The sequence below is a fragment of the Desmodus rotundus genome, chromosome 4, assembly GCF_022682495.2.
Source record: "Desmodus rotundus isolate HL8 chromosome 4, HLdesRot8A.1, whole genome shotgun sequence".
NCBI lineage: Eukaryota > Metazoa > Chordata > Mammalia > Chiroptera > Phyllostomidae > Desmodus > Desmodus rotundus.
The window spans coordinates 98,111,128-98,255,306 of NC_071390.1; the positions used below are offsets into that span (position 1 = coordinate 98,111,128).

The following is a 144,179-nucleotide window of genomic DNA, read 5'->3' on the forward strand; positions in this document are numbered from 1 at the left end:
CTATCCAGGCCATCTGAGGCCATTTCAGGAAGTCTGCATCAGCGTGGCCGGACCCAGGCAGGACAAATATACATTCCTGGTGTTAACCTAAGCTCGGTAGAAGACTGAACTTCTCCCCCAGATTCTCCAGCCTACAACCAGAAGTTGCCGTAGCCAGTCTGCCGACATCTACAAAGTGCATGCTGCTCCTCATACTTGTATGTCATGATTTTCTATGAGACATCTCCTGCGCTGGGCCCCTGCAATGACAGCCTCGCCAGTATCTTTGCCTCTAAAATAAATATCGACCTGAGACGAGAGTAGAACTCAGCCCTGAAGGGTAAAGTCTGGAAAGCTGCCAGTACAAAAAGAAGAAAACGTATTAGGTAATGTCTCTCACGAGTATGAAATCATTAAAAAATCTTTCAGACAGAAGTTAACTTTGTGCCTTTATTTATATATATATTTTTGTTTTAAAATCTGACAGTTCAGCAAGTAAAGGTATTTCATTAATTTGGTACAATAATAAATTCAAATCATTGCAAAGAGAAACTACATGGTGTGTTTGGGGTTTTGAATTTTTCAGAAACTTACCTAGTGTACATTATTAATTATGGAACTCAAGTTTGGATATTTTTTCTTCCTTTCTAGAAAACAGCACCTCTAGACCCCACAACTGCTACAGGTGCAGAAGGAAAAGTGCACTCATACCCATTTCATAATGCTTCTTTCATTAAAGGGGATGTTTGAATCCTGCAAATAGACAACCTGATTTAAGCAGGAATGAAACATCACATTGGGAAATAGCTTGTGTTTCAGCTGAGCTTGGCTACTTGGGGGAATGACTGCTTCTTTCTGCTTGCAGGGTACTCTCTAGCCAGAGGAGAGGTACCTGGGAAAAGTACTTACTACTTCAATGTTCAGACAAGGAGCATTCACTAGGTCCCGGTGTCTGGACTCTTGTACCTCTATCATCTCATCAAAATCAATGCAGGAGGAGAAAACAATTTATTATTATTTTAAAAATATTTTATTTACTTTCAGAGAGTGGAGACAAGAGGGAGAAAGAGAGGGAGAGAAACATCAATGTGTGGTTGCCTTCCTGGATGCCCCTACTGGGCACCTGGCCTGTAACCCAGGCATGTGCCCTGACTGGGAATTGAACCAGTGATCCTTTAGTTTGCAGGCCCCCACTCAATCCACTGAGCCACGCCAGCCAGGGCTTTTTTTTTTTCTTTTTTTAACAATTTAGCAAAAAGGTTGGTTAATAGTCACATATCTTTTACATAAACTCAAGGAAAATAGCTGAATAATTCAGTCTTTCTGCTACGTAGCTTCTCAATAGTCATGTACGCATATACCCATAGTCAGTAAATGCATATGGGAAGCTCAAATGAGATTGACCACAAAGACTGGAGCTGGGGTGTGAACATTCACCAGATTGGAGGAACACGCCCCCAATTAACATCAGTTGCTGAGGCAGCTCTTTCTCAGAGTGACCACTTTGGTTAAGAAAGAAATTTGTTGTAGATATCACATGACTAGTATTTTCTTGAGCTTCCTCCCTTGATCACAGGTGCAGCAAAATATGATTTCAAAGATTAAGCAAGTGAGATGTCTATGGCCCTTGCCTATTGGCTGTGTTGTTTCCCGGATTCCATTTATTGAGTACACGTCAGGCACTATTCTAGATACTCCACATCCATTGTCTAATTTGATCCTCCTATTGTCCCTAGGAAGTCAAATTGCAGTTAAAGAGATGGCTATCACTTGCTCCTTACTCCCACATCCTCATTACATTTCAGGAAGAGGTGACATTCCTATGACAAGTGCCTGACCCACCAGGTCACTGTTGACTAAACCAGAGATGGACACCTGACACCAGGTAAACTGTTCCAATCAATTTTAAATTTGTAGGAATTTGCAGTTGGATATAGAGAAACCAAGCTGATCTCTGATGAAGATTAGAATAAATGTTCTAATGGAAAAGCCATGTTGGATCCACTTGCAGACTTCAGAAAGGATAGAGAATGGAACATAGACCATTCGGCCTTAAGAAAGATGGACTGAACCAGAAGTCACATTGGTCCCCAACTATATTTCAGTTCCTAGATTCACTTGCTTATGAGGCATTCCACACTTTTTGTCCTCAGAGACTTCAAAAGACATCCTGTCTTCTGATAAATATTTCCCTTTTCTTCTTAAATTACTTTGAGTACATTTTATTCAGTACCACACACTGGCCTCTAAGACAGTGTTCTTATCCCCATTTTCTTGATGAGGAAACAGACTCACAGAGGTTAAGTACTTTGCTCAAGATCACGCAGACAGTAAAAAGTGGAATTCAAGCCCAAGTCCATGTGACTCCAAAGTCTGTGTTTTCATCACTAGATTAGTTTAGATTAAAAAATTTCAACACACAATGAAAACTACTAAAGACATCTAAATCTACTAAGCTAGAGCCTTTGTGATTTTTAGAAGTTATTGCTGTGTCTTCTTCAAGTTTAACATGCAAAACAAATGCTCATTGGAAACAGACAGGCAGAGTGTCCATATTTTCATCCACATCATTAAGTCAAGGGAAGTGAAACTTCCTGCTTTCTAGCTGAGTTGGCCTTCTTTCGAGGAGCCAAATCTAATTGCTTTTGCAGAACACATATATCTCCAGGAAGTTAGACCCATCTCCTCCCAAGGAAAAATTACATTCTCTTCTGGTCAGTTTTCTATGTACAATTCATCATCACTAGACCATCCTTATTGTTTATCTTCATGGACGATTTCCCAGAAGAAATTGACATACATTTTCTCTCTTTCTAACTAGCCATGAACCCAGAGTTACTCATACAACTTCTGAACAGTCCAGCTTTAGAGTTTAGCTATTATCCCTCCTCTGTGAGAGAGAAACTCACTTAAGTGATCCTGTTACCCTTCCTGTACTCTCTTGGCACTGGTCCTGGGATGCGAGGCCTCGCCACTCTGTCACCCCATATAACCGCTTGGATTTCAAGACCCTGGACTTGGGCCACTCTTTGATTCAGTGATTATGTGCATGGTTTAGGTTAAGATGTTTTTATTGAAGTTCAACCAAAAAACCATCACTTGCTATAAATACATCAATTTTGGTTAATTTAAATTTGTTACACTCATAATATTATAACAGCAACAAGAATTTTAAAAAATCACCCAGATGCCTATGGCTCTAATGAATCACCTTCTTTAGCTTTTCTGTAGTCTTTTACATTTTATTTATATACATGCATACTTTTTACCTAGTTTTAATTATAACAGATGCTACTTTGTATTTAGCTTCCCTTTACCTAACTTTTCAGGAAGCACTTTTTCTGTGCTGCTAATATTTTAAATTATCATTTGTGGGTCACATCCACCCACATCAGTTGTTAAACTTTTAACTGTTTCAGTTACTTCTTTAAATGGTTCTAAAGCTGGTCACTACCTAGCCTTTTAGGGGAAAAGTTCGCCCTCATCCCCCTTACCCAGAGTGCTGGCAAGTACTGGCCACATGTGAACAAAAACCGAACTGGTTTTATCCATTTTTCATTGGTCTGGTGGGCAGTAATATGTGACCATTATTTCCTACCCAGTAATCTAGGCAGGAGATTTTGGAATATTTCTTCACACCTACCGTAGGGTCCAAAAGCAACAGAAAAAGAAGCTGGGGATCATGGAGATGATACCTTTTGTCCCGAGGGCAGTATGGGTCAGTAGTGACAGGCAGCACCAATCAGAACTTGTGTGTTCTGTAAGCACTGAAAGCTGTGTGCTTCTGTCTCCCACCCAAACAGGTCCCGGATGTGTCTCGGAGAAATCCAGAATGGTGTTTTCTTCCTTCTCACCACAGCAGACCCTCAGCGGGACTTGAGATGCCTTGGCAGTTAGTTAGTGGACGTCTTTGATTTTTTTTCATCTAGTTCCTCCATCAGTAATTCTAGGAGACCTGTGTGCTTCTTTTGGCTAGTGACAGAGTCACAGTGACTTAGCCAAAAGAAGTGTAAATCTGGTCTAGCTAAAACCGCCCGTTTACCCCAACACACACACATTTCAAAAGCGATCGGGGCATTCCTTATCAAACACAGATACATGGAACCACATGGTAACAAGGAAAGTCAAAGGGGGACCAATAAGAGGTATCTTAAGTCAATTCTCAGTGTTTAAAGAGCTAACCATTTCCTAGTTTTTTACTCCATTGCCACAAGATACGGTGCGCTCAATTCACCTGTTCTGAATCATTCCCGATTATCAGAGACCCGTTTCTGATCCGCTCTGTTCTCCTGTGTTGCACTTTACCCTGATCTGCGGCTTCTCCCCTCAGCGCCGCCCTTGTTCTCATCTTCCTGAAGCAACCTGAGATGCCCCTCTTCTCCTGCCTTTTATCCCGGCCACAGGGCCCCTCTCTGCTGTTTCTGGGCTGGTGCCTAAGCTCAAGACTAGCAAACTCAGCCCGACGTGACATTAATCAGTGTAGATTTCATGCAGCCTATGTAACTAACAGTTCTAAATGAAAACAGACATACTCAACATGAGAGTTAAGAAGACATATAAAGGAGGGAATACTATTTGCCAGGCTTAAAAAAATTTAATTAAGAAATTTTATTATAGGTAGTCTGTTGAGAGTGGTAAAGTTACAAATGGTAACTCCAAAAAATGAAATTTTAATGAAATACTTTAATTAAAATGAAAAACTAAGTTCAGGGGACTGTCCTCCAACCTCATTCTCCTTGACCATGGTGTGGCATTTGACACAGCTGTCCGTCTGTCCCTCTGTGTCACTCACAATACTGGGTTAGTTTTGCTCTCATTCCTTCTACTGTACATTCACCGTTCCTTTGATGGTTTCATTGCCTTAGAGGGTTCATTAACGCCTAATACCTGCAATTATCACCTACAGTGGCTTTTGGGTATCAGTTGGGAGTTTCAAGTAATAAAAACATTGCTTGAATCAGCATAAGAGTTGAAAAGATATTTACTTTAAAGATTCAAGGCAACAATGAAGCTGATATTTAGGGACACCTGGCATCAGGAATGTAAAAATATGGCCTTTTAATCTATTTTGTTTTCTTTTTAAAATCTTAATTGTATTTTTTCCATTACTATTTAGTCCCCTTCTATCCCCACCCCCAGCAATCACCACACTGTTGTCCATGTCCATGAGTCCTTTTTCCTTTTTGCTCAATCCCTCCACCCCTTCATCCCCCACCACTAGCTGTCATCCTGCTCTCCATCTATGAGTCTGTCCCCATCTTCCTCGTCAGTTCAGTTTGTTCATTAGATTCCACATGTGAGTGAGATCATATGGTGTTTGTCTTTCTCCGCCTGGCTTATTTCACTCAGCATGATGTTCTCCAGGCCCATCCGTGCTGTTGCAAAGGGTAAGACGAGTGGGTCTTTTGTTTTCTTTTTATGTGTGTGCTTCTAATTTCTCTTTTGTTGCCGAGAGCAGGAAGACTGGGCTGTAAAGACTTGGTGTCAATTCCAGGTCTCCAAGGATTTTGGTTGCCTGGGTTGAGGCCTAGGTCAAGAATAAATCAATTTTGACTAGGAGGTCCGGTCGCAGAAAATGGGGACGGAACAACTGTGGTTAAGTGGTCACAAGAACATGGTGTCTCTAATCATCAACCCCGGACTTAAACTTCCACCCGAGCATATAAAGAATTGCTGGGTGTGATCACATGCTGCCACCTCAAATTTAACAAGCCTGAAACTGGCCTCATCATGTCCCACCTAAACAATACGCCCCCTTGCCCACATTGACTCTTTGTGAATGAACGGCACCAGCATTCTCCCAGAATCCTTGGCCAAAATCTTGAATCAGCCTGTCTCATCTCTTTCTGCTGTTTGCAGTCATCAAATTGTATAACGGTAATAGTTAACATTTAGTGGACGTTTACTGTATGCCTCTAAATGGCATATACACTATTGTACTTGATTCTCAAAACAGAACATCGAAGTAGATACTACTGACAAGTCATTTTACAGATAAAGGGGAGGGAAGCTCAAAAATGTCAGCTGACTTGCCCAACACATGCAGCTACTAAGTAGTGGCAAGCCTGTTTGATTTTAGAATATGAGTGTGTCTTCAAAACTTACAAAAATAAAAGGTACTAATTTGGTTTTTAATCTAAAAAAATAAATAAATAAAAATAAAATGGTGCCCAATGATCCTTGCTTCCCAGCACCCACTCCTGTGTTTAATCCCTTCCCTTGAGTACAGGCTGAACCTGGTGACTTGCTCTAAGCAGTAGGAGATGCCACGGTGATATGACGTCATTCTATGTGACTGCTGTCTTTCTGCGAGACTCTATTTCCTTCTTGGCTCGTGCACTTTGGTGAAGTAAGTGGCCATGTTGGAGAGGCCCCCCATGGTGGGAAGGGGTGAAGGGTGGCCTCTAGCCAACAGCCAACAAGAAACTTAACCCTTCTAATAATCACGTGTGCTTGGAGGCAAATCCTTCCCTGGTCAAGCCTTGAATGATCCTAAGTAGAGAACCCTGTTAAGCCCAGTCTGTATTCCTGACCCACGGAAACTAAGAAATAATGTGTTGGTCAGCTAAATTTCTGATAGTTTGTTATGCAGAAATAGATTAATAAAATAACTAATATTTAAAAGTCAGATTTTCCCTTATCATATAATGTCACCATGTATTTGATATTTTGGAAGAAATGATCTTAATAACTGCTTAACTTTTATGTGAGGTACACAATAGGCTATTTTTGTTCCCATTTAGAGTGTTTCTTGTCAATAACTTCCAGTATACTATGTTAGGACCAGAGAAAGAAGCAAATGCAAGTCTGAGGCTGTTTGTCCTTTAACACACTAACATTTGGCAAGTGAGAGCAAGTGCATCCCCAACGTAATTACGGGACACTTCAGTTTAACGGTGGCTTCATGGTCATTATCTCATGTGAGTCTTTCAACGTAACTTATTGCCAAGGTCATTCAGTTAACATTCTTTCTACCACCAATTTCTTTACATAATATCCTTTACTAAAATACTTCACAATAATAACTTAAATTTCAAAATGTAAAAATAAAGCACGTTAGAAGATAATGAGAGTAGTAGGGAAAATCTCTTTATGATCTAAAACGACTCCAACGTTAATCCCAAAGTGAATACAAATCAGGCCAGTAGATAATTATCGGTCACAGTGAAGAAATTAAAATTACCAAGCCCTTCTTCCGACGCTGTCCCAGCCTTGGCATCACTGACCACGCTCTCTGCGGCAGTGAAGAGCAGCAGGGGCGCCCACTGCCTGACACTGCGTTTCCTCCTACGCGAACTTCCACTGCTATTTTCCCAGATTATAGGAAGACGATTATTTTTTGAGTTATTTCCCTGGGAACATTTTTACACGGATCCTGTCATCAGTGGTTTGCATACTACCGAAGCAAGTGCCAAACTTCTGTTTGTGGAGAACATAAAGACTCATTCTTTCTCTCGTTTTTCTCCGAGAGGCACCCATCACCTCAAACCAATACATATGGGTGCACGCGTTAAAACAGTCAAGTATAATTGCCACTGAGACGATCCTTCTGAGGGGACAGAATCGGGGTAAGAAGCCAAGTGCCATCTGCTTGTTAAAATAGTACCTCCTCTCTCCAAGAAATAAGTACCAACCTGCATTTAAATTGCATTTAAAAAGTATATTTTTTTAGTGCATGTAGGTACCAGCAAATAGTTCTTTGTCCCAATCCCTCCAAGTGTCCAACCCTGAGGCCAACTCTTAATATTTCTCACATATGTTCCTTATAATAAATTGCAGAAAGCTTTCATGGAACAGACAATTGGTTAGAGAGGATGAAACTGTGCCACCGAGTATTTGGCCAAGGTCAATTCCAGCTCCCACGTCAAGTGTTTTCTCTGGAATTCTGTCTCTCTTAAATCTTCCATTCAATGCATATTGGAAAAGAGCACTAAGGAGAAGCAAACCTGATTTGCTGCAGTTTTTGTTTTATACCATGGGAAAACATCCCCAAACAGATGCTAGATGAAGACAGTATTGTTCATAGCACAGTTGGTTTATGTTCCTCTCACGTGCTCAAAGTACTACTGCATCATGGAAAACTTAAGATTGATCCACAGCAGCCCCAGATCTCATCCGTTCCCTTCCTGGTCCCAGCATGGGGCACTGGGGGCTGCAGACTGGAAACATGCCAGAGGTAAGCAAAAGCTTACTGTTGGAATCATACAGAAAAACTGAATGTAATGTGGAAAAAACGTTGCTGTAAGTCAATCACAAATACTATTTTACAATTAATATTTTAAGCCATACATTGTATTCCTGCACTTACATGTGATCTTTAATTCATAGTCACATTTACAAGAAATATTATGAGGTTGGGCGGTGGTAAAAGTCAAATGTCTTTAGAGCATAACAAGTTCTAATTAAAAAAAAAGAAATCTCTATATAAAGAATACTGTCTTGTTTTAAAACCACAGTCATTTTAAATACCTGTTAGTTGGGGAAATTTTGCAGCAAAGAATGGCAAAGTGATGTATATCTTCATTCCCACAGTCACGACAGCACAGATATTTTTAAACGCACACCCCACAAAGAAGCAAATGAATACCTTTCTATGTTAAGGTGGCAAATGACACAGAAAGGCATGATTTTTTTTTTTCCAAATCATGATTTTTTTAAAAAGGAAAAACAAAACAGTAGACTTGGATTCAAAAGACCTAGCTTGAGGTCAGTCTTCCCTAGTTGTTAGCTGGCGGCTTCAGGCAGTTCACCCCTCTAGACTACACTTGCTCATCGTACATGCAAAATCTTTACAGTTCAGAACGTTCCATGTTCTAAATCCTTCTTCAGATTCAGAAAAGCAACCTATCGTCTGTGCTACTGTGCCTTCAGCAGTTCCCAAATTACATAAAGTCTATTTGTAAGTAGGTGAGTATAGTCTGGAGGTAATACTAATACTACTGTAAATTACATTCATAGTGCTTGTTTTGAGGGGCAGAAGGATAGAGGCTGAGATGGATATTGGTGAAAATCAAATTATAGTTTGAGAAAGAGCCTTCTAAGAACATCTAACATTTTCATGAATAATTTAGTTTTAATTTATTCTTAAAAACTAAGGAAAAGGAGAGAAGAGACATTTGATATTGTGGGAAGAAAAGGAAAAACTAATATTTTTGTAAAAAAAAAGATTCCCACAAGTACAGTAGTTTAGAGTTTTAAGTACAACAGATGACCTTTGAAACTATTTTTCCTGAGAGTTTATTAACTGAACTATTTATATTAGATTGACATGGATTAAATTTTTCTCAGTATAAACATGCTATTCTTATCTGTTCTACCACTCTCTCAAGATTATTCAGGTCCTTCACAGTGCTTCTCGTGATATTTCTAATATGGAAATCAAAACGTTATTTTACTTTCACATGTGGGAGGTCAAGTTTCAAACATGAAAATTATTATCCATAATTACATCAAAACCCATGTAAAAAGCCACTCTGACACACGCACACCCTTGGAATGAGGGAGGTCTTAAGAGCTATCTAATCTAGGTTCTCACTGATGTTTCATATTCACTGTGTTAGCAGTACGTATAGTATTAAGTCAAATAAATTAGTCCAATAATAGAAGACAAACTAATAGCTTTCATAAGTTTTAATTGTTCTAAACAAAAAGGTAGTAAAATTTTACAGTTAATCTAGGAGATAATCTAAAGCTGCATTAAATTTTTTTCAAAATCCATAAAAACAACCCCAAAGAAAAAGAATTTTGGCCTTTGATCCATGAGCCTAGTTTTATTTTTAAGTATTCTTTTTAAAATTAAAAAATGGGCAGAGGACCTGAACAGACACTTCTCCAAATAGGACATACAGATGGCCAAAAGACCTAAGAAAAGATCCTCAAGACTGTCAAGGAAATGCAAATTAAAACTTGGAGATATCACCTCACACCTGCCAGAATGCCTATCATTGATAATTCTCAGCAAACAGCAAGGGTTGGTGAGGGTGGGAGAAGAGAAAACCCTTGTGCACTATTGGTGGGTATGTATATTGGTGCAGCCCCTTGGAAAAACAGTGTGGATATCTCTCAAAAAAAAAAAAATAGAGCTGCTATATGATCCAGCAATTCCACTTCTGGGTATTTACCTGAAAAAACAAAAACACCTACTCAAGATATATGCACCCCTATGTTCACTACAGTATTATTTACAATAGCCAAAATATGAAAGAAACCTATGTGTCCACCAATAGATGGATAAGAAGATGTGGTATATGTATTATCTGGCAATAAAAAAATAACATCTTGCCATTTGTGACAACATGGATGGATATAGAGGGTATTCAGTCAGACAAAGACAACTATCATATGATTTCTCTAACATGTGGAATCTGAAAAAATAAAGTAAATAATTAAGCAAAATGAAACAAAAACAGATCCACAGATACACAGAGAGAGAGCTGGTGGTTGCAAAGGAGAGTGGGGTGGGTGGGGGTGGGAATACAACTTAAAAAAATTAAAAAGACATAAAAAAATCAATACTAAGCGAGCATTACGTAATGCTGATGGGTTACCACATGTGAAGCTTTGTACTCTAAACTAGTTCCTTCAGAGCTCAACAATGTAAGATTTCATTTCATCCTCTTCATTCTCTGAGTATGTAGGAAAGACTCATTGCAATATGAAATGTTTAAAAACTACAAAAACAGCTCAATGTGACATGCATTTTTTCACACAGAAATCCATTATCTAAATACCGCAGCTGTCACTGTTTTCAAGGAATACATTTCCTAAATATAGGACAGTATTAATCACATGATGGGCACTCATACTGTGCAAATGTGTGGAAAAGGGAAATGAGACCATGGTACATTTAAAACAAGAATAATTTTGACCTTTGAGCCCTGTGCCTATTTTTAAGTATTTCATGTTCATTTTTGCCGTATATTTCACCAAAGAGCAGCAGTAAACATGTGTTGATCAGTCTTAGTATTTTCACAATTAGGTATTGTTTTTCTGCAAGTAAAACTTTTCTCTTGGGGCATCAGAAGATTCCTGTGTAAGAACTCTCAAAATGTCTCAAATACTAGTAATAAATAAGATCCTTTTCAGAGAATCTTACTTTCTGGATAGCATTTATTCACTTGTTGGGGGTAGGGATTGGGTAATACTGTTTCAGAAGGCAAAAAAAAAAATTCTAGGTGTATGGAATGCATAAAAAATGAAGTATTTTTTCACTAGGAAAACAGTTATTCATTTGGGGACTCCCTAGCAAAGAAGACAATTTAGAAAGGATTAGGAAAAATCTCAATGATGAGTAAAACTTTAGGAGGCAAGAATTATTCAACTTAGAAAAAGTTCTTATATTTTTACCTTGAGATTTACGAGTTGAGTATACATTAAAAGCAAAATAAATAAAAAAGTGTCCAGGTTAGACACTAAATCTCCTCTCTTTTGGAGATCCCTAAAAGGAATGGATTCTTACATTTCAAAGACCTTACCTGGCCTTTTGGAACAGACTAGAGTGATATCCCTCAAAATGTATTCATTTGACCGCAGTAATAGAACTTCATATGCAGGTGGTCTGTGATTTCTGGAAATCTACTCAACGTCTCTAAACTTAATAGAATAAGTAAAATAGAATATCTGTCTTCCTCACAGGATGCTGTATGAATTTCATACAACAAATTGTTAATGTGTAAAACAATACCAAACTTCCATGACGCGGTCACTGAGCTCAGTGAGTTTCTAACCCAGCAGTAGAGACACCGAGTAAGTCTAAAGCAATATAAGCCAGGACGGCCCAAATACTGTAATAGTGCTAAAAACTAATAGTGCTATTCTCTCACACGGGAAAATGGTTGATTTCAACATGAAGGATTGGGGAAGGTTTCACAGAAAAGGCAGCACTTGAGATGAACTTTGAGGATAAGAAAGAGCTCAAGAAGCAATATGTGAAAAGGGCAACAGGTGATCTTGGAGTCAACAGCCCGAGTTCTGTTCCACTTCTGTCTGCACCACTCACAGGCAGCTTGCAGAGAGCCTGGGCTTGTCCTTGCCCGTGCTGCTGCTCGTTCAGACGGGGAGAAACAGCCAGGCCTACGTGCCCGTCTCACTGCGCTCAGTTCTTTTTGTCTGGATTCTGGTCTGAATCCTAGTATCCGTGTTCTACTCCCCAAGTGGGGAGAAACTTTGGTTCAGGATGCCAACCCCTGGCCCTGCCCACTGCCAAATTCTCCTGCTTGAGGACCACGGATGCACATCTGCCCCATTTCAGCTGCTTTAATTGGATAAAAGTTGTTGTTTGACAATTTTTCATGATTTCTTTTAAAACTGTACTGGTTTTAGCATTTTATCCTTTTTAAATTTAGAGTATTAGCATTAAAAATTTATCTTTCTTTTCTAATTTTTTAACAGAGAACAGGAAGCAGAAACATAATAAGTGTATCACTGTAGCTAATCCTGTGTGAAGGAAAGTTAGTAGATTTCACCCCTAATTCCCACTTATCTTACTATAAATATTTCCAAGGCCCATGTCTAAATTTCTTATTTGAATATGGGCAAAAGAATCCAAATTTTGCACCTACAACTAAGGACATCATGTAAATTAATAAAAATGTTAAAATGCAGTAGAAAAATAGGCAAATAAATAGAACACTCATAAAAGACAGTAAGTAAATATGTAGGAAAAATTTAAACCTATTAATAACAATAACAGTGACAACAATAAAATATCCTATCCTGGGAAGGGTAGGAAAGAAGAAACTAGAAATCTCACCTATTGCTGGTGACAATGTAACTTGGAGTAACCCTTATAAAAATGTATTTGGCCATAGGATGTTCTTATTCTTTGACTCCACCTTAGGGAATTTATACTTAGAAAATAACCTCAAAGAAAAACAGCAAATTTATTGGATTACTGTAGAAAACTCATAAGTGATCTTCTTGTTTCCACACTTCACCTACACAGCCTCCATCCCCCACCCCAGCACAATCATTTTTATAAAAATCCTCACTTGAGGATTTGTTAACTGATTTTGGAGAGAGGAGGAGGGTAAGGGGGCGGTGGGAGGGGTGGGGGAAGAGAGAGAAAATGAATGAGAATGTCAGAAACTTCGATCCTTTGCCTCCTATATGTGTCCTGACCTGGGGTTGAAATCACAACCTTTTGGTGTATGGGAGGATGCTCCAACCAACTGAGCGGCTGGCCTAGGCAAGCCGGCCTAGGCAGCACAAACTATTTTCAACACAGCAGATGGAGTGACCCACACTTTTCTGCTCAGGACCCTCTGATGGCTCATTTTATCAGGGTTAAAGGCCTTCAAGTCCTTATGCTGGCCTACGAGACCCTATGTGCTCTCCCTGCCACCTCTGGGATCCCATCTGTCACTCCTCACCTCACTCCTTTCCCTTTAGCCAGGGGCCTCCTCTAACAAGTGGGTCACACTTCACCTTAGGCCCTTTGTTCCTGGAGTTGCACCTGCCTCAGTTCTTTCCCAGACCCACCCGGGCCCACTCCTGCTTCTCTTCAACCTTTACTCGCTGTCATCTTCCCAACGAGGCCTGCCCTGACCTACTCAATTTTACTTAAACTCACAGTCCTACCCCCAAACACAAGCTGGATGGCTGATCCCCTTATCCTGTTCTTTCTCTTCTATATACTACACATAAATTATTTACTAGGTTTATGATTTGTCTTCACCACACAAAATGCAAGGTCCATACAGGCAGGGATTTTTGTTTTGCAGTGATGTATTCTAAAAACTTGGAATGATACCTGGTACATACAGCAGGTCCTCATTAACATTTTGTTCAGCGTTGTTTTGTTACAGCATTGAAGAGATGCTGCAGAAACCCTTGTTTGTATCAATCAGCCCATGGTGAAGCTGGTTTTATTATACTGGTTTGGCCAAAAAGATCATTTGGTTTTTTCCATAAGATGGCTCCAGTAGCACTTAGTTGTCTTTAACTTCATTCAAGACAATTTTGTTAGACTGTGTTGTGACAGCTGTCATATCAGCATGCATTAAAAAAAAACCCATCAAAATTGGTGATTTTTTGTGTAGTCATTTTCACATTGAATATGGACTAAGCAATATTTTTGGCATATTATGCTTTATTATTTCAAGAAATGTAAAAACACAACTAAAATGCAAAAAACTATTTGTGCTGTTTTTGGAGAAGGTGCTGTGACTGATCGAATGTGTCAAAAGTGGTTTGCAAAGTTTTGTGCTGAGATTTCTTGCTGGACGATGCTCCACAGTCAGGTGGACCAGTAGAAGTTGACAGCGATTAAAGTGAGACATTAGCTAAGAACAATCAATGTTCTCCCAAGCAAGAGGTAGCCGACATATTCAAATGTCCAAATCAATACTTATTGGTGAAAATGAAAACTGTGTTTTATTTTATGAAAAAAACTAAACAGACTTTTTGGCCAACCCAATACATCATTGCACTTGAAATTGCAGAACCTACTGGTGACGTTAAGGGAGGGCTAGTGTATGTATAGTCAATAAGTAATTGTTGAATGAACAGATTTAAAAATAGCATTAATGAGAAGGCATGTCTAAACAAAGAGTTGGCTAATTAAAATATTACAATGAGATGTATTGTAGACTAATGTAATCAAATGCCCCTAATATTTCTGTTACTCAACCCTTTGCAATGAGGCACTTAAAAAGGGGCAAAGAGCCTACATAGGCTATAGAGAGCCCGATGTAGGCTACAGCCCTATTGTGCATTCTGAATAGAGAAGAGGAATAGACAGCTTTCCTCTCAAGGAGCCCCAGCACACCTTTAAGCCGTGGCGTTTGGGATGTGACTGACAGAGGCAGTGTTGCACCAGATACGAAGATGCACCACACATGGCTTCTCTCTTCCAACTCTCACTTACATCCTTTGGTAATTCAGCTTGCTTGTAACTATTAAAATGACAGCTGGTCTCCATTTTCTATATTTCTATAGGTTTTACTTTCATAACTAAAAAGTCAATATATCAATAAAATTAAACCCAATAAATTCTCCCCTTACATTCTTTCATGTCCCTCAGAGAGGTTCACACATTCCCAAAGACATTTTGAGTGGACCTTGCTATGTCACTTGGGCTGGTCACACCCTGTGTGTCTGCCTGTCTCCTGTTCTGTGAGACAGGAGTGCTCTGAGCTGTGTCTACATCAGAAGGAGCTACATGCGGGAAGCAGCACGCACGAAGAAGTGGGAAGACCAATGGATTTTGAGCCATATAGTCATGAGTTCTAATTTTGGCACTTAAACTCATGAGCTATGTGACCTTGGGCAAGTTACAGAATTTCTCAGAGTCTCAATATGAAGCGGGCAGCATCTATTGTCCCTTACACGGTATGCGCACGTAAGACATCTGAAACAGTGCCTGACATAGAGTACTCAATAAACGGCAACTATTTTCATACTGGCGCTTTATAAACTACAAAGCATCTTCTGTAAATACCACGTGTTGATGATGACAACAGGAAAAACAGAAAGAAAAAGATTTGGCAAGAGAAGAGCAACACAATACTAGGAGCATGAAAGTACAAAGCGTGTGAGGAGAGGAGTGAGCAGCATGGCGTGGCCGGAGGATTTCCTGAGGAAATCAGAGTTTTTTGTTCTTTTTTTCCCCCTCAAGAATATGAAAAGCCATTGAAGGCATTTTGAGAAAAATACAATAAGGCAAGACTTTTGCTTTAGGAAAACAACTATTTAGAAATGTGGAAGATGGGATGGCAGGAGAAAACCCGGAGGCAGAGCTGGGTCAGAAAGGCACATAGAGAGGCCATTGTAACAGTGCCAGGGAAATAAGGGCGGAAAGCAGCCAAGAATGGGTGTGAAGGGATGGAGATGACAAGCATTCAGATGGTCTGCATGAGTAAAGACCATAGAAGACATGTTCAGATGATTTCAAGGGTTTGAGTGGGGGACTAGGGGAATGTTAATGTCATCGTCCATGAATAAAAGAATTAACAAGAACAAAGGAATTAACACAAGGTCAGTTTTGGATGAGAGGGGTCGAAAGCATTCAAAGAGATGCCCAGTAGGCAGACCCCAGGAGAAAGACATGGGCTTCTTAGGTAGATTTTGGGAGTCATCACCACAGAGAATTGAAATTAAGGCAACTGGATGAGACTCAGAGTTTAGGACCTCTAAAACGATAAATTACAGGGAAGAGCCTTAAAATGTAAACATATTTACACAGGACTAATAAGTGGACGGAGGTTGGCTTAATGCAGTCTCCACTGGCGATAGACTTGCAAAGAGATAGTAAGTTAGGAAAATAAAAACAGTAGTATCTACAGAAATATTATTATTGTACTAACTTTGTTAATTTACATTAACATATAAAAATAAATGCCAATAAAATCTTTGGGCTCCTTCAGGCATAGACATCTGCACCAGTCAAAACTCAATGCTTTTAAGTTACTGCTATAAAATTAGATCTTTTTCATAACAATAAATACCTGGAAGAGACTAATTCAAAAATTCCAGTGTTTATTTACATAGTGCATATCTTAGACAGTTTGAAAAAAAAAAGAAGTTCCAACATAAAGTCATCCAATTCCCGTAGACCAGCCTATCTCCAGCACTTGAGGGAGACGGGGTCTGGCAGTCCCCAGAAACCGAACTCTTGACGGCAGAACTGCACATGCTCCCGTCACTTGCCAAGGAAGTGCCACACTTGCTCTGCATTTAAAATGAGGGAAGAAAGGTGTTAGGGAAGGGGTGACGAGGGACAGAGCAAGGAATAATAAGACACATTTAATTTAGACATTCAGGAAGTGTTTACACAGGTAAAAACAATCAAGAAGCTTAGTATGACATATTTCTCTATTTAAAGCTACTGCCATTTAAACTCAATTCTCTCATTTGGTACACGCCTCATATAAAACTACATTAAAAATTCTAGAGCCTTCTCACTTTCTTTCTTACTTCTTTCTGGGTCATTTTAGCCTCTATTGAATACTGCAGAAGTTAGGGGCCTATCTATAGCACGAAGAGTCTAGGAAATCCTTAAACTGTAAGATTTGACACCCGTCAAATATCCCACACAGAATAGTATTACAAAGAAACAATGTGCTAGTTTCCATGTAAGGAATGGGAATGATTTCATGCTTCCCCATGAAATCATGTCTATGAATTTGCTCCTTCCTATACATCCTAGAACTGGACCCACAGTAAATAGTTCTCATTTTTCCTCCAAATCAGCAAGTTCAATATTCTTCTAATGTTTTTTATTAAAGCAAAAGAGCAAAGGTCTTGCCAAATATTGAAAGATGAATGATATGTGCATGTGCTTGTATTCTGAAATTTTTACCACAGAACATTTTTACTTGTTTTTCAAAACACCTTCAAATAATGGTAGTAAATAATATGGTGTTTTTAATCCTACTACAACTTCGATGTTTAAGATCTTCAGTTAAAATGAATGATTAAAATAATAAAAGATAATAAAGACAATCTCCCAAGTCAGACATTCAGAGCCTTTTTAAGGTTATCAGAACTAGGTGGAATCTCCCTAGTTCACCAAAATGTCACTATAATCAAACCAGTTTCCAGCCTGAAAGTAATAAATATACTTTCTCATTTTCTGAGATTAGGAAATAAGGTATTCCACGTAAAAATTTTCATGACTTTTTAAAAGTATTTCACTTAGTTTACATAACTTTTAAAAAATGTTTATGTATTGATTTGAGAAAGAGAGAGAAACATCAATCTGCTGTTCTGCCCACCCACGCGCGCTCTGGCTGATTCCCATGTGCGCCCGGACCCGGAATCAAACCCACGACCTTGGCGTAGCAGGATGACGCTCCAACCAACTGAGCCATCTGGTCAGGGTGTTAGTCTACATAACTTTTAAATTAATCTCTATTTCTTTCTTTTCTTTTCTTTTTTTGGTTTCCACTAACTATAAATGTATTTATTTATACATCTAGCTCCTCAAAGACCAAAACATACCATACCTTCTTCATTACTTTCTTTATTTATTGAAGATGGTACCTGAAAGATAAGAATAGAGTCTCTGTTACAATGAATCTTTTGATGTATAGAAACTGTATCCAAACGTTTTCTTCATAAGTCTATAAATCAAGTTCACACATAATGATTCTCTAACCTGAAAAAAGTAAATATTCCTTTTGCTTATTATCATTGTTCATTCTTTCATATAAACAAACCACAGACTTAAGAGTCAAATAAAAAAAAAAAGCATACTTGAAAATATCTTCTCTCATTAACCCATGGGAACTACTGAGGATGAAGAGAGAGGTTTTCTTTCACCTGCTGCTCTGGCTGAGGTCCTGAGAACAAAAATCGAACACTCACTTTTGGAAGCATGTGCATGCATGTGCGTGTACACTCAGAGACACACATACACATGGCATAATGTATTTAGCTGCTTTCTAGAAATTTTAAGATAACTTTTGTTTATTTCAATGACTAGGCCAAGATTCTTAGAGCACATGTAATATAATCTGTGGTAGACAAGTTTGAAAGAAAGGTTTTATTGAAATACAAAATTTTTTCTAAGAATACATGTTTAAAAGATTAAAAAAAACATTTTATTGGAAGATCCATTTTCCAGAGGTAGAAATGCATAAAGCCCAAGAGCACGTAGAAAAAACTTCTATGTAATCACTACCGAACTCGAGAAATGGAACATGCCAGGTTCTCCCCCAATCATAACCTCATCTTCCAAAGGGATAACCACTACCTGGTTTTACAACACACTGTTCAGGTTTCAAAGTTAATAATCAACTTCTAATTCTCTGAATTTGCTCACTCTCAATAGGGAAGATCTGCCTTCAACATTTGAGGTCTGGGGCAAAGGTAGGAATAAAAGACCATCTATTATACATCTGAATATTTAAAAGTTATAAATCAAGCTAATAAAGTGATGACTAAAATATAAAGCATATTTCATCCTACTATCTTGTAAACATACCTTTGTAATCACTTGAAGCTCTTATTTAGCATTCTGGATGCCTCAGAGACTATCTGAGAATGACAGACCGAGAAGAGGCATATATGGCCCTCACCCTGCCCCTTGTCACCTCCTACTCCAGGATCCATTCTGCGTTGGGAGGACCCACATGCACAAAGGTGGAAATTCCAGCCCACACATCTATGCAACCTCTGACTGCAAATGGCCACCCCCAAGCCCCTGCAGAAGTAAGAGCAAGCACATAGCCACATAGTGAGTGAATGTGAATCTGGGCAGATGCCCATGCAAGCCCTGAAAATGGGCCTACAGCTGTTGAGGCAAAGAATTCCAGGTTGCTGAGTAGCCAGAAGGTGGTCTAGAATAAAAGGCTTGGCCTCCTGGTGAAGACACAGCTTTCGCCCCTTGGTCTTGCCCTGTGGGAAGGGCCATCACTGGATGAAGGCCAAAGCAGATCCTCTAAAAAGTAGACTCAAACTAGGACCCTCTAGGTCTAAGGTCAGAACTGAATGAGAACAACTCAGCAGGAAAATAACATTTAAATTTCAGCAGTATTAAAATATTCCCTGTAATAGTTAATGTGTCACCTAGGAGTATGTTTTTTTCTGAGATTAGCAATTTAATTGGTTAACTCTGGGGAAAGCAGATTGCCCTCCACTGGATGGGTGGGCCTCATCCAATCAATGAAAGGAATAGAACAAAAACACAAGCCTCCCCAAGCAAGAGAGAATTCTCCAGCAAAATGCCTTTGGACTTCATCTGCACCGTTGGCCCTTCTGGGTTTCCAGCTTGCTAGCCCAGTGTGCAGATTTTGGACTAGCCAAGCCTCTACACTCTCTCTCCCCACGCCCCCACCCCACCCCCACCCTCCTGTCTGTCTGGAGAAGCCTAACTAACACATCTTCCCAAATCATAAATTATTTGAAGTTATTTTTCCTTCAACTCTTTGACAAATACTAATCGAGATGCCTGGTCAAGATGGAGGCATAGGTAAACAAGCTTCACCTCCTCATGCAACCACAGAAAGAATTACAACTTGACCTCAAAACAAGTAACACTCAGAACCATATGGAAGTCTGACAAACAAGGATTTAAAGAAGCCACATTCATCCAGAGGGTAGGAGGGGTGGAAATGAGGAGACAGGTGGAGAGGCATGGAAACGTGGTGTGGAACGGAGAAGCAGCAGAGGAATGGGCAGTCCAACATTCACGGGTGATAGATAAAAGTCGGGAGGTGACACCTTGGGAGAAAGTGATCCCAGCCTCAGGCCAGACCGCACAGCCCAGGGTTCCAGTGCCAGCAAGATAAATCCCCATAACTTCTGTCTGTAAAAACCAGTCAGGGTTGGGGTGGTGGAAGAAACTGCCGGTTTTTCAGCACTCTGCTTAAAGGGCCCACATGGACTTCATATGTACCAGATCCATGCCCTCTGGGATTCAGCACCAGGCCAACAGCTGGAGGGCCCAAGCTGCACAGGGCCAGTGCAGGGCAAACCTCCAGAAGCTGGACAGTGTCACTGTCTCTTTTCCAAACCCTCCCCCAACACAGAACCACAAGGTGGTGAAATGGGTTGCCCTGCCATGGTGAGTACCTAAGGCCCTGCCCCACACCATGTACAAGTGCCTTTTAAACAACAGGCCATGCCACCAAGACAGGGAGTCAAAGCAGCTCTACCTAATACACAGAAACAAACACAGGGAGGCTGCAAATTGAGAAGACAAAGAAATATGGCCCAAATGAAAGAAGAGAACAAAACCCCAGAAAAAGAACTAAACAAAACAGAGATAACTAACCTATCAGATGCAGAGTTCAAAATACTGGTGATCAGGATGCTCAAAGAACTCACTGAGCATGGCAACAAAATAAAAAAGACCCAGAAGGAAATGAAGGTTACATCAAGTGAAATAAAGAAAAATCTACAGGGAAGCCAGGATTCAAATCAACAATTTGGAACATAAAAAAAGAAACAAGCATTCAATCAGAACAGCAAAAAGAAAAGAATTTAAAAAAATTGAGGACAGTATCATGTGCCTCTGGGACATCTCCAAATGTACCAACATCTGAATCATAGGGATGCCAGATGGAGAAGAGGAAGAGCGAGGAATTGAAAACTTATTTTAAAAAGTAATGAAAGAAAACTTCTCTAATTTGGTGAAGGAAATAGACATGCAAGTGGGGAAAATTGGAACTGTAATGGCATAACTGATAAATATTTTTAAAAAAGAAAAAATGCTTATCAAATATACTTTGTTTCCTTTGTCACAGAAAAGGATGGTGCAACAATGTAAATAAAGACCTGCACACATTTTATGTGAAAGATCCTTGACATTTTCCTAGTACTTCAAAAAGAAAAGTTTTATTCAGCTTCCTACCTAGCACAAAGGAAATACTTAATTATAGCTGGTTTTGAGGACGGTAGAACTTATTCTTTGAAATTTTTAAGCTCTTTAAATTGTGCAGGACACAGATTACAAAGTTTGTTGGAAAGTTAGCTGTTTAGATTTCCCATTTAAAATCAGCAGCTGCTTCTTGCTGGAGCTGACAAACGTTTTGGAGGAAGAAAATGTATGGTATGAAACAGAATAACTGAGAGGCTTCTCATTAACCTAAAATGTATTACAGAAAAAAATGAACAAACTACTCTAGCTGAAACATTTATCATTAAGCTTTATTTAAAAAATAATTTCCAGGTCCTGGCTGGGTAGCTCAGTTGGTTAAAGCGTAATACCAATATGCCAAGACTGTGGGTATGATCCCTGGTCAGGGCACATACAAGAATTAATCAATGAATGCATAAATGAGTAGATGTCTGTCTGGCTGCTTATCCCCCTGCCCCATCTTCTCTCTCTAAAATCAGTAATATATTAAACTCTTTTAATTTTTTCATTCTGAAAATGTATTTCTTGGTTGGTAGAATATATTCAGAATGTACAAGGCCTTATATAAAAGAAAAACATCACTGGTGATTTAACACTCAGATAATAAACTATTAAGTTTTGAGGTAACTTATTTTTTAGACATTTGCCATACTATCATAGACCAAAGAGAGCAGCAGTTCTATTTAAATACGACAACGTGGGTTCATGATGCGCACCAGCTACTTAACTGTAACGACTTCCTGGCTTTTAAACATAATAACAAACATAACACTTGCTTAGAGAAACTGGAAGAACAAAGAAATATGCAGAGCAGCATTTAAAAGGGCCTTAACTCTAACTCCCAATCTCAGTCAACAAGAGTCACCACTGTTATATTTTCCTAGTAAGAAACAAACAAAAAAAGATTTTCAGTTACTTCTATTACTCAGAGGAAAAAAGGGGGCACCCTCTAATCACTGAAGATAAATTTTCCTCAAGGTAGTAGCATTTTATACCCCGATTCTAAAAATGCTATCTCCTTCCTTTATCCCACCCCAAAAATACTTCTCACAAATATTCATATCTTTAATCTCTCTCATATAAATCTACTGTTCTCATTGCCAAAGTATCCCTCTGTCTTTTTCAACCAAAGAAGGCTTATTCTGGCCTCAGTCCCTATTAAGCACAAACTTTTTAAAAATTAAAACAAAGTATTAATACAACTGCTCTGTACTTAGTGTATCTCCTTCAAATAACCCCACTACTTCCTACAAGCATTTTCTTAGTTATCCATAAACAAAATGTGAAAGTATTTTAAGGTCACATAAGTTTAATCTACTTCTTCAAGAATGCATATAATTGGCTAGTAGCCAAACCAATGATTGATTTTATTTTCATTTCTTTTGCCCATCTTTGAGTGCTAATGCACAGTAAAGCTTTTAAGGGGCAAAAAGGGAAAGGAGGAGGGAGATAGAAGTTCACTAAAATCAGACCCTGGTTTATCAAGACATTACTTTTTTATAATGAATTTTTTATAATGAGTTGCCATAAAGATGTTCATTCTCAATCACAAATAAACCACATCTGTATGGCATAAATGTCGTAGCGTGACATCAACAGAAAATTACATCCACAGAACGGCTCTGCCCTAAAGGGAAACAGCCAGCCCTCTTTGATGGAGATGTAGTTTTGATTGGAGTGAGTGCCCACAGATGAAGAGTCTGGTGCCAAGCATTCCAAGGGGTCCAAGTAACCCTGGTGATAAAAGGGTGTTTCAGCCAGACTGACTTCAGAGCTCAGTTCTGAGTTGGCTTGACTTCAATTACCAGAAGCCAAGAATTGTCATCGCTTTCTGGGATATGCAAGAAACTCATTACTGTCATGTCACCAATAACTTTCAGTAGAGATAAAGTATATGCTCACAGGAAAACCATTTGAGAAGCATGCTGTTAAAACTCCTATCCAACAACTATAATGAACTGTAACACTGTTCTTCTGGTCATCACTTTCTGAATTTGAAACTACTTTTTAACATTGGTTAGTTGGTATTTTCCTACTAGAGCCCAGGACCCCTAGGTGTGCACATCCAAGCTAGCTGCTTTACTGATTCGTCTTTGTTGTGGGCCTCTTGAATGCCTCCAAATGGGGACCCAGCCCACAACCCAGGCATCTGCCCTGACCGGGAATTGAACCGGCAACCTTTTGGTTCGCAGGCTGGCACTCAATTCACTGAGCCACAATGGCCAGGGCTGTGGTGTGAATTTTTAAAAGTGCAATTGTTCTTAAATGATAACAATGCCTCAGACTCATATGAGAGGCTTATGTTAATGAATTCACGTAAAGTCTTTCACATGGAAGCATCTTTCAGTCTCTATGTAAACACCAATGTGCATTTATGGGATTGCTGGTCCAGCTGAAGGATAAAAGAGATGGTCACACTATATACTGATGTTAACTGCCACTAACTGTTCACTCTATGCCCTGGCCTCCTGAATGCAATGCTCTTCAAACTTCAGCTCAGAAGTCCTGACATCAAATATAAAATGACCATCCAAAAATCAGATTACACTACACATCTTATTACTGAAAAAATGCTGTCAGAACGACACACCTGTAGTTCAAGTCGTCATTTCCTCCTTGCTCACTGTGCATTTGTGCACCATTGTCACTGTCATCTCCTGGCTCTGGCTACTCCAGGTTTGGCTGGGATGCTTTTAGTAGAGATCTAGCCATGGCAAGGCAAGAACAAAGCCAGACTCAGCCTGCTGAGAGCTCTCTGGGAGGCATTCTGTCTTTCCAGTTGTAGGCGTCTTTACCTTTTTGGAATGTTCTCTGTGACTAACGTAAGCTAAAAGGTCTATGGTATCATGGGGCCAAGTCCCCGCAGCTGAGTCGGAGTATGGTAACTTACTCTCCTTGGCCTGGCCCCAGATTCTAATATCTTCAAATCCCTGAGGCCAGCAGGCTGTGTAGGGTCAGAGGCAGGTCTGGGAATTCCTTTAGCAACGAATGTGGTTCTTTCTCAGTCCTACATGCACTGGGTTTGTGTGCGGACCCTCACAAAATATATATGCATATGTAAATAGTATTTATACAAGAACACAGTCACTAGGTATTAGAGAACCTCACAAATTTCGTAGTTCAAACTTTCCCCAACTTGACATGCTGCTTAGAGGTTTTCTAGTTCCTCAGAGAGCAGCACACAAGGAAAATGCTTAAACAGTAGCATGTGGGAGAATTTTGAGGAAAAAATTCCCAGATGGGAAAAGTGGTTAAGAATTAAAATAAGTTACATTGTGGAAACTAATATATTCTCTCTCTCCCTCCCCTTCTTCCTGTTTAGTTTCTGAAAATAGGACCCATTCTCATAGAATAATTTAGATTAGGTTGGTTTTTTCACTATCCAACAATGGAATGGGCCATCTCATGAAGGAGTGACAACCTCATCACTGAAGATTTCAAAAAGAGGCTGGAACTGATGGGGCTTCCCTCTGTGGTCAACGGAACTAACAACACTAAAAACAACAATAGTGACAATAAACCCCAACTTTTATTGGATACCTTCTAGCTAGTCCACATTTTCCCTAGAATATTTCACTCAATTTTCCACAACAGCTCTCATAAGAAAGATATTATTATTATTTCAGCTCCATTTTATAAATAAGAAAATCAAAGCATAAATGAGTCAAATAATTTGTTTCAAATTAAGAATAAAAGAGCTGGGATTTGGACCTAGACTTTGACTCCAGAACAAACCTTTTTTTTTTCTTCCAATAAAGGACTAACACTGACATGAAATAAACTGCACATAAGTTTTGATATATATATATACATACTTGTGAAACCATTATCAAGATATATCAAGATAATAAACATATTCAAAGTTTCCTAAGTCCTTGTAAAAATGGTTGTAAATCCCTCCTTCCCGGCTCTCCCACAAACCCTCCAACCAAAGATCTGTTTTGTGTCAGTATACATAAGCATTTGCACAGCCTAAAATTTTATACAGCACATGGTATGATACAATATGTATATCTTTTTTCCACTCAACATACTTTTTAAAAAAATTTGGCCATGTGTAACATGTACCAAATTCATTTCTTTATTTCTTTCTTTCTCATATTTTAGGTATATGTTTAACTTTTCGTGATAATGCCAAATTGTTTTTCCAAGTGGTTGTACCATTTTGCATTCCAGCCAGCAGGGTACAGGAGTACCAGTTCCTCCACATTCTTGCCAACAACTGGTATGGCCAATCTTTAAATTTTTAGCTATTTTAAAAAGTGTATAAAGTACGTCATTGTGGTTTTTAGTCTGCATTTCCCAAATGACTAGTAAGTTGAGCTTCATTTCATGTGTTTCCAGTATATCTTCTCTGGCAAAGTGACCATTCGAGTATTTTGCATTTGGGGGGCAGAGAAGAAGATTTATTTTCTTATTATTCAATTGTGAGAGTTTTTAAAATATAGTCTGGATATAAATCACCTTATCAGGTATATGATTTTCAAATATTTTCTTGTAGTATATGAGTTCTTTCTAGTTTCTTAAAAGTATACTTTACAGAACAGAAATTTAAAAAAAAATTTTATTGTTATTCAATTAGAGTTGTCTGCCTTTTCTCCCCATCCCTCCACCCCACCCCAGCTGAACCCCCCTCCCTCCCCCACCTCAACCCTCCCCCTTGATTTTGTCCCTGTGTCCTTTATAGTAGTTCCTGTAATCCCCTCTCCTCACTGTCCCCTCCCCACTCCCCTCTGGCGGTTGCTAGATTGCAGAACAGAAATTTTTAATTTTAATGATGACCAATTTATCATTTTAAAAAACAGATTGTGCTTTTAATAACATATCTAAGAAATCCTGCCTAACTAACCTGAGGTCAAATAGGCTTATAGTTTTATGTTTTAAACTTTGGACTAAGATACTCTTTAGATAATTATCGCATGTAGTACAAAGTGTGAAACAAAGTGTTTTTCCCCATATGGAATAACCAATTCTTCAAATACTATTTTTTAAAGAGATTATAATTTTAAACATCAGTTGTTCATATATATGTGGGTCTATTTATGGATTTTGTTTCATTGATCTTTTTGTTTAGTTTTATACCATTACTACTCTCTCTTGACTATTGTAGCTTTATAAACTTATGTTGAAATCAGGAATAGTTACTATTCCAACTTTGTTTTTTACAAAGTTGTTTAATATATTGTAGGACTTTAGCATTTACATGCATGAGTTTGTTAATTTCCACAAAAAAGTACATTAAAATTTGATTGACACTGCAATGAATCAAACATCAACTTGAGGGGAACTGACAACCATGAACATAATATATCTTCCAATGTACTTAGTTCTCTGATTTCTGTTGGCAATGTTTAATTGTTCTCAGGGTACAGGTTCTTCGCATATTTTTTTCCAGATTTATCCCTAAGTGTTTCATACTTACAATGTCATTATAAATAATGTATTTATTTTTAGTTTTCAACTGTTTGCTGTTAGTATACAACAATATGTTTGTTGTATATTGATCTTTCATCCTGCAAGCTTGCCGACATCACTTATTCTAGTAACTTTTTGGTAATTTCCTTCTTTCCTTTTTTTTTAAAGTATATTTTATTGATTATGCTATTATAGTTTTCCCAACTTGTCCCCCTATATCTCCCCTCCGTCCTGCACCCCTCCAACCCTCCAGCATTCTCCCCTTTAGTTCATGTCCATGGGTTATACATATAAGTTCTTTTGAGTTCTGTTTCCTATATCATTTTTGACCTCTCCCCGTCTATTTTATACCTACCAATTATGCTTCTTCTTCTCTGTACCTTCCCCCCCATTCCTCCCCTCCCCCTCCCCACTGAAATCTCTCCATGTGATCTCCATTTCTCTGATTCTGTTCCTGTTCTAGTTGTTTGCTTAGTTTTTTTATTTTCATTGTTTGTCTTTTCTTTTAGGTTAATTTGTTGATAGTTGTGAGTTTGTTGTCATTTTACTGTTCATATTTTTTATCTTCTTTTTCTTAGATAAGTCCCTTTAACATTTCATATAATAAGAGCTTGGTGATGATGAATTCCTTTAACGTGACCTTATCTGAGAAGCACTTTATCTGCCCTTCCATTCTAAACGAAAGCTTTTCTGGATAGAGTAATCTTGGATGTAGGTCCTTGCCTTTCATGCCTTAAACTACTTCTTTCCAGCCCCTTCTTGCCAGTTTCTTTTGAGAAATCAGCAGGTAGCCTTATGGGCACTCCTTTGTAGGTAACTCTCTCCTTTCTTGCTGCTTTTAAGATTCTCTCTTTATCTTTAATCTTGGGTAACCTAATGATGATGTATCTTGGTGTGCTCCTCTTGGGTCCAACTTGTTTGGGACTCTCTGGGCTTCCTGGAAGGCTATTTCCTTTACCAGATTGGAGAAATTTTCCTCCATTTTTTGTTCAAATAAGTTTTCAAATTCTTGCTGTTGTTCTTCTCCTTCTGACACCCCTATAATTCAGATATTGGAACGTTTAAAGTTGTCCCAGAGGTTCCTAGGCTTCTCTTCATTTTTTTGAATTCTTGTTTCTTCACTCTATTCCAATTGGATGTTTATTTCTTCCATTTGCTCCAAGTCATCGATTTGAGTCCTGGCTTCCTTCCTGTCACTGTTGGTTCCCTGAATATTTTGCTTTATTTCACTTTGGGTATCTTTCATTTTCTGACCAAGCTCAGTCAGTTCTGTGAGCATTTTGGTTACCAGGGCTTTAAACTCTCCATCAGATAGGTTGCCTATCTCCTCATCACTTAGCTCTCTTTCTACAGTTTTGCTCAGTTATTTCATTTGGGCCCTATTTCTTTGTCTCGGCACACCTGTTAAGTTGTAAAGGGGTGGGGCCTTAGGTGTTCACCAGGGCAGGGCAATCCTCCTGGATGCACTGTGGTGCTGCCGGTCTGGTTGACTGTTTAATTACTTGGTTGTCAGAGTTCCATGCAGTTTGATTTTCTGGCAATTCTGGTTGCTTATTAATTTTAGATAGGTAGTCTTCCTCCTTTTGGTTGTGCGAGGAAGTGAAGGGTTTCTAGCTACTCCTCCATCTTGGCTGGAACTCACATTTATCAGTAGATTTCATTAGATATTCTACACAGACATTCATGCTGCCCTTTTTTATAATTTGGATGCCTTTTCCTTCTTTTTAATGCTTTATTGCACTGGCTAGAACTTTCAGTAAAAATGCCGAGAAAAAGTAGTAGGAGCCAACGAGGTTTAGAACTGTGTTCATGGAAAGGTTCTGAAGTACAAGTTTAATGTGTGTATGCCTATTTCTTCTTCAGTGAGCTTTAGTAGTTTATGTCTTTCAAGGAATGTGTCCATTTTACCCGAGTTGTTAGATTTATTGGTATAAAGTTTTCCACAATATTTCTCAATTCTCCTACTATCTATAGAATCAGCAGTGATGTCATTTATTTTCATTCCTGACATTGAAGATTTGTCTTCTTTCTTTTCTTTCCTGCTCTTTCTGAATAAAGGTCTATCAATTTTATTGGTCTTCTCAAAGAACTAGGTTTTGGTTTCATTAATTTTCTGTATTGATTTTCGGGGCATACAAATTTTTAGAATTATGAGATACTTCAAACACACAGAAAATGCTGAGACTACTATAGTACATACCTACTCCCTAGATTTTTAAATGTTAACATTGTTATTCCAGAAACTTTACAACTAAAGTCTCTTTTTCTAGCTACTCATCAATATTAAAATCAACTTCCCTTTCCTGTCACGGGTTACTTCCCCTGACCACTATGCTGACACCAGTGTTTATTGTTATTTGTTCTGAATTGTAAACACCGTAGCTCTTTGTACTCATTAGAAGTATGTGGTACTACTGCTTTGGGAGTTTTAAAATTTAGAAACATGATGGAGAGTCATGCAGTTCTTATTCACATGTTTCACCTACGTCATCGTAGGCTACTGTAATAATATACTACAGTTCACTTATCCAGGTTTCTTTTTATCAATACAGATTTATTTGGTTTTCAATTTTCCCATGTCTGATCATATAAATACATATATTAAAAATTCTATAGAATCTAAAAAAGTAATTTCTTGGTTATGGGCATCCTCAGTTTTAGTGGAAATTACGTAATTGTTCTTCAGAGTAGTTGTACCGATTTATACTGGCATCATATATATCTGCAAGTATGAGAGGTCTCCTTTTGCCACTTGGTATGTCTGACTTCTAAATGTTTCCCAACTGGTAACCATGAAATTGTGTCTTAGACTGATCTCACTGGCTACTAATGAGCTAGAGCAAAGGTTCACATGTTTACTGGCCATTTATGTATTCTCTCTGGTGAGTTGTCTATTCATCTTGTTTTCCCATTTCTTTTCCTACTGGTTACCTTTTTCTTATAGATTTGAATAAGTTTTTAATCATTTCTAAGTTTTGTTGTTTATATGCACATATCTTCTCCCAATCAATAGCTTTTTTTTTTAATTTACTCAAAGGTATCTTTAGTGGTTGACAGCTTTTAAAAAAAACTTTGTATTTATCAGTCCTTCCTAGTCTGTCCTGGCTCTTTACTATTCTGAATAAACTTTAGGACCATCCTGTCAAGTTAAGTGAGAACTCTATTGGGATTCTAACTAAAAACAGGTGACTTCATGAATTAATATGGGGGAAACCACCATCTTCCTGATTAAGTATCCTTTTAAAACGTTGTAAGTCTATCGTGTTTTCTATTTATTCTTGAATTAATATTGGTTAATTTATATCTTTTTTAAATATATTTATTGATTATGCTGTTACAGTTGTCCCATTCCCCCCACAACTCCACTCCATCCTGTCCACCCCCTCCCTCCCACATTCCCCCCCTATAGTTCATGTCCATGGGTCATACTTATAAGTTCTTTGGCTTCTACATTTCCTACACTATTCTTACCCTCCCCCTGTCTATTTTCTACCTACCATTTATGCTACTTATTCTCTGTACCTTTCCCCCCTCTCCCCCTCCCACTCCCCTACTGACAACCCTCCCTGTGATCTCCATTTCTGTGGTTCTGTTTCTGTTCTAGTTGTTTGCTTAGTTTTCTTTTGTTTTGGTTTTAGGTGTGGTTGTTAATAACTGTGAGTTTGCTGTCATTTTTACTGTTCATATTTTTTATCTTCTTTTTCTTAGGTAACTCCCTTTAACATTTCATATAATAAGGGCTTGGTGATGATGAACTTCTTTAACTGGACCTTATCTGAGATGCACTTTATCTTCCCTTCCATTCTAAATGATAGCTTTGCTGGATACAGTAATCTTGGATGTAGGTCCTTGCGTTTAATCTTGGGTAATGGAATTATGATGTGCCTTGGTGTGTTCCTCCTTGGGTGTAGCTTCTTTGGGACTCTCTGAGCTTCCTGGACTTCCTGGAAGTCTGTTTCCTTTGCCAGATGAGGGAAGTTCTCCTTCATTATTTGTTCAAATAAGTTTTCAATTTTTTGTTCTTCCTCTTCTCCTGGCACCCCTATAATTCGGATGTTGGAACGTTTCAAGATGTCCTGGAGGTTCCTAAGCCTCTCCTCATTTTTCTGAATTCTTGTTTCTTCATTCTTTTCTGGTTGGATGTTCCTTTCTTCCTTCTGTTCCACACTATTGATTTGAGTCCCAGTTTCCTTCGCATCACTATTGGTTCCCTGCACATTTTCCTTTGTTTCTCTTAGCATAGGCTTCATTTTTTCATCTACTTTTCGAACAGATTCAACCAATTCTGTGAGCATATTGATAACCAGTGCTTTGAACTGTGCATCCCATAGGTTGGCTATCTCTTCCTCACTTAGTTGTATTTTTTCTGGAGCTTTGAAGTGTTCTGTCATTTGGGCCATTTTTTTTTTCTTTTTTTTGTCTCGGCGCGTCTGTTACTTTAAGAGGTGGAGCCTTAGGTGTTCACGGGGCGGGGTAACGCTGGTTGCTGTGCTGTGACGCTGTACGTGGGGGAGGGGCCTAGAGGGAGCAATGGCGCCCGCTTCACTCTCCTCCGGATTTCAATCTTTCACTCCGATACCCACAATCAAACTGTACCCCTCTGGTGCTGGTTCCCGAGTGGGTGGGCTTGTGCACGTTCTAGGCCCCTGTGGGTCTCTCCAACGACCTCTCCCGTGAGGCTGGGAGTCTCTCCTGCTGCTGCCCCAACCCCCACGGGCATTTCCAATCAAAGGTTTGAGGCTTTATTTCCCCAAGCTGTAGCCCTGGGTTGCGAGGTCTGCTTCGCTCCCTGCCGTTTGTCCGGTTTATCTATGTTCGAATGTGGGGCTGAGGTGTGCTACCCGCACTCTGCCTGCCCCGCTCTCCGCCACTCCAAGTCCGGCCCTCTGGGTTTATCTGTGCGAATGTGGGACCGCAGGGTCTGCTAGTGGTCAGACTGCCTGCCCCATTCGTCCCACACTCCCAACAGTCTCGGTCCTGCCACAGCCACTGGAGTCCTCTCCACCCAGGTGCCCGTCTCCGCCCCTCCTACCGGTCTAGATGAATGTTTATTTTTTATTTCCTTGGTGTCGGACCCCCTTGCTGTTGGATTCTCTGTCAGTTCTGGTTGTGCGAGGAGGCGCAGTGTGTCTACCTACGCCGCCATCTTGGTTCTCCGGTTAATTTATATCTTGAACAAAATTGGTAATTCACCTGTGTTTAGAAAGGTATTCTCCCCCAAAATCTCATCCTACTTCCCTCTGATTGTGTCTGTAATTATGTTTTCATTTGAATTCTTAATATTTTTATTTGTGCCTTCTCTATTTCATTTCCTCATCCTTCAATAGGTATGTCTATTTCCTGTCATAAAAAAGAAACCTAGCTTTTGCTTTAATTAATCCTTGCCATTATTTCTTTGCCTTTTATTTCATCAAATATGCTCTGCTCTTTGTAATTTTCTTTTGTATAATGTAGAGACAGGAAAACATAACTGTTGAGTTTACTGTTTAGCCTCTACATTTTCTTTCTTCATGCTGTTATGTACATTTAATTTCTCTCAAAAACTATTTTTGCTGCACTGCACAAGTTTTGACATACAGTGATTTAGTTGTCATTCACTTTAAATATTTTACAACTTGTTATAATTCTTTTTTTGATGCATGAGTTAATTAGAAGTGTTTTCAGTCCCTGAACATGCCGATTTGGAATTTTCTCTTTTAATTGCTCCATAACCGATTGGTAACTTGATCTCATTACTCATGTGGTCCCTATGACAACAACTCTGGCATTTTTTTGCAACTCTCTTTGTGGCCTAATATATCCTCAATTTCTGTATGTGTCCAAGTGTACAAGAACAAAAGTATGTATTTGTTCTCCAATTATATCCGTCTAGTCTATTAGATTAGCTTATAAATTTTCTTTCAATTTTATCAACACATTCAAAGTAACATTTACATATAGGTAAAGAATCCTGAAAGTAGTATGTTAAACCCATTAGTCAAATCAATTGTCATTTAAGTATCAACTGATATTAGATCTGAAAGGCAAATCACATCATGTGTATGTCCACATGCACACTCACGTGTGCAGACAAACACACAAACCCGTACTCTTTGTTCCCTATAAACGCTCTGAACCTTACTCCCTGAAATAAAGCTCCAATTATTAGTCACATAGTCCTAAAAAACTGAGAAAGAGTCCCATATTCTTTGGCTATCAACTTAGGTAAAGGTTAAGAAAATGATGCAATATCCACAAATCGTAACTGGGTGGTCCTGTGGTCGAGCCATCAGAACGAACTCCTGCTGACAGTGGCCACGTGCTGCAGCGCAGACGCCCAGAGTGACCGGGCGCTGCGGTCCTCCGCCTCTTAGGGATCCTGGTGCGCTGAGATCTATGTAGCCAGCTCTGTTTTCGACACAGCCATGCCCTTCATAACTGTATATAAATTCAAGCATCTATACTCATAAAACCCAAAACACCTTTTAATCATTTCAATTCTCCTTATCTTCTTCAGATCTACTATCCTTCTTATGTTCTCTGCCCTAGGTATAACAAATTATTTCTGTAGATACTTTCTATTTTGTTTCTAAAATGCTTCCAAATAATAAGCAGCAGGATGTTGGCATTTATTTTCTTTTTCTTTGTTACAGTAACAATATTTTTCCTAATTGATCTGTACATATTGTTGAGTGACTACTTAAATTATTTTTTGGTCTCAATGCCACACTTCATTTTGTTTTGATCAAGATATGTTCAGCAATATATGCTTCCTGCAACAGTGCTGCTAATCACTCAAAAGTTTAGTCCATTTCTTTTTTTTTAATGTATCTTTAAAGTATGTGTTCACAAAAGCAGTTACTTTATCTGAAAAACTCTCACGTAATCAACTCATCCTGCCAAAATACACCTAGAAAGTGAAAACTATTACTATCTGGACTTGTTTTAACCATACTTCAGACTCATTTAACAATACAGCCACCTCAAGATGAGATTGCTTGTTGATTCACTTGTTAGAATGAATTTACTTCTTCTGAGTCTATGAATAAACCCTGGGGTTATGGTTGGTTTCCATACAAGCTCAGGACTGATGTGGTCTGAATGCCGTTAAGTTTGATGGATGACTTCAACATCTGAAGTTTATTCTGAGTGCCCAAAGAACAAACTGGCAGTGCTTTGGCACTAGTGCGTTGCTCAGTATACAGCAAAACAGGGGGACCTGGGAACATATACTTAGATAATTCAGATTCAAACATCCCAATGTGGTTTAAAGAGATCAAATGCCAAGTCAAAAGAATGTTTTGATTTTTAAGAATTTCATTATGGCACGGTGATATAATCTTCAGGAGAAAGTGTTGCCTAATCTGGCCACCTGAATCAGAAGGCTGCTAAAGTGCAATTGTTTGACTTACAAATTTTTAATGGTGAAATCCCACCTATGTTAAGTTCCATCAGAATTGGTGAAGAAGGACGGCTTTCGCTACATTTTGTTTTTCTAGTGTAGTATTTGCAGCAAAAAATCCGCATAGCACTTTCTTCATTATTATGGAAAGCACAACAAAGTTACCACACCACGTAATTAAATCTGGATGTTAATATTTCTGAATTCTAATCTTGGTCCCCAAATCTATCTATCTAGATCATATCCACGTGCTCCAATTTTTTTTCCAAACAGGACCGTTTCCTTAGTAATATGACAGGAAACAATTAAAAAACAGAATGTAAAATAGAAACTTTAATCTTGAAGCTAATTTCAAGACAAATATCTATTATGCCTATTATTTATAAATCCAAAACTAAAATAAATGAAATAGGCTTAATCTTAATTGGTGAGACTACTTGGGTAAAGATAAAAAAAATTTTGTTTTTCTATATTTCCTTAAAGAACTAATAGTAGGTATTGATGAGAACTAAAATCAGAATGTAATCTGCATAGATACAAAGTTGAAAACTTGAAGAAAATAAACCATATGGTGGTCTACTTTACTAAAATGCTTTCTCTGCATCTTCCCTCACCTCGCTGTAGCCCCTTCTCAGCAATACAGCTGGAGTGTCTTGTTAAAATCTAAGTCAGATCATATCACTCATTTTGCTCAAAACCCTCCAATGGTTTTCAATCTCATTCGGAATGAGAAACGAAATTCTTAAAAGAGTCTTTACAGACAATATTACAGGATCTTTCATAACACTGCACTTTGCCTCCATTTCCAACCCCCAGGGCCAAACATTTGCGATCTCATCTCCTCCTCTGTCCCCTAGACTCTCTCGATGCTACCAGGCACCGTGGTTCCTTGAGTATTTCTAGAAAATCTCAGGCGTCCTCTTGCCTCATGGCCTTTGGGACTGTGGCCTGGAATGCTCTTCCTTCTGAAAGACACTTGGCTCACTCTCTTACCTTCTAAGAATCGTGATGTGACTCATGGCAGTCCTCTCCCCAGTGTGGCTGTCCCTGACTACGTTTTTTTTTTTTTTTTTTCCATAACAACAATGCCCTTCCCACTCCTGGCACTTTACCCCTCCTCCCTGCTCAATTTTCATCACAGCATTTATCACTTTCTGAGACACTGTGCATTTTACTGTGTATTTAATTATTATCCATCTCCCCAACTAGCTATACCAGGGCAGAGGATTTTATATCTTTTTTTTAATACAACATCCCTAGCACCTAGAGTCTGTCCACACATAGCAGGCACTAATTACAAAGTTGATAAATAAGTGGAAAAAAAATTCAAAGCAGCTATAGTGCGGAAACATGTTTGTTGTTCCTAAAATAAACATCTGAATTCGTTAGTTTCCTACCTAATAATCTTTTTTAAAACTTAATTTACAAATGGTACTTCTTGCCTAAGCTCATTCCTGAAACACTTTATATAGCAATATTACTTGATTAGCTGAATATGATTTTTCTTATTTAGTAGTATCAAATACAGCCCTAATTTACTAATAAATTCATTTGTTTCTAGGCAGCAAGTCAGTAGGACATGTAAAAATCCCAGAATATCTTCTTAGCCAGGAGATGGACTTTTTGGAGACAGCTGAACTAAATGCAAGAACATCTCATTTGTTTCACTTCCCTTCAGCCAAATGCACCTGTATTAGCAGCCACCTGCGCAGTAGCCACCGAATGGTGGGAACTCATGAGAACACAAAAGCACAGAGGAGAACAAATGCATAAACCATACATGGGTCATGTTAGGAAAACCAGCATCATGTGAAACTACTTAAGTGATTCATGTCCTTAGAAAATTAAAGTATTCAATGAAAAGCTTTTTGATTTAAATTCCCTGGATTAAAAAAATAGATTTTAATGTTATTTTTTAACTTTATGATTCCCAAAAGCCCTGATACATGTTGCTGCTAGATTTTTCAGAAATTCTGCTAGATTTCCTTGTGACATTTATAAGATTAAAGGACATTTCCCCCTTACCGACTGAACCAATGCTCTTGCTTCCTCCGGAGTGCAATGGAAAGGACTATCGCACACCTGCACGTTTGTGCTGCAAATGAACAGACAGTGTTATTATTTCACCGGTTAAAAAGGGGCGGTTATCAAAAACAAAGTCAACTCCAAATGCTCCACACTGACAGCATGATTCTAGCTAGTGAAAAGGAGCTGAACGAATATAAATTAGGAAAACTGAGATTTTTGTATTTTCTTTCAGGCAAGGTTACGAGTATACAAGTGTTCAATAGCACTGCACTCTCCAGACTTAAAAAAAAAAAAAGTAAGCAAATCTAAATAATATCCTAGTGTATATAAAAGACTAAACTAAAACTATACTTCACCTGTACTGAAGAAAAGAAAAAAATCTGACCTGCAAAATGACAACTCTTAAGGAAAAATTCTCCTCCAAGTGAGATGATAAACATTGTAACTGGCTACTGAAAGACATTGTGGAATCTCCTTCTCAGGTACAGAAGATTAAGCTAAGAGTGGTGAAAGAAAGCCATGTGAATATGAAAACCCGGTTTTCTTACAAGTAAGAAAGTTCAGTAAGGCAACAGACAGCAGCTCCTTCCATGATCTACAAGGCTCTTTAAAGTCGAAAGCTCTCCGCCCAGTGGGGAACAGCCGCTATCTGTACAAGCTTGCCACCCACTACCTATTACCTACTTTCTAGGTAGGAAAGGTATCGTTCCTCCAAATATAAATTTCATCAAAGAAAACAGCAGATTAAAATAGATACAGAAAGAGGTGGTAAGAAGAGGCTTAAAGCACAATAAACTTTTAAAATAGAAGGGAATAGCCCTGGCTGGTGTAGCTCAGTGGACTGATTGCCGGCCTGCTAAACACAGGGTCGCTGGTTCGATTCCCAGTCAGGGCACATGCCCAGGTTTCTGGCCAGGTCCCCAGTAGGGAGCATGTGAGAGACTACCACACATTGATGTTTTTCTCCCTCTCTTTCTCCCTCTTTTCCCCTCTGCCTAAAAATAAGATAAATGAAATCTTTAAAAAAATAAAATTAATAAAATAGAAGGGAAAAATGATTAGCAGATTCCTAAAGGAAATAAATAATAAATGAAACACAAACATAGACACGTTTGCCCTCAAGTGAGTCTATGGGATATACATTAGCATATTAAGTTTTCCAATGGTTTGTGAAATATGTTGGGATATATATGATAAGAAGATCTGTTTATTGTCTTTGTAACTACATCTGTCTACGATTAGACATTGGGTATTTAACAATTATAGTAACTGGTCAGTTTTCTTTCTACCCAGACTCAACAGGTAGAATTGATTTCCACTCTTGACATGAATAAAATTGATGAAAGTTGGCATTATCATCTTTAAGACTGAACTATTTTTTATTCTCTTATGTATATCCTATGTTGAACTAAAAATTGAAAAAAGTAAAGCCTTATAAGTCAGATGATTCCCTAATGAAAGTCAAAACAAAATTTAAAAAGAACACGGCAAAAAGAAAACACAGTGTATAGCAAATTTACTATATACAACGTTTTTAACCTTAAAACTAAAACATATCCAGATGCTGGGGCTATAATACTGAACCACAGAGCCCCCATGGAGCTTGCAATGTTGAGGGTTCATTTTAGCTCCCATACCTGACCATGCCTACAAGCAAAGAGGCAGAACACTCATTTAAAGGAAAGATGACTAAATTCACGGTGTCTACTTCAAATGAGATTAAACATGACTAAGGAGAAGGTGCTGCTTTCCTTTTTATAATAAGATACCAAATACTCTGTTGTAAATTTATAACCATTACATAGTCCATACACAATCTTGCCCACCAAAATAAGCAGGCACGGCATCAGAGCAATACATGGGCAATACCGGAAATGCTGTGCACAACTGTAACTGCATGTACAAATCATACAGCATATTAATAGAAGCACAACAGTGCAAAAGTAATTGGTTAAGTAAAAAGAAATAGGAAATTACTTGCAAATAATAAACAGATAAAAGATGAAACTGATGACCAGCAATATAGAACTTTAATAAAGAGAAATTATTTTTTTCAAGATAATCTCAAATCAGACAAAGGCTCAGGCTCGTGAGAATTCCAAAGACAGTGTCCAGGATATAGATTACCCAGGCTTTTCATTCTACGTTAAAGTAGTCAAGAAAAAAGGAGAGGGAAAGGAGAGAGGGAGAGAGAGGGAGGGAGAGAGGAGTGATAATAATTTTAGACTGTAACTCCCAGAGCTCGTAGAAGTGACACTGAAGAAAACCTATACAAAGGTAAAAGAATTGGAGCTATCTGTATACAACCAAATCCATCTTCTTCCAAAGTTTAAGACTTAAATAATTTGGAGATATATGTGTGTGTGTGTGTCTGTGTGTATGAATATATATATTTTTATGTGTATGGATAAATATATATTTTATATACATAAATATATATATACTTTATATATAATATATAAATCTTTTGAGAAATGATACCATGTCAATTACTAGTTTCATGATGCCTAGCACTTAGTAATGTCTTCCAAACAGGTGCTTTATATGTATTTTTAAGTTAAAAAAAAAGATAATTACAATTCTCTTTTTAAAAAATCAGATCTGAATATTATTATATTGCTGTTTAGTGACAATTAATAATAAAATTACATTATGTAGAAAAGACAAATTCTTACCAATTTATAGCCCCTCTATCACACTTCTTCATAAGCAACGCTTTCCAACATTCATGAGCAGATTTTATAACCTCAAGAGCAAAAGCCTAGTTCCAAACAAACAAACAGATATAGCACTCATTACACTAACATAGTATATAGTGATATTACACTCACTGTAAGAACACGAACTGTGGAGTCAAGCAAACCTGAGTATAAATTCTGGCTTCCTCATTTAGCAGCTGTTTGACTTTAGGCAAGTTACTTGATCTCACTAAAAACTCTCTTCCTCTACAAAATGGAGGGCAGGGGGGACACTCGGGGTCGGGGGCTGGCAAGCGAGGGCCTGTTGGCCCAATCCAGCCTGCCAGTGGTTTTTGTAAATGAATTTTATTGAACACAGTTTTGTATTTATTTTTTTCATCTTTATACTTAATAATCTTATTCAAAGTCCTCAAACTCTTGAAGATTCTTTTAATATGCCTTTTAAAAACTACAGGGTCCAGCAATAAATTCTTGTATATCAAAATACTTATTGTAAACTTTAGTTTTCATTAATATGGCTTGCTTACAAGCCATAATTTACTTATTAGCACCCATTAAATGTTGGTTTACAATGCATAATTCATATAGTGGTAATAACCTTTAAAAACTACCCCATGTTTCACACTTTAACTCTTTGGACTATTTTCTCCACTTATGTCATTTTAGGGACCCTTTATGGTATTCTAATAGAAAAATCCTATGCCAGAAAGGTAACTCAAGTACTTTCTTAAATTAGCAGTTTAATTCAGTCACGGCAGATAGTACAACGGAGATAAGCTTCGATCAATTTACACTGAGGATAAGTAACTGTCTCCTCTCCAGAATAGTAAATAGAAGGTTTCCCTTCATAGAGAATTTGACAAATTAGACTCATCATGAAAATCATTCATTTTCTGAAATGAAAGAGATATTGATTGATAAATAGATGGATATAGGACTGCCGGCCAAGATGGAGGCGTAGGTAGACACACTGCGCCTCCTCGCACAACCAAAAGAAGGACAACAACAAATTTAAAAACAAAAAACAACCAGAACTGACAGAAAATCGAACTGCATGGAAGTCCCACAATCAAGGAGTTAAAGAAGACACATTCATCCAGGCCGGTAAGAGGGGCAGAGGCGGGCAGCTGGGCGGAGAGGACTCGCAGCAAGGCGGCAGCTGGCGGACCTGGAGAGGCAGCAGCTGGCACAGCGGCGGTCCTGCATTCATGTGCAGATAAACCGGGAGGAACTGGGAAGCGAAACGGACCGCACAACCCAGGGCTCCAGCACAAGGAAAAAAAGCCTCAAACCTCTGATTGAAAATACCTGTGGGGGTTGAGGTGGCAGTGGGAGAAACTCCCAGCCTCACAGGAGAGTTGGTTGGAGAGACCAACAGGGGCCTAGAGTGTGCACAAGCCCACCCACTCGGGAATCTGTGCCAGAGGGGCCCAATTTGCTTGTGGGTAGTGGGGGAAGTGACTGAAAGCCGGCAGAGAGTGGAGCAAGTGCCATTGCTCCCTCTTAGACCCCTTCCCCCACATACACTGTCACAACCCAAAGATGTGGGTTGCCCTGCCCTGGTGAACACCTAAGGCTCTGCCACTTACTATGTAACAGGAGTACGGAGACCAAAAAAAAAAAAAAAAAAATGGCCCAAATGAAAGAACACATCAAAGCTCCAGAAAAATACAACTAAGCAACGAAGAGATAGCTAACCTATCAGATGCAAAGTTCTAAACACTGGTAATCAGGATGCTCACAGAATTGGTTGAATCTGGTCACAAATTAGATGAAAAAATGAGGGCTATGCTAAGTGAAATAAAGGAAAGTGTGCAGGGAACCAACAGTGACAGGAAGGAAACCGGGACTCAAATCAATGGTGTGAACCAGAAGGAAGAAAGAAACATTCAACCAGAACCAAATGAAGAAGCAAGAATTCCAAAAAATGAGGAGAGGCTTAGGAACCTCCAGGACATCTTTAAATGTTCCAACATCCGAATCACAGGGGTGCCAGAAGGAGAACAGGAAGAACAAAAATTGAAAACTTATTTGAACAAATAATGAAGGAGAACTTCCCAAATCTGGCAAAGGAAATAGACTTCCAGGAGGTCCAGGAAGCCCAGAGAGTCCCAAAGAACTTTGACTCAAGGAGGAACACACCAAGGCCATCATAATTACATTACCCAAGATTAAAGAGAAGGACAGAATCTTAAAAGCAGCAAGAGAAAAGGAGACAGTTACCTACAAAGGAGTGCCCATAAGACTGTCAGCTGATTTCTCAAAAGAGACCTTGCAGGCAAGAAGGGGCTGGAAAGAAGCAGTTTAAGGCATGAAAGGCAAGGACCTACATCCAAGATTATTCTATCCAGAAAAGCTTTAATTTAGAATGGAAGGGCAGATAAAGTGCTTCCCAGATAAGGTCAAGTTAAAGGAGTTCATCATCACCAAGCCCTTATTATATGAAATGTTAAAGGGACTTATCTAAGAAAAAGAAGATAAAAACTATGAACAGCAAAATGACAACAAACTCACAGTTATTAACAACCACACCTAAAACAAAAACAAACTAAGCAAACAACTAGAATGGGAACAGAATCACAGAAATGGAAATCACATGGAGGGTTATCAGTGGGGGAGTGGGAGGGGGAGAGAGGGGGAAAAGGTACAGAGAATAAGTAGCATAAATGGTAGATAGAAAACAGACAGGGGGAGATTAAGAATGGTATAGGAAATGTAGAAGCCAAAGAAGTTATCTGTATGACCCATGGACATGAACTAAAGGGGGGGAATGTGGTTGGGAGGGGGTGTGCAGGGCAGAGAATAAACGGGGGAAAATGGGACAGGTGTAATAGCATAATCGATAAAATATTTTAAAAAAGAATAAAATGGATAGATATAGGTATTGATCAGCCTGAAAAAATTTTTTAAATAAAAGTGATGAAATAATGTCCGTAAGTATTAAAGTCAGAAAAATGTTTGTTTTCATGCAATATACAAATACTCATATAATAAACCCCAAAAGTGAAAAAGTATCACACAGGTATCATGAGGTACATTTTAAAATAAAGATTACCATCTTCACCTTGTTTTTGAATTCTCCATTAAAAGCAAACTGGTTTTCTGGTTTTCCCTCTGGCACCTTATAAAATCTAAACCAATTAAGCGTTGCTTCCAAATAACCTGGTTTGTACTTCTTAACGTCATCAATATCTGTAAGTGAAAAAACAAGACTTTTTTAATTTAAAATCAAAATGCATTCCTATTTGTGGTAGAGCACTGACCTGAGGGAGTCAGAAAACACGGGGTCTAGTCTGACCGTTCAAGGTTCCCAAGGAATGTATCCCTTCCAATAAATATCAATTCAAAAAGTATGAAAAATAACTAGATGAAACTAGAAGTCTTTACTCTCCACCAGACTGTGACTCAATGCTTAATTTAGCATAGTCCTTTATGCATAATATATTATAGCAAATGACAAACAACTTGGGAACATTGAAAAATTAGAAAGTTATAACTAAAATCAGGAGCAGACAAATGCACAGGGATAATTTAAAGAGCACATGGTTTCTGGCTTGTTCATCTAAGCCTTGTGGGAATCCCTCTCATTAGGCATGTCAGGGAAAGGTGAGCATTTTGCAGGCATGGGTTAAACAAACAGAAATCATCTTTTTGGGTTTTACACTTGCCTTTTGCCTGTTATGGAAAGGGTTAGCAAGAGTTATGGATGCCTTCTAGAGGCCAGATGTTCCACACAAGTGAAATGGCGAGGCAGACACCTTAGGAACGGCAGAGACCCCGGCAAGCAGAAGACAGCGTGCTGTGTAAAGGCTCTGAAATTTAAAATTGTTCAGTGTCGATGGGCCTGTTTTTATGTACAAATGAAACTTTTTATTCTTAATTTTACTTATTTATAGAGAGGAGAAGGGAGGGAGAGAAACATTGATGTGAGAGAGAAACATCAACTGGTTGCCTTTCATACACTCCCTGACCACGGACCAAACCTGCAGCTGAGGCATGTGCCCTGACCAGGAATCGAACCTTTCGGTTTGCAGGATGACACTCAACCAACAGAGCCACACCAGCCAGGGCACAAATGAAATACTTTTAAGTAAGATCAACTTCCTGGATGATTAACTAAGCCTTCTTTAAAATATTCTGAGTGACGTCCACAGTAGTCTGTATACCGAGTCTAGGAGACAACTCGAAAATAAAACCCACACTTTGCTCCCTCCAGGAAAGTTTCAGCTTTAGCAAGCATCAGTTGTGTTTACTCCCAAAACATTTATGCCAACAACGTCTTAGCTATGTTATGATTTAATAAACTATTAGGTAAGGCAATGATTTTATCAGTACAAAATCGAGATTTTGATTCTACAAATTAATTTGAATGTTTTGAAAGAATTCAATAAAACAGGTTGCTAAAAATAACTGCTATCAAGTTAGGCCTGGGTAAGAAAATAATTAAAGATGAGAAAAAGATATAAAAATCTACAATTATGCATACAGATTGCTTTGCAAGTGAGGTGGAAAGATTTTAAGTATGAGAGGTCAGGAATAGCCCCTGATAAAATGTATTTTAATAAATTCCTGAATGAAGTGTGGGAGCAACTCATTCAAATATCTACAAGAAGCGTCCTGGGAAGAAGGTGGTGAGTGCTAATATTCTGAGGTATGAGTGTGCCAAAACGTTTGAGAAAGACAGTAAGAAAGCCCTGTGTTTAGAGCCCAGTGAAGAAAAAGCGGGTTAGGGGATGAGATTAAAGAAGCAGCCATAGGTCAGTCACATAGGACTCTAAGGGCCACACCAAGGACTTTGTTTTTTACTTTGAAATTGGAAACCAGAGGGTTCTGGGGCGAGGAGCACATGTTTTTTGGAACACCTGTCTGCTGGGTAGGGGAAGACTGGGCAGGAAGAAGTAGACGCAGGAAATCTAGTAAGAGTCTACTGAGAGTATCCATGTGGTTGTATGGCGTGGGTGACAATGGTCAATTCTGGGTTATCTATAGGAAGCACAGCTGAGAGGACCTACCAATAGGAAAAAAAGTTAAAACAACAAAAAACGGTAAAGATCAAATTCACATGAACAAAGTATCAAAGAGCTAAAAAGGGCTAGTTTATATAAAATTAAGTAAAAACAGTCACCTAATTTTTCTATCACCCTAGTTTTTTTTAAAAAGGCTTCATAAAAGGTATCATAACTTCTGAGAAATAATGTGTAGCTATGAGGTACTTTATCACAGGGCTTTTCAAATTTGAAAACTTAATTACAAAAATTATATGGAGTTCCCTTAAGAGAATATTTATATTAAAATTAAAGATATGGTTTATGAAAATAATCATAGTTCTAAATAAACCCATTCAAAGTTTTACCCAGTTCTTTGTTAAATGCTAGCTAAAAAAAGCAAAACAGAAAATAATGATGAAAAAGTAACAAATTTTAAAGTTTAATTTGGTTTTACAAAGTCCGGAGCTCTCCATCTTAATTTAGTTTTTATCGACTGTTTCTGATTTAGGAATTTATAAAAGCAAAGACATTGAACTAAGCTGTCTTCAGTGAAAACCTGCAATCCAATCTCGGTGCAGGGAGAGGGCCACAGCACTGGCTCTTTTGTAAAGCGATCTGTACGACTCATCTTTCTCCCGCACCAGGGACACTGAACACCTTGTACGTAATGAAGGTGCTTTTCAGTGTAAACCAATTCACTCATTTCTAAAACCCAACAGAATGTCACAAATTGTACGAAGAAAAAAGAAAGAAAAAGTGACTTGTGAATTAAAAGTTTGTTTCTATTCTTCTTTTCATCAAAAATATACTCTCTCACAAGGGGGGGAGTTTCTAGTCGTATGTGTTTGCCAAAACTTCAGTTTCACCCAGATTTCAGAATTAAACATACTTTAAGACAATACACTCTTTCAGCCAGATAAGATTATGTAAATAAGGTGAAAATCGAGTTGATAAGTTTCATTTTACACATACAGCCTATGAATAGTATGAGAGAGAAATATCTAAAGCATGAGACCTTTTAAATCTAGAGCTATATTAAAGCACTAATGAACCTGAAAAATGATTATGTACTAAAAACAAAGAAAGCACTAAGAAATTAGAAGCATGAGAAAATTATGACAACACATTTGGTTAGCATAATACAGTAAATTTAAAGGTCAACAATGAAAATTTTAAATAACTCTCTTAATCACCAAAAAAAGAACCACACCGAGTTCCTGCAATTACAGATATAACTTAATTTTTTTAAACAAATAAAAAAAGAAAAACATACTCTTGCTTAATAAATAACTTTGTGGTCCAAAAGAAAATAAAAACTCTAAGAATATTCTGGAAATGATGACAATAAGAACACTCAGAAAGTTTACAAAGAAATAAGGTAAACTAGGAAAAACATCCTGTTGGAATTAGACAACACTAAGTTCAAATTCCAGCTTTGGCGTTCATATACTAGGGTCATCTTGGAAAAATAAGTTACTCTGTCTGATTCTTACAATACAAAATGAAGAAAATGAAGGTTATTGTAAGAATTAAGCAAGATAATACATGAAAATCATCTAACACTAAGTAAGGGATAATTCTTAACAAATACTAATTATCAGCCTTCCAATCCATGGGATGCAGCCAAAGTTATACTCAGAGGCAAGCTTTATCTCTCAAAAATAAATCAACAAATGAATTAATGATTTAGTAAACTATTAAGATATTTTCATTAATAGTAAGTTATTTTATTTTTAATATGTATGACTACTGAAAAATCAAAGTAAATAGACACAGATATAAACAATGTAAACAAGCAATGAAAATAACATATAAAAGGCACCTGGCCATACACACACATACATATGTACACTTATTCATACCTTTTTCTATATAGTTCTTCTTATAGTAAAGATAAAGCCTCAAATGAATTTAAAATTAGTTTCTTATTTCATGACAGATGTATGTACCTTAATTTCTAATATTATTACAATTTAGTTCTTATAAAGTTTTTTATTTTCATTTCTAAGGTGTTTAAGTTAAACATTTATTTATTTACTTATTTATCTTGGGGAGGTTTTAAAGTTTATTTTGATTTAATCAAGTTAAATCATAAAACATTTAAAAACATTTGGAATACTGAGGAAATATATAAATAAAGTATTTCTGAAATAAAACTTTCTGAAATAACACTTTCACTCAGTTCAAGTATATTAACCAAATTACCAGCAATTAAAAACAATGCTCAATTTTCCAAACCATTTTGCTTTACAGAAAACAAGAAACCTCAGACAAAGATGATGCACTGAATTCATGTTTCAACAAACTCCCTCCAACTGACCCACAGGAAGACAGGTAAGTCATAAAAAAAAAGACAAAGCCAAAATACCCGAAAAGATAAGCACCCTGCGGACTCAATGTAGAACACTAATACCTGTCAGGTAAAAAGCAGAATGATGATATGATTTATTGTACGTATTGGAATATCGCTGAGACTCTTAATCAAGAGGAAAAGCAGCCAACAGAAATCAACCCTGAGATGACCCATGCTAACAAGAATTTTAAAGTAGTTATGAATATGTTCAAGGACTTCCAGGAAATCACAGTACAGTGCACCAACATGGAAATCTCAGTCAGGGAACAGAAGCTAAAATATTATCAAAAAGAACCAAAGGAGCCCTGGCTGGTGGGGCTCAGTGGACTGAGTGTCAGCCTGCAAACCAAAGGGTCGCTGGTTCGATTCCCAGTCAGGGCACATGCCTGGGTTGCGGGCCAGGTCTCCAGTAGCAGGGGCGTGAAAGGCAACCATTCAGTGATGTTTCTGTCCTCCTCTTTCTCCCTCCCTTCACCTCTCTAAAATAAATAAATAAAATCTTTTAAAAAAGAGAACTGAATGAAGGAGTATCTGAAATAAAAAATCAGATAGGATAAATCAGAACTTGGATATAGAAGAAAAAAAATCGGGGAAGTAGAAGATAGATCAACAGAAATTATCCAGTCTCAAGAACAGGAGGGAAGACTGTAAAGACATAGAGTTCGGTGACCTGTGAGACGATAACAAGTAATCTAAAATATTTGTATTATGAGTGTCAGAATGAAGGCAAGAGGAGAAGGTGGAAAAAAATGTAACAAAATAATGGCAAACAATTTATCTTGTAAAAACATGAACTTACAGATCCATAAAAGTTCAGTATACCCCAAGTAGGATAAATATAAAGGAAAGGACACTTTAGCAAATCACACAAAAAACTGCTGAAATCCAAAGATAAGCACAAAATCTTTAAAAACAGTCTGAGAAAAACAATATTATATATTGGGTAACAATACATTGGCCCTCAACTTGTCATCAGAAACAATGTAGGCCAAAAATAAATGGAATGTCTTTACAAATTTCCCTGTAACTCATAATTCTGTATCTGGTAAAACTATACTTAGAAAACAAAGGCAAGAAAAAACAATTTCAAACCAATCAAAATGGAGAAAGTTCATCACCAGCAGAACCGCACTACAAAAAATACTCAAGTCTTCAAGTTGAGAGAGAAATGACATCAGATGAAAACTATGGATCTTTGGGAAGTAATAAAATGTATGGTACAGCCACTTTAGTAAATAGTTTGACAGTTTCTTATGATATTAAACATATAATTACCATCTGACCCAGTAACCCATTTCCTAAGTATTGCCCCAAGGGAAATGAAAACATATCACACAAAGACTTGTATTTGAATATTCATAGCAGCTCTATTCACATTAGTCCCAAATTGAAAATCCAAATTGCCCTCAACAACTGGATTAATAAACTGTGGCATGTCTATACAGTGGAACTCTACCAAGCAATAAAATGAAAAATACTACATGAACCACACACAACGATACGCAAGAACCTCTAAAGCATTATGCAAGAGAAAGAAGTCATATACCAAAGAGTGTGTGTCTTTGGCATTGCACAGCTGACTAATGAAATGCAACTGTGATTATTAAAAATGCTAAAATTAACACAATTCTCCAAGGAGGACATACAGAGGGCCCAGAGACATATGAAAAGATGCTCAACATCACTAGCCATCAGAGAGATGCAAATTAAAACCACAATGAGGTACCATCTCACACCAGTCACAGTGGCCAACATAAACAAATCCACAAACAAATGTTGGAGAGGATGCGGAGAAAAGGGAACCCTAGTACATTGTTGGTGGGAATGCAGACTGGTGAGGCCACTGTGGAAAACAGTATGGAATTTCCTCAGAAAACTAAAAATGGAACTGCCTTTTGACCCACCAATTCCGCTGCTGGGATTATACCCTAAGAACCCTGAAACACCAATCCAAAAGAACCTATGCACCCCAATGTTCATAGCAGCACAATTTACAATAGCCAAGTACTGGAAGCAACCTAAGTGCCCATCAGTAAATGAGTGGATCAAAAAAGTGTGGTACATTTACACAATGAAATACTACGCAGCAGAGAGAAAGAAGGAGCTTGTACCTTTTGCAACAGCATGGATGGAACTGGAGAGCATTATGCTAAGTGAAATAAGCCAGGAGGTGAGGTACAAATACCATATGATCTCACCTTTAACTGGAATATAATCAACAAAAGAAAAAAGCAAGCAAAATATAACCAGAGACATTGAAGTTAAGAACAACCTAACAATAGCCAGAGGGGAGTGGGGAGGGGACAGTGGGTAGAGGGGATTACAGGAACTACTATAAAGGATACACAGACAAAACCAAGGGGGAGGATGGCGGTGGGGAAGGGAGGTGAGTTTGGCTGGGGTGGGGTGGAGGGGTGGGGAGAAAATGCAGACAACTGTAATTGAACAATTACAAAAAAAAGTATGTAAGTTTTCTCCCTTTAAAGTAAGTGAAAATGCACCTGTTTTGAAGATACTTTCACACTTTGTTCACAACATTCATTTTTTGCTTATCAATAATACACACATGCATACATTCATTTACTCATCAATTTAAAAATATACTCAGTACCTATAACATGCCAGGAACTGTACAAAGCTTTTGTAATTGAAAAATTCATATTTAAGTACCTAGAAAGAAATCTAACATAAAATGTAGTAAGACCTGTATTACTAAATCAATGATCACTTTACTAAAAAAACACAAGTGTGAATAGATGTAGAAATATATAAATATCATATTCACTGATATGAACATTTAATATTTTAAAGACCAGAAATCTTTGACAACTGAATTAAAAAATTTGTACGTAAGAATACAGGCATAAAAAAATAAAACAACTTTGAAAAAGAAGAACAGAAGGGAAATCAGTCTTGTACATTTCACTATGAGGTCACGGCAAGGAGAGGGCACCGCACCGGCGCGGACGCAGGCAGGGTAGCGAACAGAACCCAGACGCAGCTGCACACAGGAGAGAGGGCGCAGCACACGATGAAGGAGACGCTTCAACACCGCGGAAAGAGAACAGATTTTCCCGTTAAGTGGTAATGGGAAAATTGTATATGTGAAGAAAATAAAATAAATTCCACGTGGATTAAAGACCCAATTATTAAACAAATAAAATACGAAAAAGCAAAAAGGAAATAAAGAAAAAGATCTTTCTGACTAGGGAATACAAAATCCTTAAATAAGAATCAAAATGCCACTATATGACTAAATAATCTTTGGCTATGAGGAAAGAATGTTTTAATAGTTCTATTAAAGCATAACGAATGCTAAAAAAAATCTAAATACTAAAGTCATGTATAGAAATGATTGCTCAATGGAATACATGAAAAATAAAAATATCCTGCCTTGAGCGGCAAGGCTCAGAGCGTTGGGCTCTGCTCTGCAGAGAAAGCGGGCCCTGTCAGTTCCCGTCAGGCACTCGCTAGTGTGCGGGCCAGGTCCCCAGTAGGGGGCGCACAGGAGGCAGCCAATCCCTGTTTCTCTCCCGCACAGATGCTTCTCTTCCTCCCTTCACCTCTCTCTAAACATAAATACATAAAATCTGAAAAAATAAAAAAAATCTGTAAACCAAAAGGCAACAGTTTTTCTGCAAATGAGAAGAAAATATTTGCAATTTCGGTTAATACCCCAGTAATTACCATATATCAAAAGAATGTTGTCAACTCAATAGAAAAATGGGAACAATATGTCCAGGCAATTCACAGAAGGGAAAATACAAATAGCCAATAGATATATGAAAAAGATACTCCATCCCAGTATTAAGCAGAAAAATGCAAAATTAGAACAAAATATCATTTTTCATCATCAGATTGGCAAATAAAAGTTTTTAAATGCTCAGTAACTATATGTCATTGAAGCTTTAAGCCCTGTAAACTAGGTATTTCTTTTATGTAAATTAGGGAATTGGGGCTCCATCAGGTGTTTTCTCAAGGTACTAAAGGGAATAAGTCATATGCTGACATTAAATATGAGACAAGCAGGTGTGTGGGGGAGATATCATCAAATCTGATTAGGTGATTACACCCCATAATTGAATATACATCAGAATTGTTCTCAATTATTCTAGATCCAAAATTAACTATCCAACCAGCAAAGAAAGGTAGATTCATGGAATGGTTCTCAAGTTGGAGTTTTATCAAACTATACACATTCTCATCTCTACTTACCACTCATCTCCCCAAATTAAGAACCACCTGTACTTCCATGAAAAAGTTCTGAAAAAAATTAAAATTTCCTTTTTATCTGAATAATTTCTACCAACCCATAACATTAATTGAGGAAAACATATAATGAGCTGACTTTTTGTCTTTATGTTTAGATAAAAATCAGTAACATAAATGTAGTGTTGTATCTCTTTGCTCATTATTTAAAAGAAAAGAAGACAAGACACTAGGAAATGTCTTCATGCTTGAAATTTTGTCCAAAGAGTATAAATACATAAATATAGAAAGTCGCTGATTCTATGGATTTTACCAAAGGAAGTGATGCAGACGCACAGCGCCTTTGTTCCAACACACAGATGCTGTGCTCACGGAACTGACCAGGGCACGCTGGCCTCGACACAAAGTAGTGGGAGGCAAGCACATGTGTTTTTAATGGCATTTTATAAACATTCACAAGAAACAGCAGTTCCTTTCCAGAACACACTGTATTTTCTCCATCACGGCGAGAGGCTCCAACTCAGAGATTTGCTTTAATAGTTTGTGCTTACTCAGGATCTTTAAAAGATTTTCATGTTTCCCACCCTGTTCAGCAAATCTGTGTTTAAGCGTAAGTACACAGGCTAATGAATAGCCTCCACCATCTCATTTGCCCTTTCCTTCTCCGTTCCCCTTTCCCAAAATTCTACTCTTAGCAACACCTGTACTGAAAATATGTATTAATATCATGAAAAATAATGGAAATTAACATACTTCAAAAACAAATAAGGTAATTCTACATTAAGGCCCATTTGTATTGTATCAGAAAAACCTCTCAGTTAAGAGTAATTTTTTCCAAAATTATACATACATGTTCATTACCATTTCATGAGAAATTTGACATGACCAATAAAATGAAAACCATCCAGATGTTTTGTGAATAGAAATTCAAATACTCTTCTAATCTACTTCTAACAGGAAACACGTAACCAAGTGGCTGAAGCTCAGGCTCCGGGCCAGAGAGAACCCCAGTGACGTTCCGACTCTATCACTGAACTGCTGTGCCGAAGAACTTAAACATGTGCCCATGTCCCCAAGATGTCTATTTCATGATCCTTTAATTTAAACTCTTGCCTTCATCATTAACTGTGAAAATAATTTACGTCCTTCTGTTTCAGAAGAAGATAGGCTTAAAATAATGGATTAAAAGTATTTCCTAGAACCAAAATTTAGAGGTGGGAAAAACCCTTGGGACCACTTACTGATTACAGAATCAACTTTAGAGAAGAAACTAAAGCTTTGAGAGATCATATGACTTTTCCAAGGTCAGACAACTAACAAACACGAGAGAATTTTAGAATCAATGTCTCCCCTGCTCTTTACCACATCATAGAAATAGGACTGAAACCTAAAAAACATTGAAAGATGTCAAGGTTTAGAACGGAGGCAAAAGATTCCCAGAAATTTAATTGTTCTTAATTATAGTACATTTTTCTCAATTTGTCCCTGTTCTTCAACCACCTCCTCCCACACCCCGCCCCTGCACTCCCATGCCTACTAAGGTACAACTATTAATGAAATCAAAAGAATAGAGATCAAAGAGTCTTCCTTTTACTCGGACCTAAAACCATAATTATCCCACTGATGCCTAGATTATTTAAGAGCAAAGAGCCAGCACTCCCAGGAAGCAACACTGTCCCAGGCCACACATCTATCCGACTACCCCAACTGGGTTCCAATGGCTCTCTGCATGACTTTACGTAAGTTATTGACCAATCCTCCCCTGCCCCCCACCAGTTCATCAGTTTCTCAATCTGAAAGAACAAGGGAAATAAATAATTCATAAGTTTTAAATTGTGTTCCGTTCAGAGTAGTATGATGAAATCTTGCTTGAGCTTGTGCACACATTAACCACCTACTCCAACAGAAGCATTCAGCAGAGTTCCTTGGCCGGCGGTAATTCTTCCAGAATCGTTAGAGATTTTAGAATGACTATGATGACATGTCAACCCCTTTCTGAGCGAAAAAGTGCATGAATGGGAAAGCAAACTCAACTCCATTCTTTCTGGTTCCAAAGTTAACACATGTTTGAGTGTGTTTCCTTAGGATTACTATGCTATTTCTTATTTTTTCTTTGAATGACAGTATTAAATTGAGTTTTAGGAAGTAAGAGCATCATGAAATGCCTGTTAATTTGCTTATCTTTTAAAAATAATAATTGCAGGGACACAAAAATTATTAATTTAGCAAATGAAAATTTAAACCAAAGAGATGGTTTCCACATATATATTCCTGCCTTGAATAACAATGTATCAACAGGCCCTCTTATATACGGTTTCACTTTCTAGAGTCTCAATTACCCACAATCTACCATGTTCCAAACATGTTAAATGGAAAATCTCAGAAATAAACAATTCATAAGTTTTAAATTGCAACCCATTCTGAGTTGTTTGATAAAATCTCATGCCATCTCATGTATCCCACCTGGACATGAACCATACGTGGGTCCAGCACATCCACACTGTTCATGTTCCCCGCCTGTTAGTCACTCAGTCGCCAACTCGGGTATCTGGTCGACTGCTGTGGCAGTGAAGGGCTTGCGCTCAAGTTGCCCTTATTTCACTTAATAATGGCTCCAAAGCACATGGGCAGTGATGCTGGCACTACAGCCAAGAGAAGCTGTAAAGTTCTTTCTTTGAGGGAAAAGGTAAACATTCTTGACTTAGTAAGAAAGAAAAAAATGTTTGCTGCTGTTGAAACGTCTATGGTAATAATGAACCTTCCATCTATGAAATTATGAAGAAGGAAAATGAAAGTCGCACCACTTTTGCTACTATGTCTCAAACTGCAAAAGTTACAATCACCATGTTTGATAAGAACTTGGTAGAGATGGAAAAGGCACTAAATGAGTGGGTGGAAAACATGAACAGAAAACGTGTTCGAACTGATGGCAATGTGTTAAGCCAGAAAGTATTGAGCCTCTATGAAGACTTCAGCAAGCATCCTCTGAAACGAATGACCACGTTCACCGAAATTTTATTACAGTATATTGTTATAATGGTTCTATTCTTATTGTTGTTAATCTTTTTCTTTAGAAAGAAGTCCACTTTCTTTAATGTACAAAAATGTATGAGTAAAAACAAAAGCAAGTTAAACATTATCACATAGGTTTACACCACTATCTAGTTCTTCATATCAACTTTACTATTCAAACATTAGAAAGCAGGTGGCCATTGAGGGGTTGGGAAAGAGATAAAACAAAACAAAAAAACAAAACTTTTCTATTGTGTGTATTCTGTACTGTGTAGAGCTGTGCTCACAGAGACGGCTTCTTTTACTTCTCCACTGTGCAGGAACTCAGTTGTAGATAAAGCTGAACCTGCTCAGAAGCTGCAGAAGGCTAGAGATGATGGGTCCGTACCCTGGCACATTGTCCTACAGCTCAAACAGCGGTGCGGCCACCAGCTTGTAATTTTGGGGGACAGCAAACAAAGCTTTCTCTTGAAGTTGAACCAAAAACAACTTCTTATGCTCCTTCGGCTTTGTAATATGTGCAGGAACATGTGGATACTGAGGAGGCTCTAAATTTGGTCTCCACCACTTACCGATGCAGTCGTCAAGGACCCAGTCTTGCAGGGCTCCATCCTGAAGGCCTAGTATCTCTGTCATGAAGCATTTTAGTCCTTAAACTTCATCTTCCCCTGGGTTAAGTTCACCACCAGGTAGTTTGAAGAAAGTCGTCCCCAGCTGCAGCAGTAGCACTTGAGGTAGCCGGTGCTCAGGGACAATGAGAACCCCTTCCATAGTCCTCTTCATTCCAATCTTATCAAATTCCTCCCTCTTGCGTTGAAACCAGGCTGCAACAGCGCTCTCCTTCTCGTAGAGGGGCTCTCATACGGAAAGGGTAATTGGTGAGAGGGTACAGGTTGATTGTGCGCTCCAAGGTCAGGGGCTTGGTCTGCTGGATGTACTGGTTGCCCAACTGGTTGATGCCCCGGGGCCAGCTGGTCCGTGAACGATTGGGCGGCACCATGGACATTGCGAGCACTGGTGGCGCGGAAAGAGGAGGCAGGAAGACTTTCCCCATGCGGGCAGCGGCCGTCTGTGTCCAACTCAGCAGCAGCAGCCGCCCGCCATTAACATGGGAGCACAGGAGGACTATTGTTAATCTGACGGAGGCTAATTTATAAATTAAAGTTTGTCATAGGTGTATTTGTACAGGAAAAAAACAGGATACATAAAGTTCGACACTACCTGTGGTATTAGGCATCCACTGGGGGTCTTGGAGTAGCCCCCATAGATAGGGTGAGCTACTGTACATAAAATACATATGAACTCTGATAATTTTAGAACAAATGTAATGCTGGTCTTTGAAAAAGTCCCAACAACCTCATCTACAATAATTTCCTTATTATTAATGCAAGTTATTCATCCCAGAATGTATCTACATCAATATAACTGTTTCTGATTTCAGGTTTTATTTTTTAATTTTTCATTTTTTAAACAGCAAAACCACTGCAAGAGCAATAGTTATTACAGGACAACAGGCAATAGTTTGCATTTATTTAGCGATGAAACAGAAGGAATCTTCATTGCCCTGCAAGTTGAAGAAGCTTCTAGGCCAGAATTACCTTCTCCTGACACTGCCTCCCTGGACATGAGGTCTGTCAGCATCACTGGCAGTTCTGAAGAGGCTCAAACATCTATTTGCTGAATATCTGAAGCTCTACATTACCGAAGGGGGGGTAAGTTAACCAAGAGAGAAATTACACAACCCCAGCATTACGATCTCAAAAAGCTCTGAACTTGGTTATTTCATAACTATGTGCTATTATTCCTAATGGCCTAAGCATTCTCTAGTAACAATTCAGGTGTCCGGGGAGTCTCACTAACTAGTTTGAGCCATTACGGCACCATTAAGAACATTAGAGCCTAGAACCTAATCACAGTGCATTAAATGGTCTTAGTGCTCCCTGAGTGTTAATAAGCGAGGCAATGTGGCTGATTTTCTATCAGGGAGTACAAGGAATTTGTTTTCAGATGTTATTTAGACTTCTTTTAGAGTTTCACATTGGCTATTCCAGTTTCAGAAGGTAACACTTGAAGATTTAAATAATAATGTAGAAATTACAGAAATACAGCTAGCAACCAGTTTCTTCCTAACTAAAACACATTCTCTAATGAAATTGCTAATATTAGTTCAGTCATGTCAGTTCTGTAACTATTATAACAGGATATTACAGTATCCCAAAGTTTGCACATATGTTCATTAGGATCAAAGAAGTTATTTCATAACAAATAAGACAACCCTAAAACTTCTTAGCAGAATCATACCTTAAATGTGCCTGGATTGATATAGCAAATGCGCCCGTCCATGGCATTCTAATATGTACCGACCGACTCAGAAAATCAATCCCCCGTGCATTTTCTGTGAAAATTTTTGGAAAATGTACCAGCTAACAATAAAAATGAAAAACAAAAAAGAGGACATGAAAGAATCTAAGAAAGAGTAGAACTAATAAGCTTGGGGGTGGGAGGGACAACGAAAAGAAACCCATAATGGCAGCTATGCAGAGGGCTCAAGAGAACAGCCTGTCAAACACACGGGCTGTAAATGCTTCCTATAGAAGGATTTATAGATTCTTCTATAAATGGTGTCATAAGCTACACGAATAGTACTCACTTAAGTACTATAAATGCTATTCACTAGTTTCCAAGTTTCGGGTTGAGTCAAAACATGAAAAACAGTTACAGGTAGAGAACGGAACTTAAAACATTATGCAGTTTGACACTGTAGAACTAATAGTGTAGCTGAGTAAAGCTGGGTGGCAAGGGGCAGAGAAAGAGAGAAGTATAGGCAAATGGTCTTATTCTATCCCAGGCAGCCACCCATTGTCGTTTAAAATTAATGAAGCAATAAACATGGCTCAAAGTATAATATTTGGAATTAGTAAGGTAACAGAAGAAGAAATATTGTAACAAAATTAAGAAATGTATAAAAAGTTGATTTCTTACTCTTTCAAAACAGCAACTTGAGTCAAGAGGGAAAGGCCATGAATTAGGCAATAGAGATGTAAGCACATGGTTGACAGAAGAGAAGCGACCACTCAAGAGAACTAAAAACGCACGGAGAAGAGGTTCTGAGAAGTCTGAGGGTGAGAAGTGGGAAGGAGAACTTTAGTGTTCACTTTACACACATTTTTATACTTCTGAGTTTCTATTTCCAAGTACTATGATTATGCTTATGGTTTTTAAAAAATGCCATCCAAACTCCCGTTTGTGATTTTTAGAAAGTAAATGTGGGCAGGACACAGAAAACAATTTTTTAAAGTTGCTTAACTTAATATTAAATATAGTTGATTAATTTTCAAAAAGATATAGTAGAGAATAGCGCCAAACTTTTACTATCCATTAGCTAATGTTTATTTAATCATATGGATCCAAATACCCGTTTTTCTTTTATAATAAAATTGTATGTTGTTGTAAGAGGCATAATCACAAAACTGGATCCGTTAGTTCGGAGGTCTTGTCACCAAGGTTCCGTTTCAAACCTGGAACATCATATAAAATAAGCCATGTGCCTACAGTACTTGACCTCCTCTTGAGCTGTACCTTTAGAAGATTAATTACTATGATACAAAAAACCTATCAAATATTATAATTGAATCATAACTTTTTTCTTAAATAAACTTTTAAAAATTCCCTCACAATTTTGGAAGCTTTCAACCCCTGTGATTACTAGGCATCACTCATCCTCTCCAGTGCCCTCTTTGGCAGTTGCTAATGAAAACACAGACAACACAGTGGGCTAAGGAGTGAAAAAAAAAGAGGAAGGTTAGAAATAATTTCTGTCCATTCACACTTCCTTAAGCAGCAGGTCAACAGAAATGCTGGTGTCCGAAACAGGTAAGACAACAGCTGTATGACGTTTGAGACCTATGATAAATACAACTCAAAACGTGTTTAAGTTCAAAATAAAATCTGCTACCTAGGACCACCTAGTATTCCATGATTTATGATTTCAACTAAAAAATTTATACTGCAATTTCCTCAGCCTTTCACGTTGTGCCTACATCTATGTCTTCCTTGTGTCACTAAAATAAGACAGAAGAAAATCCAATAAAGATATGTGGGATGTATGATACTAATTTGAAGGTAAAAAATGAGAAGTAAAAGAAAACATTTATAACTCAAAACTACACAATTTACTTTATAATATTTAGATATATTAAGAGTATGTAAGGTACGCAATGCAAATAATACACACATATCCTTAAAGGAGATAATTTCCTCCTTGTCCCATATCCTACACGTTCTGGAAATACACACCAAATGCAATGTCAGCATACCATTCTAGAGCAAAATACGCCGATAATACTTGTCTTCTAATTTTAGGATTTTAAAAACTTATGAAGAATTGCATTTTTCATGATGAAGATGTTTGTTGTCTTTTAGTAGAATGAAAAAAGTCTTTTCCTCTCAAAAAATTGTTTTACTATTCCAGTTTTCACCTCAACCTAAATAAGCTTCCGTATTTATGCCATGTCAGGGTTTCCGTATTTCTGCATGCTTTTCATACAAGCACACACAAAAGAATTTAGAAGATAAATAAATACAAAGTCATCTCCATCTGGGTACAAAACAGAAGTAAAGCAAAAGAGAGCTAACATTTTCCATTCTAAGCCTTCAGACACTTAGGGAGTAAAGTTCTTAGCTTTCTAATCTGGTTTCAATATCACTAGTTACAAATACTACAAGTGACTACAATCAAGTATGAATTGCTCTGTATAGTACTGTAAATGGACAATGGGCTTTACACGCAAATAGAAATGAGTTCAATTCATGGTTCTACTATTTACTAGATGTACAACTTGGACAAGTTATTTAAACCCCTTGAGCCCAAAGGGTAAAGAGGGTCAAATATATGGTAACAGAAGACGACCTGACTTTGGATGGTGAGCACACAATGCAATTAGAGATGATGTAGCATAGAAGTGTACAGTTGAAACCCATATAATCTTATTAACGAGTATCACCCCAATAAATTCAATTTAAAAAAGAATAATATGTCCTAGAACAGGCACAGTACTTTGACATATGCTAGGGCAGTTTAAAATGTTAAATCACATCTCCGACTGTACTAAGCTAATGACTAGTTCATTCCTCCTAAACACTAGTTTTATTCCGGCGCTCAGGGCCCCAGGCGAAGGGGGCACCATTTAGCATAGTTTCGTGACTTTGGTGTGCCACTTCCCAGATGATTCGTTTTAGGGGAGCGCGGCACCATTTTGTCATCAGTGCTCATCTGAGCAGCAGTTAATGTATTATAACTTGTAAACTAGATATTTATTTACTCTTTTTATATATACATGTATAAGAAATAGGATAATGAAGAAACCTAGCGTAAAATCATGAGACAGACAAGATATATATGGTTTACATACTGAAGTCTCCGATTTTAATTGGAGCTTCATGTTTTAGTTTTGACCCTGAGGTTGTATGTAATCACCCAATCAGACCCTCCCTTTCGCAAGTACATGCAAGAATAACATAAAAGCCCTCTTTGCTATTCCATGTGCAAATGCACATAAATTAAGAAAGATTAACACATAAGTGTTAATGAGTTTCAGTCAATTCAGTAATGATATAGGTTCTAGTTGTGATAAGGCTGAAGTCTAGAAGAAAACATGATCCTGAATAGGATGAAACTGCACGGAAAAGGCTAGAAAAATAAGGGTAAACAAAGTGGTCAAAGAATAGTGATAGTGGCCACATAGTCAACACTTGTACATGACAGCCAGATGCATTAAATCATCTCTCACTGTTAAAAACCTCACAGACAGGTATAATTATCTCCATTTGCAGATCAGCAAACTGAAATTCGGCAAGGTTAAATGACCTGTCCAAGTCACTCAGGTAGACAGCAGCACAGCTGGAACTCAAATGGAAGTCTGTGTGACTCCAAAGAAAGTCAGTTCTGCATCACACCAAGCAATTTCTGGACGTTTCAACATTTTGTCAGAGGACAGTTATCTTTCCCTTCATTTGTACAGGACAGACCAAAAACTAGGTGTAGAAACAGCTTATATCCTTGATAAGCATTCCTTCCTTAGTTTTTTCCCCTGTTATTCAAATGAACAAAAGAGAGTTTTAAGAAAGAAAAGAAGGGAGGCAGGGAAGGAGAGGGAAGGGAACCCATGGAATGTGCTTTTAGTTTGAACTATCATTTGTCTGTCTACATCCTTTTTTCCCTCTTGTCCCTCCTAGCAACACGACGCAACTCAGACACAGTCATAGTGGAATGAGCTTTAAATTCCAGAGAGAGAATAAATAAAAAACAAAACATATAAATTTAACTCCCAAATGCATACAGTGTGTTTTACATAACCCCTTTTTAAATTCTAAGAATTCCAACGATGCAGTGATTTATTTCTGTTTCTGGGCAGTTACAGACTTACCGTGAAACTTTGAGGCCTCTGGATCATTCACATTGATAGCAATTAATTTCCAATCTGTTTCCCCCTGATCAATAAGAGCCAAAATTCCAAGGATCTTCACACGAATAACCTCTCCACGAGACAGAACCTTTAAAGACAAAAGAAATTCAACATTTGCAAAGCTTTGGAGAAGTTTACTCATATCGCATAAAAATCCATGAGATGAAAAACACTATAGACTGAAATTTAATAAAGGTTTAATAATTTAAAATGTAAAAACAGTCGTAAAGACTTTTATGAAATGTCTTTTGAAATTAAATATCTTGATCCCTTTTTAGAAATTTATCGATCTTGAAATTTAGTGTACCAGGCCTAGAAACTCACACTACACAGAAAGTAAACCCATGCGTATCACTACATAATGCAACCCTGGCTTCTGCTGCTTGGGGTTAAAAAGAGACCCGAGAATCTTTTTACATTGCTTCATACTGCCAGTTTTGCAAAACACATTTTCAGTTACAGTAAAAAGTCAGTTTTTAACATATTAGAATACAGCCTTAACAAGATAACACATGTCAATGAAAGAATTATTAGTATGTTAAAGACACAGACAAAACAGTCTTCATAAAAAGTTTTTAAGAAAAAAACAAGAAATAACATGATGTTCAAGCAGATGTTTCATGAGCTAAAATCATTTCAGAGGTTCCTTCAAGTTGTCTGTGCCAAGCTTATATGCATGCATTCTTTCTATATCCTTTTATTTTTTAAAGATTTAGTCAGCTATTGAATTTCACTGGAAGCCGGAATTTGAACACATGCTTCAGAATAAATTCCTTCATGATTCAAAATACAGCTTTAGCCATGACTGGCGGGGCTCAGTTGGTAGAGTGTCGTCCTGCAAAGCAAAAAGTTGATGGTTCAATTCCCAGTCAGGGCACAGGCCTGTGTGCAGGCCAGGTCCCTGGTCAGGAAGCATATGGGAGGCAGCCAATTGATGTTTCTCTCACACACTGATGTGATGTTTCCCTCCCTCTCTTTCTCCCTCCCTTTTGTCTCCCTAAAAGTAAACAAATGCAAGTTTTTTTTTAAATGCAGCTTTACATTTGGAAAGCAAGGTGTACAGAAAAAGTCACCTTTGTGTCTTGAAATTATTTGAGAGAAAAATACCAAACCTTAAACCATAAAGTCAAAATAAATCCCTTTATAACACTTGAAAAAGAAATCTAAAATTTTAATATAAATCTGTATGAAGCTGTAATTAGTTTACAGAACAGATTAGTGAAATTGTAAAAACTAAACTGAAATCTCATTTTTAGGGGAATATGCACAAATATATTAACCAGACTCTTATTATGCACCCAGCACCATATCAGACACTATGTGTATAAAAAGAAAGCATTCCTGTTCTCAAAGGTTAACAATCTCATTGGGAGACCCACACACCTCATCAAACAACATCCCTTACAAAACAGAAATGTTCCATCATATCACATAATCACCAATGAAAGGCCAGCTACTTGGTTTAGTGTAGTGATAAACTAGGCCACTGGTTCTTAACTACAGGCAATTTTGCCCTCTAGAGGACATCTGGCAGTGTCTGGTGACATTTTTTGGTTTCGTACTAGAACCCAGTGGGAGGAGGCCAGGCACGCTGCATAGGACTGCTCCCTGTAACAGAATTAATCATCCATCCGGAATGTCGACAGTGCCAAAGCCGAGGAGCCTGAGGTAGGCTCTGGTGGCAAGGGTGTCTATCATAATTACGAGGAATTATACGTGTATAGTTTTAAAAAGCACATTCTAACTTGTTTTATTTTTATTCACAACAATTAATTTACTTTGAAATATCAGACATCATAAGAGCAAGAGAAACTTTCAGACTGTTATGGTTACCAGGGTAAGCAGGAAGTATATCTGGGGATTATCAAGTTTCATCAGAACATACATGTTCTTTGATCTCATAAGCAACAGAAAGGGATTAGACAAACAATTGCCTTCTGTTATTGGCTTAATAGACTGGAAAGGGAACTCTCAGTGAAACCAAAAACTCAGGAGTAGATGCTTAGGAACAAATAGTAAAATTCTTATGAACCCCCCCACAATTCAATTCATTCTAAATCAATTCAACAAATTTATACCAAAGGTATAATGTAGACACCAAATGAACAATACACAATCCCTCAAGGAACTTAACAATGTTAAAAATGTCTCTAAGTCTACTGTCAACTTCCAGGACTCTGCTCCTTCCCCTTGGCCCATTTACAATGTGGTGTTAGAGACACTTCCTATCATCATGTTCCTTACAAATGACTTAAGGACTCTTGCATGCCCAAGGACAAAAGGAGCACAGTTCCAACAAAAACCTTCTCTTCATACAGCAATTCAGTACTCACTTCATAACTACTGAATGTTATTTCAGATCTCTAACTAAAGGAATAAACTGACCTGGCTGTAACATGACACCTCTCTTCCCACTTCTATTATAAAACTTCCGTCTACCCTTCCAAGAAACCTAATGTACATAGCAGATTCTATTACTAAATCTTTGGGAATCATATAGCTCATCATGTTCGAAAAATGAGCTAAGATTCTGAAGGAAGAACACAGATATGCCACAAAGGTTTTAGGAAGAATCAGAAAAGGGTCATTATTGACTTTTTCCAGCTATTATGAAAAGATTTCAAAAGATAGGATTTTTAAGTCACAAATATGTGGGGTTGAATTCTTCCCCCACCACCCCCAAAGGTGAACTTAGACAAATTACTTCACTCAGTATTTTAGGAGTTGGTTTCTCAACAGTAAAATGGAAACCCCAGCATCTTTTCCTTGAAGTACAGAGCAAAGGAAACGACATGCACATGAACAAGAACATTGGAGGTCTTCCGCAGATATGTTAGCGTGTTTTCTCTCTGGGTTCTGCATGAACTTAGCTCATACTTGTCAACTACTAAGTGGCCTGCAACAAAAGTTCTATGCTGATTAGAATTTGAAGAATGGGGTAAGATTTCAACTGGACCCATTAATACAAGAAAACCGTGGAAAGCAAAACTGTATGAGGCCTGCTATCCTGTGTATAAGGTTTCTGTTGTAGTGTAACAAACTATATATTACAAACCTGAAGTCTTAAAACAGTGTGCATGTATTATCTCATACTTTCCGCGGGTCAGGAGTCCAGGCACAACATGGTTAGATTCTCTGCTTACAGCCTGACAAGGTCAAAATCAAGGCGTTGTTGGCCAAGCTGGGCTTTGATCTGAAGGCTCAAAGGAAGAATCCCCTTAAATTCAGTTCTTTGCAGGTGTTGGACTGAGGTCCCCGTTAACTCGCTAGATGTCAAGAAGGGACCAGGAACAGCTCTCTACAACCAGATGCCAGCGCACTCCTTTTCATGCCACCCCTCCTTCCTCCACCTTCGAACGCAATGGTGTGTCGCTGTTCTTCGCATTTGGAACCTCTGACTTGCTCTTCTACCACCGGTCCTTACTGTTAGGGCTCAGGTAACTGGGCCTGCATAGGACACCCAGGATAACCCTCCTACTTTAAAGTAAACTGTGCTATACTGGGGGAGGAATGTATTCACAGACTCCAGAGACAAGGGCAGCCATCTTGGAGGGGCCATTTCAGAACTCTGCCTACCATATCCAGTTATCCCTAAAGAAACTAAAACATAAAAGCTATGTCCAGGGAAACCTTTATCAACTCTGCAACAGAAAATATACTGAAAAATGCCCAACAAAATAAAAATGTTCATATACTCATCCAAGGAGGAAGAAAACAGATAAAAAACAGTATGACTTAATTGGGACAGCAGGATTATGAGGGAAGGTTGATGCTTGATTTTGTTTTCATTAATAAAACTAAAATTTTCTTGAAAAATAAATATTGTTGAAGGAAAAGACTAAAAATAGAAAGAATTTGGGTGAAACATAAAAACAAAACCAGGCACAAATAAGAAATCTGAAAAAAAAAAATTTAGTGATTATTTGGTTTAAATAGTAGCCAGACCTACAAAATAGTAAGTTCTAAAATAAACAATCAATATTTTACTTTCTGAAAACTATAATACCTAAAAAGTCTTTTTTTTCTTTTAAGTTATTTATTATTTCATTATGCTAGAGTGTCTTCCCTTCTCTTGGTAGGTCTTGGTCCATAGGACTTTCTCCTATACCTTATATTACATGAGCAACACTAAACCAGAAGTATATTCATTTGACCATTTATAATCAATACTACATTTCCAAAAAAATACCAATGAGAAAACACGTTTTTTAGTAATAATGTACCAAACACCTACTATTTACCAAGTTTCTATGTAAAATATAAAAGTATACTTTCAAGATTAACTATATATGCCTTATTAAAAATCATTTATATTTGAAACCTTTCATTTTATTCTGCGTATTTAGCGACTTTGACAGGTTTATTTAAAACCTCTATATCAATTTTTCTTTATTCCTTTGTCTGTCAATAACAAAGTGTTACTAAGCCACATGCATGTATGGGGTACACACATTTTCATAGGAGCTTCTTCCGGTTCCCAACCTCATTAATTACATATTCGCTGACAAATTTTTACATAGAATTTTAAAATTTTAAATGAAAATAAAACACTTATATTTAATCTTTTCACTCACACTAAACATCTGCCTAAGAACTTAAATTATTTTGCACTTAATATGAGCTGAATGGCCCCAGAGATTATGTCCTCAGAATAAGAGTTTTCTAAAATAGAAACCTTTTCATCAACATAACATTATTTAATTTAGTGACTTTTACTTATCATGAAATAGTACATGCGAAAGTGACTAAAGTATGTAACATAGGGTCTGAAATACAGGATGTACTCATTAAAATATATTTTTTTCTTTCTTTCTCATCTATTCATTTTAGATACACTTTACTACCCCTCCGGGGAGAAAATGTCTGAAAGATAAATTCTTAAACAATAGCTTATATCTGAAGGAGTGCTAACGATGTGTGTATTTCAGCTGGAGAGATACAGGAAATACAGTCTCACACACACATGAACTTAGCCCCTGTCTGTCCCTCTCTGTATGTAAAACCAGAAATATAAACTGGGTGGGAATCTCCCCTGCATGGAAGGAGTAAGAGAGAGGGAGAAGGAAAAGAAAAGGTGGGGGGGAGAGGATGCGGAGAAGAGTAGAAGGACAGAAAAAAAGAAGAACAGGAGAAGATGTAAAAGAAGAAAATCTAAGAGGATGATGAAGAGGAGGAAAAGGAGAAGGAATAAGAAAGGAAAATGAGGAAGAAGAGAAAGAAAAGAAAAGAGTAAATAGTTATGGTAAATAAAGTGACAAAGAATCCGAGTAAACTGTTTCCTAAACAATTTAGCACCTAAAATTGCTTTCATCTTAACTAGAAGCATATGCCTCAAATGATAACCCAACATGTTGTTTCTTCGGTTAAGCACACGCTATGTACCAGGCACTGAGCTACATACTGCAGCGGTGAGTCCTACCCTCACAGAGCTAACAGACATCTCACAGAGGGGACAATGGAACAAACAGGAGACCAGTTAGTAACAAGAAAGCACGTAACAAAGAGCAAGTATTTTAGTTGGGGGTGGGGCATAAAGAAAAACTTCCAGGAGGAAGTAGTAATATTTTAGCTGAGGTCTGCAGCATGAGCAGGTGAAGAGAAAGCGGGAGGTGAAAAGAAAGAAAAAAAGGGAGAAACAACAAAACGAAGGAGGAAGGTTCCATTCTTCTATGTAGAGGGACTTGCTTATGCAAAGGCCTGGACGTCAGCAGATGCATTATAGGAAGTGAAAGATTAGTGCAGCTGGAGGGGGGTGTGCAAACAAGGAGTGCTAAGACAGGAAACCAGAAAAAGAAGCAGGTACTTTTTAAATGAGTGAAGCAGGAAAACAGTCTGGAATAAATGATGGTAGACAAAGTAAGACTCAGCAAGGCAACTGATCAGTAGCAGGAATAATTCTAGTGAGGTAAAACAAGGGACTAGACAAAGCTAGCTGCACTGAGAAAAAATAAATAGATTTAAAGGCTATTAAGACTATAGAATCAATAGTTCATGATTAATGGGATGAAGAAAAGCATAGAATGATCGGGGGTGACCTCTCAGTTTCTGGGATTGAAGATACTGAGTGGAGTTACTGGTAATTGGAGAGGAAAAGAATGAACTCAGTTTTGGACACAATGAGTTTGACACGTGTGGAGAAATCCAAGCACCGAAGTAGGCAGATGAGAGTATACAGGTCTGAGCTGGAGATATTAATTCAATAGCAAAAGTAGGAGTGCTTGGGATTGGATTACCAAGAGAGTTACTAAATGAGGGGAAGGCGTTGGACAAGGGACAATCCTCAAGCAAACCAATCCTTAAGGAACAGGTGGAAGAAAAGGAGCTTGTGTGTTGTTAACCATTAACTATCTTACGCCCACCGATGTCAAAGAAGTGTGTCTCTCCATTTTACTTTTTGTCCAACCTCAGATATCCCTGCTTTGCTTTCTCCTGCCTCCCTGATCTACCACCAAAAGATTTCCTGTAACCCCCCTTCCATCTCCTCCTTTGATTCTAATGTATAAAGTAGGTACAAAACTGCCATTCTCTGGAGCATTTTCTTAATCCATTGAGATTTTGCTTCCTGGCAATTGTCATCAGTTTGACTCATACTTGTAAAAATTCTTAACAGGTTTGGACATTTGTTACGTCGACAGACAAAACTCATGAAACAGGCTTGTTGGATGTGGCTAAAAAAAAAGTTACCAAGGACCTTTGTGAGACAGTTTTATTGAAGTAATGGCCAGATGATAACTATTTTGAAATAGGGTAAAGATTAAGTGGGAAACTGTTTACAAGCCTTCATGTGAAGGAGAAGAAGAGAGGAGACATATGGAAGAAAGAGAAGTTACGAATATAGGAGAGAATAAAGATAAGAAAATACTGTCACTCAGAAGCAGGAAGAGACAGGATTATAGCACAGGTAGAAGCACTGGTCTCAGACAGAAAAAAAGACAACCCTCACAGTAACAGAAGGAAAGGGAGAAACAGTGTGTGCAAGCGCAGGTAGCCGGGCAGTGTAAGGAGGAAAGGTGAGGGAGTGCTCATCTTTTGGTTTCTCTGAGCTCAACAAAATTAAAGACAATACATTCTGCTGGGGAGTGAGAATAAAGTGCAAAGAGTTGAATGTTTATAGAAAATAACATATATTAGCAATAAATGCAGTAGAAAAAAAGACTGACCAACCTCTGAATTCTACAGGTTGCAACGACCTATGAAAACAGTGGGTTTTGCTTTCCCTAAGTAGGACTTGGCAACCTGGAAGCAGGCACACAAAAAGACACCCGTTTGCACTTCCTGTCTGGATGACGGGCAAGACACTGAAGAGAGAAGTCAATAAATTTTTTCTGTAAAACCTCAGGCAGTAAATACTTTAGTCTTTACAGGCTGTATGGTCTCTGCTACAACTCCTCAGTCAATAAGTAAATGAATGGGTGTAGCTGGGTTATTTATAAAAACAGGTGGGGAGCCAGCTTTGACCTGCCATTGGGCTATAGTTTGCCAACCCCTAGTTTCAGAGAAGGAAGTAGAGATACAAAAAGGGACTGATACCGGAGGGATCCACAGGCTAGAACTTTGAAGAGCTGAAGAACTGATACCTTCCAAAGAGAACTGAAATTTTATGGCATGAATAAACTAGAACACGTTAGAGTAACACAGTCTATAAAACAAACCTTTGAGCCTATTTCACAAACATCAACAGGATCGTCATCTCCACAGCAGTTTGTGCTCTTGTCTTTTTGATGGGGATCTTCCCAAGTCTAAAAAGGGGAAGGGGAGCAGAAATACAGGTTAATACTCACTATAATGTACTTCAATCTTTGTACATGAAGTTTTATAGATAGCCATAATCCAAACAAAAATTCTCAGATATTATATAGGCTCAAGGCCAACACACCAATACATGCTGAAGCATCATAATAATTAAAGGATATTTATAGTATTTCCTCCCCTCTGTCTCTCATTTGTTTGTATAACCACATCTGAAAGTAGACGGTATTTCCAAACATACTCTTCTTCCAAGTTTAGTCAGAGTCTGAATTCATGTTTACGTTTAGCCTTTCGGTTTGGACGCTCCCCCCATCTACGCCCTGTTTCCAATGATCGCCTCGACTGCCACTTCCTTCACTCACTGCTTCCTTTGACAGGGAACAGCACCGGGCCTGGCTTTCTGTGTTTGAAAACACACTTCCTATTCTTTAGGTGACTTCTACCAAAAGGAACCTAGTTTTCCCTTCATAAACTAGAGAACAAGATAGTGACTACTGAAGAAAATAAAAATCTACTTTGTCTCATTTCATTCCATTTAAAAAAGCCTCTACCTTTTCCATCAAATCTCAAGACTCTGAAAGAACCATGAAGATGTCAAGTCTTTAGTTTATCGAAAAGATTCTATCTTGTTGGCTACAAAATGCAAGTACACACAGGCACTTTTATAAATGAATAGGTAGTATACCAGAAATTTGTTATCCAGCCTAAATATGCTCCAGGTGCTACCTTTCCCCAAGAGCTTCATAATTACCTGAATCTAAATGGAACTGTAGAAAGTCCCTAAAATTATTTTCCTCAGATTTATGCTGTAAAATGTGCAGAGACTGTGTCACCTCAAGATTGTTATCTAGAATTTCAGATTATCTAAGCTTGGTTCCTCTAATTTTATATAAATAATAAGAATGAACTCTTATTTAAAGCTGAACCCTAGATAAAGTCCAACAGAGTGTGGCCAAAGTAGGTTTGCAGTTCTGAGAGCCCAAAGCACGGTTTAACCCTGTATCAGTATTGATTAATTATTGTATTGTTTCCCATATGAACAACTGTAAACACTTTTGCCCCACCCTGTATTTTTCTTCTAGTCCTAATTATAGCACGTCCAGCAAAAAACTGACCCACTCATACTGGAAAAAACAAACAAAAATCAGTAAATCAAATCTAACATTTCGCTACTCCAAATACTATTACTAATAAAATATAAGAAGAATAAAACTAATTATCCTTACATACTGGTTACAGGTGAGAAACACTTTCTAAGTGATACATACACACACAAACCCTCACACACTCATACACAAACATATACCCCATGAGAAATGTACCATTATTACGCCCATTTTACAGGTAAGTAAACTAAAACACAGTTAAACTCGCCCAGGCTCTCAGTTTCCGAATGGTGGCAAGGGGTCAGAACTCATGCTATTAACCATTAGGTCACGATGCCCAAATTTCAATAGCAGTTGAATGTCAATACTTTCAGATACAACCTCACTCTATTTCATGGTTTCTTCTTTTAAATACCTTTTTTTCCTCTTGGAACTTCTTAAGTGTATTTCCTGTGGGTTGTCTTCTTCCCTACCATTTCCCTTATTGCTTCTGGTTCTCTGCTACCTGTCACCAGACATCCATTCATGCAATAAATATTCACAGATTGCCTACTCTGGGCCAGGAGTTTGGAACAGAGATAAACAGGACATAGGCAATACCCTGAAGAATGCCATGTTAATAAATGGTATAGCATTTGCCACAAATGCTGTAAAATTAATCTTAATGCACTGGAGAAACCTAGGTGGGATTGAGTATAATTGGAATCAGGAAACCTAGAAAGAATCCAAAAATATCAGAGAAGTTCCTCCTTCCTAAAGCAGGTAGGAGTATATATTATTACAACTTCTTTTGTAAACAATTTGGGAATCCCTAATAAAGTAAAACAGGTGTGTAACTCACAGTTTAGCAATTTGACTCACAGGTATAGACCAAGGAGTATATATCTATACATACTATGTACAAAGAAAAATTTTGGAAGGACCCAAGAAATGCATAAAAAAAATAAAAGCAACCTATCAACAGGAATATAAATACGTTAAACATCATACCAAGGATGACTATAAAGCTATAAAAATAAATCAATCAGTTCACAGATTATTGATCAAGCCTAAAACAAATCTCACTCGTTCTCATGCAGGTGTTTGAGAACATTACCTTACAATCTGTAAATATTAAGCACTGTGTTTGTGATCACCATGCTCTGGTCCTTAGGGCCCTTTAAAACATTACTGACCTGTACAGAGCTGTACACATTGGTGCTTCTTGAAAACTACTTCCTGAGTAATCAGCATTCTGTCACCAGGTCGAAGGAAGTAAGATCTCTTCAGACACTACCTGTACTTTACCAGCTTCAGTTTGGAGCAAAAGCCTCTACCAGTGGTCTCACCGTTGACTGCTAATATCAGAAGCAACAGCGTCATCATCACTGAGATAATGTGACTGAGAACTCACTGTGGTGCTGAACACTTGGCTTTGATCATCTCATTCAATATTCACAATAACCTTGGCGGGTGGGTGGTACAATGACACAGGTGAACAAACAGACCTAGAGAGCTTGTCACTGGTCCCCACAGGTGATACACACAGCTACTATACTAAGAGGTACTAACTGATACTTAGGGTCAAGGAACCAAATTTATAATAAAATTCAAAATAATAAATACAACAATTACATTAAGACTGAAGAAATCTTGACTTTAGTGATTCTAGTCCTTTAACATTATCCAGATGTTTCTTAATCTAAATATTCACTCAGAAGGATTGAGGGAAGAAAAAGATGATTTTTGTCCAGGCCAAACTCAAACTCTGAAGGAGGCACGACTGCTAGTGTGGGAGAAGTTATTAACGTTAAACAGTCTAGACAGCTGAAGGTCTGCAGTAAGGATGGCACAGTGATGAATCACAAGCTAAGTGGAGAGACTGCTCCTTAAACAGTGTTCTGCTGCTTAAATGTTCTCGCAAGCACGGTTGGCTTGGTAACTGCTCTGAACAAATTCATGCTGTTACAAGACAAATCCTAAGAGAACAGCAAAGCCCACATCTATAAAATAAGTGCAATTCATACAATGTATTAATTAATTCATTCATTCCACAAATATTTAATGACTACCTACTGTGTGCCAGGACTAAGCCAAGCAGTTGGAACACATCACTGAACAAAACAGACAGAATCCCTGTCCTCGTGAAGTCTGCATTCTGCTGGAAGAGTGAACAATAAATGTAAGTAACTGAATTAATTACACAGCATGTTAGCAGTTGGTAGGGTTAGGAAAAAGGAAAAAAATAAAGTATGGCAGGTGGAAAGGGAGTACAGGAGGCAGGGTTAACACTGTAAAGGATGCTCAGTGCAGACATAATGAAGAAGGTGACTCCTGAGCACCTGTAAGGAGGAGGCCACAGGCCTACCGGGGAAAGAGCGTTCCTCACTGGAGGACACAGTGAATGCGGAGGCCCGCAGCCAGAGCGCGCCCGGAGTAGCAGAGGAATCGTGAGATGGCCACTGTTGGCAGTGAGGAAGCGGGAGGGGGAGGGGGAGTGGAAGTTGGAGGTAAAATGGAAAACGTAAATGGGACCAGGGGCTCGCTTCCATATGAACAGGCTCATTCTGTCTTAATACAGACAATGAAGCAAATTATCCTTTCACATAAACAACTGGCCTAATTCCTACTTTTTATCAACACTAATCAATTTAGGGGTTTTTTTGGTAAATAACTTTTATGCAATCTATAATGTATTCATTTGCTAAAAAAAAAAACACACTCACATACTACAAGATCAGTTTGGGTCTAAAATAGTAAAGATATCTGGTTAAAAATGGCAGAGAATTTTTGTTTTGTTTGTTTGGTTATTTCTTTCTTCCATTATATTCTACATGAGTGATATCATACAGGTTTTGTCCTTTTCTTTCTGAGGTATTTCATTTAACATACCTTCAAGATTTTGTCATAAGTGGCACTATTTCATCTTTTTTTGACTAAGTAGTATTCAGTTGTGTTTGTATATACATACACAGCACTTTTTAATGTCCATTCACACATCAATGAACACTGAGGCTGCTTCCATATGTTGGCTACCGTAAATAATGTTGCAATGAACAGAGGGGTGCATGTGTCTTTCCAAATTAGTATTTTCATATTCTTGGTGTACTACCCAGGAGAGGAATGACTGGATCATACGGTAGTTTTAGTCTTAATTTTTTTGAGGAGCCCCGAGTGTTTTCCATAGAGGCCGCACCAACAGTGTATGAGGGTTCCCTTTCTCCACGCCCTTTCCGGCATTTGTTACTTCTTGTCATTTTGATAATAGCCAATCTAGTGGGTGTTCGGGAAAGGGAGGGTGAAATGGGTAAAGGGGGTCAAATGTATGTTCACAAGTGGAAACTAGACTTTCGGCAGTGAGCACACTATAGGGCAGATAGACACTGAATTACAATGTCCTATACCTGAAACTTTTATGTTATTAACCAATGTTACCTCAGTAAAAAATGAAGTAAAATCACCAGTATAAAAAAGAGAGGGAATACAGGTCTATTTTCTCTTCCTCACTTCCATTCTAGCCCTGCTGGCCTCCTTTCTGCTTCTCAAACAAGCCAAGCCCACTTCCACCCTGGGGCCTTTGTACTCGCTGTTTCTTGCTGAATGCCCCTAGCCATCCGACTACTTGTTCCCTCACTTCCTTTAGGTCTTCATTCAAATGAACAACAATAAAAAAAAATTAAAAACAAAACAAAAACAAGTAACACCTTCTCACTGAGGCCTCTCCCTACCTACACTGCAACAACCACAATACAACCTAGCCCCATTTGCTACTTTATTTTTCTCCAACACTCCACCATTGGCTATAGCATATTTTTTTAAATTATTTTTTTGTCTGTCTCGACCTAGTATAAAAGTCTTAGAGAATTTTTGTCCCTTTTATCACTACTTTACCTCCACTACTTAGAACATTGACTGGCAAATATCAGATACTCAACTTGTATGTACTGAATGAACGAACAGCTCTGTGAAGGGTATGGGGAAATGACAGGGGACATGAGAAACACTAAAGAAGCCACAGTGGTGGAATGGAAGGGAGGAAGGACAAATGTTGCAAAATGAGGCTGGAGGGGCAGAGTCCAGATTATACAGGCTTGGGGGTCCACGTTAAGAATGTTTTATTCTACCCTTTTAGCAACAGGAAACCATTAATACATTCTCATGCAAGCATAACATCAGCAAATTTACGTTTTTAAAATGTTACGTTGGACGCTGCGTGACGTGTGAAATTTTGGTAGGCAACAGTGAATACAGGGTACAGTACGAGACTACTGCAGTTCGATTCTGTTGTAATTAAGTAGGAACTACTGTACCTGACACACTAATGTAAATAAAAGCATCTTGAAACTTCAAATACATCCAAATAAGTAAAAAAATTAATCAGTTCTTTAAATAGATAAAATACAGAAGCTTAGAATTAGTAGATGAGTGCATAGCACCTATCACGCTCCACTGTAACCACTGGTTTAGCTGTTAATCACCCCCATGAGACTGTCAGTCTCTTTAGAAAAAAGACCATACAATAACAAAAGTATTGGTAGCAATAATAATGTGATTACCACCCATTAGGCACTATTCTAAGATAAAGCTGCAGTAGCGCATTGAACCTCAGCACAACCATATGCAGTAGGTACTTTATCATCTATATTTTACAGATGAAGAAAGAGAGGCAAAGAAAGGCAAAGGAACTTGCCCAAGGTTACTTCACTAGTAAGTGGCGATTTGACTCCAAAACCCATATTCTTAGTCACTTAATATGCAGACGGTTTCCCCTAAGCTTAACAATTTTATTTTACCCCTCCCCCGGGTCAAACAGAATGTCCACTTAGGCACCAGGGGTGCAGGAAACCTGCCTTCATAGTTTTCACAGACACCCTCATTCTTAGCAAGTCACTTTAAAAGTGCTTATTTAACAAAGAACGCATGCATGTGGGTGGTCTGACTGCATCAAAGGCAGTCTGACTCTTTAGAAAACAATTTTCTTTTCCTGTGAATGTTTATTCTACGTGGGCAGCTGTGTTTCTGAGTTGGATAAAGCAAGGCCCCTTTCCTCAGATATTTCCCCCAAAGTATCCTGGAACTTCAAGCGGAAGATGATTTAACTTTGGGTGGTGGGCATGCTGGGCAACATACAGATCATGTACCACAGAAACGCACACTTAGAATGAAACCTATACGACCCTACTCACCAATGCCACTCCAATAATTTAATTAATTAAATAAATAAAATAAAAGTACAACAATTAAATACCAAGACAGACGGATGGTCTAATGGCTTTTATAACTATAAAGGAAGATGCTTCTCTACGCCCCCAAAACTTAGCCATTTGACTGTACGTATTCTGAACGTTACTTACTAAATAATCTGGAAATAGTTACCACTTCCCGGAACTGAGAAATAAAAGAAGAAACCAAGAAAGAAGGAAAAGTAAACAGTGTCATTCTCTAATAGGAAATGCTGCTTCACCGTTCTTTAGCCCTTGCTTTCACTGTTTCCCATTGGATATTACAAATTCATAATAGCGAGTAATTGTCACCTAACTCAACTTATGATGAGTAGTACTGAGAAAAGTTATTAATTAAAAAATTAATGGTAGGGTTTAAAAAACAAAATCCATGCTACCATATATGAATATATAAAAGCATTACTTGTCACATTCAAAGAAATGACTGCAGAGAAAGCAGAAAAACCACTTCTCACTGAGTGCTAACAGCCAAGGCAGGAAAAAGAAGTGCGTTCAAAGTGCCAAATGTGAGTGTTCTATACGCCTAACTCCAAGAATTTGAGTATAGATATAAATATATAAACGCAGTTTTAAAAAAATTTATTGATACAATAAAATTCCACATTAGAAAAATTTAAATGTACAAATCTCTCAAACTGAAGTCTTCAGTACCAATTTGAATTCAAGTAGTTCACAAGATTTACGAGGCAATTTTTTTCAGGAGACAGAAAAGTTTTACCATTACAACAAAAATGTTACCTGAGGGAGGGCACCGTAATTCCATATGTAACCCTTGTGAGGAAAGACATTCACCACATAGCGTAGCTTGCCATCCTTCATGTCTTGTTTAATGGGATTCAACGGCTCCTGCGTGGCAATCTAAGCAGGTCATGGAGAAAAGGGAGTAGGAGGATGAGAAATGATTAATCCTGTCTTTAAACAGCATTTATAAGATCTGCCATTATCAGACTAAACAGTCATATTCCAACTTACTGATCGAAGAAACTTTAAAATAAATTAAGCCAGTTCTTACTTCTAATTCAGAGTACTATGTAAGAATAACCATCTGGGAAGGAAATACCAGATTGTATGTTTAAGCACTTTATTATTTATACACTCATTATTTCTAACACAAATAAAATAATTGAAATGGCAAGAGAATAAAGATTAATCAACTTGCTTTGTTACTAATGTCAGGCTTTTTACCATCAATCTTACAACAAAGTTAGTGCAAAGATTTTCATCAAGTGATTTCATATCCAAGTTACCTTTTTACCAAACATATCCAAACTGCTATGCAAAAAGGAAAAAAAAAACTATTGTATAAAGTGAACAAAAATAACTGATGCCATGTTTGAATAAATAAACAGCTTAAATTAGGCTAAAGAGGGGAGTGGCCAGAATGATGAAACAATACAGTTGAAGCAAGATCAGCTTTTTTCCTATGAAAATATTAACAACAAAACAATGCTGCCAGGACCTAGTGAAATTACTGACAATTCTCCAAATAGAAATTCTGAAAAATATACATGTATATAACAGTTTTTAACTTAAATACTTGAAATAATACTTGTTGTCAATTCCAAAGGTGTAGAAGAAGGCTTAAATAACTAAACAAATAAGTGCCATAAATTAAATATCACTCAGAACTATAGGGGATCTCACCTAACTAAAGATGGTACAATAAAATTCTGAAAAGCAAAAGATAAGTTCTTTACAGGTTCATGTCTCATGTAAAAGATTTTTCAAAAGAGCTAACCGGGGGAACAGTAGATGCTCTTAGACAGTGCTCATAAATCAGGAGACGGCCAAGAAATTGCTTTCATTCCTGGTAGAACAAAATCTAAAGAAGAATTAAGTCCTTAGAAACTGAAATTGCCATAAGCCCTAAGTAAATAAGTTTCAGTGGTGTCTATGAACAAAACATGAGGAGGGACCCAAAAAATCCTGGAATTGATTTATAAAAAAATTGGGTGTTTATTCTTACATGTTTAAATTCCAGTCACCTTCAAAGTACTCTGCATTTGATGCAATACACCTACCTGAGACGTTTTTTTTCCACTGCTCAAAACAGTGTTTGAACGCCTTGATTTTGATGCCTTTTAGTGCTTCTGTCATTTTTTTGTTTCCCCTCTTCCACACTGGTAAAACATCTCCCTTTGAGGGCTTTTTTTTTGTCAGGGGAAACAAAACAAGTCTCCCCAGCCAGATCAGGTGAATAGGGAGGGTGGGGCATGGGGGTCATGACCTTTTGGTCAAAAACTGCTGGGTATTCAGCAGTGTAGACAGGTGAGCTGGTAAATCCCCTGTCATGAAATGGGCAAACACACTAAAAGAGTCTTCAAAAAAATTACCTGAAGCTGAACACAGCCTCTCACAACAACGCCAGCTAGTAAACTGATACTGACAGCTTTCTAGGACATTCATCTCGTGCTGAAAGCCTGTACTAGAAGGGGCCCGCCCTCCAGAAGATAATTCTGGGTTTTTTGGTGTCCCTGCTTTGTACATCTCAGAATCTATTTAAGTAAACTTTGAAAATATCTGTCACTTTCAAAGACAGAGGAGTCTAGAAAAATTAAACATGTGCATAACAAACTAGAGGCAAAAACGGAAAACATTTTCTTTAAAGTATAATTTCAGCTTTGAATAATATTTTGCTTTTGGAAATTAAATTCAAAATAAGTTCATAGGAAAGTTTTCAATTACTCTCATTATAAACAAGTCTGTCAACCATCCCAAATTCAAACTATTATGGCATACAACTTGAAACCAAGTTTCTGCATCGTGGTTATCATTTCCATTTGATATTAATAAAATATATCCATACCTCCATTTTAGCATTTGTCCACCGAGGTACTTCGACAACCATATTAAACAAATTCTGCAGTTAAAAAAAGAAAATAAAATTTATTCTTTTTACCTATTCTTTATTTTTTCACTTATCTCCTGTGCAAGAAGAATGCTTTAGTTTATTCCCACAGAAAAACGTTAAGAGTCTGCATGAAATACCTGCCTATGCCTAAAATTTCTTCTAAACAATTAGAGAAGTTGTCTACAAAAGCCCAGCAGAATTTAAGCCATCATGTCACGTGACCATGACTGCAGAATGTTGAAAGTTGCTACATTTTTGGAAATACCTTGTAGTATAGTGACAGAAATAGAGTAGAGTCAGAAAACTTGTACCAATTTTGTATTTTCAAACTAAAATAGGAGAGACGAGGTCCACCACGTAAGCTGCATGTCTCATTTCCCAATATGTAAAGTATGGGTGATAATCACTGTCCTACTCACCACACAAGGTCATTACAAATATCAATCATATAATTTAAATAAAAATACACAGTAAGTTATAAAGTAAAATATTTTGAAAATTATAAAATAATATTGAAGCCTAAGTTATGTTCATAATGTAAAATTAAGGATATTGGTATAGGTAGTTAGTTATAAAGCTTACAAAGAGTTAGACACACCTTTCTATCTTGTTATCTCTGGTTCCCTAAAGTTACAAAAGGACCATTGCTTCTATTTATCATTTCTAACCTTTGCAAAGTACTTAAAACAAAGGAGATTCTGGGTCAATGGTGAGTAAAAATAATTTCCTATAGCGTATATTTTCCTATAGTTTTGGACTTACAAAGAGAAAGCCTTAAGGTTAAAGCTGACTAGCATCCACTTTGATATAAGTAACTTACAACTTATGATGGCAAAGCAACGGTTCAAAACAGCGCTACCCAAGTGTGGCCACAGAGCTGGACTAATCTGCAAGGTGTCGGTTCATTTAGAAACAGTTATTGCAATTTTACGGAGCAATGTTTATTTCTGCTGAACCTAATAATATCAATTTGGAGCATAAATTACACTTTTCTAATAATTCCCTTTGATTATATTTTTTAAAGTTATCAGTTCACAAGAGATTAGAATTAATCCCCGCCCCCCAAAAAAACCATCTAGTCCTTCAAGATCATTTGAGAAGCCATGATTAAATATACCTATTCCCAATCATGCCACATATGAAAATTACCTGGGGAGCTTCGAACAATTACAAAGAAAGAAAGGATTCCTAGAGCCCCACCTCTCACGTATTTTAATTCATTTAGCTTTTGGGGGGAGGGCAGAGGGAGAGCCAGGGCACTGTTTATTTTTGTAAGCTCTCCAGGCAATTTTCATCTGCGGCCGTGGTTGAGACCCCTGGTTTAAAGCCCTGGTGAACAATAATCTGGGGCTTTCTCAGTGAAACATGAATGCGGATTAATTCAAAGAATGTCAGTTACACAATTAAATATAGGTATTGAGTCACAAAAGTACTGAATGTTTTTAAGTTTTTCTAGATAAGACTAATGTTGACCTATGACTCACATTGAGCTCTTTAATGAGCTGAAGAACAAAGCCAAAACGAGTCCTCAACAGCTCCTGAGGAGCATGTCTCTTACCCATCCTAGCAACCTTTTGCACCGTCCTGCTGTGCTGCGTCATTTCCTATGCTCTTTCATGAGGCACCCCAGCACCTGCTTAAATACCTCTGAAGTAGCAGTTAAAAAAATGGCAGATGTTCACATAATGTATTCATCCCTGAAAGCCGGGCTCTCAGAGAACAAATGCATGCAGATGCATGCTCAGAGGTGACAGGGAAGACCAAGCTAGTGACAATTATTTTACGCAGTCACACCTACCAAAACCACTCACAGACCTGAAGATCTGAATTAGGCCAAAAGAAGAATAGATGAAGTTTTAATCTGTAGCCTCCAAGCCACACCCGCCCTCACCATTTTGGTCCTGATCACTAGGAGCATATTACCAAGCCTTCTTTTCTCTTCAGCTAAAATGTGTATGGCCTGTAAGTCTGTGAAGCCCGCGTTACCCTAGTTACCCTAACATTAATGTTCATTATAAAGCAATAATGGTCTGCTGAATTTTATCAATCACAAAGATGTAAGGGGGAAGACACGTTTCGATTCAGAAAGTTGGGCACGAGCCAGGGACACTTTCCTTCTCCTTCAGTCTTTTCTACCTCTCCGTTTTCCCTTCTATTTTTTATGGTAGAAATCAGAAAGGAAAACTAGTGAGATATGAAAAAACAGTCAGTAAATTTTATATACTCGGGGAAAAAATGAGAGGAAGTCACCCTTTTTTCCTTTTACTAACTTAAAATATCACATAAATTTTGTATCTGACACTAAAATCAAAGGTAAGAAAAGCAAAAATAAACAATGAGAGTACATCAAACTAAAAAACTTCTGCATAGCAAAGAAACAATAAACAAAATGAGAAGACAGTCTATGGAATGCGAGAAGATATTTGTAAATCATAAATCTGATAAGGGGGTTAATATCCAAAAGACACAGAAAATTGATACAACTCAACAGAAAAAAAAAAAAAAGCCAAAGAATCCTGATTAACAAATGGACAGAACAGACAGTTTCTGAAGCAGACACACAGAGGCCTAACAGGGTGCATGAGAAGGTGCTCACCGTCACTAATCATGAAGGAAATGCAAGTCAAAACCACAGTGATATGGAGAAAAGGGAAGCCCCTTATGCACTGTTGATGGGAATGTAAACTGGTACAGCTACTATGGAAATCAGTATGGAGGTTCCTCAATAAATTAAAAACACAATTATGATATGATCGAGCAATTCCACTTCTGGGTATTTATTCAAAGAAAATAAAAACACTACTTGGAAAGATATATGCACCTACATGTTCACTGCAGTATTAATCACCATAGGCAAGATATGGAAAGAACCTAAAGGTCCACCAATGAATGAATGGATACAGAAGATGTGGTACAGCACACAATGAATATTACTCAGTGAGAAGAAAGAAGGAAACCCTGCCATTTGCAACAACATGGATGGGCCTTTAGGGCACCGTGCTCACTGAAATAAGCCGGACAGAGAAAGGCAAATACTGCACGGTAACTGCATGGTATCACTTGTATGGGGAAACTTCTTAAAGAAGAACCGAACTCATACAGACAGAGAGGAGAATAGTGGCTGCCCAGGGCAGAGGTGGGAGAAATGGAAGAGAACCTTAAAAAATCAAAAACTCAAGTCACACTGTCTCTGACATATAAACTATATTCTACAAATTAAATTTTCAGCTAGCTGTATGAACTCAGAATAATGCATTTTTCCCACAGAAACAGCTGTTTCCAGGTTGACACACAGAGTCTCTAGGGATGTGTAAAATCCTAAGTCCCTGAGTGACTAGTCACCCAATATCTAGGACAGTGGTTCTCACACTTCTGTGCGTGCAGGTGCCCGGGGACTCCAGTGTAAATGTGCAGACTAACCAGCGCCACCAAGCAGAGATTCTAATTTAGTAGGTATGGGATGGCACCAAGAATCTAAAATTTTCACAAGTTCCCTGAGTGGTTCCACTTTAGATGGTTTAAGGACCATTTTCCAGTTTAGGAAAACTTTATATAAAATGGACAGCAGGCAAAGATGGAAGGAATTAAACAGCTCCCACAGCTATGTTTGGAAGTGGATGAAAAGGCTGAGGTTGTAAGTCTCAACTGGAGAAGAGAATGGGTGGAAATAAGGTTGGGCCGGGAAAAGAAGGCTGAGGAAGGCAGCAGAGAAGCTGCCTGGAAGAGGCAAGATAAAAAGGCAGTGATCAACAGCAAGAGGTGGGATGACAAATGTCAATCAAATATTCTGGTCCTAAGTCAAGAGACATTAAAGGTTTGACAGTCACATGTTTAAAAGATCTATTTGGAACATAAGTATTTTAGCATGCAGTGGGTATAATTATTTTTCTTTTTATCTCCAAGACTTGCTCCTGGATTCTAAAACAGCTTTCAAAACATCTTTCCCCATGCAATAAAAAGACAACAAACTGACCAATTTTCTTAAGTACCTTTACTTTAGACTATATAGCATGATAAATAACCTGCCACTAAAATCTGGGTTCATGTCCTGATTCACTCTGGTTTTTCACTTATATTGGACAGGACAAAAAGTTCATTTGTTTTTTTCTGTATGATGCTCTAGTAGCACTTAGTTTTCTTTAACTTCATTCGAAACAATTTTGTTAGATTGTATTGTAACAGCTGTCCTATCAGTGTACATTTTAAAAACTTATCAAAATTAGTAAATTTTTGTGCAGCCATTTTAATATTGAAGATGGAAGAAAATCTACATTTTTTTGGCATTTTATGCTTTATTTTTTCAAAAACAGGCAAAAATGCAACTGAAATGCAAAAAAAAAAGCATTTGTTCAGTGTATCGAGAAGGTGCTGTGACTGATCGAACATGTCAAAAGTGGTTTGTGAATTTTCTTGTTACTATTGACACCTTGGGCAAATAATTCTTTGCTGTGGGGCTGTCTTGTGCACTGGAAGATGTTTAGCAGCACCCCTGGCCTCTACCCACTAGAAGCCAATAGTGGGAGATAGATGACATACTCAAAATACCCAATAAAGTTATTGGTGAGAATGAAAAAATGTATTTTTTATTTTACTTTTTGGCCAACCCAATAAAATGAAATGGCACCTAGGATAGTCAAGCTAATAACAAAGAGTAGAATAGTGGTTACCAGCAGCTGGGTGGAGGTGGGGATGGACAGTTGCTGCTTCCTGTGTGAGTTTCAGTTTGGGAAGATAAAGTTCTGGAGAGGATGGTGGGGATGGTTGCACCACATGCGAAAGTACTTGATGCCACTGAAATGTACACTTGAGAAAAGTGGGCAATGAATAAAATGGTCAATTTTGTTATGTCCATTTTACCATAAGAAACAGTAGTGAAATGGTAACCTCATCACTAATGCCTTAAAGTGATACCGAGAGAACAACATCAGACTGCACACACAAGTCTCGCAGGGGAAAATTTAGCAGCACTTCACAAATGCAAACTATCATCAGCGAGGTCTTTAGTAGACAATGTAAGTGATTCGCAAACACAAAAACCTTTAGATATACCTCAGATTCATCACTTCGTGCTCTCTTTGTAGGAATGCCATTTTCCTTTAACAGAAAAGATGGTATTCATGATTGTAACATTTCATGAAAATACAGCTGCGCTGCAAAGCCGTGAAAACAAGCCTACTGCATAAACAGCCCACTGCAGAGGCTGTCAGAAACCTGACGCAACAGAGAACGCAGCAAAGGCCCCGTCTGTTTCCGCCCAGTACTTGTACCCCCAAGTGCATGGGCATCAAAGTGCTTCATAAAATAAACGCTCAGGAAAGCTAAGTCTCTTGCCAGTATATTTTCCTAGTTTTTATAAAATAAGCAAAGGCTCTGTTCAGTCTTTAAGGAAAGACTGGCAGTTTCCAGTGATTGCACTTAAAACAGTCATTTCATTATTGAAATGAAACCCCGGGGAGCATGACTAACAAGCCATGAAGGTACTCGGCTGCACCTCCTGCCTGTGGATCCCACTAAGGTGTGATTACTGTGTCTCCGTCACACACTTTCAAATTAAAACAGAGTATGTGCTGGGTTGGGAAGAAAAACCATGCTGTTCAGAAGTGCTCACACATTATATGTAACTTTTACACACCACAATGACTAATGAAGAAAACAAAACAAACAGAAAAATGATTAGTACAAGTTTGCTGTGAAATATTATACTGTTCCTAAAATACTATAGCCCAAAGTACAAGATGCAATAGTTCTAACTAATCATTACAGCAGAGAGCCAGGAAAGCCTATTTACACAACCGCTGTGTGGACCAATCTCCACATGCCCACCGACATGTCCTATTACATTCTGCCCGACCCTGTCCTCATTTCCCCTAACCCTAAATTTCATATTTCCCCAAACTCATCCTCCTTAGGCAGAATATTATGCCTGCTAATTTCCAGGCCATTCTTTGTTCCATATTTCTACCCTTACCTATCACATTTCCCAATATTATTTTGTTACTAGGTACACAGATGTCATGGGACATCCTGTATGAAGCAGGACCCCACCAATCACCTCTTCTTTCATTATCCTGTTCTGGTTGTGTAACACTTAACGTTACCTGACTGACTTGTTTGTTTTCTGGTTCTCTGCCTTCTCCAGCTGAGTGGTAACTACATCTACCTTACTCACCACCTAGCGCCACGAATACTGTACACGGTAGGTATGCAAAGAGTACTGAATTATTAAATTAGTGAATAAACGAGTAAGTGAATGCATGCATTGTAGTCCGAAAGCAAGGAGAGGCATTGATAAACATGACATATTTAGGTTGGAGAGTTCACTGCCCTGCACGAAACACAACAAATGGACACAAGGTCATGTGGATGGACACACAGACACATATACACTCGTACATTACAGAGACCCACACAGTAATGAAATTCTTTCTGCCCTCTCTTTGGTTCCGTTCTCCAGATTATATGACCCTTTATTCTGTAGCTGAACACTTCTTAGAAGTAATGAGCTGGAAGGATTACACAAGGGCAGTTAGGAGTACAAGCTATGGAGTAAGAGGTCCTAAGTTCAAATCCCACCTCAGCATCAAACTAGATTTGTGACCATGGGCAAGGCACTTAACCTCATTAACAATATAAGGGTAATAGTAGCCCTCGCCTTATTGAGCTAATGCAAGGCAAGCACTGAGCACAGTGCTTTGCTAAGCACTGTGAGCTCTCAATAAATCTTCACTATTATTCTCCTTATTGCCATCACTGACAGTCCAGTTGTCTGAAGGGCTAAGACGCAGCACAAATCACACTTCGGCATTCCACAACCTTAGCATGATGCCTTATATTCGGCCTCCAAGCTAACACCAAGGTCAAGCCACTCTTGCATCTGAAGCAGCTTCCCACTTTTTCATCAGCCTCTGCCCCACGCTGATGTAGAAAACCCAGCCCCACTAACCAGCCCCATATGATCTCGACCTGGAATGTGGTCCTGTTTATTTACTTAAGAGCTGTGCCCCTTAGTAAATTTGGTAATGAAATAAACCAATTATCTACGTGAATTTTAAGGAAAGAATTTCCAACTTCGTGAGGATAACTAACATCCACCGCCAGTCATGCCACCTCGCCAGCTGGACAGATGCCCCCGGGGTTTGGAGCTCCTCTCCCGGCCACTCTCAGCAGCAGGTCTCCAGCTCCTGCTTCACTTACATGCTTCCCTCGCTCTTATCTGCAAAGCAATATTAGGTCCTCAGACAACTATTCAAAGACTACCGCTGTTCCAACTTTACTTTTCCAGCATCTGCTTCATATAGTGGTTGAAGACCATGAGCTCTGCGATCAGACATGCCAGTTTAAACCCGGCTCTGGGAGCTACCGGCTGTTTGATCTTAGACAAGTCACTAAAATGCCTTCAGCTTCGGTGTCCTTGGAGATAATAATAGTGACTCGTAAGGATCAAATAAAATATCATATGTTCATATGGTGGCTAGCAAACAGGAAAAAAATCCACAAATGTTAACTATCTTATTATTATTATTACTAAAAATAAGCCTGTTGTTAACCTCTTAAATTCTTAACCTTAAATCTTTATTTCCAACCAGGTTCTCAGCTTTATGGTCCACTAACACCCATTCTCCCCAAGTCTTCCAGACAGAATCCTATTCTCATACAAATTCTAATTCATGAAGGACGTTTACAATCCTGTTATAATAACTCATTATCCTTCTTGACTTGTGACCACATTCTTTCCTTTTAAAATGCTTCCCAAAAGCATTTTATGGTGATACTAGAAGTACACATTTTCCACCCCAAAACCAGTTAAAACAATACCTCTGTAGAGTCCACCTTCAGAGGAATATCATGAAAAGGGGAAATATAGTGACCAGCTTCATTCTCTGGAAAGGAAAAGAAAATAAACAATTAAAGCAATGAACTGTTCCGTTCTCTAGAGCAAGAATACCTTTATCCACTTTGAAGTTTAAAAAGGTTTTAAAAGTATTTTCAAAATTAACTTTAACTCCCAACTTAAAGTTTAATTCATCGTTTAAAATATGCTCCAATACAATCACACACAAAAAAATACATACCAAATAAACCATATTTAGGTTGCTGAAATCATTACTTATTACTGTGGCTTGAATATCCAAACCGGAAAATGTCTAAAATAGATTAAACCCCCAAATATGAAACATCTCATTTTAAAAAGAGTCTTTACTAAGTGAATTGGATTAAAATTGATGTCAATGTCCCTATGAGAAACTGAACAACAAAACTCCCAATTTCTGCCTATAATCCATATGAACAAAGGTCTAAAGGTCCTACCCACATAAAAAACAAATAATTCATATCCACTCAAAGTGATAATGATGCTAATGTTAAGTTTAAGGGGAAAAAAAGCTTTAATACCAGAAACTATCTTCATTACATACTGAAATGTGTATTTTAAATACTTTTAGAAGTATATATTATTTAAATAAAATACAATAACACAATAGACATTTTTATTGATATGTATTTGTTTCAAAAAGCTGGACTTAATATAGCCATAGAAATTTTTCATTCGATAATTTCCAACTACCTCTGTGGTATAATTTTCAAATTTAGACTTTAAAAATATTTTAACAAAATAGAACAAGGACTGGCTGATTTTCCAATATCAATGAGTACACTCAGTAACCAACTCTTGTTTTCTAAGTACTATTCTCCAATAAAAAAGAACCAGGGCTTCCTGAAGAGGGCGCTGATTCTGAGGCTGGGGCAAAGAACACCCGAGATGAGCCTGAAGTACCCTGTTACTACCAGAAATCAACCAAGCGCTCAAAATACAAAAGGTTGGAGGCATGCCAAAAATAAACGGAAGCCCACCTGAAAGAGCACCCAAAGGCCAAAGTTGAACAATCTGAGCAATACAATAAAATAATGAAGCATTGGATTAGAAACCAATGCAGAAAAGAAATATACATAAATCCACACTAACACAAATGAATGTATCTAAATAAATCAGAAGAGACTAATCTTCCTTATAGAAAAACTCCAAACAATATATGCCCCCCTCTCCAAAAAGTAAAGCTAGCCCTGCTCCTCCCTCCTGGCCTCAGTGTGACTGGACTCAGTGACTGGCTTCCAAAGAACAGACCACAGGTGGCAAACACAAGGCCCGCAGGCCAAATCCGGCCCTCCACCTTGTTGTACCCGGTCAGCACCTTGTTTCTACCTGCGGCAGCGCCGAGCTCTTGCTTAACAGTTAAGGAGTAGTTACATTTATACTGTCCTAAAATTATGCTAGGCTCGTTGAAGGCAACCACAAGGCTGATGTGGCCCCCAGTGAAAATGAGTTTGACACCCCTGGGATAGAATATGGAAAAGGAAAAAACATTACAGCAGGGAAACCTGACAAACAGTGACCTTAACCACGTGACCAAGGTTAACATCACCAGTGATCGGCCACACTGACAGCATGTGCCTCCTGATATGCTGGGGTGAGAAGTGTGCTTCGCTTCTGTTGTAATCTTCCCAAAAACCCGTGACGCCAGAGTCATCATAAGAAATTCATCAGACAAAAGCAAACTGAGGGAAATTCTACAACATACCTAACTAGCACTGTTTTATAAATCTCAAGGTCATAAAAAAAAAGGAAGACTGGCATATTATCAAACTGGAGGAACTAAGGAAATACAATGAGTAAATGCAGTGTGGAATCCTGAATTGGATCCTGGAACAGAAAAATGCCATTAGTGCAAAAACTAGTGACATCAAGTAAACCTAGACTTCAGTTAACAGTATGCACCAATATTCTTAGTTTTAACAAATGCACAGTGGTAATGAACGATGCTACATTAGGGGGAACTTGTAAGGGATATGCTAGGGTTCTATGCTATCTTTGCAACTTTGCCAAACCTAAAATTATTCAAAAATAATAGTTGTTTAAAAAAACAAACAAGCCCTGGCTTCAGCCCAATAAAATCAGAAGCATATAATAACTTAACGGCCCTCCCTCCACCAAAATTTTATTTCCTCCTCTCTGCTGCATCATTTGCCTTAGCTTTTACCACTAGACTAGGTTCCTAAAAGCAGGAGGTTTTGTTGTTTAGTTAGCTCTCTGCTGGATCCCCATCATCCAGAAAAGTAGCCAGCAATTAGTAGGAAAGTAGGTTTATAGTTGTTTGTATGGAAAAATTCAAGAATAAATAATAATACAAAAATAAACTCTGTATTTCACATACTCACAAGTTCTCTATTACTATTTTATTTTCCCCTCCAAACTGTTAATATGATGCTTCTTTTTACACCCCAGCAACAAGGTAACCCCGAAGGAGGACCTACGCATAAAGCAGGGAAGTGATGAGAAGAGCGCGGGTGCCAGACTCTCCAAAACTCTTGCTGTGATCAATACAGCTCTCCACCAGTTAAAAGGGATGCATCTTAAAACACCAACCAACCAACCAAAAAACCTATTTTGCATACATCATCAGATTTCAAATTCTTTGCCTGATTTTAAAGTCACCTATGAGCAACACAAGAACACAAGAAACAAAATTATCCGTTTGTAGCATGATTATTTACTTTTCTATAATAAGCAAGATACTAAATGGATCACCTTTACATACTTTCCATTAAAATAAAATGGTTGGAACTGAAAATGGTACCGCCACTTCGGAAAACAGTTTGGTAATTCCTTATAAAGTTAAACATATGACCCAGAAATCCTATTATTAAGAACTTAACCAAGAGAAATGAAAACTGTTTTCACACAAAAACCTCTAAGTGAGTCTTTGCATCAGCTTTATTCAGAATCACCAAAAACTGAAAACAACCCAAATATCCAACTGGCAAATAGATAAACAAACTCAGTTATACCCATACAATGGTGCTCTACTCAATAATATATTAATCCTCAATAAAAAGGAATGAAATACTGACACACACAACAAAAGAGATGAATCTGAAGTGCATTACACCAAGTGTCAATTATATGTAGATGACATGTGGACTCAATTACCTGTAGATGACATCCTGGAAAATGTAAAACTATAGGGATAACGAGCAGACCAATGGTTGGGAGAGGTAAGGCCACAGGGTGGAATTGACTCTAGAGCACAGGTGGCAAACACAAGGCCCACAGGCCAAATCCGGCCCTCCACCTTGTTTTATCCAGCCCAGCACCTTGTTTCTACCCGGTGGCAGTGCCGAACTCTCACTTAACTGTTAAGGAGTAGTTACATGTACACAGTCCTAAAGTTACATTTGGCCCTTTGAAGGCAACTCCAAGGCTGATGTGGCCCCCAGTGAAAATGAGTTTGACACCCCTGCTTTGAAGGGGTTGCAAGGAAACTGGAGTGATGGACTTCTCTGTATGTTGACTGTGATAGTGTTTAAATGAACACATTTCTATCAAAACTCAGGGCTGTTCACAAAACTGAATGAATTTTGCTGTATATAATTTTAAAGATAAATATGGAGCAAAAAAATAAAGTGGGGGCCAAGAAAATATATACATGAACGTATAACGGAAGCAGCTCTTGTACCAAAGTAATTCTCTGTAACTCCATTTATCTGTGATTCTGTTCTCTGCTTTAAGTCTCAAAGATAAGGCAGAATTCTGAATAAAAAATACAATCCTTTAGCATAGCCAGTGTGCGGCAATAATTTTTAAAACATGCAATACCTGACAATTTAGTCAGGGGCACTGACCTCTTTTCCCTTAAATTAAGCTTATCAAATTAAAAAATGACAATAGCCAACACAACTATAGCTGTCAGGTGTGAATGAATCAAAATTATACTTATTTTGGGGGGTCAGATCGGCAAAACAACATATTTTTTGGTGCACTGCAGAATTTTAGTAATGAGTTTACTTACGGGTGCCCTGAGATGAAAAAGATTGAACATAGTTGCTTTAGCAGAATACTTCAGTCGTTATATTTGGGACCTACACTGTGATGGAAACGAACAATAACCTTGGCTCTAAGAATTCAGGAAGCTGCACAAACCAAATATTTAATAGTAAATTCACTATTAAAATTAAGGCAGTATAGGAAACCTGACAGAATAGCTGAGCTGCCTTTGTAATAAAGAGTAAATGACGCCTCTAGTACATGAGTTTGTTGTTATGTTTCCCTAAAGCTCCAATGTCCCTGTTACCTGGGGACGAGCCCCAACAAACTTATTAAGGTGCAAGCTGAGGGCACCTTACTCAAGGCTGAGGAGAACAGGACTAGACCAAGCTGTGATCAGTAAAAGTTAAAGGCCTGTGAGAAGTGCTCTTTAATTGGGATCTACATAGTATTCCATTTAAACACTAAGGCAATGACAATATACTGCATTTTTCGGACTATATGACGCACCGGACCATAAAACGCACCTAGGTTTTAGAGCAGGAAAATAGGAAAAAAAATTTTGAAGTAAAAAATGTGGTCCTGCTCCTGCCTTCTGTGACCCCGCTCCACCACCACTCACACCCAAGCGAGCCAGGTACACTACATTCGGACTGTAAATTTGGGAGGAAAATGGGGGTGCATCTTATAGCACGAAACATACAGTATGTTTAAATTGTTTTCTAACTGCCATTTGGGAAGGTAAAAAGAGTATAAATGAGTGAATGGTCTCACTCAGGTAACCATATATTTGGGTCACCAAATAGGATAAATAAAAATGTAATAATAAAAAAATGTTTCTGGATAAATAAAATTAAAATATGGCCTTAGATCTCAGGAACAATGAATACAGAGGCCAAGAGCCTGAGTTTTAGTTCCTGAGCTTGTCAGAGTCAATCAGTTTCTTGGAAACTTAATTTCTTTCCATTTTCTTCAGTTAAGTAACGTACGATTTAGTCAAGTGAAAGGAAATGCCCTGGGTGCTGGGAGAGGGAAGTGCTGAAACAGAGCTGTACCCTCAGCTAAGCCAGGGCATGGACTCCATCAGAGGGAGCACGTCACCCAGCGAGCTGAAGAAAAAGAGAAGAATCCTCTTGGCACAATTAGAGAGCTGATCACTGACCTAATGCACAAAAGAAGAATGAGAATCTTCCAGTAAACGTTTTCTGGGGTCAGTGCTATTAGGAAGCTATTCTGCTCCATTTAAAGTATTAAGATTCTCTACAGGTGGACGTAAAGCTATGCACTCTACCCTGACCCTCTATAAAATGAAAGGGCAATCCATGTTACACACGTGAGCCATAGAGACAGAGACGGACCGTGCAGCACTGTACGTATGTCACTCTGAAGGCAACAGAACTGCCCCTCACGTGTGACACAGCCTGTCTTAGAGACTCAGAGAGAATCAGTGAGAAATCTTAGGTTAGAGCTTCATTGTCTAAAGAAAGCTCTGACTAGTTGTTTCCTTAGAGCTGAAACCAAGTTGTGGCCGATTTACTCTTCCAAATACCTATGTTGTTGTTGTTTGAACAAAAGAACGCATGTACGTGGTTAAAAAAAGGAAAAGTGCCCACCTCTCTCCAGTACCGTTCTGTCAGAGCAACCCACTTCACCTCCTTAATTTATTCAGGCCTACTGACCATCTTCACCTCTCTAACTAATGTATTTAGAAATTATCTACTGATTCCAATTTGGGGAGATAAGTTCAGTTCACTTGACCCCAACTATTCCTCCTAAATTCCCTATTGACTCATCTGGATACTTTTTAGCTCTTTGTTCTTTGTTCCACCAAACATACACAATACTTGACTCTACTAATCAGTTTTTTACCACTTTCCTCATTCTCCTCATTCCTAAATTTTGACTCCTGCACTTTTATACTTTCATTTCAACGCTGATAAAACGGTCTATAACCTAACATTGAATTTTCTATGCTTTTCCTGTTAGTAAAAAGTTAACTCTTGAACAACATAGCTTTGAACTGAGCAGGTCTACTTATATATAATCGATACTGTAAATGTATTTTCCTTATGATTTTCTTAGTGACATTTTCTTTTCTCTAGCTTACTTAATTATAAGGATACAATATTTAATACACATAACATACATGTATGTGTTAATCTACGTTTTATATTATTTGTAAGGCTATTAGTAGAGTTTTGGGGGAGTCAATAGTTACATGTGGATTTTTGTGCAGAGGGTTGGCCCCCCTAACCCCCATGTTGTTCAAGGGTCAACTGTATTTCCAAAATTTTTCTAAGGATAAGAAAAACCTGAAGCATTTGTTAAACCGATCTCTGGACCCTGATTTCATTCATACTAGGAAGCAGAAACTTAGGGAGAAAAATCTGGATGTCTCTATTTTTTAGCACACCCAAATAACTCTTCTGCTCAGGAAAGTTTGAGAAGCACCGTCAATGTGTTGATTTTTAGCCTGGTAGAATGTTCAAATTAAATGTCCTTTCTTGTTCAGCTTCTGTTCTGACTTGTGCTTCTAATTATCCTTCTCCCATTGTGAGTCATAATCCTATCTATGAATTGTTTTAATGCCTCACCGCCACCATTAAAACTATGGAATTCTCTCTTTGCCGGTATAGCTCCCTTTGGAAACCTGCCCTCCTGCTGCAGTCTGGACTGAATGCTTGCTTGGCATCCTAAGACCTTTCTTCTTCAGTCTCCAGCTAAGACCTACCGCTGTTTCTGGATCTCATGCATTCATCTTCTTTGATTTGCTTACTTGTTTTACAGAAGCATGTCCCCAACTTGTGTTCTGTAGGAAAGGTTGCATGTAAGGTAAACGTCCAAAGTCTTCCTTCAGTCTTCACCCTCAGTCAATGGTCGTCCGGGTAGATAATTCTAGGAGGAACATTATTTTCTCACAGAACCTTGAAGGCATTACTCCAGTCATCCAGCATTTAGTGCTGCTGCTAAGTCAGACACCAGCTTAGAGCTCATTCCTTTTAAGGGCCCCCGTTCTCCCTCCCTCCCTGCCTGCCCCCTGCCCAGGACTTTCAGGACCCTCTTACAGTCTCAGGTTTCTGAGATTTCCCAGTTATGTGTCTGGGACTTAGAATACTTGGGTCCTTAAATTCTTAGATCTCTTTTATTGTTCCGTTGATAATTTCTTCCGCTTTTTGTTGCTGTTGTTGTTCCTTTCTTCTGGAACTCAGTCAAATGTTGGACTTCCTAGATTGAGTGTGTCTCTTCTGTCTACCTCTTTTTTTCCCAACATCTCGTTCAAACTTTCTAGTAGATTTACTTACTTTGTATTCTAACTTTTCTGTATTAATTTTCTCAGGCTCCCATAACAAATTACTACAAACTTCGTGGCTTCAAACAACAGAACACCATTCAACTCACTATAACTTCTATTAAGTTTTCTGTCTTAACAACCATATTTTAATTTCCAAGCGTTCTTGTTCTTTGCCTTCTCTTCATAGTCTCTTACTTTTCAATGGATGTAATAGCTTCTAAAATCTCAGAGAACACCCACTGAATTTTTCAAATTCAAGTTCTCTTCTTTCTACTTTCTTTTTTCCCATTTAATTTATACGATCTTCATAAATTTGTTCATTCAGAAATATTCACAGAACACAAATACTATACCAAACACTGTCTGAGGTACAAAGTATACAAACCCCTTGCTCCTAAGCAACTGATGTTCAAGGAGGAAGGATACACAGAAGCAATGAACATGAATATGTTTTTACTACATAAGGTACTGTAAGGGCCATAAAGGAAAACTAATCAGGGCAAGAAAGGAGTGAATAATGGAAGGGGATACTATTTTATATTGAAAGGCCTGGAAAGCTATCTCTGACAGGTAACACTCAGCACAGAGCTGGACGAAGTGGGAGGTGGGTCAAGCGGACATCTAGGGAGGACCGCGGCAGGCACACAGCCAGCACAGAGGTGCTGAGGCAGGAGACGCACAGCATGTTTGAGAAGCAGCAAGGAGGCCAGGACGACTGGAAGACGTGATCAAAGGGAAGAGAGGTTAGTGATGAATTCAGAGAGGAAGCCGAATTTTAGGTCACACAGGATCTTGAATACTACAGTAAATATTTAAAATTTATTTTGAGTGAAATGGAAAGGTACTGGGGTTTTGAGCTGAGTCTGGACATGACCTGACTTACATGTTAAAAGGATCAAGGTGACTTCTGTGTAGAAAGCAGACAACAGGGGGAAAGGGAGGAAGCAGGGGGCCACTGGCCAAGTGAAGGAGGATGACGATATGGATAAAGTGGCAGGGTGGAAGTGGAGGGACAGGACTGTCTGCTGGATACGTTTAAAAGCAGAGCTAAAGGAAGAGACTAATGAACTGGATGTGGGGTCAAAGTAAGAGGCAATAAGAAGGTCTCCTAGGTTATCGGTTGTAGAAGTTCAACAGGGGTGGGGGGGGGTCAGGATTTCTGGATTGTACATGTTAACCTTGGGATGCTTTTAAACCTTTAAGTGGGAATACCAAGTGGAAAGCTGGAAGTGTAAATTTTGTGTTCAAGAAGAGACTGGGGTTTAATGTTACAAATCTGGGAAGTATAGATGGCATTTAAAGCTATGAGACTGGATGGGGTCACCTTGAGTAATGGCAAAATTCAGTGGGCCAAATACAGCCCACGGCCTGTTTTATATTTGTAAATAAAGTTTTGTCGGACCACAGCCATACATACCCCTGCTTTTACTACCTCTGGATGCCTTGAGCTACAATAGCAGGGGTCACGGGCTGCAACGGAGACTGTAGGGCGCTCACAGTCTATCTACGGTCTGACTCTTCAGGGAAGAGGTTTGCCAACCCCTGCTCGAGAGAGCAGACAGAGCAGTGTGCCAAGGACTGCGTCCTGGAGCGTTTCAAAGGTTAAAGCGCGAAAGTACAGAAGGAGGCAGCAGGAGACACCGCTGAAGGAAGCCATCAAAATACACTAACTAAAAAAGTGTTGTCCCAGAGGCAGAAAATAAGGATGAGAAATTGATCACCTGTGAAAAGTACTGTTGAGGTCACATAAGGTCTTAAATTTATCGCACGGAGGTAACGTGTGGCCTCGATAAGAGCCCTTTGGAAGAGCAGCAGTGATGACAGCCTGACTGAAGGCCATCCTTGACTGTCTGGTTTACATTTAAGAGTAAGAGATTAAAAACCTGGCTGGAAGAACTGGTGTGTACACACACGGGAGAGGCCTTTTGCAGGGCCAGCTTCCCGTGGGCGTGGACAGGTAGGAAGGGGCTGTCCATGGGGGATCTCCTAGGTGCCAGAATGCAGAGGGCTCTGCTGGGCGGTGACATCATCAGGTCCAGGTCATCTGACTTCCCCCCCAAACACTTTCCTCACTTTCTGTGGGAGGAACTAGCCTTTTCCCTCAGCCCCAGGCCAGCAAGGGAAACATCTGTGTGCTATCCCACATCACTCTTGCCTTCTCTCCTATGACATCAACATATCCACAGGCTGATGTTCTGCAGATCAGTCCGGATCCTTCCTGCACTACAGCCCCTCAGCATGGACGCTTCAGCTGGGCCTTCCACCGCACCGCTTCATCACTGACCAAACCTCCATCTGTTTCTCATCTGACGGTTCCTTCTTATTTGTTGTTTTAGGGGTATCTTTTTCATTACTTACTATCACTTTGATAGGGTATTTATTAGAAGGGAGATAAGATAAACAATTATAGTCACCCTGGCATCTGGTCTAGGTATTCACTCTTGTCAAAAACAGGCTGCATCCCTAGGCCTAATCTAAGGAATTCTTTTTAACTTTTTTTTAATTGTTTTTCAAGTACCGTTTTCTCCATAACCTAATAAATTCTATCAGGCCAATCAACATACAACCCTGCTATTGTAGCGCAAAGCAACCAGAGGTAGTAAAACATGTGCATGGCTGTGTTCCAACAAAACTTTATTTATAAATATAAAACAGTATCAAAACTCTCTCCTCAACTGGACTGAAATAAAATCTTATTCTATCATTTTTAAGTTATCTATATATTTTCTTTCATAAAAGCAAATCGATGAAAAGTTTATTATTTTATTAGTGAGAAAATTAAACAGAATGAGAAACCTGTATCTAATTTTATTTACACATACAACAGCCTTATCTGTGCCAAGTACCAACATACTATAGCATATTATTAGTGCAACTACTTATACAGATTTTTACTGGAAACTTTAGTAATGACAAAAACCAAGTAAATACAATTTTCTATATTCACACAATAACAATTTTGTTCTATTGTGTCAATTCAACTTCTATAATATGGACCAACTTTAAAAAAAAAAAACCAAGGTTACGGGAACTTGTCTATTTAAGACTGAAACAATGTTCTGTAGATTATTCACAGAAAAATTTATTAGGTCCAAATGTATAGTACATTCAATAGCAGATTCCACCTACTGCTCAAGTGATGGAGCTAAAAAAGAAAACCTGTAATAATTCCCACATGCGCACACGCTTACTGCAAGTGATCAAACGAACCCACTCGTAAAGAACTGCCCGACTCGTCTCCACGCTACTAAAGGCAATCACCTGTGCACCGTGTTAGTGAGTGAACCGCTGCCTCCCCACAGTAACAAGAACCCCAATGATGAACAGCAGAGCGTCCCCCCATCCTTTGAGAAAAGTTCAAAATAGTAACTTTTCAAGTTATTAATGAAAAATACAAGCAAAAATACGCAGGCTCTCAAAGGGGAATATTGACATGCAATCACTGGTCTCATGGAAACATGTACAAGTGCAGTATGATTTCACAATTAATTCAGGACTGCCAGGCAGCACAAACCAAAAAACTCTGAGACCTATGAGTTAATAAATTGGAATAGACTCCAAATATTCTATTTTATCTCTATTCCATTGTTTTCACCTTTGACACACTGTAACGATAAGAACTCTGGCCTTTGGTCACGTGGGAAAAGAACACATATTAAGTATCTACCATGTGTGAGACACTGATAATCTTTGTACACAGTCTCACTTAACTGCCACATCAATTCTGTACACTAACTAGTGCTATCTCCATTCTTCAGGTAACCAAGAGAGTCAAGCCAGGCCTAAACCCTAAGTGTTTTGACTTCTAGTCTAGAACTGTGTTTCCACAACACACTTGCTTCTGGAAGTTTCAAAAATCATCTCATTCAGCACTTTCCAAACTAAATTTTACGAAACTCAAAGAGTCACTAAGACGTTAACAAATGTTCTGAGAAACAGGGGCTCTAAGGTTCAAAAGTTTGGGACAATTTACATCAGAATTTCCCAGAACTTTACTAGACACATCATGACTGTCCAAGAAGGCAATAAAATGGGAAGTGTTCCACTAATTTATTACACCATGAAGACCTTTTTTAAAGAGAACCTAACAACATCCCGTGGGATGCTTGTGCTCAACTAAGCACCGTTTGGAAAATGATCATCTCCAGTCCAGTCTCTTCTTTCCATGGTTTAATAAAATGGAGTACAGGAAGGTTGAATGACTCACTCAGGCCACACAGAAAGTTACTAACAGGGCCAGGGCTGGCACCAAGGAGGCCTGATGACTCCAGCAGGATGCTCTTCCTCCTATGTCATCTTGTCTTCTCACTTCAATACTGTTTCTATAAAGTCCAACACCAATTAAAAGGGGGAAAAAGTATTACATCCATCATTCTGATTCTTCTGAATGGCAGCAGAGAAACCATTCACAGACATTAAGCATAAAAACGGTCCAATTCCCACTGCACTAATATTCAGATATATTTGGAAATGTGGGAAATGATTCCACTTTAATAACACTGAGCAACACTTTTCAGCCAAGTATTGCTATGCTCATGTTTTTCTTTGAAGTTAGAAAGAACGGCACCCTAGTGCTGCAAGCAGGCACTGCCAGAATGAAAAATATCCCATTTGTGACCATCTTTATAAAGAGCAGCTTGTTTATTGCCTCCCCCCTAGCCCCTTACCCTAGTGGGGCTTCCTTTCACTTCGTCCTACCCCTTCCTGTGAGTAGTAGACAGTCCTGGGCCAAGGGTGCCATCTGGCGTCTAGTTGGGGAATTGTATAACCCAACCTACCTTCCAATTACTCTCTCACCACCTGGCCCCTCTCTAAAACCACACTCCCCTCTCTTCCAATTCTTGTCCATTTACCTCAGTAAAACTTTTTTTCTTCTTTTCTGCTGTCCCAACTGAGTGAAAAATAATATTTGTGGCATTCTAGTTACAGAAAATCATGAGTGTGAATTATACGTATAGCTAGGAAAAGCCACAGTGCGGGGCCAATGTGCAAATACAGCCTGAGAAATGCCCCATAGAGGCCTCACTCAGTAAAGGTTGTTAGAATATCTATTATTCATCCAGTGCCTTCTAAGAATATCAGTGCTGAGAAGGACCTTGAAGATCACTGTTAGACTAAACCGCTTCATTTCACAGCTAAAGAAACTGCTCTATGAGATAGAAATGAAGCAACCACCTGCCCAACAGCACACAGTTCCTGGCAGAGGCGGGATCAAGGCCTGGGACTCCCCATTCCAAAGCCAGTGCTTGACACCTGTGCCGTATGCTCTAGGCTCGAGACAGTGTTTCACCTAACGTTCAAACAAAATATTATATCCTCCTTAACTGATTATACTGATGTTAGGAATCTTAAGAACAGGCTCATAATTAAATCTCAATGCCACCCCTAACAGTGCTGAGCGTACTTCCTAAACATTTATTAACTATTTTTGTCTATTATTAATTACTGTACTTATTACAAAGCTAGAATACCTTCCCGGTATCATGCATTGCAGATGCCTTTATCTGTTTAAAAACCTAACTGCCATTTTATAACGTCGTTTCTATGAAAAACAGTTCCCAGTAATCATCACATGGTAACCTTTTGGAACACAACCCGTTCAGAAATTTGGGACTTCTTGTTAGGGGGTCCTGTCCACCTGATCAGTCTTGACCGAACAAGGATGAAAAAGAGTATGTATGTAGCATGGAAGGGAAAAGCAACCAATTTTGAAGACAATGGTAATTTTAGTACCAGCTGCATTACAATCACAAGTCTTCAGGCAAGCTTAATTTTGTCTGCCATAAAATACTCCTCAATCCTAAACTCGGATAGGATATGTGCAAACACTTTATAAATTACAGATACCAATAATGATTACAGGTATTAAATAGTAACTTATATTCTAGACCCTGTGACTAATCACTTTTCGTACACTGTGCCATGCAATTCTTACAGCTCTAGTTTATGAATGAGAAAACCCAAAGCTTAGCAAATTAGGAAACCTGTCCGCGGTCAAAGAGCTGAGGAATTCAGGATTAGAGTCTGGGTCTGAAACTCCAGAGCTGGCAATCCTAACACAGGGAGGACAATGCAAGACCGACTTCACAGAAAAAAAGAAACTACTCCCCACCCCCAATAGCCAGGTCTCTGAAGTCAGTGAAGCTTGAAGGCAACTCAACCAACCTCGCTACTTTCAGGTTACAGCTAACTCCACGGTGAAGCACCCAGGCGCTAAGAAAAACGAGAAAAACCGGAGACCTGGGTCCTAACCCGTCTTAGTCGGCCAGTTCAGTGCCCTGAAGAGTCCCTCAGCCTCTGGGCTTGGGGCTGCTCAATTTGGGGAGGGGAGGGGGGCTACCCTGGAGCCAAAGAGGCTCTTGATCGAGGGTTTCATTCAAGGTATAAAGTTCTGAGTGTAAATTCATGATTCTGGGAGAGTATCATCACAGCTCCCCCGGCACAGAAGCGCTGGACCAGACATCCCCAAAGTTCTGCCAGCCTCTCCAATCGCCCGCGGCCCTGCCAAGGAGGAGCTTACTACGCGCAGCGAGAGGACGGGCTCCGCGCCTTCGCTTTCATTACTCAGCGGCGTGAACCCACGGGAGCGGCTAAAGGCTGCGGGGCCGCCCGGGTGCCTCGGGGAGGGCGGCCTTAGCACCCTGCGTCTCCGCACTCTGCCTTTGGGAACTCAGGCCGCTGCGCACCTCGCGGGCGGCTCCAGTGGCTCGGTGCGGGCCCTCCCTTGCAGGCTGGTGGCTGGACAGTGAGGCCACCGCGGGGGGGCCAAAAGGGGAGGGAGACCGCGCCGTAGCACAGGTCGGACCTTCCGCCTCCGCGCCGAGAGAGCTACTTACTGAAGAACAGGCGGTAACCTGGCGAGGGGGGCTGGCCGCGTTCCTCCGTGCAGTACGTGGCCATGGCGCGGCGCGGCCCAAGACCTGCGCTCGCCACCCTCGGCAGGCGGGCGGCGACGGGGGCGCCCGCGCGACAGCCCCAGCCGATGCGCAGCAGAGGCAGCAGCACTCGCATGGCGTCGCGGGCGGCTCGGCTCCTCGCGGGTGGTAGCCGGGCCGCGCGGGGCCCAGCCCGGCCGCGCGCCGGCGCCCCCTACCGCCCGGAGTTGTCATTCCCTGCCGGGGGCTGGGGTCTACTCCCCTCCAGGGCCACGCTGGACCTGGAGACTCGGATTCGAGAAATCCGAGCGCTCATCGAATTGCCCAAGTAATGCACGTTGCACCCCCAAGAAAGCTGGGGTTCAAAGATGAGCAAGACAGTGTCCACAGCCCCTGAAGGGCTCACTATTTATTAATGCATACATACATCCCTTCACTCAACCAGTCAATATTTACTATCATAATATTTTTATTATGATGATATAATATCGAGTGACTATTCTATGCCAGGCACTGTTCTAGATCCTGCCCACTGTGGGCGACAAGCATATAACGCACACAAAAACATTGTTATAAGACAATGATTAGGCCTCTTTTGAAGACTCAACCTTGACACTGATTTATTTATAGAGCAAAAATGATGAACTGGCATCCCCTCCATGAAGTTCTTTCCCATTTAACCCAAGTAAAGGTGATTTATCCTTCCTTTTCTTAACATTTTCACTTCTCTGTTGGCACTTGGTACTGTACCTGTGTTTGTGAACCTATCATGTTCCCTATTTCACCCCGGACTCTTAACGTGCCAAGCCTTTAGGACTCAAGATTTAGTACCCTTTCAGGATCTGGCTCCATGCCCTGCATCTAATAATGGTACCATTGTTGAGTTAAATTGCTCCTGGAACTCCTCACCAAATCTTTCTCATTAGCATATGAAATTCTAGTTATCAACTTTTCGGAAATACTTGTGGAACAATTTGCATAGGCATGACCTCCACTTCCTCATACTGTTCTCTCATCCCAGTCCAAACGCTTCCTCCGCCTTCTCAAGGTCATCAAATGACCTTGTTCTCAGACATGAAGGTCAATTTTCAATAAATTGGAGTGAGAGAATCCTGAAGAAAGCAGTAAGATTTTTTTATATTAGGAATTAAAACTTTTAAAGAAGATTATTTTAGTTACTATTCTACAAAAGTAAAAACAAGAAAAGTAGCAATTCTACAGGAAGTCCAAAAAAGTGCAGTTGTTATCTTTGCAAAACCTAAGTAAAATGGTTTTAACTAAAAGAGAAGGCATTTTGGCCATGGCCAGGTGGCTCAGTTGGTTGGAGTATTGTTCTGTACGACAAAAGGTTACTGGTTTAATTCCCAGTCAGGGCACGTACCTAGGTTGTGGGTTCTATCCCCACTCTGGATGAATATGGGAGTCAACTGATGGATGCCTCTCTCCTCTCTCTCTCTAAAAATCAATAAATATATATCCTTGGGTGAGGGTTTAAAAAAAAGAAAAAGAATGCATTTTGCCCTGGCCAGGTGACTCGGTTGGGTTGGCTGTCCCATACACAGAAAGGTTGCGGGGTCCATCCTCAGTGAGGACACATACCTAAGTTGCGGGATTGATCCCCTGGCGTAGGGGTGCATATGGGAGATAAACAAGTAATGTTTCTCTCCCTTTCTCTCTGAAATCAATTAACTATCCTTGGATTAAAAAGAGAGAAGGCATTTTAAAAATAATTTCTTAAAATAATGCAATAAAAATAAAATGTTAATCAGCACAATGAATACATAAATTCATGAAAAATATGATTCTTACTCAAAATCTTGGCTCTTACAAGATAAGACAAACATGTTATATAGATTATATTAACTAGTTTATAGTAAATCAAAATTACACATTTGATCCTAGTCTCAACTAGTTCACCACTCTCTGTTTCATGGCTACAAACTAGAACCTCTGGTTATTAATGTCAATGAAACAGACAAGTTTTAAAAATTGGTTTAAAGCTTTACAACAATAGGAAAGCAAAAAATCTTACTGAGATGATTCTGTAGCCATCATATAACTTTATATAGAGAGAATAAGACTTTTGTCTAGGCCATGGTCAGAATTTTGATCAACATAAATTCTGGAGGTAGATGATACGGGGCTCTGTCATATGAGGGAGTCAAGTTATTTCTATCTTGTTGCTCTGATGTGTTTGATCTCCACTGCTGAAGTAATCATAATTCAAATTAACTGCCACAACTCCAACCATCACATCCTCATTTAACCTAGCAGGAAAGAAGAAGAAGAAAAAAGAACGGGAGGGTGGGGTGCAGGCGGTGTTCCTTCCCTTAAGAACACACCCTAGTAAGTGCATACACCACTTTTACTTTCATCCCAATAAGCAGAACTTAATCTATTGGCCACAACTTACAGCCTTTTTGCTGGGTGGCCATAGGCCTAGACGAAAATTAGGAGCCATACTACTACAGAAGACAGGGAACATGAATATTGAAGAAAAATCAGCAGTTTGCCACAAGTGTCTGTTTCTTTCCTTATAGAACAACTTCCTTGGAAAGGTCTGAGAACTCTACACTTCTACTCCAATTGTGAACAGGGTTCACATTCTTCTCTACCAGGCACCTGAGTTTTTTCAGCATCTCCACTTATTTTGTGACAGTTAAAATTAGGAGACTGGTCCTACCCAAGTTCCAGAAAACATTTCTAAGAAATATTGTCACTACCCACTTTGACTCTGCTTAGCTTATAGATCTAAAATGTTTTTGTCAACAGGGGCGGCTTTGTCATGTGTCGACTTGACTAGGCTAAACTGAAAAGCAGACTAAGGCAAACTTTCCCATAACAAAAGGGAGACATTTGTTTTGTGCATAAATCACAATAGCTGTATAATTTTATTGTTTCCTTATGAAACAAAAAAAAACTTAATTGTTCTATTAACCTTTAAAGTTCAGATGTTTCAACAAGACAAAATCCTAATGAGAGAACGTTGTGGTTTAATTCTAGTCTTAGATCTCAGAGTCTTAGGATAAAATAAAATACTCCAGATATCTGATTTCTGGACATGTTTTTGCTTCATGACATTAAAAACAATAGCTTAAAAACAGCTTCTTTAGGAAATGGTGAAGAGAAGAATTTCCCCCAGAGTATTCATCTTCAAATTAACACCGTTCTCTATTTCCTAACACTCACAGTTACCCTTTGGGAGACTGTAACAGGTAGCTCTGAGGGCCCTCTTGCCCAGAGCTTTCTTAATTCTGGCAAAATGTCTTACTGGTAACTGCCACCAAGTGAGGTGCATCCCGATTTGAAGAAACCAATAATAATAACATTAAACATTTTTAGAGTATGAAATATTTACTTAAAAATATTGACACTTGTTACTTTATAAATTACATCTTGAAAATGTTACCAAGGTTATTAGACATTCAACAAAGGAAACAATGAATTTTATTAAATTTTCATTTACTGTTAACCACTTATATTCCCATCTTTCATTCCCTTCAATTTACTGAAATATTTGAGAATCAGAACTGAGAGTGTATAATATGAATGATAAGAAGTAATAATAGTAATGCTAGGACATTAGTCCTAGCAGTGGAAACAGAAAGGAATGTTGGATTTGAAAAAAATATTACAAAATAGGATGTCTGATTGGATAGCAAAATGACAATGGAAGATATAAGGAAATAAAAATGGGAGAGAAACTTTGGAGACAGGTGATAAAAGTCGCCTTGGAACACGTTGAGCTGCAAACAAGGCAGAGAGCTCCCAATGAAAATAAAAGTACATCTGCTGGATTCTCTGAGAAGCCAAGTTTGAGGTCAAGTTTAGTATGTGTTGTGTTTGTTAGGTTGTTCCCTTGGGACCAGTGTGTGGAAGGAAAGGTGAAAAGCAAAATTGGGTAACAACCACAGCCTCAGCTAGCTGACCCTGCAGAGCTCTGGAGTGTGAATGGGCTGTAGAATTGCCTGGTGTGGGGCCCAAATCACTGGTTCTTCCTAACCCCAGTGACTGCATGCGGGCTTCCCTGGAGAGAACTATGAGGCCCACAAAACAGCTAAGGCCGTCCCTGAAAATGCTGACAGCTAACTCAAAGAGTCCTTTATTAGAGTGCCATTTCCAGTGACTCCCACATCAATGAAACTGCAGTGGGGACTGGAGTTGCAGCTAAAGAAAAATTAGATAATTGGTGAATCTAATTGGTAAGCCTAACACAAAATCTACCATGGTTGTAGTTGCCCTTTTCTGAAATGCTGGATGCTCCTAATAAGAAATAAAAGAACTTTAGTCATTTATGTGTTAACTTTTATAAAAACAGCATGTGTTTCTAAAATGAATTAATTATTTTTACAACATGATTAGTAAGCAGATTTAAATTTTTTCTAATTGTCATTGCTCATGCCTGCTAGCCAATAGTGAGCTTTGGGATCTGGGCCATGAAATATAGCAGTGTTTAGGAAAACTAATGAGAATTTTAAAACAATCTTGAAAATTGTCTAACTTACCTGTTAGGGACACACAGAATGTAATATTTCACTGGCCTTTTGAATACTTTATCAAAAAGGGGAATTTTAAAAATACTTTCATGTTATCAAACCTTTAAAATATTCATTATATTATCAAATAAGTGTTCCCAAAACACGTCTAAATGTTACCCAGGGGCCGTGGTTATCCATTATTTATCAGCCACATTTTTTCTTCTAAATACATGTCTAATTTCTATATAATTTCTCATTTAAATATTAACGTTTTGTTGAGAAACAAAGTTATCATCATGAGAAACAAAAGAAGCTTTGTCTGCTAACTTTAGACCTTGAAATATTATGTTACATTTTGCTGTAATAAATTTATTTTTATTAATAAAAGCAATAAAACCTCAAGAAAATAAGCCATAGACTTGGAAAAAAATAATTGCAAAAGACACTGTAGTGTAAGCCCTGACAACTTTTTTTCTTTTCTATAAGGCAAGTCCCTGACAAGCTTTAATTGCCGAGCAAGGCATCCACTTCAAAGGGGCATTTGCTTCGAAGCCTGCTGCCTCAGATCAACATACTGCCAGCCACGCTACTCGCTAAAGAGCCAGGCCAGCTCCTGGCACTGAGGCCCCTTTGTTTTAGAGACCTTCCCTGATTTCAATACTGACCATTTGGGCCACTTGTTTTGTCTGCCCATGCTTTAAATTTCCATTCTTAGGTTTTAAATTAACCAACAGGGAGCCCAAGAAGTGGTAGGACCCCATCCTCAACCCTAACGAAAGCAGAACTCCAGGCCCATGCTCGCACTCTCTCTCCACAACCTCTCTGAGCGGCCCCGGATGTGCTGTGTAATTTCTAGGTCTTGTAAGTGAGACACCTCTATCATTTCAAGGTTTCCTGATGGTATCACTAAAGGGTCGCAACCATAATAAGAACTACAAGGACTGGTCCAGTCATAATACTGGTTATCCACAGCAAAACAGAGACAAATCTCATGAAGGACTATTACCAAAATATACAAAAGACCTCTTTAAAATAAAAAATAAAAATCAAGCAACCCTGTTTCTGTTTAAAAACGGGTAAATGAAAGAAAGAACAAAATAGTGAGAAAGATTGCAAAGAGATGGAATGTTTGTTGTCCCCCAGTATCAGTACTCCCCTTCGGGCACAGCAAACGAATTTTTGAAGTGGGGAGATCCTGCCCAGAGCATACAGATTTTCAGTTACAGTGACCAGAATGAACAATCCGTATTACATTCTTGAAAATTGCTGGGAGAGTAGTTCTTAAAAGTCCTCATCACACACAAACACACAGAACAGTCGTTATGTCGATCGATGGAGGTGTTAACAAATCTCATGACAATAATTTTACAATACATAGATACACGCATCAAAGCATCACATTGTATACCTTAAACTTACACAACATTGTATGTCAATTCTACCTCAATAAAGCTGGGGGCAGGGCAGATGTTAGCTTACCCTTTACCTCTTCTTCTTCGTCCCCTCCTGCATTCTGCTTCCTGCAACTTGGATGCTGCCTTGTCCAGGAAGGCGAGGGCTGTCCCCCTGGGAGAATGGAGCTGTGAGTGGAAAGACTTGGATCCCAGAGGACTCTGGAGCAGAGCTGTCATTCACATCCAGAATACTTACCTTTGGACTTTTTCATAAGAGAGAAAAAACATCTATTTTATACAAGCCATAAAAAGTATTTTTAGTTTTTGCTTTCTGATTCTCTCACTTGAACTTAATTCTGATATTTTTTTCTTCTTGAATAAGAAAATATCTTAAGAGAAATTCTAATTGAAGACTCCCTTTTTACTGCCTACATACTTTCATTCAAAAATGCTGTCAAAATATTGCATGAATTGTTACTTATGAAGTTTTTAAAGTAAGAAAGTACTTGTACTAGTAAGGAAAATATGTATTAAGTTCAACTCTAAAAGCCAATTAAGAAGGTACTGAAAGAGAAATTTTAGTTGAACTATTAAGCCAAAAGGCAGAAAAATCTTTGCAAAACACATATCTAATAAAGAATTGGTTTCCAAAGAACATCAATAATAAGAAAACAACCCAATTAAAAACTGGAGAAAAAAATCTTAACAGACACCTGACAAAACAAAATATATAGAGGGTAAATAAGCATATGAAAGGATGCTCCACATCATATGTCATCAGGGAATGACAAATGGAACCAACGAGCTACCGCTGCACCTCTTAGAAGAGCCTGAGTCCAAAGCACAGACAACACCAAATGCTTCCAGGTTGTGAAGCAGCAGGAGCTCTCACTGATTGCTGATGCGTATGAGAAAAGCTACAGCCACTTTGCAGGTAAGTTTTGCATTTTTTGCAAAACTAAACATACTCTTAACCATATGATCCAGCAATGATGCTTCTTAGTATTTACCAAAAGGTCAGGAAAACTTATGTCCACACAAACACCTGCACATGGATGTTTATAGCAGCTTCATTCATAAGTGTCAAAACCAGGAAGCAACCAAGATGTCCTTCAGTAGGCTATTGGCTAAATAAGCTGTGGTTTATCCAGATAATGGAATATTACTCAGTGCTATAAAAGGAATGAGCTATCAAGCTATGAAAAGACATGCAGAAACTTTAAATGCATATTACTAAGTGAAAGAAAACAATCATATAAATCTGTCTAATGTATGGTTCCAACTATATGAATTCTGTAGAAAATATAACTGGAGACAGCAAAAATTTCAGTGATCATCAGGGATTGAAGGTGGGGAGGGGTGAATAGGCAGAACACAGATTTTTAGGGCAGTGAAAGCACTGTGATGATAGGCACATGTCATACATTTCTCAAGACCCATACAGTGTACAACACCGGGAGTGAGCTGTAATGTAAACTAAGGAATTTAAGTAGCAACGCTGTATCAATGAAAGTTTGATCGTCACAAATGTACCACTCTGGTGAGGGATATTGTGGTGGGGGAGGCTGCATGTGTGGGGGGCGGGCGTGGAGCATATGAAGGAGGCCTCTGTACCTTCTGCTCGGTTTGTCTGTGAACCTAAAACTGCTCTGAAAAATAAAGCCAATAAAGCAAAAGTGATTCCAAGAGACTTAACACCTCACAAACTTTTGAAATAATATCTAGTATTGTAATTTAAATTTAGGAAACATTTCATTTGTTTTCTCTTGCATTAACTGTTTATTCCTTTATCATCTAATGAAAACCATGTTTTTTTCTTTTTAACTTTCTAATAGTGCCTATAAGAGTGTCGGTAGTGCCTTTAGATGCTGTTTCTTAGCTTGCGTTGCTGTTGCTTTAGCGTAGGTGTACTGCACTGCTTTTGCAGCCTAGCCTGCAGAACCACTCATCACGTTATGTGCAGTGGAAGCAGGTTCCCCAGTGGGCATGCCAAGCCCAGTTTCACTCTTTCATGCATTCCAGGATAATATTCTTTATTATTATTGAGAAAATGTATCATTTTACTTTTAAGCAAATATCCTAATTTTTATTTTATAAAATTTTACTCACCTACTTCATCACTCCAAGTCCAGTAAACTTGAAGAAATAGCTTAAATTCTCAGAGGGCTTTTTTAACAAGTGACTGAATGCATAATTTGAAATGTATATTAAAAAATTCCTACCCTGACTGGGTTGCTCAGTGGGTTGGGCATCATCCTGCAAAGCAAAGCAAAAGTTCGCCAGTTCAATTCTCAGGTAGGGCACGTGCCTGGGTTGCAAGTTCAGTCCTCAGTCAGGGTGGGTAGGAAGGAAACCAACTGATGTTTCTCTCCCTCTCTCCCTCTCTTCCCCTCTCTCTAAAAATAAATAATAAATAAAATGTTTTTTTTCAATTTCCCACATATGCAGCTATTAAATAGCAACTAATTTTTGACTCACTTTAAAGTCTTCTTAGTATAATTTAGGGTAAATTTCTAAATGAAGCAGTAATAGCTCACCTGTAATCATTTTTCACTTTACACTTCATAGAGCTCGTATATATCTGCCAGATATATAACTGTATGATAATGCAGCAGGATATTTTGTGAAAATTCTTGAAAAGATTTGTCAACTAAAGTACAAGGACGTAACTCTGGGTATTTTGAATGAGAAAGTATGTTATCCATTCGGCCCAAGTGACAAAGACATTTCCAGTGCGTCTGAAACCCCCAGCCCCCTGAGCCAGTCGCGGGTCTCTCTCTGCAGCCTCAGTCTCGGCGGCACAGCCTTCAGGATGCCTATCAGCAAACTGTGGATTTTGTTTTGTTTTTTCAAATGACATTGTTTTGACTTCAAATTTCCTAAATTTTCACTTTCTGAAGAGTCCCTGAGAACAAATCGACTTGTTTTAAAGCAGTTTCTCAGCAGCTAGTTAGAGGAAGGCACTGTGGGGCGTCGGCACCGCAGCCACTCGCGCCATCAGAAAAAGGGGCAGGGCCTGGGGGGAGACAGGGGCAGGGGCAGGGCTGCGGGGTGAGCACGGATTCAAAGGTCCGAGTGTTTCAGTAAGTCTGTTCCTAACGCACAGAAGCCTTAAGTATGAAATCCCAGGTGTAAAACACCTTGTTCTTCCACCAGGTGACAAAAACCAGGTACGAAGATAAGTCCTTCAAGGGTCAGTGCGTGTCCGGGAGTTGCGGGGGGTGGGTATCCAGAAAACTGGGTCACTAGATTTTATTGCGTCATCATTGCTTTGTTTAGTGGAACGAGTTAAGGTCAAAGATTTAAGAAGAGTGTGCAAACCTCTGCAGCTGCCTGACTGGAAAAGCTGAAAGATAGATATTTGGGGGAAAAGAAGGACTTTGTGAAAACAACAGAGAGATTTAAATGGATTTTAAAGAAGTCTTATTGTATGTGGTAACTTTTCTCCTAAGACTTTGAAGCTTACAGCGACATCTCTATATATCACTCACTGGCAGAGTTGGCGTTAGACTCACGTTCTCAGGAAGACGCCGTTTACTGAGACAGGCCTCCAGCAGTGCGGATACATGAGAGTTACACGTATATTTAAACACTGTATCATAGAATACACACACGCATTTAATTTTAAGGATAATTAAGCATGAAAATTCAAAGAAATGTAAACATTCGGGGAGCGTAAACTTCGGGTCACATGATCTCAAAGGGCCAGTACTGCGCCCAAGGAGGCATTGCTGAAGTTGTCGGGTGTTTGCACATGTCACAGTGATGGAGGGGCGTTGCTGCCAGCTAGTGGGTAGAGGCCCGGGATGTTGTACATCTCACAACACGCACGACGCGGGAGTGTTGTCTCGTGTACTGTAGTGATCTCAAATGTCACACCAGGCGTGTGAGGATGTCTGAGGAATCTGTGCTTTAAAAGTGATCTCGGCCTAGCACCATTTTGCATATGACACAAAGCATTTGGGCCCTGTTTTAATATGCTCGTGGCATTTGAGTCTCTACAGTATCAGTCAGCACTGAGAGCTCTGAGTTCGTGACCACTCTAAGTAAGAAGGCAAACAGGTGACTGCTTCATACATTTCAAATTCTGGTGCCTGAGCATTTGAGTATTGAAATACAGACAATTTTAATTATTTAATTATAAATCACTTTTGTTTTATGGCTTTTTTATATGAGAGTTAGAGATTATATTGATTTTGTTTTAAATTACCAGTATAGTAGATTTTGTGATCAGTTCCATTTCAGGAGAGTAAAGCTGCTGTTACGGAAAATTTCTTACTAAAAGAGAAGTTTAGTTCATTCATTCACTCACGGATAAACATTTGGATGGTTTCTGCCTTTCGGCTACTGTAAATCATACTGCTGTAAACATTTCTATGTAAGTTTCTGTGTGGATACGTTTTGATTTCTCCTGGGTTGTATGAACTCCTAGAAACCATGAAATTGTCTTCCACAGCAACTGTACCATTTTACATTCCCACCAGCAATGGTGAAGGGTTCCTAGATCTCCATACCCTTGCTAATATTTGTTAGTTTTTTAAATATTACAGTCATCCTTCTGGGTGTGTAGCAGTATCTTGTGAATTTTATTTGTATTTCCTTAATGACCAATACATTTGAACATCTTTTCCTCTGATTTTTGGTCATTTGTATATCTTCTTTGGGAAAAAAATTCTATTGTACTTCATTGACCATTGTGTAATTGGGTTGTTGTTCTTTTTGTTGTTGAGTTGGGTAAACAAGTATTGGTATAGAGAATCAATGGAATATTATTTAGCCATAAAAAGAAATGAAGTTTGTATGCATTCTACAATTTGGATGGACATCAAAAGCATTATGCTAAATGAAAGACACCAGACACAGAAGGTTACATGTTGTATGATTTTTTTATATGATCTACCCAGAACAGGAAAACCCACAGAGACAGAAGAAGGATTAGGGATTGTCATGGGAAGGGGAGGGAAGAATGGGAGCCATCACTTAAAGGGTATGGGGTGTTCTTCCGGAGTGATGAAATGCTCTGAAACTAGAGAGGCAGTGGTCACACATTATTGTGATTGCACAGATGACACTGAATTGCACACTTTGAAATGGTTAATGGTATGTTATGGGAATTTCACCTCAATTTTTTAAAAAGGGAAAAGTTAGGTCTAATAAGGTTGAAAATAACTGCTTAGGGGTACCAGACCATTTTTATTCCATTAACCCTATTAGCAGTCACACGAGGCCTGTGAACTACTCTCAAAAGAGTATTTGTGAATGCATAAAATAAAATGCAGAATTAAAGAGTAAACCAATTATACTCACCTATATGTGCAAAGAACATTGGGTTGGCCAAAAACTCCATTATGTTTTTTCTGTAAAATAAAAAACACATTTTTCATTTTCACCAAAATTTTTATTTTAGATATTTTTACTGTGTCAGCTATCACCTACTATTGGCTTCTAGTGGGTAGAGGCCAAGAGTGTTGCTAAACATCTTTCAATGATGGCCCCACAGCAAAGAATTATTTAGCCAAAATGTCAACAGTACCAAGAAACTTTGCAAACCACTCTTGACACATTTAGTCAGTCACGGCACCTTCTCCATACACTGCACACATCTTTTTGTGTTTGCATTTCACTTATATTTTCACATTTCTTAAAATAATAAAGCATAATACGCTGAAAATGCTGCGTATCTTCTTCCATCTTCAATATTGAAATGGCTGGATGCACAAAATTCACCAATTTTGATAAGTTTTTTTTAATGCACACTGATATGATAGCTGTCACAGTACGATCTACAAAATTGTTTCTAATGATGTTAAAGACAATTAAGCACAACTAGAACCATTGTATGGAAAAAACATAATGGACTTTTTGGCCAACCCAATATTTTTTTAAAAAGACATTGTGACCTAAAACATACTTGCTTCTTCACCGAGGCATTAAGGGACCAGATCTAGCAGCAGATCTAATAACGGCCATAATTTTGAAGTCGTGATGAGTGTAAAAACTATTTAGAGACATCTGTTACATTGGGAAAATGATATAACCATTATATATTATAATGGTTATACCATTTATATTGGAGACAAAAATCATAGAAACTATGAACACTACTGTAGAGTTTGTTGCTTACATTCAAAAATGCTAAATTTTAGTTAGAAGTAAATAAAAATAAAGATGTAATCTTTTTGAACATCCAAGTTCAATGACCCCCTAAATTCTACCTCAGAAGGCCTTCTACTTATTTTTTAAAATGTCTTCCCTGTTTTAAGAGATATTGATCCAAGTTTCAAAGAAACAAATCATCCAAAAAGTAAACTCACCCAGCACACAATGACATAATTGCTTAAAAGATGAGAAGTTAGTTTTATTCCCCCGTTGGGGAAAAAAGTTGTCGCTAGCATGGAGCAGCTCTTTTCTGAACGACTGTGTGTATGTGTACGTACCTCTAAAAACAGAAGACGGTCACGTTGTGTTTGACCAAGCTCCAATGACGTGCGTTATACATTTGGTATTAAGCTTTTAGTCTTTCTGTTACTAAATTGGATGTAATAAAATGTATCCATCATACAAGAATCACATGTGATTTAACTACACGTTGTTAAATGGCATGAAAAAAAGAAGTTTTGCTTGATTAAGTATTATTACTGCTTGCAGGCTAAAAGAATCACAAGAAATTTCAGCTCCAAATGACATATTATAAATTCCTTGTAATATTATAAATATACTGATCATGGTAATACTCTAATCCAATTCAAGGGCGAGCTATAAATTGGTAATAATAGGTCCTGAACAAAAGTTAATGAGACAACCCATTTTTTATGCCCACTTTCTAGACTTTTTCCTTTTAGGCCTTGAGCAGTGGAAATTAATTTTTTCTTTAAATGGTTCAACCATAGAATTTCTGCTTTTTTCTCTTTTATACCATGCTAATTTATGGAATGGTGATTTTCACATTGGATTCGAAGGAACCCTGCGTTCCAAAGACAATTCCTTGAAATAGATTTTGAGTAATCCATTGAAAGAAAAAAGGGACAGGATTAATTTACATCAATCCTCATGTCCCCAACACAAAAGAGTTTCAGGGCACAAAAAAAGAATGCAGGATGCTTTAATAATTTCTGTTGTTGATGCTTGTCTTACAAACTCAATAGCTGAGGAGTTTTCCTTGTTTGGAAATCATGTTTTTAGAAAGAGAACTGGTCCTTTCCCTCCCTCCTTTACTCATCCCTTCATTCATTTAACTAATATTTACTAGAGATACACTATGTATCAGGAACTATGTATCAGGAACTGGGTATAGAATAATGAAAAAATTGGAAAATTATTTGTTCTCATGGTGTTTAGTGTCTGGTGAAAAACTCAGGTGTTAAATAAGCACTTAGATTTATTGATAGGATTAAAAACTGAGATAAGTGCTGTGATGAAAAATATAGGAAGCTATGACAAAATAACAGGGAAACTTGGTTTAGACTGAAGGTCAGCTTAAAGGATAAGGGTATGGCATTTTACGGCATATCCTTACTCAGTAAGGATATGGCATTTTAGCTGACACCTAAAGGACAAGTAGGAGACAGCCCATGGAAAATGTCCTAAGAAGAGAATGTGCAAACGTCCTGAGGAGTGCAAAGGTCCAGAGATCCATAGTTGCCTAAAACATATTTCCTGAAAAATATTTGCCACAGTGTATAAAATAAATATTTTCCACACAGTGGGTCCTCCAGGAAGCAGAACCTGACACAGAATATTTACAAAGAAATTTCTATAGGATCAATCCTTGTGGAAGGCTGAAGAAGGATTCAGGATTTGGCAGGGAGAGAAATTCAATTGCAGTGCAGACCCAAACAATAGCCTTGGCTGACCACACAGGGAGCTCTAGAGGTAAGATGTCCTGTTAGAACTGTCCCTTAATGGGCCAGAATGGCTGGACCTTTATAACCTTCCTTCCATCACATCAGCCACTGACATAAGCCAGTAGGGCAAGGGTGTGCTGTGACCTTGGGCAAGGGAGCTCTGCAGGTGACGCCGTCCTGGAAGGGACTGACAGTTGAAGGCTCTGCGCTCTCTGCGCTCCCTATAGGGCAGGCAGCAAGCCCCTCCTTGAAGGGGATGTGCGTGGTGTAGCTCTGCATCCGTCACATCACTCGACTGTTATAAAATAACTTAAAAATTCATGAAAAGAACAATAACCCATTAATAAAATGAGGAGAAGACAAAAATAGGCAATTCACAGAGGAATCACATGTTATCAATAAATATATAAAAATATGCTCAAGCATTAGCAATAAGGAAAACACAAACTAGAATGAGATGTCTTTTTGTTTTATTGTGCATTGGCAAAAATCGAACAACTCATAGCACCCACCGTACGTGAAAGTGCAGGTACACGGCTGCTCATGCTGGGACCCCCGGATGGTGGCCCCTCACACTGTGAGACCGCGTCCTCGGTGCAGGAGCAGCCCCATGATGGCAGATGGCGTATCCGAGTGTGCATAACAAAGGTGGCTGTGCACACTGGGTGGAGGCAGGTAGGGGGCAAAATTAAACTGTTAAATGGACTCCTTCAAGGGAATGTCTTCACAGTCCATGGGAAAAGCAAACAGAAATTTCTACAGAGGCTCATCATAAATACATCTCAATTTCTAGTCCTCTATTTTCAGGCTCAGCTGTTTCTGGGAGAGGAATTACAATTTTTGTTTGTCCAAAAAAGAATACGTGTGTTTACATATTTGCTAATAAATGTAGAGAAAAATCTGGAAGGACATCTCTGAAGCTTACTTCTGTGTTTTTTAATTGTTGTTACAGTAAGCATGTATTATTTTAGTATTTAAAAAAGGCCTTAGATGATTTTCTAAGCAAAAGTGATGCCCTCTGGTATGGCTAAGCATGTTCTGAGCCCTCCAATCACTCACTATTTTAGAGCTTCATCTAAACCCCATAGGGACAGTCTCTTTTTATATGAGCCTAAGAGGCTCATTAAGAATCACACACTGGCTGGTGTGGCTCAGTGGATTGAGTGCCAGCCTGTGAACCAAAGGGTCGCTGGTTTGATTCCCAGACAGGGCACATGCCTGGGTTGCAGGCCAGGTCCCCAGTAGGGTGCACATGAGAGGCAGCCACACGCTGATGTTTCTCTCCCTCTCCTTGTTCCCTCCCTTCCCCTATCTCTAAAAATAAATTTTAAAAATCTTAAAAAAAAAAAAAAGAATCACCACAACTCTGATCCCTTCCCCCTCCAGAAAGAAAGCAAAGGAGGAAGATAGGCCAAAAAGCAGTCCACACTGAGTGGGTCACAGTGAGTAACAGGACAGCAGTAGGCAGAGCATGCAGAGCCTTATGAGACATTTTGAGAACTTCAGCATTTATCCTATGTACACTGGGGACCCAACAAGGGGTTTTAAGCAGGGTATGCTATGATTCAAATTCTGTTTTATAACTATCGCCTCGGTTTGTGTGTGGCCAGTAAACTAGAGGGGAGCAAGCACAGCATCAAGGGGTCTGATCAGGAGGCCACTAGAAGAACCCAAACAAGATACAATGGCATCGGGAATAGCAGCAAAAATGGTGGAAAAACAGAAATGGCAGAGAAGCTGGGATAGAAAAAGATGTTCGGGGTGGAGGAAAGAAAAAGTCCAGCACCGAGGAAGACTGGACAGTCTAAGAGGAAAGACAAAGAAAACTGGATTTGGAGAAGAAAAGCGATTCAGCAGAACTGTGAACTGAGGAGGAATGAGTGGAAGACAAAGTGGACGGAAGTCCGAAAGGTGGGTGGGGCTGTAACTTGGAGGCTATAAAGCCACAATGGTCTGTATCTTTGGGCACCAATTAAGGAAAAATTAAAATGTTTGTACACTTTAAAAAAACTAAATATATCCATTTTAAATTTGTATTAGAAAAACCAGTATCTGCCCCTCTGTAGAAGCATGTCTTAGTTATTTCCCTGTTACTAAAGACTTTCTCTTTTATTATAAAATATCAAAGTTACATGACTCATGTGCTCATTGGTGCCTGGTGGGATGCGACACATATGAACAAACTTTAGTTGAGGATAACATTTGTGAAGCTAGCTTATTGTGTCTTTTTTGCCGTACCTTCTAACCTACTTAATATAAAATATAATTTTTAGAGGCACTATTGTATTCTTTGAAATAAAGAACATTTCTATCACAAATGAAATAAAGAGTAACACCTGTAACAGAAAGAAGTATATCTTAATTAACATATTTTGAACCAAGACCTTCGTGGTGGTAGCCATAATTGGAGTTATAAACTTTATGTAATAAATGACTCTCCTGAGCCCCATCTGGGTCTCGGATTAGAAGCCCCACTAGGAGAAGTCTAGAGCTTAGAGTCTGTACTGTCAACCTCCTCCTGGAGCAAGGAGCGGCAACTGTGCAACCTACCCGTGCTATGGAAACCAGCTTCACTTCTCAGAGTGATTCCTGGGTCCTGTGTTCACTGGTGAACTATGTTCACCTTAGGAACTGTGTTCACCTTCTGTAAATCCAATCTGGGTTCGTAACTGCCCACAGGCTACTGCCAGCAACAGATCCTCCTTGTCTGCAGGATGAGCCAGTAGCTCAATCAGCAATGGCTTGTGGGCTGTCTGAGTCATTTAGGACTGAGTTTGGCCTCATCTGAAGAAGGGCAAAGGGGAGAGGAAGAGGGTAACAGAAAAGAGACCGAGGCCACAAAATGAAGCAAATTATGAGCCACTAGATTATAAACCTAAAACGGCCTTTCAGGTTTGAGAAGAAATGGATAGCTATGCAACTGTCTTTCATGATCTCCTTAGGTCAGTAAACAACCAGTAGAATGTACAATTTTCATATATATACCTATAAAAGCTCTGACTTAATTCTAGCATGTGTACTAATAAAATATATCTATCCTATTATAACACATATATAACTTATGTGGAGTATTATTTATTACATATAATTTTATTTTTTGATCTTTTATATGTTCTCTCTCTTAAAGCATTTTTTCCCTTAAGCTTTCCTGTAAGTGAAAATAATATCAAAATTACCTACCTAGTCTGCTCAGACTCTTGCTGGCTGGCTTTGAGCTCACTGTGCCATCTACTTTATCACAGAAACATGAGATTTCCTTAGAGAAGCCCAACTGCTATTACACATCTTGAAGAAAGAAAATGCTAGCAAATGGTTAGTTAGCCTCATTTGCTGAAATCACTTTCCTTCTTTTTTTTTTGCTTCAGTGACTAAGAAATCATCTATTTTTGTAAGTAAAACTTCAGAAATAATAATACCTAAAAAAACCTTCATATTCATAATCCCAGAGATTATAAAAAGAAAAAATATATATAAGTAAAAATTATATCAAGTAACTCAGCCTTAAGAAGATGAATACAGAGGTGAATGAATCAAAGTGCTTTTCTTATAACTTTTGGAAATCTACAATTGATCCTTAGCTATAAATATAATATTTTGTTTAATTTCTGTTAGCTTTTCTTTTATTTGATCACCAGTAAAATTCAAATTTCCCCATCCCAGCAATGAAGATTGGGTCTTTTCTCAGACATTGGACAAGAGAAATGGTGATAAACCCTATTTTTTAACAAACATTCAAATGAGCATTTTCCCCTCATTTGTAGCTGTCGTGCAGTTATTTAGATTTCCCTGCCTTCACTCAAAACACTTTTCGTAATATTCTTTTTGGAAATGCCCTCCAGATCAGGTTTTGGGCCACTCAAGAAATACTAGTCTCATCATATCATAACTATATCTCATTTAAGACTCCCAAATTTTATTAGTGAAACCATAAGTCCTTTCCCTGCTCCAAATGACCTTTAGTTTTGTTTTGTGTTTTAAGTAAGAATACCCACAGATTGGTTGCCCCTTCCAGATATCTTCAAGTCTGTCATCTCATTTATTCCTCATGACTTTCCTTAGGTATTATTAATTACATACAGGGGCGGAAACTGTTTATGGGATGCCTAGTATGGGACAATATTGGCAGGTCTGATAAGTATGTTTAAAGTTACATGTCTAGTAATTGGCAAGCCTGTTAGAATGCAGACCCATTTTTATGCTCTGTCGTACTGTCTGTGGCAGCTTACATATTCTAAAATATAAAAATCATCACTCTGTTTCTCATTCCACATGCTCTAGAAGTTTGCCACTCCTCTATCAAGAAGCAAGGTCTAATATCCCTCTCCTTGAACTGTAAGTGATAGAATGCAGTGGCGGAAGTGAAGTTACATGATTTCCGAGGCTGGCTTCAACTTCACGAGCTAGATTTCTTGCTCTTCATACTTTTCATTTGAACTAAGCGGTCCATGTGCCCTAAGGCTGCCATGCTGTGAGGAAACCCAGACCAGCCTGTAATAGAAAGCCCACTTGGTAAGACTATGAAAGCAAGGTATCTAGCCAGCCCCCTTCTGCTTCAGCACTCCCTCTGTTCCAGCCCCAGACACGGCCTGACTGCAACAGCGTGAGAAACTGAATGAGGCGGAACCATCGGGTGCGCCTTCTCAGAGCTCCTAATCCACAGTAAGAGTCAACCTGAGCACTATCACAAAGAAAAATCCCAAATGCGTCATACTTGTCTGTATGGTAGATTGAATTAATGACCCCAAATCTTCATTCCTTTTGTTTCTACGTCTTTTCCCATGTGTCTGTTTCTGAAGTTTCTCAAGGCAGAGCATATCTGACCACTCCCTTGACTGTCGGTCCAGCTACATGACTTCTTTCAGCCCAAAGGATATACGCAAATGTAACCCAGTTAGAGGCATAAGATAGCATTCCACGTCTGGGCTTGTTCTCTGTGTCCCTTCCCTCTCCATGGCATGTGGTTCAAGGAGGACGAGTGACATGTGGACTAGGGCTGTCCCAAGGGAGCCCAGCCCACAAGTACATGAAAAATAATAAATTATTATTGTTTTAAGCAATTGAGTTTTGGGGTGATTTGTTTTGCAGTGATGAGTAACAGATACAATAACCTTGTTTGAAAAACATATATCCTCTCCAAGTAAGCAAAAAAGACAAATATTTATTAATATGCCTAAGTTCTAAAATCAGTCTTCTTATAGTCATAGTTCACTAGTCCTGTGTTTTGGAAGGTGTAGCTGGAGTTAGCTGAAGTGTGACTCCTGCCTTTGCTATTCACAAGCTGCTTGACCTGGGCAAGATTTGAGCCTATTTAAACCTGGTTTCTTCTTTTGTAATAAATAAATAAATAGATAAATAAATAAATAAAGCTTATCACCAAGGATTGTTAGCTCTATGCTTTTGGTTACAAGTGACAGGATTACAACTCAAACTAATCTAAGCAAAAAAGAAATTATTTGACAAACATCTCATGCAATTGAAGGGCATATTGAACAACTGAGCCACAAGATACAGCCAGTCCTTAACAACAATCAAAATCCAGATATTCAAATAACTGCAGGATTCTTTCTCTTGTTCTTTCCTGATTTTTAACCTACTTTTGTTGGTATTTTGGTTTTATTCTTCCTTCCCAGCTTCCTCAGTGAAGGAAGTACCATGGCTACTAACTGCTCCAGAGTTTGAGATTTTGTGCTTCCCACTACTTCATTCTCTCTGATCCTAAATTCAAAATTCGCAGTGAAGAGGTCTACTTTGAACCAAACAACTCTGGCTAGGGGACCTGGTCTGTAAGATGGCAGCTCCTGAACATACTACACGGCAGAGAGGAGGCTAGTAGATTTCCTCAGAAAGGACGTTATACCCAGAACAGGTAGAAGTAATGATATAACAGTCCCTTAGCCAGTATACATACAAATCATTTAGCACAGTGTCTAGTATATGGTAAAAGTACAAGATATAGTAACATCTTTTTACTGATTCAAAAAATGTCAGCAATCATCAATGAGTACACTATCTAGTACCCATATGCCTAGTTTACAACCCATGATTGTGAACAGCCTGATGCTACTTTCCACTGACATCCACTTTCAGCTCGAGTATTGCATAGAGCATTAATGGACCTTTCTTGGTAATACATTTTGACAGGTTAGTGAAACCTTGGGATTTTTCTTCCTTTTCTGAGACAACTTTGCTGAAAATCCCCTTGAATAGGCCTTGTGGTGGTTAATTTTGTGTGTCAACTTGGCTGGGCTGAGTTGCCCCAATGGTGGAACGTTACTTCTGCATATGTCTGTAAGGCTGTTCCTGGAAGAGATGGGTGTGTGAGTCAGCAGACTGAGTAAAGCACACGTCCTCACCACCGTGGCTGTGCGTCCTCTAATCACTGAGGGTCTGAATACAGCAAGAAGGTAGAGGGAGGACAAATCTGCTCTCTCTATTTAAGCTGGGACATTGTCTTCTCCTGCCCTAGGACGTCGGTGCTCTTAGTTCTCAGGCATTCAGACTGGGACAGGAACTTGCACCATCCTCCTGGTTCTGTGCTGGTTCTCAGGCCTTTGAGTTTGGACTGGAACTACACCACTAACTTTCCTGAGCTCACCTTGCAGACGGCAGATCATGGGACTTCTCTGTCTCCGTAATTGAATGAGCCAATCCATCATAACAAGTCTCTCTATATATGTGATATATACTATTAGCTCTGTTTATCAGGTTTAAAGTCCCTTTCATTACAGAAAGAAATGAAATTAGTGAATGGTGTATTCTGCCTATTGTACATGAGTAGATCATACTAATCTGCCTATGCATATACCTCAGAGAGTAAGTTATACATATTTCAACAGAATGGATTGTGTACTAGAAGATGCATCTTGCCACATATGTACACTGAAGAGAAAAGAAGAAAAGAAAAGAAAAATTTGTCTTTTCTTTTACTTAAAAATTGTGGAGAAAATTCCCAAGTGATAAACTCCTGTACTCCCAACTGTCAGAGTGACAAGTAACAAAGGCCTTTAAGCTTTCAGACTCCACTCCCACCCTCTCCTCCTTCTTAGGAAAACAGAGGTTATAAATAACAAGCAATTTTTAAATATCATTTTCCTCTGAGGAAATATTTTTCACCCTGGCTAGTTCTCTCTGAGAGATGGGTGAAGACAAGATAATGGAATATTCAGGCCTTCAGTGATTCAAACCCAACTTTCTTGCCCTCTTCCACTGTGAGTACGATGGGACTTTTCTCTGAGAGCCATTCTGGGATAGTCTAAAACTCAGGTTTTATAGTTATTATATCTCCAGCTGCTTATTTAGAACCCTGAAAGAGATTTCTGCCATTCTTTCCCAATACAAGAATTACCTCAGCCTGGAAATATAAGGTTCCTCCGGTCAGAGAAACATCTGGAAGGTCTTCAGGAAATAAACATAGTAGACATTAACTGGTGCAGTCACCCGGCTCACCGTGATTTCTCCAGTAGTCAGTCTCTGATACTCTGTTTGGGCAGCTAAAGTCTTCTTTCCCCATTCCCACTCTAGCATATGGTCCAATGGAAGCAATGTGATTTTGTCTCCATTGCTAGGGAAAGCTAAACATGAGTTCATAACTTAAGCTAGGCTATTCAGAGTCCTTCTCTGGGATTATTAAAACTGTGAAGCAGTAAGTGATACATGTGAGTCTAGAGCCTCTACACTCTACATTCTACAGTATGTCTCACCACTGAACAGCATGAAGAACCTGTCTACAACTGTGAGAAGCAGAAGCAAGACGCACAGAGAAAGTCTTAATGGCATTCAAATCCTTGGTTCCAGTTAAAATTAAAATTCCTGGAGCTGCTCCAATCCATGCCTTTCCAAAAGGTGATTGCTAAACCTCCTTGCCTTAGTTCTGGGAGCTTCCCCAGAACCCTTTCAACACACCCTGTTTTATTGCTTAAGCCTTTGTTACATTTCTGTCACTTACAACCAAGAGTCCTAATATCCTAGAAAGGAAGTAGCTCTCTTTGATTCAAACAAGTGGTGTAAGGTTAATTGTATTCAGAGCCCTAAACTTGATCCCCTGTCACAATTCTTTTATGCTCAAGGGAAGTCAGAGATCGCTCCACATATCACGTAAACTAACATGAACCCTAAGATCTCCTATGTATGGTCAGCTCCTCATTTCAGAAGAGAAGAATAATTTATCAACTGAGTTTCCCAACCCCCAATAGTGTTGAAATCGTTCTTCATTCATCCCCTTCACTATTTTTTTGTTTAGTTACTTTAATTTTTTGGAAAGGTTTTCATGAGGATATGCACTCTTCCAAAAGTTACTAATCACTGTGATCTGAATGTTTGTGTTCCCCCTAATTCATATGTTGAAATCCTCATGCCCTATGGGATCATATTAGGAGGTGGGGCTGTTGGGTAGTGCTTAAGCCATGAGGGGGAAGCCCTCATGAATGAAATTAGTGTCTCTATAAAAGAAGCTCCAGAGAGCCTGCTAGCACCTTCACCGTGTGAGGACATAGTGAAAGGCGCTGGCATGAGGCAGGACGAGGGCCTTCACCAGAATGCAACCATACTGCCACCTTGATCTTGGACTTCCCCACCTCCAGAATAGTGAGAATAAATTTCTGTTATTTATAAGCCACCCAGTCTGTGGCATTTTGTTATAGGAGTCCAAACAAACCAAGACACCAATCATCACTCAAAACAAAACTAATGGATAAGCATTTTTGCTACTCAGAGACCTGAGCTGTCTTTTAACTTGTCTTTCTCAGCCAGCAGTGCCTGTGGGAAGAAAATATGTGTTTGTATCTTCTTTCTAGTGTCCCAAACCCATGTGGGGAGCCTGCTGACCAAGGATAAAAGAAATTATTTATCCCTAGTCCCTGGAATTCTGCTTGCTCGGGTTTTGACTTATTTTGTAGCAAGGGGCGGACGATGAGGGAGATACAGAGTGATGGGTATAGAATTACATCTGTATCAAATTTAGTTCCCCAAATAAGAATGGGTGCATTTCAACAACTCTGAGATTTGTTCTTGCAGTCTGGAAGCCGTGAACACCATCTCCATCACTGACTTCTACAGAGATAACCTCACTGCTCAGGAGAATTCTAGGGGCAGAAGGAGGAAGGTATCAATATTTATAACCATGAGTTTATTCATTCTTGCTACTTAGACTAAGTGTTTTGGGGAGTGACTTAATAGTGTTGCTCCAAAGGAGCTAGATTTTTCCAAATATGCTACGTAGAACCTTGTCCTATGTGTCACTGCAGGAGTCAATCCACTTGTTACACATTTGTTGTGCTATTTACTCCTTTCTGTTGATGTGTGATCCAAAACTTGACCTTCATAGTATAATGTTGAATGTCAACTGTAACTGAAAAAAAACCAATATACAACTTTCATCATCTCTTCACTTTACTGAAAACCAACCCCTTTGACTGCTCTGAGGCATTCTACCAACAGAGAAGAGTGCACCAGGGCCTTGGGGCTTCAAACAATGCCTGACACAAAATAGACCCTTAATAATAATTTAGCAAGAAGTGAATTTAATGTGTTGAGGCCATATATAATTCTTAATGCCAGAAGGAGGCATTAAGGCTTGTTTTAGTGTCTGTTGAGTTCAGTCATTTTTGAGTCACAGGCCCATTTCAAAATCCGTTTCAAGGTATAGGCTGCTCCCCTACAAAGTGAACAATACACATAAAAGTTTGCTTAGAATTTTAGGATGTTTGAGGATATCTGTATCTGTGGTCTTTACATTCACAATTTCTGTTCAAGTAGAATATTAAATCATATAGAAAAATATTCACAATTTTTGGAGAATGGCTTGGGGGTTCATTTGCATTCAGACAGCCTCATCAATTCTTCCTCGCCCATTGTCGCAGGGACTGAATTGGACTGAGCACTCCTCATGCAGTCCTTTAAGGAAGGAAGAGCCCTGTACAGGAGGCAGTGGGCAAGAAAGAAAACAGGAAGGACATCGACCCCTCCTCCCCAAGGGCTTCCACTCCACTGCTTATCCCAGTTTAGAAGATTCTCACCACACCTGTGCTCTCAGGCTGGCTGTGAATGCCAAGGTCTGTGCTGTCAATGACCTTCTTATGACAAAACCTTCCCATCAGAATCTGAACATTTATATGGACTGTGCCCTTTATTTTTTTAAGGGTAGGATGAGATGGAGGGAACAGAATATTTTGTAGAGAAAAATATCTAATAAACATGCTGATATCTGCTTTACCCTTCCTCTTTTCAATTAAAGTTCAATAGCCATAATAGGTACTTAAAAAAAATGTCCTCTAGAATTACACCTTGGTATATTCCTGTTCCCTGAGAACCACGAAGGAAACAAAACGATATAGAGTTCTGACCACATAAAAATGATGAACTGATGCTCACAAAGTTAAAAAACAAAATGCTGGCTCTTTGACAAACATTGTCAAGAAAAGTAAAAAGCAAGGCACAGAATGGAGAACATGTTCACAGTATGCATTTTGACAAAAGATTTGAATTTGAAGTAAAGAACTTTTCACCTGATTAATAGTAAGATAAACAACTTAATCAATGTGGACAGGTACTTTACAAAAGAAGGTATACAAATGTATAATGAGCACATGAAATGATGAATCATATCATTACTCATCAGGAAAAAGCAAGTCATAACCACAATAGGGTATCACTTCATACCCAGCAAAATGACTAAAATTAGAAAGTCTGACAGTTTTAAGTTTTGGAGAGGATGCAATTAAAAATGTCATACATTACTGGAGGCAATGTAAAATGGTACAACAGTTTAGTGCAGAGTTTGACAATTTTTATATAGTCCATAAAAGGTACAAAGTGTATCAATAAGAGGGAGAACTAATTAGCCCTCATAGTCACGTCTTATATCAAGTTGAAAGTGCATCTAACAGCAATGAGCACACTACAACCAAGTAGAAGAAGTGTTCAAAAGAATCTGAGTTAGTAAAATGTCTTAAAAGAGAAATGTGTGGTCCTGTTCTTGCATCTCTTAAGAGATGAAACTGGTATGTGACCCTACGAATGATAATAAAATACTAGTAAGGAATAAAAAAACTTGTAATAATGCTAACAGACCAGGTCAACACATTACAATGACAAGATATAGATGACATTACTAACAAAAGGAGACTTTCAAAGTACATTATTTAAGCATAAGAGGAGATAGCCTGATAACCATTTCTTACTTTTTAATCTGTTTGGGAGAAACAACTAAATTGTACACCCAATTCTCTATCCAATACCATTAATCATTAACCCAGATCCTATGACCATGGTTAGTTTGAAAAAGCCTGTTAACCTTCCCTGTCAGGGAAGATTGACACCCTTGGAAATATTATTTAAAATTTAGGAAGATACAGAGTTAAATATAGAAAAAATATTATACAATAACAAAAGAAATATTGACAATATTAATACAACATATAATGTTAATATTTTAGAACATATGTAAAGGAATATATAATAATATAGTATGGTCCTTATATTTGTATGTATTTTATCTGCTGTTAAGAAGCTCAGTCATGCTAAATGTGGAATTGTTTTTTATCTTCTTAAAGCACAGTTGGTTAATCAAATTTACCATCAATGTATATTTAGTAAATAAACTATATGAATATCATAAGCTAAAAATTAAGCAAAGTACAAGTACTTCTGGTTGTTGCCATACACAAAAGAACCATGGACATCAAGACTTATAATCAACCACAAGCATATACAGAATGGGGCAAGAGTAGGTTTACAGTTGTTCATTTGTAAAATAACATAATAATTGATAAATAATAATATAAGAATAAACTGTTTTGAGTACTCACAACTGTAAACCTGCTTTTGCCCCACCCTGTATAGAGCCAGGCAACATATAAAGCTTAAGGCTGAACACCTACCTTCCAGCACAGAGCTTGGTATATAGTAGAAATCTGGTAAATACTTGTTAAATGAATAATACAAGGTAAGTTGTGGAAAGGGAATTGAATTATAATGGAGTGTTAGGTGTACAAACTGTGACATAACTTAGAAAGGTATATTTTCTAATTATGACACAGAATCCATTAGGATAGCAAAGGGAAATTAAGCTAGAATATTAATTTTTTTTTAAAAAAGCACAATGTGACTAGCTTATATTTAGCAAATAACAAATTAATGGAAACAAAATTGAAGAGACAGTAAATTTCCCTGGGAAGACAGATATAAGATTCCCAGTACCAAGCAGTACTTGGTGGACTGAATTACACTATATTATGTTTATCACTTCATCCAAAAAGCCAGTCACCACGATGGTGTTAAAATATATATTTCAATGAAAAAATCAAATTTACAATTTTTACATAGTTCTAAATTTGTTCCCTAGTTGAGAGATTAAGAACAATTTAAAGGTGGTAGGGTTGGGGTTTTTTTTTGTCAGCTTTTGTTTTTGTTTTTGTTTTTAACATAAACATTTTGTTTTTAACATAAACAACATTGACATCCAGAGCAATGTTGTTTTAATGACTAACTCATGAGGGGAACTTTGGGAAAAAAATATGTGGCAAATATGTCCAAATATACTGTACATAATACACACAGTTTTCAGCCCTGGCTGGTGTGGCTCAGTGAATCTAGGGCTGGCCTGTGAACCAAAGGGCCACCAGTTCAATTCCCAGTCAGGGCACATGCCTGGGTTGCAGGACAGGTCCCTGGTGGGGGGCACATGAGAGGCAACCACACATTAATGTTACTCTCCCTCTCTTTCTATCTCTCTTCTCCCTCTCTAAAAATAAGTAAATAAAATCTTTAAAAAAACCCAGTTTTCGGAGATACAGTTTAATATCTCAGGGAATATAAAACCTCATAGGGAATTAAAATTTAAGAGACAAAATAAGTTGTTATTTTTCCTAACATTCAGCTCACCAAGGAAGTGACCTTTGAGCTGGCGAGTTTTGCTGAAAGGGATGTGCATGACAGTCGTGACTCGACAAATGTTGAGTGTGGTGACCACTGTATCTTCGGGAGGTTATTTAGGTCAAGGGAAAGAGAATCTGCTGTTGTGTCATTTGATAAGACTGCAGAATGACTCAACGTTACTGAAGCTGTTGAAATGCAAATTGCCAGTACTCTCGTGTTTTCTAGCCACTTCTTTTCACACTTATTTAAATGCATCTCTTTACTTCTGGTTATTTTCTATAGAGATCCTCAACAAGGAGCTTTTAGAAAGTTGTATACTGAGATAAACTATATTTTATTAGGTCAGAAGGAGCTTAAGTGACACGCTGACAAATAAAGCGACTACTAAGAGCCCATTTCACCATTTACTTCTAGCCTTGTCCATCTTTCACATCGTCTACCGCCCACCTACGCTCCCCTCCCTTTCTCAGACCCCTGTTGCTATTCTATTTTTCTGCATTATTTAACCAGCTTATGGTGGTAGAGGCGTGGAACTAACTACATGGTAACCATTTTCCAGTTCTCTAATGACCAAACCTCAAATTTATTTGGAAGTTGCAATGCACTCAGCTAGAAAAATCATTTCCCAGCCTCTCTCGTGGCTAGGCATGGCCACGTGCTGAAGGTCTAGACCACGCGGTGGAAACAAAAGTGTGGGAGAGAACTTCCTGAAAGGCTTCTTGAAATGACTGAAGTGATCCCTTTTGCTCTCCTTCCTGCTGCCTATAGAATGGAAGTAATGGTCAGTGTTCCCATAGCCATTTGGCAGCCAGTGCCTGTGTGGTGAAGGAGAATGATGGAACCCTGACACCAAAACCCTACTGACCACCACAAGACCATCACCATACTAGCTTTGGACTGCTAACTTTCCTGGCTTCTTTTACTTAGAAGAAAGAGTCAGTCCACAACCCAGGTATGCACCCTGACTGGGAATTGAACCGGCAACCCTTTGGTTCTCAGACCAGCACTCAGTCCACTGAGCCACACCAGCTGGGGCCTACCTATGGAGTTTAACTGCTATGATTGGAGTTGGGTTTTTTTATGGTTCAAAGTGACAGTTTTAGTGGCAAAAGGATGACAGGCTCAAACAGGGTTACTGAGGACAGTTTAAAGAAGGGATTCTTTATAAGGGTACGGTGAAGGTTAGGGCAATGAACACATTGACAACCATAAAGAAATCCCTGACCGAACCAAGATGGCGGCGTAGGTAGACACACTGCGCCTCCTCCACAACCAGAACTGACAGAAAATCGAAGGGCAGAGAAGTACTACACCAAGGAAATAAAAAATAAACATTCATCCAGACCGGTAGGAGGGGCGAAGACAGGCACCAGGGTGGAGAGGACTGCGTGGCTGTGGCGGGAACGAGACTGGCGGAGTGTGGGACAAACAGGGCAGGCAGTCGGACCACTAGCAGACCCTGCGGCCCCACATTCGCGCACAGATAAACCCAGAGGGCCGGACTCAGAGTGGCGGAGAGCGGGGCAGGCAGAGCAGTGGGTAGCACCCCGGGGCCCCACATTCGCCCACAGATAAACTGGGACGAACAGCGGGGAGCGAAGCAGACCAAGTAACCCAGGGCTCCAGCGTGGGGAAATAAAGCCTCAGACCTCTGATTGAAAGCGCCTGTGGGGGTTGGGGCAGCAGCAGGAGAGACTCCCAGCCTCACGGGAGAGGTCGTTGGAGAGACCCACAGGGGCCTAGAGTGTGCACAAGCCCACCCACTTGGGAGCCAGCACCAGAGTGGCCCAGTTTGATTGTGGGTAGCGGAGTGAAAGATTGAAAGCCGGAGGAGAGTGAGGCGGGCGCCATTGCTCCCTCTCAGCCCCTCCCCCACGTACAGCATCATGGCACAGCGACCAGCATTACCCCGCCCCCGGGGAACACCTAAGGCTCTGCCCCTTAAAGTAACAGACACGCCAATACCAAAAAAAAAAAAAAAAATGGCCCAAATGACAGAACACTTCAAAGCTCCAGAAAAAATACAACTAAGCGAGGAAGAGATAGCCAACCTATCGGATACACAGTTCAAAACACTGGTTATTAAGACGCTCACAGAATTGGTTGAATTTGTTCGAAAACCAGATGAAAAAATGAAGGCTATGCCAAGAGAAACAAAGGAAAATGTACAGGGAACCAATAGTGATGCGAAGGAAACTGGGGCTCAAATCAATGGTGTGGACCAGAGGGAAGAAAGAAACATCCAACCAGAAAAGAATGAAGAAACAAGAATTTGGAAAAATGAGGAGAGGCTTGGGAACCTCCAGGACATCTTAAAACGTTCCAACATCCGAATTATAGGGGTGCCAGAAGGAGAAAAGGAAGAACAAAAAATTGAAAACTTATTTGAACAAATAATGAAGGAGAACTTCCCCAGTCTGGCAAAGGAAATAGACTTCCAGGAAGTCCAGGAAGCTCAGAGAGTCCCAAAGAAGCTGGACCCAAGGAGGAACACACCAAGGCACATCATCATTACATTACCTAGGATTAAACAGGAGAGAATCTTAGAAGCAGCAAGAGAAAAGGAGACAGTTACCTACAAAGAACTTCCCATAAGACTGTCAGCTGATTTCTCCAAAGAGACCTTACAGGCAAGAAGGGGCTGGCAAGAAGTATTCCAAGTCATGAAAGGCAAGAACCTACATCCAGGATTAGTCTGTCCAGCAAAGCTATCATTTAGAATGGAAGGGAAGATAAAGTGCTTCTCAGATAAGGTCAAGTTAAAGGAGTTCATCATCACCAACCCATTATTATATGAAATGTTAAAGGGACTTATCTAAGAAAAAGAAGATAAAAACTATGAACAGTAAAAATGACAGCAAACTCATAGTTACTAACAACCACACCTAAAACCAAAACAAAAGAAAACTAAGCAAACAACTAGAACAGAAACAGAACCACAGAAATGGAGATCACATGGAGAGTTATCAATAGGGGATTGGGAGGGGGAGAGAGGGGGGAAAGGTACAGAGAATAAAAAGCATAAATGATAGGTGGAAAATAGACAGGGGAAAGGTAAGAATAGTGTAGGAAATGTAGAAGCCAAAGAACTTATAAGTATGACCCATGGACATGAGCTATAGGGGGGGAATGTGGGAGGGAGGGGGTGGGCAGGATGGATTTGAGTGAAGGGGCGGAAATGGGACAACTGTAATAGCATAATCAATAAATATATCAAAAAAAAAATCCCTTCTGTGCTCAAGCCTAATGAATGAAGGAAGAGAGCCATATCGGCCCCCAGGCTGTGACAGAATTGGGGCTCTGGACAGAACCCGTGGTCTTCACGCTGGCCTCCCCAAAGTGGAATCACAGCTTGAGAGGAGTGTTGCACTAAAGCTACAACTCAATGGAGGAGAGCAGACTGGTCAAATTTATCTCTAACATTAAACGTTTAATAATTTATAGGAGACTTCTTTACTCATAATTCAACCAAGAAGAGTGTTAGCCATGGCAGAGGAAATGTAGGGTAGTTGTCTCAGCAATTCTTTCAGAATCCTTGCCAAAAAAAAAAAAAAAGTTGTTGGCATAAAAATAATAATCCAATAATGATATTATTTGAAATAATAATACAAATTTGTAAAGTAAGTTTTCTTAATTTCTCTCAGGCTCACCATGCTACCTATGGCTGTTCTAGAGATGAGAGGGGAAAATAAATGGCAGAAACATTGTTATTTAGCTTGTATAGTTTTTGCCATTTGGTTTATCAAAATGTTGATGTTTCTTCTCACTGGGTACTTTGAGGGTTTTAAGAGAACTTCTTTTAGGGTCAACGCCCCCAGAAGCCCTCTTGGGAGAGTCCCTTTTACAGATAGCCCAAGTGGTCCACATTCAGTGCATGTGGCATTGGCATATCCCCTGCCCTACTAAGTTGTCCCATCATAGCCCTGTCTTTTTTCCTCCGCTCTCACAAGTCCCTTCGGCCAGGCTCCCTTTTGGGAATTTGTTGAAACTGAATAGAATGGCAGTCCCCCGGGCCCTTGGCTGTAGGTTGGGGGAAGCACCCCTGTCCTGTCCACCAGGCAGAGGGGAGGAGAGCTGTCAGAGCACTTTTGAAATAAATGAAGGCAACCACCTAAATGAGAACTGGAGTTACTTATTCAGATCCTGGTATAGCAGGGGAGTCAGCACCACAACTTGTATTGACTCAAAGGCAGCCAGGAGAGTGGAAAAGCTTTAGAATATTAAGAAAGAAAAGCCTTCAGGTGTGTTCTGATTGGAGATTGTTGACATGGGGAAGCTGGAAGGGAGCTAATTAGAAGCAGGAATTCTTATGTGATGAGTTTGAGGCACACACTTGGCTTTTTCTGGTGGGTCCTCAGTTGAAAGGGGAGGCAAAAAATAGGGAAGTTGGCAACTGTTGGCCAAGTGCTAACTGCTCTAACCAAATGCAACAGAAATTGTGGTTTGGCTTCCCTGGATGGTTGCTCCAGAGGATGTGGATCAGAGTTCTTTTGACATATATGGCCTGGTTATTGTTTATTTATATATGTAGGCTCCCATAATTCTTTCTCTAAATAAGTCTTTCCCATCTCCATGAATTTTCAAGCCGCCCTTCAAAACACCTGTAAGGTAGACTAAGGATGAATCACCAAATTAGGCCAGCTCTTCTGAGTCACTCCTTGGTTCTGAAGAGTCTTGTATCTATTTTCATAATTTCTGGATAATAAAACATTTTGTTCTCAAGTTTAGAGCCTCATAAAACAAACAAAAAAAAATAGCAAATGTCCTCCGTGAACATCCTATTACATAGGTCACAGTATAGAGGACTCACTTGAGAAGCATGGCAGCAAAAGAGAAACTGGATAGCAGCTAGAATGAACAATCAGGCAAAAGGCGGCCCTTTTCCTTCTCTTTCCTTTTTCTACTTTTTCACCTCCCTTTTTCTCCTAAGGCATAAACCTTCACGAGAAAGTCTGGGCTTAGCATGGCTAGATCTTTTGGCCTCCGGCACTTGGTCCAGCCTAGCCCTTCTCTCATTTCCTATCATTGCCGAACACAGCCTTGTATTTTCAAGAGCAGAAGCTACATAGTATTATGCTGCAAGTCACATAATAAATAAGACATGAAAAGGATATGGTGTATCCAGATTCAGAGTGTCTCAAGAATCTAGAGTCTATTAAGAATATGAGCAGACTTACTTCATAGCAGCAGTAGTTGCTGTAACAACTTCCATTTCTTTTGTTTCTATTCAATAAAATGGCAACTTTTTGCTCAGTCTAACCTTTTCTGAGAATGAAGTATGCGAAAAAAATGAATAACTTTAGTGAATTGTTTTAAGTACAATATGTAAACATATTTCACTTGGAATGCCATGAGAATAGTTTGAGGAATTATCGCTCTTAGTGTTCTAGGCTTTGACTTTGGAATGAAAGATCCCAGCTTTTCAATTAGTGGAAGTTTCCATATAGTTGTGATTAATTTTTGGCACTGTAGGACCTTACCAAAACATATACATATTAATATGGTGCTAAGTAGCAACTTGAGCAATATATTACAATTTTTTTCCTACTTTTGAACAATCATAGGCAACCTAAGTGGAATACCCATAGGTATTAGTTTAACAAAGGTTTTTTTATTATTATTTTTACAATTACTTAGAAATTATACTGTTGTCTTACCAGTTTGTTCATTACTTCTGAAAGGCTACTTTAGAATGAAAATAACTTATTAATACAATCAAAAATATTTATTAAACACCAAATATTCATAAGCACCATTCTAGGTAGTATAATACTGAAGTGTATCAAGTACCTTCAACGAGCTCTTAATTTCTTGGGATTTCAAGAAGCGATAAGAGCTAAGAAGAAGTAACGTGTGGAAATGCCATCAGAGAAAGTGAAGAGGCTGCTTTAACTACAGTAGTCACCATTTTGCAATTACATTTGAATTTAGACTTGAATGATGAGCGGGGTGCAGACCTGTGGAGATCTGGGAGAAGAGCATTCTAAGCGTAAGGGAAAGCAAATGCCAGGGCCCTGAGGAGGAAAGCATTTAAGAGGCAGAGGCCAATGTGTCTGGAGGGTAGGAAACAAAGGGCAGAAGGAGGCGCGGAGAGGAGGCAGGGGAGTAAGCTGGCAGTCATCCCATTATGTAGGGCCTGTGGGCTGGGCAAGGACAGTGGATAGGTTTCTGGTTGTAAAGGGAAGGCACTGGGGAATTTAAACTGAGGTGTGGCATGATCTGAATCACACTTAGAAAATTCACTTTGGCTTCTTTGGAGGATGGACTATATTGACGAGGCAAGAGTTCTTGGAAGTACATAACATGTCTCTAAAGATTTGTCTTGATAGAAGACCAATTTAGAGGCTGTTGCCACAGTAGGAGCAAAAAATAATCATTGAACAGTATTAATGGCAGGATACATTGCGGAGATAGAGTTTATAGAAGCTGCTAATGAATTAGATGGAGATGTATGATAAAGAGAGGAGTCAAGGATGGCTCTTTTTTATTGAATTTATTGGGGTGACATTCATTCATAAAACCATACCACTCTAGTGTACAACTCAACAAAACATCACCTGTGCACTGCATTGTGCTCTCATCATCCAAAGTAGTCTCTTTCCGTCCCCATTTATCCCCCCTTTGCCTGCTTCCATCTCCTCCCATCTCTGCTTTCCCTTGACCTTTTTTTTCTCCAGTCCCTCCACCCTCCCTCCTCTCTGACAGGTGTCAGTCTGTTCTATGTATCTGTGCTTCTGTTTTATTTTATTTGTTAATTTCTTCCCATTGGATTTCACATATAAGTGAGATTATATAGTATTTGTCTTTCTCTGGCTGCTTTATTTCACTGACCATAATGCTCTCCAGGTCCATCCCTGCTGTCACATGGGGCACTTGGGCTGTTTCCGGATCTTGGCTATTGGAGACCATGCTGCAGTGAACATAAGGGTACATACATTCTTTTGAATTAGTGTTTGGGTTTCTTCAAGTATATTCCCAGAAGTGGGATCACTGAGTCAACAGGCAGTTCCACTTTTAATTTCTTGAGGTAACTCCACTGTTTTCCACAGTGGCTGCACCAGACTGCATTCCCATCAACAGTGCACAAGGGTCCCCTTTTCTCCACATCCTTGCCAGCACTCGTTGGTTGTTGACTTGTTGATGATAACCATTCTAACAGGCACAAAATGATATATCATTGTGATTTCAATTTGCATTTATCTGATTAGTTCAGCATCTATTCATATGTCTATTGGCCATCTGTGTGTCCCCTTTGGAGATGAATGCCTCTTAAGTTTGGAGCTTGAACTACTGGATGCATAGGATGAAATCATAATTAAGGGTGGGAAAGTGAATTTGGAGGGCAGGCAGAGAAATCCAAAGCTCTCCGCTGTCCAGTCCAGTTTATAATAAGATGCTTGTTAGACCTCAAAAAGATACGTCAGGAAGGCAGTTGGACACATGTGGTAAGAAATGTCAGCTGAGTTGCTCAGCACTTTGGATTTGAACCCATTCCTACCATTCAGAAGCTGGATATCTAGGGATGACTAAGTTAACTTCCTGAGCTTCTATTTCATCATTTTTAAATTGGCATACTGATAATTTTTTAAAATAAACTGAGGCATATTAAAAATTTTAAGAGTGTATTTGAGTTAAAATTTAACCAACTCAGGAAGTACTAAACTGGAAGTTGTTAGAAGTTCCCCTACCCACAGGAACTGGGGGAAAGACCTTTATAGAGAAGAAGGCAAAGCAAAGCAAGGAAATTATTTGATTGGCTACAGCTTACACAGTTGCCTTATTTTGAAAAGACTAGTTGGCTGTTTGTGATTAGCTATCCCTAGGTTTCAATTTCTTAACCTTGAGGAATTTAGGTTTAAGTTTGCTTTGCTTAAATAGGCCACTGAGACACTAAAGCCACCTCGGTCTAATGTCCTCCTTGTTTAACTAATTTAACATAATGAAAAAAGTAATATTCAATCTCAAATTTCTTGACTCAGCCCAAAACACTTTTCACTCCACTACTATCTCCTTATTATTCAGCTGCCATTTGCTGCCAGTGTTTGAACTCCCATCAATTCCAAAGTCCCCATATGCTTATCCACTCCTCTTACCCCTCATTGTCCATGGACTTCAGAGATTTGTGTAGTCCATCCCCTGAGACATTCAAGCTGTTTCTTCTGATCAGCTCATGCTGTCACCACTTGAAGCTTGTTCTGTCAACTTGACATACACTGAAAGGATGTCCTTCTTGGGTCCATTGTAGGACCCATGTTGGGCACCCATGCTATCACTTTTTAGTTTATATCCAATCTCAGATACTTTTTTCTCAAAGCTCAGCTGTTGTGTAGCAATAGTGATATGCATAGAAGTTTACGGTGTCAACCAAGCGCTGTGGTGTAGTTTTGTAGCAGGTAGGCAGTCTCCCCACTCATGGTGACTGCCCATGCTATTCCTGTACCCAGTTCTCCTCAGTGTTGTACGATCCACAATGTCTTTCTGGTCCCTTCACAGAAAGTCCAAAACTCCAGTTTCCCCAAGTGTATTCACCCTGACTTATATAACTAAGGGACAACCATATTAAGTGTTTCGTTACAGAATAAAGATCTACCTAAAAGTGACTTGAAATCTCCACCCTTAAATGGAGAGGAGGCCAGCTTTATTTTTAAGCACTCCTCACACGGTGCTTATACTCTGCTTTAACTGGCCATATTTCCATATATTGCAATTATTTTTCTGTTTCTTTTTTGTTTGGCTTCTCATCTAGTGTTCAAGCTCCCAAGATGGCAACTTCACATGTTATTTATCTCTAGATTCTCAGCTCTAGACAGTATATCAAAGATTGATAAAAGAGGAAAAAAGAAAGGAAATTTTTTTGTTTTGGTTTCTTTATGCCGGGGTGGAGGGGTACTCAGCTAGTTTTGATTTTCTGTTATATGCATTTATTAAGTATAATATTTCTTTTCATTTGATACAGGAAATATAGGTCACCAGTAATGAAGTAATGATCACAGAGAACTACGGAAGCTGATCGGTGCTGAGTTTGTATGCATTTTGAGAACCATCCAATAAACATTATTACACTTAAAAAGCAAAATGTGGTGTGCTGAGCACTGATGTTACAAAGCGTCTGCCACGTCCTTCACATTCACCAGCCATTCAGCTTCCCCAATAACCACCACTCTTCCATATTCTGTTGTTACTGCCTTCATCCCTTCAGTCAGAAGTTGCTACTATTGTCTACTAATACTGAACATACTGTCTACTAATACTGAAGATATTGTCTGCTGATACACAACCCTGATAATTATTTAAAATTTTAAACAATTTTGAGTTGGTCTGTTGGCTGTTAATGAAGTATTAGGTAGATATATTGATGAGTTATCCAATAGCATTAATTAACAACTAATATTTTGAAAATTATATATTACATATTTTAAAATATGTAAAATAACATGTATACATGTTATAAGAAAAATATTTTTTGTAACAAAATTCTAATATGCCACTATAAAGTAAGTGATATTGAATGTACATAATTGAAAATGTTGCCCTGGCTGGTGTGGCTCAGTGGACTGAACACCAGACTGCGAAGCAAAGGGTCACCAGTTTGATTCCCAGTCAGGGCATGTGCCTGGGTTGAGGGCCAGGTCTCCGATAGGGTGTGTGTGAGAGGCAACCACACATTGATGTTGCTCTCCCTTTCTTTCTCCCTCCATTCCCCTCTCTCAAAATAAATTAAAAAATATTTTAAAAAATATAAAAAATAAAAGAATGTTGTTGTTTGAAAAGAAAAGAAGATGTTACTTTTCCATAATATCACCTCCAGGAGATACAAGCTTTGCTTTGATGTACGTGCTTTTGGATTTTTTATAATATATATTCAAATACCTTTATCATGTATTTTACAAAATGTGATCAGGTTACATATAGTTTGGCAACTTAAAAACTCATTAATGTAGTTATCTTTTCTTGTCAGTATTATAGTTTAAATTATTATTGTAGGAATTGTATAATCTATTTTTTGTTGTTTTTGTTTCTTATTCATTTAAATATTTATTCTTTAAAAATGTAGAGAAGGCTCAAAGGATGACTTATATTGATTCCAAAGCATGCTTAGAACTAGCTTTTTCCTTAGAATTCTTGCTGAATTTTTATTCCAAGAATACTCAGAAAAACATAAAAATCATGTAAAAAAATCAATGATATGTTATATGAAAATACAATACTGAAATAAATTGGCAAGGTTTAGCATTACACTATAGCAATAATAACTTTTTCTTCTTTCTTTTTTTTAATTTAACCATTTCATATTTATTTATTTATTTCAATTTTTAAATTATGTTATTCTTGTACAATTACAGTTGTCTGCATTTTCTCCCCACCCTTCTACCCCACCCCAGCCAAACCCACCTCCCTCCCCTGCTTCCACCCTTCCCCTTGGTTTTGTCCCTGTGTCCTTTATAGTAGTTCCTGAAAACCCTTCTCCCCACTATCCCTTCCCCCCTCCCCTCTGGCTATTGTTAGATTTTTCTTAATGTATTCTTAATTAAGCATATATAATATGCAAATTAATGTAATGTACATTATTTGTTATGCAACGACTCATGAGATAAAATTTAGTATTATTCCCTTTATTTTTTTCTTTTTTTATTGTATTTTTTCCATTACCATTTAGCCCCCTTAAGCCCCCATTCCTCAGCAATCACCACAATCATGTCTGTGAGTCCTTTTTCTTTTTTGCTCAGTCCCTTCACCCCCTTACAACCCTGCCCCCTGCTAGCTGTCATCCTGCTTTCTATCTACGAGTCTGTCCACATTTTCCTTGTTAGTTCAGTTTGTTCATTAGATTCCAATTGTGAGTAAAGTGATATGGTACTTTTCTTTCTCTGATTGACTTATTTCACTTAGCATAATGTTCTCCAGGTCCATCCATACTGTTGCAAAGGGTAAAATTTTTTTCTTTTTTTCCAGCTGAGTAGAATTTCATTGTGTAAATGTCCCATAGTTGTTCTATCCACTCATCTACTGATGAACACTTGGGCTGCTTCCATATCTTGTTGATTGTAAATAATCCTGCAATGAACACACAGGTGCTTATGCTTTTTCAAAGTAGTGTTTTGGGTTCCTTCTGATATATTCCCAGAAGTGGGATTACTGGGTCAAAAGGCAGATCCATTTTTAATTTTTTGAGCTTACTCCATGCTGCTTTCCACAGTGGCTACAACGGTCTGCATTCCCACCAACAGACAAGAGGGTTCTCCTTTCTCCACAGCCTCGCCAGTACTTGTTGTTTGTTGATTTATTCATGACAGCCATTCTGACAGGTGTGAGATATCTCATTCTTGTTTTAATTTGCCTTTCTATGATGATTAGTGATGTTGAGCATCTTTTCATATACCCATTGGCCATCTTAATATCTTCTGTGGATAATTGTCTTTTCAAGTACTTTGCCCATTTTTTAATTGGGTTGTTTGTTTTTTTGGTGTTGAGTACTTTATATAGATTGGATATTAACCCCTCATCAGATGTATCAGTGATTATGTTCTCCTATTCAGTTGGTTGTACTTTTATTTTGTTGATGATTTCCTTTGCTGTGCTAGTACTTTTCAGTTTGATATAGTCCCATTTATTTTTTCTTTTGTTTCCCTTGCTTGAGGAGGTATATCTGATAAAAAATTGCTATGAGCTATGTCTGAAATTTTGTTGCCTATGTTTTCTTCTAGAATTTTTATGGTTTTTTCAGGTCTACCATTTAAATTTTTGAGCTATTTTGAACTTATTCATGTGTGTGGTATAAGAAGTTGGTCCAGTTACATTTTTCTGCACATATCTGTCCAATTTTTCCAACACCACTTATTGAATAAACTATCTTTAGCCCATTGTATGTGTTGCTTCCTCTGTCAAATATTAATTGACTAATTCTTGAATAGGTGACTGCTATATGCTTTTTAATGATCTCTATTGATGGATGATTTCCATTTTTTATGATAAAAACAAAGTTGTGATGAATATTTAATGTACACATATCTTTATACATTGTCCAACTATTTCTTTAGGAAAAGTTCTTAGGAATAGAGTTTTTGAATCTAAAGTAATCACTGTTTTATTTTGAATTTGACTTTACTTTAAACAGATATTTTCAAACCACTTTTAAAGTGAGAGAACTGTAACTCTTACTTAAACACTTAGAGGCCACTGTAGGGTTACTAATTGGCCTAATTTTAATATTGTTATTTCTCAGGGAATAGAAAGACCCAAGGAAGGGGAGAAAGAGAGGGGAGCAGCTGGTTGGTACTCAGACAATATTCAATGTTTATGAAATAAATTAGCTGTCTTATACAGGTGTGGTTGGTTCATTGCACCCCAAAACAATTATAATAGTAACATCCAAGATCATTGATCACAGGTCACAATAGCAAATATAATAATAGTGAGAAAGCTTGAAAGATTGCAAGAATTAAGCAAATGTGACACAGAGACATGAAGTGAACAAATACTTTCAGGAAAATGGTATTCATAGAATTCCTGGATGCTGGATTGACACAAAACTTCAATTTTTTAAAAGACATACAATCTGTGAAGCACAATATATAATGAGATGTTCCTATATTTGGTACCCACCCAGCACCACAAGGGGAGCCAACAGTGGAGTGAAGCTGAGCTGACTTCTCAGGGATTGCAAAATCGGAGAGGGAAATTTTCTATTGGATCAGGTTTTTTAGCTGCTGAGTTACACTTATCCAGTTAAATTTATCAGTGAGTTGAATCACTACATCCCTATAATTATTTAAGGTAGTTTCTGTCACTTATACCCAAAGACACTATAACCAACACAGTGATTGTCTTATGTACCTGTGATAACAAGTAACAGTGAGAGTAGTTACAATAAAACAGTTGGAGAAAATTCTGATGGTAAGAGATGAACTGGAATCAGTGAATATAGAAAAAAGAGCTCAGAAAAACAGATTGGGAGAGCTTTGTGTGTGTGTGTGTGTGTGTGTGTGTTGAAATGTGAGTGATAACAGCATGTTTGCTACTCAAGGTGAACTTGAAGAAAGAAAAAATTGCTGAAGTGACATCTTCAAGTAATCAGGAGGGGATGGTGTCTAGGGCACAATTTGAAGGTCTAGTCCAGGTCAAGGCACATAAACCTTTCACCTACAATTGGTGAAGGAAGTCTGATAATTTGACAAGTGTGAATAGATATGATGATGTAAGTTTATAGAATTTTTTCTGAAGCCACAACTCTTTCAGAGAGGTAGGAAGCACAGTTATTACCTGAAAGAAGTGGAGCGAAGGTACTGAGGGTTTGAAGAGACAAGAAGTACAGAGCATGGTATAAGGGAGTGAAAGAGTGGACTAACAATGTGCAGTTTGATTCCTTGGCAGTACGAAGGGGCCACTTGAGAGTCAAGGTCATGAAATTAAGTTGGGAACCAGTCAGTGTTCAGTGTTATACACAGCCATATTCAGCTGTATAGTATGCAGGTGCAAAGAAAGGTGGATTTAAGCAAAACCATTGTTCTGCACGGTAAAAACCATGAAAACAGAGACAGACAATAGAGTTGACATTGTATACCTAATTGTCGTGCCTGCCCATGAATTTAAGCTGGGTAACAAGAGGAGTGATTGTGATATTCAGGGGGTGTTGGATGGTAAAAATGGGATAGATCAACGAGTCATAGATCCTGGTGGGGTTGAAGGATTGCTGAGTTCTGGGTACTGGAGAGAGTTGAACTGGAAAAATCAGTGAAAAGACTGATTCCCTTTGAAGTAAGGCATGTCTGCGGCAGTCCCGTGTGGAGAGTACTGGAATTACGAACTGCCAGAGAGGTCTTACATTTGTTCCTGCTTGTTCACCCAACATAGTGCCGTCTGGATCCACCTTTTAGGTTAATTTCTCAGTTTGGGAGTACATTTAATTCCAGCTTTGTTTGAGGATAAACTGAGATTTCAGTTTCTCAAAGGAAACTTTGAAAACTCCAATTCAGAGTCCTAGCCAAGACAGATCCGCTTTGCGGTTGTCTCCGTGTGCCAGTGGATGTGGCTCTTCTGGTTTCCAGCGCCAAGCAGGGTGGTGGGAAGGAGAAGGAGTTTCCAACATTCACACCACCCCTTCTTTCTTGAATTTTTTTCACCTGATTGAATCCCAAGGCCCTTAGTTACTGGCTACTGACATTGGTGATTTGTCCATGAGCATTTTATTGCTTATTTCTTTTTTAAGGCTCCTGAGTATTTATTTTTCTTTCTTGTAAACTAAGCCATAAATTTAAGAAGATGTTTTTAATCTTTTATAAAAACATTTCCAGATATGTTGTAGCAAGATGATAACAAGTTATCTAAACTGCAAATTGCCAGAAACAGATGTTCATCATCTCTCTTTTGATTAGAATTTAGTTGATGTATATATTTTTGCATTCCTCTATAATCAATCACTTTTTGTTATTGGTATTTTTTCCAAGTATGCATCCTATAGGGAGCTTGGAACAATTGTTTTCTAGTAACTAAGTAATAATTTCTATCCCTTAATAGGTAAATTTATATTTTAATACCTTTTGAGTACTGTTATGCTCTTTAGTTTTATTCGTTATCTTACTGATCTGTTTACCATATTTATTCTTTGTTTCATTTTAAAAATTCCCTTACCTTCTGTTATATCAATAAATTTTTATAGTCTTTTATATTTTTCCTCTCTTGGTTCCAAATATATAGATTCAGTTATGTGCTTACAGTAATTACCTTTACACTTTTAACTAGTAAGCTCAAATAGAAATTTTTTCAATAAATTCTGAAGTTATTCAGTATTTCTATTCTCCAGAAAAGGAGGACTTTAACATGCCTTAGTTACCCACTCAACTTCTTTGTTATTGTTGTACCATTTTGCCATTGAACTTTTGAACAAGTTATCATTTTTATAATGAATTTTTCATAAGATTTATAAAATACTTCACTAATTTCTATTCTGACAATTTTTGTTTTATGCCCTCCGTTCTTCCAGTTTATGTCCTCTTCTTGAAGAACATCTTATAGTAATTGTCACGCACCTGAAAATATCTTTATCTTACCCTCACCTGGAACGTGGTTGAACCAGGTGCATTTATTCTTGATTTCTTTCTCTCCAATAAACTTCGAAGATGTTACTTTTTTTCTCAAAAGAAATGTAAATTCTGATTGAGTTTCAATGGTCAGACTCTTTTCAATCTTATTCACTTAATTCTTCTGAGCAATTTCCCATATTCCCATTACTAAGCAATTCATGATCAGTCTTGTTTCATCCATATCCCTCCCTCTTCATTTCCTCCCTCCATATTATTTTAAAGCAAATGCCTAACATCTTTATCCATAAATAGGTTAGTATGCATCTCTAAAAGTTAAGGAGTATTTTTTAACACAACAACAATACTATTATTAGAGCAAAACTAAACAAAATTAACAATAATTCCTTAATACAATCAAATATATATTGGTAGTTATTGTTCAAGTTTTCACTGACTACATATACATCATAATTTTTAAGATTTTTAAATCATGGTACCAATATAGTTATCATATTGTGTTAGTCAATGTGTATTCTAAATCTCTGTACGTGTTCAGGTTTTTCCTGTGAACTTGTGTTTTCCTGTAATATTTTTGTTAAATAAGTCAAGTCCTTATTTCCCTGGTTGCTGGTATAATTGAACATGTTTCTACATCACTGATATTTCCTATAAATTGAACCAGATATATGTTAAAACTTTTGCGTATGAGGCAAATTGTTTTCTTCCATCAGGAAGACATAATTCCTGTTTGTCTCTCTTTTCATAATATTAGTAGTCACTGATGCTCAATGCCTAAACCAGGTATGCCTTTTTATGAGCAGATTTTAACATTCTAAGGATACCTGTATACAAACCAGTCATTTTATCAAATTTCACTGAAACATTTATAATTAGCTATTCTATTAGACTCAATAAAAGAAGAGTTGAGGTTATGATTGTTGTTTTTTCCAGCTCCTGACCTTCCAACATACTGGCTCCATGGAAGCCCGAACCCATTATTAAATACATCTTCACGATCGGGGCCCACGCTCCAGTGCTCTTGTGACATCATAGCAGATGAATTGGAAACAGGCTGGGTTAGGCTACACCTAAAACTCAGATCTCTGCAAAAAACATCAGAAGTGCACTGAAGACTTAGGTCAAAGCAACTGCTGAGAAAGCTTTTGGCTGTAGTGTAAAAACAGTGAGTGTGAAAAAATGAATATTGTAACCCCATTAAAGTTACATTTTCAAGGTGAAGTTATATGGGCATATATTATGGAAGACTGAAAAATAATCTCACTCCATCAAAAAATGGTTTTAAGCCCTGGCTGCTATGGCTCAGTGGATTGAGTGATGGCCTGCCAACCAAAGGGTCACTGGTTCGATTCCCAGTCTGGGCACAGGCCTGGGTTGCGGGCCAGGTCCCCAGTTGGGTGCGTGCAAGAGGCAACCACACATTGATGTTTCTCTCCCTCTTTCTCCCTCCTTTCTCCTCTCTCTAAAAATAAATAAATAAAATCTTTAAACAAATAAAAAATTGTTTAATACTAAATTGACAACACTAATAAATTAAAATGTGATTTTCAAAAATAAAACTCTCTCAGATGACCATTCTATTTCCTACATTGGAGGAAATAGAAGAGACCAAGGTGCAATATTGCTTCCTCATTATACGTACGTGTGTGTGTATATGTATATATATATATGATATGGTAACTGACATTTTAAAAGGTTTGAAAGAAGAACAACACAGAGAGCATGAAGAACCAGAGAAACAGTTTTCTTATGAAATTAAAAATATAAAGTACCAGAAAGAACAAAAGCAGAGAGAACGGCTGAAAGTAGGAAGATTCTGAGGAAAAAATAAAGAGATGACATAAGTTACAAGCCTGAAGTAAGAAAGCAAAAGTGAAAAATAATTCAAGCTCTTTGGGAAATAGCATTGCAATATGTAACAAATAATACAAGCATTATTACACTTTGATCCAGTTATTCTGCACTTGAGAAGTTACCCTAAGAAAGAAGTCTAAAATTAAAAAAATTATCATACCCAAGTTGTTTAACATGTGGCTTAAAAATAAAAACCTTGGAAACAATGAGCCCAATGAATGTGTCTGGAGAAAAATTCAATGACTAACAGCATAGAGTGTAAAAGCAGTCGTTCAAAGTGTTGTTTGCAATGTATTTGGTGGCATGGGAAACTGAATATGCTGTAGCTTTATCATTTTACATATGCATATATTTATATAAAATGTATATGTTATAGATCAATGAATATATTAGGACAATAGATGTGTAATGATACACCATGACAAAATTAATGCTAAAATTAAGAGAAGCTGACAGGGAAGCATTAAATTTGATCATTCTCATTAAAACATATTCAAAAGGTAAAATTGAGGGTTTAACTGTAAAGTCCTTTGGTAAAGCCACAGAAAACTCTAAGGACAAAAATTCTGTGAAATAATAGGATTTTAAGAAGCATACCGTGTTGGTCCTAGGCAGTCTCAGCAGAGCCTTGTCTGAAAATGATCGCGTGAATGGCATTTGTCTAATGAGGCAAAGCCCAATAAGATTGATGGGAGACAAAATATTTTCAAAAGAATTGTCTGGCAGAACCACTACTAGTTTGGATAGAAAGGGATATGAGTAGCAAAAAATGAAAAGAGACCTTACATTTTTCTTAAATTTATAGAAAAACACAATGTCTTATACACATGAAAAATAAAGGTATCCTATAGGAGCTGATGCAGGAGAATTCCCTAAACTACCACTCCTGTTTCTGGGGCTTAACACTTGGGTTGATGTCTTTTTTAAAAAACATTTCCTTATACTTATCTGTACTTTCCAAATTTTCCATAATTGTGAATTAAATTGATGATCCCTCCAAAAAAGCATAGACCCAATCTAACATAAAGCTAAGGAGTCAAAACAAGAGCCTCAGTCAGTAGCTGTTAGACACAGGGATAGATGCCATTTCTCCTCCAAGCTGTTATGGTTCATTCCCTTTCATTGAGAAGCTTTTGGAATGCATGGTCTATGTTTTATTTTGCGGTTGTTTAGCCACAATTACCTCTGTAAGCCCCTGGAATCTGACATGTCAGTTCACTCTTCTGAAAATAATCTTTAGTGATCACCAGAGACTGCTTTCTTATGAACATTCCCCGAAACTGTGATACAATGACTTTCTTTTTCTTAAAGTAATTTTTAAAAATAGGATCACCTTTTACAGCGGGAGGGTAAATATGATTATATTTTAGAAAATTTACTTCACTATTTATTGAGAAGATAAGTTAAAAGGAATGAAGTCATAGAAGAACACCTATGTTCATGATCTTTGTGGTACGGGTAGATCTCTCCAGACCCGGGAGAGAGGAGGGGACTGTAAGAGGAGGTTGCCTGAAGCAGTGGTAGACTACCTGGAGTGGCTCACGTGATGGCAGATTTCCCTACCCCTGGACAGAAACTCGGAAGGTGGAGGCTTTGCAAGGAGTCAGTGCACACCAGCAAGAATGATTGACAAAGGGAAAAGCCTTCCTACTCCCTTCCAGTGCAGGGCAGAAGTGGGGCAAGCAGTGTGCCGCTGGACTAAAACCTGCCAGTCTAGCCTGGGAAAAAGATGGGGTTGGCTGGGGAGCTGGACCCTTCTGGAGCACACGGAAGTTTGCACTGGGAGATTTAAATGGGAGGAGGGCAGAGACTGCCGGTTCTATTCCTCAGGTACCAACACCATGAAGGTTGGGGCTGGAGTGCTTGCGGACTGGAACGACCTGCCAGCTGCAGGGCCAGGCAGCAGGCCCCAGACTCCTGGTGCAGGAAGCAGACTTGGCTGGTGTTGTGGGCTGG

The 144,179-nt window shown here is 38.6% G+C and overlaps 1 protein-coding gene and 1 pseudogene across 3 annotated transcripts; both read right to left on the reverse strand.

Moving 5' to 3' along the window:
- Positions 1-16,438: 16,438 nt before the first annotated feature.
- PPA2 (inorganic pyrophosphatase 2) lies at positions 16,439-98,935 on the reverse strand. Of its 2 annotated transcripts, none has more exons than XM_053923039.1 (11): positions 98,704-98,935; positions 84,573-84,637; positions 76,713-76,766; positions 74,645-74,764; positions 67,482-67,568; positions 59,791-59,917; positions 41,868-41,995; positions 38,780-38,865; positions 36,102-36,171; positions 17,925-17,961; positions 16,439-16,647 (listed from the first exon to the last, which is right to left on the reverse strand). In XM_053923039.1, the coding sequence occupies exons 1-11, from the start codon at positions 98,876-98,878 to the stop codon at positions 16,619-16,621; spliced, it is 978 nt and encodes a 325-aa protein (XP_053779014.1). In that variant the 5' UTR covers positions 98,879-98,935; the 3' UTR covers positions 16,439-16,618. The 2 variants fall into 2 exon arrangements, with proteins under 2 accessions (XP_053779014.1, XP_053779013.1); XM_053923038.1 differs by having other exon boundaries at positions 41,859-41,995.
- LOC112317798 (cleavage and polyadenylation specificity factor subunit 5 pseudogene) lies at positions 53,607-54,412 on the reverse strand (annotated as a pseudogene). The gene has a single exon (XR_011651069.1). The product of XR_011651069.1 is annotated as a cleavage and polyadenylation specificity factor subunit 5 pseudogene (transcript).
- Positions 98,936-144,179: the final 45,244 nt, after the last annotated feature.

Bases quoted from the DNA above. Each gene is read 5' to 3' on its own strand.
- PPA2 (XM_053923038.1), bottom strand. From the start codon at position 98,878: ATGCGAGTGCTGCTGCCTCTGCTGCGCATCGGCTGGGGCTGTCGCGCG. The intron at 41,996-59,790 runs GTAAGTCTGTAA...TTTCACTTACAG, and splicing joins AGAGGCCTCAAAGTTTCACG to ATATTGATGACGTTAAGAAG. The intron at 17,962-36,101 runs GTAAGGGGGAAA...CTTATCTTTCAG, and splicing joins CAAGAGCATTGGTTCAGTCG to GTACCATCTTCAATAAATAA.